General features: G+C 43.1%; 6 protein-coding genes across 7 annotated transcripts; 5 read left to right on the forward strand and 1 right to left on the reverse strand.

The window, feature by feature from the left end:
- The first annotated feature begins 12,045 nt into the window (after positions 1-12,045).
- On the forward strand, positions 12,046-99,228 carry COL7A1 (collagen type VII alpha 1 chain). The gene is made up of 114 exons (XM_075286193.1): positions 12,046-12,124; positions 33,016-33,100; positions 34,990-35,170; positions 36,010-36,169; positions 36,798-36,891; positions 37,471-37,632; positions 37,928-38,091; positions 40,683-40,812; positions 40,947-41,069; positions 42,860-43,009; positions 43,825-43,944; positions 46,745-47,185; positions 47,265-47,417; positions 48,600-48,722; positions 48,893-49,039; positions 49,290-49,412; positions 49,567-49,713; positions 49,885-50,010; positions 51,007-51,150; positions 51,426-51,551; positions 51,931-52,074; positions 52,584-52,706; positions 53,072-53,218; positions 53,541-53,666; positions 53,851-53,997; positions 54,304-54,440; positions 54,671-54,797; positions 57,169-57,312; positions 57,417-57,577; positions 57,849-57,875; positions 58,213-58,239; positions 58,336-58,397; positions 58,483-58,575; positions 58,747-58,816; positions 59,007-59,069; positions 59,153-59,188; positions 59,274-59,327; positions 59,579-59,647; positions 59,826-59,939; positions 64,603-64,629; positions 65,180-65,233; positions 65,318-65,389; positions 65,640-65,699; positions 65,817-65,852; positions 66,480-66,524; positions 66,730-66,765; positions 66,894-66,938; positions 67,484-67,519; positions 67,746-67,781; positions 67,867-67,899; positions 68,002-68,073; positions 68,159-68,218; positions 68,324-68,359; positions 68,850-68,966; positions 69,042-69,086; positions 69,192-69,263; positions 69,810-69,854; positions 69,947-69,982; positions 70,080-70,121; positions 70,419-70,499; positions 70,625-70,660; positions 70,782-70,817; positions 71,131-71,211; positions 78,206-78,241; positions 78,323-78,394; positions 78,479-78,523; positions 78,619-78,654; positions 78,806-78,841; positions 79,054-79,158; positions 79,244-79,279; positions 79,376-79,411; positions 79,768-79,815; positions 79,899-79,934; positions 80,345-80,470; positions 80,922-81,131; positions 81,651-81,686; positions 81,787-81,831; positions 81,951-82,022; positions 82,120-82,164; positions 82,295-82,357; positions 82,482-82,526; positions 83,948-83,983; positions 84,830-84,865; positions 85,042-85,068; positions 85,161-85,193; positions 85,784-85,846; positions 87,163-87,231; positions 87,426-87,461; positions 88,099-88,140; positions 88,893-88,937; positions 89,150-89,194; positions 89,571-89,606; positions 89,688-89,747; positions 89,834-89,959; positions 90,054-90,125; positions 90,407-90,442; positions 91,087-91,146; positions 91,504-91,548; positions 91,631-91,666; positions 94,389-94,424; positions 94,512-94,568; positions 94,773-94,844; positions 95,366-95,437; positions 95,682-95,717; positions 96,054-96,134; positions 96,223-96,276; positions 96,394-96,447; positions 96,908-96,970; positions 97,065-97,127; positions 97,284-97,400; positions 97,849-97,926; positions 98,013-98,066; positions 98,759-98,807; positions 99,107-99,228. The coding sequence occupies exons 2-114, from the start codon at positions 33,025-33,027 to the stop codon at positions 99,226-99,228; spliced, it is 9,039 nt and encodes a 3,012-aa protein (XP_075142294.1). The 5' UTR covers positions 12,046-12,124; positions 33,016-33,024.
- A 2,363-nt stretch (positions 99,229-101,591) lies between these two features.
- On the forward strand, positions 101,592-105,432 carry LOC142218333 (collagen alpha-1(VII) chain-like; the record flags this gene model as incomplete). Its single annotated transcript, XM_075286985.1, has 5 exons — positions 101,592-101,748; positions 103,944-104,063; positions 104,318-104,380; positions 104,459-104,632; positions 105,356-105,432. Coding segments are annotated over 5 exons (540 nt in total), but the record flags the coding sequence as incomplete, so codon positions are not given.
- A 5,427-nt stretch (positions 105,433-110,859) lies between these two features.
- COPG1 (coat protein complex I subunit gamma 1) lies at positions 110,860-125,502 on the forward strand. The gene is made up of 24 exons (XM_075287072.1): positions 110,860-111,013; positions 114,338-114,390; positions 115,275-115,355; positions 115,617-115,688; positions 116,512-116,591; positions 116,693-116,768; positions 116,851-116,943; positions 117,064-117,150; positions 117,231-117,388; positions 117,465-117,598; positions 117,918-117,985; positions 118,077-118,265; positions 119,003-119,098; positions 119,190-119,433; positions 119,514-119,589; positions 119,949-120,052; positions 120,142-120,267; positions 120,603-120,671; positions 121,016-121,158; positions 121,247-121,418; positions 121,673-121,770; positions 122,134-122,272; positions 122,446-122,544; positions 124,022-125,502. Exons 1-24 carry the CDS (start codon positions 110,977-110,979, stop codon positions 124,150-124,152), a joined length of 2,625 nt encoding a protein of 874 aa, XP_075143173.1. The 5' UTR covers positions 110,860-110,976; the 3' UTR covers positions 124,153-125,502.
- A 3,766-nt stretch (positions 125,503-129,268) lies between these two features.
- HMCES (5-hydroxymethylcytosine binding, ES cell specific) lies at positions 129,269-135,191 on the forward strand. Its single transcript, XM_075286417.1, has 7 exons — positions 129,269-129,370; positions 130,774-130,975; positions 131,504-131,647; positions 131,733-131,852; positions 132,184-132,344; positions 133,456-133,648; positions 134,455-135,191. Exons 2-7 carry the CDS (start codon positions 130,787-130,789, stop codon positions 134,650-134,652), a joined length of 1,005 nt encoding a protein of 334 aa, XP_075142518.1. The 5' UTR covers positions 129,269-129,370; positions 130,774-130,786; the 3' UTR covers positions 134,653-135,191.
- A 1,755-nt stretch (positions 135,192-136,946) lies between these two features.
- Positions 136,947-139,048, forward strand: LOC142218375 (histone H2A type 2-B-like). 2 transcript variants are annotated; one of them, XM_075287079.1, is made up of 2 exons: positions 136,947-137,009; positions 137,082-139,048. In XM_075287079.1, exon 2 carries the CDS (start codon positions 137,110-137,112, stop codon positions 137,488-137,490), a length of 381 nt encoding a protein of 126 aa, XP_075143180.1. In that variant the 5' UTR covers positions 136,947-137,009; positions 137,082-137,109; the 3' UTR covers positions 137,491-139,048. The 2 variants fall into 2 exon arrangements, with proteins under 2 accessions (XP_075143180.1, XP_075143179.1); XM_075287078.1 differs by having other exon boundaries at positions 136,949-137,027; positions 137,101-139,048.
- Positions 139,049-141,828: 2,780 nt separating this feature from the next.
- LOC142218374 (histone H1.10-like) lies at positions 141,829-142,726 on the reverse strand. The gene has a single exon (XM_075287077.1). The coding sequence runs from the start codon at positions 142,682-142,684 to the stop codon at positions 142,148-142,150; it is 537 nt and encodes a 178-aa protein (XP_075143178.1). The 5' UTR covers positions 142,685-142,726; the 3' UTR covers positions 141,829-142,147.
- Between the last annotated feature and the right edge of the window lie 1,453 nt (positions 142,727-144,179).

Below are 144,179 nucleotides of genomic sequence, written 5' to 3' on the forward strand. Positions count from 1 at the left end.
GCAGCGGTGGTTTAGGACGTCCTACCCTACAGTTAGGGCGCTGCTGTGATGGGATGCAATACTAATACAGCACCTCAATCACCCAACCAATCATTAGGACCCATGCACACAGGGCAATCCAAACCAGAAAATTTGGTCTGTAGATTGGCCGGGTTTCCTGGTCTGAACCTAGTCAGGTGATTTCTTGCATCATAGTGATCTATATAGAGAACAGTACAGATGATAGGAGGAAGGTACTCGCAGCAGCATAGGTCATCAGGTACTCTCAGCAGCATAGGTCAGCAGGTACTCTCAGCAGCATAGGTCAGCAGGTACTCACAGCAGCATAGGTCAGCAGGTACTCTCAGCAGCATAGGTCAGCAGGTACTCGCAGCAGCATAGGTCAGCAGGTACTCTCAGCAGCATAGGTTATCAGGTACTCTCAGCAGCATAGGTCAGCAGGTACTCGCAGCAGCATAGGTCAGCAGCATAGGTCAGCAGGTACTCTCAGCAGCATAGGTCAGCAGGTACTCTCAGCAGCATAGGTTATCAGGTACTCGCAGCAGCATAGGTCAGCAGGTACTCTCAGCAGCATAGGTTATCAGGTACTCGCAGCAGCATAGGTCAGCAGGTACTCGCAGTAGCATAGGTCAGCAGGTACTCGCAGCAGCATAGGTCAGCAGGTACTCTCAGCAGCATAGGTCAGCAGGTACTCTCAGCAGCATAGGTCAGCAGGTACTCTCAGCAGCATAGGTCAGCAGGTACTCGCAGCAGCATAGGTCAGCAGGTACTCTCAGCAGCATAGGTCAGCAGGTACTCGCAGCAGCATAGGTCAGCAGGTACTCTCAGCAGCATAGGTCAGCAGGTACTCGCAGCAGCATAGGTCAGCAGGTACTCTCAGCAGCATAGGTTATCAGGTACTCGCAGCAGCATAGGTCAGCAGGTACTCTCAGCAGCATAGGTTATCAGGTACTCACAGCAGCATAGGTCAGCAGGTACTCTCAGCAGCATAGGTCAGCAGGTACTCTCAGCAGCATAGGTCAGCAGGTGCTCTCAGCAGCATAGGTCAGCAGGTACTCGCAGCAGCATAGGTTATCAGGTACTCTCAGCAGCATAGGTGAGCAGGTACTCTCAGCAGCATAGGTCAGCAGGTACTTGCAGTAGCATAGGTCATCAGGTACTCTAAGCAGCATAGGTCAGCAGGTACTCTCAGCAGCATAGGTTATCAGGTACTCACAGCAGCATAGGTCAGCAGGTGCTCTCAGCAGCATAGGTCAGCAGGTGCTCTCAGCAGCATAGGTCAGCAGGTACTCTCAGCAGCATAGGTCAGCAGGTACTCTCAGCAGCATTGGTCAGCAGGTGCTCTCAGCAGCATAGGTCAGCAGGTGCTCTCAGCAGCATAGGTCAGCAGGTACTCGGAGCAGCATAGGTTATCAGGTACTCTCAGCAGCATAGGTCAGCAGGTACTCTCAGCAGCATAGGTTATCAGGTACTCACAGCAGCATAGGTCAGCAGGTGCTCTCAGCAGCATAGGTCAGCAGGTGTTCTCAGCAGCATAGGTCAGCAGGTGCTCTCAGCAGCATAGGTCAGCAGGTGCTCTCAGCAGCATAGGTCAGCAGGTGCTCTCAGCAGCATAGGTCAGCAGGTACTCTCAGCAGCATAGGTCAGCAGGTACTCTCAGCAGCATAGGTCAGCCGGTACTCTCAGCTGCATAGGTCAGCCGGTACTCTCAGCCGCATAGGTCACCGTGAATGCAGGAGTCCTATCTCCTGATTGCATTCGGACCAGGAAATCTGGTTGATATATGGATTAGATTTTCTGTTTTGGATTGTCTGCTGTGCAATAGGTCATCACTGTACAAGATAGGAATACCCCTTTAAGAGCAAGACTGATGAGCACTGAGTACAGTCTGTTCCATGACCAATGGCCTCATTTCCTATCTAGACATGTAGGAGTGCGCCCCCTCCGTCCTCCCCATTTCCCCCGTCCCCCTGGATCTTAATGATTCCATTTAATGAGGTAATTGATAAATGATCCCAATTCTCTGGCAGGAAAGTGATCTCACATTTATCCCACAGCAGCTGTAATTCCAGAGGATGACCCCAAGTATCATATATACCACCGACCCCGCATCACCCTGACCATGTGACGGTGTGAAACAAGCTGCTTTATAGACAGTCAAGGCCCAGAGTCCTCAGCATTGTGTGCAGGTATTGATTAGTTGGGTCTGTCTCTTGTGGAGCTGGTGATGTCCCCTAAGACACCGAGAGGACCAAATGGACTACAATACATGGTTAGATATAGTTATCCCTAGAGTGGCGTGGATCCTGTAGGTGGCGCTACCACAGCTTTGGACGTATTAGCTATTCAGTCAGGAGGGGTCGTGGACACAGGGGGCGGTGCCTAATACTAACAGTCTCGGGAGGGGTCATGGACACAGGGGGCGGTGCCTAATACTAACAGTCCCAGGAAGAGTTGTGGACAAGGGGGCGGTGCCTAATACTAACAGTCCCAGGAGGGGTTGTGAACACAGGGGGCGGTGCCTAATACTAACAGTCTCAGGATGGGTTGTGGACACAGGGGGCGGTGCCTAATACTAACAGTCCCAGGAAGAGTTGTGGACAAGGGGGCGGTGCCTAATACTAACAGTCTCAGGATGGGTTGTGGACACAGGGGGCGGTGCCTAATACTAACAGTCTCAGGATGGGTTGTGGACAAGGGGGCGGTGCCTAATACTAACAGTCTCAGGATGGGTTGTGGACACAGGGGGCGGTGCCTAATACTAACAGTCTCAGGATGGGTTGTGGACACAGGGGGCGGTGCCTAATACTAACAGTCCCAGGAAGAGTTGTGGACACAGGGGGCGGTGCCTAATACTAACAGTCCCAGGATGGGCTGTGGACACAGGGGGCGGTGCCTAATACTAACAGTCCCAGGAAGAGTTGTGGACAAGGGGGCGGTGCCTAATACTAACAGTCTCAGGATGGGTTGTGGACACAGGGGGCGGTGCCTAATACTAACAGTCTCAGGATGGGTTGTGGACAAGGGGGCGGTGCCTAATACTAACAGTCTCAGGATGGGTTGTGGACACAGGGGGCGGTGCCTAATACTAACAGTCTCAGGATGGGTTGTGGACACAGGGGGCGGTGCCTAATACTAACAGTCCCAGGAAGAGTTGTGGACACAGGGGGCGGTGCCTAATACTAACAGTCCCAGGATGGGCTGTGGACACAGGGGGCGGTGCCTAATACTATCAGACACAGAAGAGGTTAGGGACACAGGGGGCTGTGCCTAATACTAACAGTTCCAGGAGGGGTTGTGGACACAGGGGGCGGTGCCTAATACTAACAGTCCCAGGAAGAGTTGTGGACACAGGGGGTGGTGCCTAATACTAACAATCCCAGGAGGGGCTGTGGACACAGGGGGCGGTGCCTAATACTATCAGACACAGAAGAGGTTAGGGACACAGGGGGCGGTGCCTAATAGTAAGAGTTACAGAGTTACAGGAGAGGTTGCGGACCCTGGAGCTGAGCTAGCGCCACCTAGTGGATCCACACTAGGCCAGAGAGATCCTACTTTTAACCACTCCATGTTACTGTCTACTACGCCTGAATGGAAATCTGTATTATGTCTCCAAACAATATACGAGTTGTATGGCGCTGTAATATTAAGGCTCCCACGGGTTAATATCTCCAACAGACTTGCTTGCAGTGGCATATGGCAGCACACAGAACAGCAGGCGCCACCTACGTCTATTGATCATGGTACACAAGGGGTTAAACATTGGAGCTTTGCGTGACCATCAGACAGAAGTTCCAGCTGTGTATTACGTGATCACAATGATGGGCATACATGTCACTGGTGTTGTATGTTGTCAGGAGTCAGCAAACATGGCGGTGACTCAGCAGAGGAGGAAACCTCTGGGTATAAATATTTACCACTGAGCCCCGAAACAGAAGATTTCAGGCCCCAGGAATGTCTGCAGCTCCCGGCCAGGAGGACAGCTGCCTCCTCCAAGAAACGCCAGCATCCTCCTCGATCCTTCTCTAGATCCCATCATTATTGTTCCTAATCCTTCTGCTCTGAGGATTTATGTGGAAGTGATAATTGCTAAGTGTGAGGCTCCTGGACCCCGGCCAGGAGGAGTAATGGAGGAATGACTTCATGCCTTTGTCTTTGAGGAATTTAAAATCTTAAAAATCGAATGTCTACAGTGGCTTGCAAAAGTATTCACACCCCTTGAGCTTTTTCACATTCTGTCACCTGACAACCACAAACGTAATAGTATTTTATTGAGATTGTAAGTGATAACAACACAAAGAAGCCGATAATTGTGAAGTGGAAGGAAAAAGATACAAGTGTATCAACATTGTGATCGAATAAACATCTGAAAAGTGTGGTGTGCAAAAGTCTTCAGCTCCTGTCCCCTGACACCCCTAAATGCAATCTAGTGCACACAATTGCCTTCAGAAGTCACTTAAGGAGTTAATAGATTAGTGTGTGTGTAATGTAGTCTCAGTATATATATATATATATATATATATATATATATACACCTATTCTGTGAAGGCCTCAGTGGTTTGTTAGAAAGCACTAGTGAACAAACAGCATCATAAAGACCAAGGAACTCACCAGACAGCTCAGAGCAGAGATTGCGACACGCAAAGAATATGTGGTGAAAAAAAGTGAAGGAAGTTTATTGCCTCATGCTGCAACGTCTCTTTGAGCTGAAACATTGCAGCATGAGCCACTAAACCTCTTGCACTCCCCCCCCCCATACTCTTTGTGTGCCGCCTGTTCTGTCTTAGTTTCTTCCCTCTGGCAGACGTCTCCTGTGATATGTCATTTGCTCGCTGATATTCTTACACGGGCTCCGGTCACTCTGTTACATGTTATGGTGATTTCTTTCATCACACGTCAGGGGAAACACTTGGGCTGTCAACGTTCAGTCTCATCTTCCTCTCTGTGATGTTCTTCACTCCAGGCCATCGCCCCAAATGTATATAGAGGATGGCAGGACCCTGGGGAGACGCCTGGGGTCTGTATTTGTTTAGGGGGTCTGGTCTCAGTTCTGTATTTTGAGGGTCTGGGACCTGTATTACTTTATGTGTCCTGATCTGGGGGTCTATAGCTATTTTGGAGTCTGGAGCCTGCATTTTTATATGGTCTATAGTTAAATTTAGGGTCTGGGGGCGTGGCCTATGACTTCCATGAGGTAGGACGCTTCTCGTCTTCTGCCTCACCTGCATTACAGAGGACCTTCACCGGCTTCTCCACTGCACAAATGGGGAGGAAGACCCCAGGGATCACTCCTGAAGGCTCTGCTGCCTCTTCTGCCACTGCCAGCCAGCCAGGAATCTCTGCCTATATGGCCCCCTCTGTGCGCCACTTTTTAGACCCTCCATGATGTTGGTCTGTGTGCTTTGTGGTCCTGTATCAGCCGCCTGCACACATATCAACATGCAAATAGTAGACATTATGGGATATGGGATAATAAAGCAGAACTGGCTGATAAAGGAAGAAAATAGCAGACGGAGACAGATGATGCTTCTCATTATAGGAAGAGTTAATGGTGCAGGAGGACACATAAGACGTTGTAGGCAATAAGATGGAGTAACCTGACACTGAAGACAAACATAGGGTTACTTTAGAGAAGCTTCCCCAGGCAGGACCCGACACGCTCAGCCTGACACATCTGCACCGTGCAAGTCCTATCGGGCCTGGTATCTGCAGAAGAATGAGCGGTCTCCCTGCTAGTCCAGGACCCTCCATCGTCCACCATCCCCGTCAAGTCCTCCTCTGCCATTTCCTTCCTTTCTTAAGATTAAGCTGTTTTGTAAGATGTCAGCGATCACTCATTGGCCTCCGGCTCCAAGTCTGCTGGAATTTGGCAGATTTCTGTCTTTATCTTATAGTTTAATATTAGTGGTCTCCAACCTACGGCTGTCAAGACTACAACTCCCAGCATGCCATAGCAGGGCGGCCGTGGATCTATGCTAACTCCAAACTTCATCTTATTTGCTATTTTTTGTTTAGAAATTCTATATGGGGGCTGGAGCTCAGTTTTCCTGATACAGAGGTCCAAAGCCGCTGCTTTCCTTCACAAAGCCTTAGAGTTAAAGTAACACCCTGGGAAATGTTTCACATTTTTGGACCTAGAAATATTCCGGCAATGGAATCGATTTCATCCCAGCTCAGTTTCATCCATACGGGTGGCACTGTATTATTTTTAGTAGCTGGGTCATGTGATGCTAGTCTGAATACCCACCTATATATAGACAATCACTCCTGTGTGCAGAACTTCCTGTGAACTACAGGATTACATCATCACCTATCAGATTTCTTACAATCCTCTATATGCCCCTGATTTTATCTAAGGGATTACACATCATGTAACAGGTGAGTCCCTACAATATTTAACTGCAGAGCTAAAAACTCCCCTGACTCACAGTGTCTGTTTATGTTCTCTGTGAGTACTGTGTGCAGAGCTTTCTGTGGACTTACAAGATCAGATTTCTTCTATAAGTAATAAATTATGCCTGCCTATAGATACCACTAGGGGGAGTTTAGGAGCTTGCTGAAGACAAGTTCAAAGGGAGATGCATATAGAAATCACAGGAGCTCCCTCTAGTGGTGCTTTGCTGCAGACAGAATTCACTGTGTGAATAAATGCAGAGAATTTGGAGCTCTGTGTCAGTAAAAAAAAAACATAAAGAGAATAAAATGCATTCTTTGTATAATAAATAACAATAATAATAATAATAATTTTTTTTAGATAGAGACTAATGTGTCCAAGACATTGCAGGGCAGAGCTCTGAGACAATGTAACGCACCAGGCACCTGCGTAGGCAGCACGCTCTAATAGGGCGTATAATAAAATATTGAGATTTATTGACTACAAGTCTTCTGTGGAGCCAGAATGAATCATACGGACACAATATGACGCTGGGGAGATCCATGAACATCTACATTCCTTCCAAGAGAAATGTGAGGAGGCCACATAATGTCCAGGGGCTTTTCCGCTTCTAGTAAATGAGTTAGTGTAACCATCTGCTCCCTGGAGAGAGCTAACCACAAGTTATTCTATCTACGAGGTCATCAGTCGTGGTGTAGGGTTCAGCAGATGTCTGTGAGGTCTGTGCAGTTTGTTATAGCAGCGGCCGGATGTGACCGGAGAGGTTTTAAGGCAATCTGTGAATAGGCAAATTTTTAAGGTCCAACAAAATTCTGTTCTTAATATCACAATTTATTTTTACAGGGATTGAAATTCAGATTCCCTGATACAGTGCTCCAAATCCTACAACATAAAACTGTGGCTTCCTGCAGTCACCACTAGAGGGAGCTACCATTGAGCTCAATAATAAATACTGCTTCAGTAAACTCTTAAGCTCCCTCTAGTGGTGACAGCAGGCAGGGTTTTGTAGGGGATTTGGAGCTCTTGATAAAACAGGACACAATTTTCCACCTGTTTAGATCATCAAAAAATAGAAAAAAAAATTGCAGCATAAATAACTACAACTCCCAGCATGCCCTGACACGGTGGTGAGATACAGCTTGGAGATGACTGCCATAGATTCCATATCACATTTAATGCGAGTGTCAGATCCCGTCTTCGCACGTTGCCCATCTTATAAATCAGGCTCTGTGCCTTCTGTCCGGATAGAAAGCTGCTACATTCCGGCCGCAGGTGTATGGAATCCTTGGAATCCTCCTTGGCTTTGCTGCCTGTAAGGCTTTTATAATAGGAGAACATCATCTCATAGGTCAGGACATATAAGGACCTGAATGGAGGTGAGAACAGGAACACCCAGGTCTGGAATGTCTGGGAACAAGGGTGGCAAAGTGCATGGGGATGTTACTAGGGCACGAGTGGGGTGTGGGCAGGGACGCGCAGGGGATGGACACAGTAACGGCAAATAAATAAGGTCCTTTAATGGAATTTGGGAAAGGAAGTACAACTCTGAGCCATTGAATCATTGATGTGGTAACTCTCACACCCTACTGGTCTTCAGCCAGGAGTCTCCTTCTTGCTCGGGTGAGTTATGGGGCGACACTTTCAAGGATACTTCCAACAGTCGGAAACCACCATTGGTGAAATGGTTTCCAGTACATCATTGCAAGCTCTTCCCATCTTGGACTCCACTCCAGGCTCCTTGGTTAGTGTCTTCGCTCACATCTTCACTATCCATCTCCTCCTGACGTTCTCTACTGTCCTGATTCCAGGCTGATGGCTCTTTTAGGATACAGTGTACAATCCATCATCCCTGTGACTACTCTTTATGTACATAGGAACAAACAAGTCCTTTGATCCTCCATTAGGGCCCGGGCTTCTCCATCACTCCTCGCCACAAGAGCTTCCACCTGCCGCTATGACTTCATCTTGCACCTTGGGAGGTCCCATCAAAGCTCTCACCTCAGCTAGACCAGACCTCCTGTACATGTCAGGCTATGCAGATGACACTACAAGTGTATACACTGTAAACATCCGCATTAGAATGACCAACCATCTTATGACTCAGATAGGGATCAGGCAGATGGATTTCATCTGCCCAATCCTTTTGTTCTTGGGACGTCAGGCCAGGGTTTAGCAGAGTCTCACTTCCTTTTCCCGTTTTGTACACATGCACCTCTTGGCCTAGCATGCATGTACATGGAAAAATCAGGCGAAAGCTATCTAAGGTGCGGATACATCACAGGTGAGTGATAGGTGACCAAGCTGAAGTCAAAGCGAGAAGTCGCCCTGACCGCACGCAGACAGACGGTGACTCAGAGCCCGGTGTGTTCCTCGCATCTGCCTGGTTACAGATGTGAATACAGCACATAAACACGTCTACACTACAGACCGGCCGCTGCCTGCAGGGTTACCGCCATGGGATATACAAGTGTATACTACGCAATCATTATTTTTATCCTCCAGACTAAACGAGATGAGTAAAGGACGCGGCGAATTTCCAGATCCAGATCAGTAAAGATTTTAGACATTTATTTATCATTTTGTTATTGAGTTTTTGCAGCATCCTTGTAGGAAACAGAAGAGCGAGCGTCGTCTGGAAGAAACAGATTGTCACGGGGTGATGTCGGGTGAGTTCAGGGGCACAACGAGCAGGAGGTGAAATAAACGTATCTAGAATATCCCTTTAAGGAGTGACCTCATGAGCTGCCTTGTCAAGGGATACGACACATGATAGTAATGTGCATAGAGAGGGTTCACATACTGCCCCTGCCGCTAATTCTTCCTATCACATATCCTAATAATAATACCGCTCCCTCCCTCTCCAGGCGCCGGTGTCCGCAGGATGGATGTGGTTTTGCGTTTTCTGTTTATCTGACGCCTGCTCATGCCTGTCACTATTTGGCTGCTCTGTATTTCCCATTATATCGCCGCTTCTCCCGCCATACATTACTTTTTGTTATTTCTTTTGCTTCATTTCTGTCTATTTGTATAATATGGAGGCGGACAATTCCGGAAAGCAGAATCTAAGATTTCACATCAATACTTGGTGGGTGCTAATACCAGGAACCCCCCCTGTGATCGGTCCTAAATAGAATCTCAGTGTAGATGGGTTTAATATTGAGTACAATGGCACCTGTATACTTCTCTATTCAGTGAGCTCCACCTAGTGGTGACTGCAGGAAGACAGAATTGTAACATTGACATGGATGGATGTGCAGACGGTTTGGAACTTTGTATCATGAAAAATGAGCCTATTTATTGCTAAATGAATAAATGTCCAGCTGTTTCAAAACTACAACTCCCAGCATTCTGGAATATGGTAGTAGTTGTTAATTCACGAAATAGACGTTACGTCTAATGCAGGACCAGGATGATGGTGCATGACACCAAGGTGTGTAGGGGTCACTTTAAGGCCGAGGCTACACATTAGGGTCCTTAGGGTCCATTCACATGGAGGAAAATGGCGCTTTATTTGGCGCTGAATTTTCCTCACTGAAATAAAAGCCTCCCATTGACTTCAATGGGTGCTGCTGGCACTAGAGGAATCTTCATAGATATATTACACATAATATGTCTACAAGGACCTGGCGCATACGGGGTTAACAGCCACCCACCTGTATAATGTGTTTATCTCATCCCCAGTATATCGGCCTTGTCCTTGTATTAGAGGTGCGTGACTCAGTCCGCCCACAGAGCATCAGCGGCGTCTCATGTACGGGCAGCTGTGCCGAGTCTGAAAAACTCATCGCCGTCTGCAACAAGTTCCATCAAAGCCTCCATTACCGGCCGCGAGATGTTACCGTCTGGTCTCCGAGGTTTAGTCAGAACCTGAAACATTCTGACGTGTAACACGGGAATGCTGGACACAGGCCGCAGAATCCGGGCCGCGGCCTCAAGACTCTGCCCCATGGGGGCCGTTATAAAGAATAGAGAACAATACTGAACTGACAGCTTATGGGGGGAGTCTAGAGATTTATAAAACTCATGTCCTATCATAGATTAGGGCATGTATTATAGATAGATGTGGATCTGACTGCCTGCACCCCCGCAGATCAGCTGTTTCCCTATGGCAGTGTATACAGTGCACAGTCCTATAGACCTGAATGGCACAAGCACTGCAGTACTCACTATGGCTGCCATTAAAAGTGCAGTGATTGAGCCTGCGCCATCCTGGGGTAACAGCTGATCTGTAAGGTCCTCGATAGCCAGACCCCTTATAGATAGGAAAACAGGTTAACCCCCTATAAGCGGTCAGTTCAGTAATGTCCAATTATGTATTTATTAAATTTCCAGGAGGAGTAACAGAGGGATGATACAACATGTACAACATTGAATTTTTATGGTGATGTAAGTTTTTACTAGACGGATATTTCTAAGACTGTGTTATTGCTCTAAAATAAAAACGAAATGAACGGTCGCTCCAAATAATCTTTATTAACAATGTCTTATGTGTTTGTAAACATTAGGTGAGAAGAGCTACATGTCTCCATGCTAACAGACTGCAAACAAGCCCTGCGTAGTCTGATCCTGCAGTCAGGGGTTCCTTGCTCACCTTGTCCCTTCTTCTACTGTCTGTGGATTTCCAAGGCGCCTCAGACTACACACAAGGTTTGTAGTCTGTTACCATGGAGATGCATAGCCGTGCATAGGAGCTGTATACACCAAACGGATAAGGTTATGGTTAACCCATGAACCCATGTTTAATGTAGGCCAGGGGTAGGGACCGTACGGCTCTCCAGCTGTTGCAAAACTACAACTCCCAGCATGCATACTCGCTCTGCTGGTCTTGGAACTCCCATGGAAGTGAGTGGAGCATGCTGGGAGTTGTAGTTTCACAGCAGCTGGAGAGCCGAAGGTTCCCTACCCCTGCTATAAACCAATATGACTGCAGTATGAGAGTATAGACATGGCACATTGCACAGCCAGACCTCTCCATGTGCCCTCTGCTTTCTGCTACAATATTTTAGGCAGTAGAATATTAGGAGATGTCAAAGATTAGGTGAAATTATCAATTTTTTTTTTCAGAAACAGCGCCACACTTATTCATAAGCTGGTATTGCAGTATTGACATATATTTGGCCAAAATGCAATACCGCACACAGCCTGAGGACATGGGTGGCGCTGTTTCTGGAACATAAAAGCAGCCATCTAATGATAAGACTACAAGGGATTCTCCATCTCCAGCTGCTTCCTATAACTCTTTGGCTTTCTGGTTGTTAATAAATCACCCCCCCCCCCCTTCTTCTTGCAGACAGGGGGCGGAGCCAGTGAAATCTTAGAGGGGAGAATCTGTCCCACACAGTCCGGCGTCCATTCACCTGGCTGGCAGGAGTTTGTAGCTGGGATTTCCATATCTTTCTATCTATTGGCTGTGAGCAGGGGGGACGGGCTGGGGGATTACTTACTGAGCTGGAACTTTTCGTGTAGCTTTAGGGTACAGGCTAAAAAAAATCTGGGAGAGGCGACGACACAGAAAGGAGCAAAAGAGGAACCTGGAGAGCAAAATTTGGGGAGTCCTTTCATGCATTTTTTTTCCAAGGATTTTCTAATTTTTCCAGTGCAGAAAGTGAATTAGCAGAAGAGACCGGAGGCAGAAGAAGAGAGAAGTGACGGGGTCACCGGGACTACAACCCCCAGCCGCCTATAGGAAGGGGAAGGGGCCGCACTGTGGATTATGCACCTACAGCAAAGGTAAGGTTCACACTAAATTCCTTTTATTTTTGTAAATGTTTGAGATTTTTGCAGAGACTTTGATAGATGTTGCATTGCAAAACGTTCCTGCAGAGGGGTGTGGGACTGTGGGAAAGCTGGGTGCTATAAGGCTCCGCTCACATGTGATGGTGCCATTCACCTGCATGCGACTCCAGAGAGCCATGTGCTTGGAGCAGAAACATCCCCGCTCAGAGGTGCAGAACTGATCCTGAGGCGCAGAAATATCTGCAACAAATCTCATGTGTCAGATTTCTGTGACCACAAATAATGTGCCGGCCTTCAGAACAAGCCCTGATGTTCAATGCACCGAAATCTGCGCCAAAACCCGCTGTGTGTGACAGTGCAATACTGATTGTCACCCAGCTTTCCCAGAAACAGATACAAATGATAAAGTAATAATATTTTTGCATTATTGCAATATTGGGTTGTGCTGTGCTTCTGGTACCCGTCCCTGGTTTTGGGTTCTCCCTTGCCTGTTGGTTTTGGGCGCAGTAGGTGGGTGTCCTGCCAGCCCTCTATGGGTACTCAGGGTTCGATACTTGCACAGACTCGCAATTCATAGCAGTCAATGGAAGTTGTACGAAATTCTGAACGTCGTATATTGTATCCAGCGCCAATCAATGGCGAAACTTGCAGCGCCGGGAACGTGTTATTAACCCCTTCCTGTGCAGCCATGTGCCATTGATAATACTGGTGCTGCATGGGGTCCGCTCAGGTACCAGGTGGTACTACGCCGTCCCTATAGCGTCTTTCTTATACGGTAGGTTATAGTATCCCCTTCACCTGTTATTGTCACGTTAACCCCTTCACTGCCATAATACTAACACATGCGTCATCCGGGCCTTTGCATTCTCCTGACGCCATGGCCATTCTGTCCTGAGATCTGCCACTTTTTCTATACAGACATCAGGACAGAGGCGATTTTTTTTCATTGGACACCGCCATACCCTTTGCTATTGCCCCTGGAGTTTGCATCTTCCAGGACAGTCAGCGCCGTGGTGGTTTCTCCTCGGAAGTTCTCGCTGTCACATTCCTGACCCGACCTCGTGTATCCCTGCAGGGTTATTCTTGGACTAAAATGAAAGGAAGTCTGAAGTAATAGATGGCGTGCCGATTCTACGCAAATGTGCAAAGTGCACGCCAAAGTGAGCGCAGATGTGGAGGAACCAATATATGATGCTGGTCAGTCGTGTCAGGCAGGTTATGACTGTGGGGGGGGGGGGGGGGGGCACATGTGCTACATTATACCATACATACCATACCATACATATACCAGGTGCTACATTATACATTTACTTGATAAAGGACCTGAGAGGTTCGGAAACGTTGTATCTGTCGTCATTATTAGTGAGCCATTAAAAAGGGATCAACTACTGAAGACTAGCAAGTTTTTTTGTTTTTTTATATTTCCAACCCACTGGCTAACACGATACGAGAACAAACATTTTCCTTATACATTATACCCGCACATGTAACTTATATTGGACTGTCCTCCATGTCTGTACCAACCTCTAGTGACAGGGATGAGGGCTATATGGAGGCTGGCACTATGGAGGATATAATGAGGCTGGCACTATGGGCACCTATCTGTGACACTGTGAGGACTATGATGTTCTGGCTCCTTGGCCACTACAATGTGTAGACTGGCACTATAGGTAATACAATGTATAGGGAGGACTATAATGAATGTGGCACTGTTGGCACTATGGCCAGGTGCCTGGCATTGTGTGGACTATAGTGACACTAGTCCTATGGACCATTCAATGTGTCTAGAGTTATGTGCCCTATAATGAGACTGGCACTATGGAGGATATGAATCTGGCACTATGGAGGATATAATGAGACTGGCACTATGGAGGATATGAGACTGGCACTATGGAGGGTATAATGAGACTGGCACTATGGAGGATGTAATGAGACTGGCACTATGGAGGTTATAATGAGACTGGCACTATGGAGGATATAATGAGACTGGCACTATGGAGGATATGAGACTGGCACTATGGAGGGTATAATGAGACTGGCACTATGGAGGATATAATGAGACTGGCACTATGGAGGATATAATGAGACTGGCACTATGGAGGATATGAATCTGGCACTATGGAAGATGTAATGAGGCTGGCACTATGGAGGATATAATGAGACTGGCACTATGGAGGATATGAGACTGGCACTATGGAGGGTATAATGAGACTGGCACTATGGAGGATATAATGAGACTGGCACTATGGAGGATATGAGACTGGCACTATGGAGGGTATAATGAGACTGGCACTATGGAGGATATAATGAGACTGGCACTATGGAGGATATAATGAGACTGGCACTATGGAGGATATGAATCTGGCACTATGGAGGATATAATGAGACTGGCACTATGGAGGATATGAGACTGGCACTATGGAGGGTATAATGAGACTGGCACTATGGAGGATATGAGACTGGCACTATGGAGGGTATAATGAGACTGGCACTATGGAGGATATAATGAGACTGGCACTATGGAGGATATAATGAGACTGGCACTATGGAGGATATGAATCTGGCACTATGGAAGATGTAATGAGGCTGGCACTATGGAGGATATAATGAGACTGGCAGTATGGAGGATGTAATGAGGCTGGCACTATGGAGGGTATAAGGAGACTGGCACTATGGAGGATGTAATGAGACTGGCACTATGGAGGATGTAATGAGACTGGCACTGTGGAGGATATAATGAGACTGGCACTATGGAGGATGTAATGAGACTGGCACTGTGGAGGATATGAGACTGGCACTATGGATGATATAATGAGACTGGCACTATGGAGGATGTAATGAGGCTGGCACTATGGAGGATGTAATGAGACTGGCACTATGGAGGATATAATGAGACTGGCACTATGGAGGATATAATGAGACTGGCACTATGGAGGATGTAATGAGACTGGCACTATGGAGGATATAATGAGACTGTAACTATGGAGGATGTAATGAGGCTGGCACTATGGAGGATGTAATGAGACTGGCACTATGGAGGATATAATGAGACTGGCACTATGGAGGATGTAATGAGACTGGCACTGTGGAGGATATGAGACTGGCACTATGGATGATATAATGAGACTGGCACTATGGAGGATGTAATGAGACTGGCACTATGGAGGATATAATGAGACTGGCACTATGGAGGATGTAATGAGACTGGCACTATGGAGGATGTAATGAGACTGGCACTATGGAGGATGTAATGAGACTGGCACTATGGAGGATGTAATGAGACTGGCACTATGGAGGATGTAATGAGGCTGGCACTATGGAGGATGTAATGAGACTGGCACTATGGAGGATATGAGACTGGCACTATGGAGGATGTAATGAGACTGGCACTATGGAGGATATGAGACTGGCACTATGGAGGATGTAATGAGACTGGCACTATGGAGAATGTAATGAGACTGGCACTATGGAGGATATAATGAGACTGGCACTATGGAGGATATAATGAGAATGGCACTATGGAGGGTATAATGAGACTGGCACTATGGAGGATGTAATGAGACTGGCACTATGGAGGATGTAATGAGACTGGCACTATGGAGGATATAATGAGACTGGCACTATGGAGGGTATAATGAGACTGGCACTATGGAAGATGTAATAAGACTGGCACTATGGAAGATGTAATGAGACTGGCACTATGGAGGGTATAATGAGACTGGCACTAAGGAGGATGTAATGAGACTGGCACTATGGAGGATATAATGAGACTGGCACTATGGAGGATGTAATGAGACTGGCACTATGGAGGATGTAATGAGGCTGGCACTATGGAGGATATAATGAGACTGGCACTATGGAGGATGTAATGAGGCTGGCACTATGGAGGATGTAATGAGACTGGCACTATGGAGGATATGAGACTGGCACTATGGAGGATATAATGAGACTGGCACTATGGAGGATATAATGAGACTGGCACTATGGAGGATGTAATGAGGCTGGCACTATGGAGGATGTAATGAGACTGGCACTAAGGAGGATGTAATGAGACTGGCACTATGGAGGATGTAATGAGACTGGCACTATGGAGGATGTAATGAGACTGGCACTATAGATGATATCATGAGAATGGCACTATGGAGGGTATAATGAGACTGGCACTATGGAGGATATAATGAGACTGGCACTAAGGAGGATGTAATGAGACTGGCACTATGGAGGATGTAATGAAGCTGGCACTATGGAGGATATAATGAGACTGGCACTATGGAGGATGTAATGAGACTGGCACTATAGATGATATAATGAGAATGGCACTATGGAGGGTATAATGAGACTGGCACTAAGGAGGATGTAATGAGACTGGCACTATGGAGGATATAATGAGACTGGCACTATGGAGGATATAATGAGACTGGCACTATGGAGGATATAATGAGACTGGCACTATGGAGGATATAATGAGACTGTAACTATGGAGGATGTAATGAGACTGGCACTATGGAGGATATAATGAGACTGGCACTATGGAGGATATAATGAGACTGGCACTATGGAGGATGTAATGAGACTGGCACTATGGAGGATGTAATGAGACTGGCACTATGGAAGATGTAATGAGACTGGCACTATGGAGGATGTAATGAGACTGGCACTATGGAGGATATAATGAGACTGGCACTATGGAGGATATAATGAGACTGGCACTATGGAGGATGTAATGAGACTGGCACTATGGAGGATGTAATGAGACTGGCACTATGGAAGATGTAATGAGACTGGCACTATGGAGGATGTAATGAGACTGGCACTATGGAGGATATAATGAGACTGGCACTATGGAGGATGTAATGAGACTGGCACTATGGAAGATGTAATGAGACTGGCACTATGGAGGATGTAATGAGACTGGCACTATGGAAGATGTAATGAGACTGGCACTATGGAGGATGTAATGAGACTGGCACTATGGAGGATATAATGAGACTGGCACTATGGAGGATGTAATAAGACTGGCACTATGGAGGATATAATGAGACTGGCACTATGGAGGATGTAATGAGACTGGCACTATGGAGGATGTAATGAGACTGGCACTATGGAGGGTATAATGAGACTGGCACTATGGAGGATGTAATGAGACTGGCACTATGGAGGATATAATGAGACTGGCACTATGGAGGATATAATGAGACTGGCACTATGGAGGATATAATGAGACTGTAACTATGGAGGATGTAATGAGACTGGCACTATGGAGGATGTAATGAGGCTGGCACTATGGAGGATGTAATGAGACTGGCACTATGGAGGGTATAATGAGACTGGCACTATGGAGGATGTAATGAGACTGGCACTATGGAGGATATAATGAGACTGGCACTATGGAGGATATAATGAGACTGTAACTATGGAGGATGTAATGAGACTGGCACTATGGAGGATGTAATGAGACTGGCACTATGGAGGATGTAATGAGACTGGCACTATGGAGGGTATAATGAGACTGGCACTATGGAGGATGTAATGAGACTGGCACTATGGAGGATGTAATGAGACTGGCACTATGGAGGATATAATGAGACTGGCACTATGGAGGATGTAATGAGACTGGCACTATGGAGGATGTAATGAGACTGGCACTATGGAGGGTATAATGAGACTGGCACTATGGAGGATGTAATGAGACTGGCACTATGGAGGATATAATGAGACTGGCACTATGGAGGATATAATGAGACTGTAACTATGGAGGATGTAATGAGACTGGCACTATGGAGGGTATAATGAGACTGGCACTATGGAGGATGTAATGAGACTGGCACTATGGAGGATATAATGAGACTGGCACTATGGAGGATATAATGAGACTGTAACTATGGAGGATGTAATGAGACTGGCACTATGGAGGATATAATGAGACTGTAACTATGGAGGATGTAATGAGACTGGCACTATGGAGGATATAATGAGACTGTAACTATGGAGGATGTAATGAGACTGGCACTATAGGCTCTACAATTTCAGGCCATGCTGAGAGTTGTATTTTAGGAAGCACAGGAGGGTCACCATTTGGCGATCATTGTGATAGATCAGTACTACTCCCCCCCGGCCGCGCTGTATGTGGACGATAGGGGTTATCATCATGGAATGTAATGGTGTTCTGCGGAGGGGAGACCTCACATGTCATGTACAGTCTACCTGGGCTGGGATAGAAGGTGCGGCCATGTCTAAGGATTATTCTCCAATACATCAAACAGCAAAGTATAAAAGGACCTCGCCCTCCGACACCGCCAACCCGAGATACTGGAGAGGGAAGCCAAAATCTAGGAGCATGTTACTATGTGATTATCTATCTATCTTCTATCTATCTATCTATCTATCTATCTATCTATCTATCTATCTCCTATCTATCTATCTCCTATCTATCTATCTATCTATCTATCTATCTCCTATCTATCTATCTATCTATCTATCTATCTCCTATCTATCTATCTATCTATCTATCTATCTATCTATCTATCTATCTATCTATCTCCTATCTATCTATCTCCTATCTATCTATCTATCTATCTATCTATCTATCTATCTATCTCCTATCTATCTATCTATCTATCTCCTATCTATCTATCTATCTATCTATCTATCTATCTTCTATCTATCTATCTATCTATCTATCTATCTATCTATCTATCTCTCTCCTATTTATCTATCTATCATCTATCTATCTATCTATCTATCTCCTATTTATCTATCTCCTATCTATCTATCTATCTATCTATCTATCTATCTATCTATCTCCTATCTATCTATCTATCTATCTATCTATCTATCTCCTATCTATCTATCTATCTATCTATCTATCTATCTATCTATCTATCATCTATCTATCTATCTATCTCCTATCTATCTATCTATCTATCTATCTATCTATCTATCTCCTATCTATCTATCTATCTATCTATCTATCTATCTCCTATCTATCTATCTATCTATCTATCTATCTATCTATTATCTATCTATCTATCTATCTATCTATCTATCTATCTCCTATCTATCTATCTATCTATCTATCTATCTATCTATCTATCTCCTATCTATCTATCTATCTATCTATCTATCTCCTATCTATCTATCTATCTATCTATCTATCTATCTATCTATCTATCTATCTATCTATCTATCTATCTATCTGTCTTTCTATCTGGCTATCCCCAGGGGAGATTCATTATTGACTTGAATAGGAGTTGTATTCATTTGTATGCAGACTGTACACCGTCTCCCCCTACTGGTCGCTGCAGGCAGCTAGCATTATATTATGTAACTTTATGGTTGTGTGATGGAGATTTGGAGCTTAGTATCACATTATAAAGACTCGTTCACACTGTACATTCTGGTTTTTTATGCCCTGATACAATTTAGCATAATACAGAATAACATCAGATACTATGTAACTGTTCCTCTGTTCATCCTGAGCTAGCTGATTCATGAATCTAATGCTAAAAATATAGTAAAGACTGACACAGAGGTGAATCAAAAGGCGAAGCACATTTATATGCCATTGAGGATCTATGCAGAGCTGGGTGACATGCAGCATAGCCCCCAGTGATAAGTCTACAATGATCTGTTTTCGAGCTCATCCAGGTCCAGTTTCTAGGAGAGGCCCCATGGAATTGGCATTTCTGCACTTCAGCTAAACAGTAGGAATCGCACATGTCGCTGAAGCCATAATCTATCACAGCTACGGCCAAGAATAGGAAAGAGGGAGCAGAGGTTGCCTCGTCCATAAATAGGGGGGAAGATGTCTCCTTGGCAGCTGCACAATGAGCGTCTTCTGAGAGCGCCAATCTCCAGCCGTGGCCTTTACAATGAAGCAGAACCGGCCCCTCAGGATGTCAAAGGGCCTGGAAAGTCCTCAGTCTGTGGCTCAGTGGACCAATACATGGGGGGGGGGGGCACTTATTTATGTCTCTGAGACCTCACACAGAAAGAGGCTTCAACTACAACAAGAAAAGCAATAAAGATAAAATGTCTTCAGATTATAAAAGCTTAAATATAATGATCCGTCACTCGGTATACAATGAGTTAGGTGCTCAGAAAAGGCATCTCACCGCCATATTCAATGAAGAAAGGATTTTTCTAGCACTCAGTGGAAACTTTTTATGCGTTTATAGTTATACAAATACATAGACGTTTCGGTCAATAGACCTTCCTCAGTACAACGGATGCAGGAAGAGTGAACACACGGTGTTTAGGAAAAGGTCCACACAAGATGAATGTTGGATGTTCCTCTCTATTACAGCAGGTTTGGCGGTCACATTGTGTGCTCGGTGATGATCCTGACATGTCTGGACTTCCATCTTTGCAGTCCGCAGGGTTGCATTCCTCTATTTGTTCCTTACCTTTGTCCTATAGGAAAATGATCACGTTTTGTTGTAATGAGCAATTAAAGGGGAAGTAAGGCTACTAAAAGGGGATGGCATGATAACAAACAGGGCATCCTGGGAATTGTAGTTATGTAACAGACATTTTATATTTAACAATGTCCCAACATATCAAATCACCCACTGGACTATCCCTTTAACAATGTCACGCTATAATATGTGGCTCTATAGAAAAATGCAAATCTACCTGCAAACCTGATGAAGAATGATGTAACCCCGACTGGTTACTGCTATTAATAGCTAGCATCATAGTAATAGAGGGTTAAAGCATGATAATGTATAGCCTGCAAGCATGTCGTGTGCGGTATGAGAAATCCTGTAGATGATGGGTGGAGAGCTCCAGGCCCCGGGCTATACATTACAGCATGAGAGGGACACACCTATACAGGTTAGGATTATAGTGCTGAGCAAACAGATGTCCTGCTCTATATCCTGCCCGGATCTGTAATATAGAGGAAGCTGCTCCGTACACTATAATCACACCGATCCTGGGTCGCCATATAAAATCCAAATGTAAGATACAGATGTGTCGTGACTGGGTACAAGAGCTCTTACTGTAATTCCTGTATTATACTCCAGAGCTGCGCTCACTATTCTGCTGGTATAGTCACTGTGTACATACATTACATTACTTATCCTGTATTATACTCCAGAGCTGCGCTCACTATTCTGCTGGTGCAGTCACTGTGTACATACATTACATTACTTATCCTGTATTATACTCCAGAGCTGCGCTCACTATTCTGCTGGTACAGTCACTGTGTACATACATTACATTACTTATCCTGTATTATACTCCAGAGCTGCGCTCACTGTTCTGCTGGTGCAGTCACAGTGTACATACATTACATTACTTATCCTGTATTATACTCCAGAGCTGCGCTCACTATTCTGCTGGTACAGTCACTGTGTACATACATTACATTACTTATCCTGTATTATACTCCAGAGCTGCGCTCACTGTTCTGCTGGTGCAGTCACTGTGTACATACATTACGTTACTTATCCTGTATTATACTCCAGAGCTGCGCTCACTATTCTGCTGGTGCAGTCACTGTGTACATACATTACATTACTTATCCTGTATTATACTCCAGAGCTGCGCTCACTATTCTGCTGGTACAGTCACTGTGTACATACATTACATTACTTATCCTGTATTATACTCCAGAGCTGCGCTCACTGTTCTGCTGGTGCAGTCACAGTGTACATACATTACATTACTTATCCTGTATTATACTCCAGAGCTGCGCTCACTATTCTGCTGGTACAGTCACTGTGTACATACATTACATTACTTATCCTGTATTATACTCCAGAGCTGCGCTCACTATTCTGCTGGTACAGTCACTGTGTACATACATTACATTACTTATCCTGTATTATACTTCAGAGCTGCGCTCACTATTCTGCTGGTACAGTCACTGTGTACATACATTACATTACTTATCCTGTATTATACTCCAGAGCTGCGCTCACTATTCTGCTGGTGCAGTCACTGTGTACATACATTACATTACTTATCCTGTATTATACTCCAGAGCTGCGCTCACTATTCTGCTGGTACAGTCACTGTGTACATACATTACTTATCCTGTATTATACTCCAGAGCTGCGCTCACTATTCTGCTGGTACAGTCACTGTGTACATACATTACATTACTTATCCTGTATTATACTCCAGAGCTGCGCTCACTATTCTGCTGGTACAGTCACTGTGTACATACATTACATTACTTATCCTGTATTATACTTCAGAGCTGCGCTCACTATTCTGCTGGTACAGTCACTGTGTACATACATTACATTACTTATCCTGTATTATACTCCAGAGCTGCGCTCACTATTCTGCTGGTGCAGTCACTGTGTACATACATTACATTACTTATCCTGTATTATCCTCCAGAGCTGCGCTCACTATTCTACTGGTGCAGTCACTGTGTACATACATTACATTACTTATCCTGTATTATACTCCAGAGCTGCGCTCACTATTCTGCTGGTGCAGTCACTGTGTACATACATTACATTACTTATCCTGTATTATACTCCAGAGCTGCGCTCACTATTCTGCTGGTACAGTCACTGTGTACATACATTACATTACTTATCCTGTATTATACTCCAGAGCTGCGCTCACTATTCTGCTGGTATAGTCACTGTGTACATACATTACATTACTTATCCTGTATTATACTCCAGAGCTGCGCTCACTATTCTGCTGGTGCAGTCACTGTGTACATACATTACATTACTTATCCTGTATTATACTCCAGAGCTGCGCTCACTATTCTGCTGGTGCAGTCACTGTGTACATACATTACATTACTTATCCTGTATTATACTCCAGAGCTGCGCTCACTATTCTGCTGGTACAGTCACTGTGTACATACATTACATTACTTATCCTGTATTATACTTCAGAGCTGCGCTCACTATTCTGCTGGTACAGTCACTGTGTACATACATTACATTACTTATCCTGTATTATACTCCAGAGCTGCGCTCACTATTCTGCTGGTACAGTCACTGTGTACATACATTACATTACTTATCCTGTATTATACTCCAGAGCTGCGCTCACTATTCTGCTGGTGCAGTCACTGTGTACATACATTACGTTACTTATCCTGTATTATCCTCCAGAGCTGCGCTCACTATTCTACTGGTGCAGTCACTGTGTACATACATTACGTTACTTATCCTGTATTATACTCCAGAGCTGCGCTCACTTTTCTGCTGTTACAGTCACTGTATACATACATTACATTACTTATCCTGTATTATACTCCAGAGCTGCGCTCACTATTCTGCTGGTACAGTCACTGTGTACATACATTACATTACTTATCCTGTATTATACTCCAGAGCTGCACTCACTATTCTGCTGGTATAGTCACTGTGTACATACATTACATTACTTATCCTGTATTATACTCCAGAGCTGCGCTCACTATTCTGCTGGTATAGTCACTGTGTACATACATTACATTACTTATCCTGTATTATACTCCAGAGCTGCGCTCACTATTCTGCTGGTACAGTCACTGTGTACATACATTAGATTACTTATCCTGTATTATACTCCAGAGCTGCGCTCACTATTCTGCTGGTACAGTCACTGTGTACATACATTACATTACTTATCCTGTATTATACTCCAGAGCTGCGCTCACTATTCTGCTGGTACAGTCACTGTGTACATACATTACATTACTTATCCTGTATTATACTCCAGAGCTGCGCTCACTATTCTGCTGGTACAGTCACTGTGTACATACATTACTTCTCCTGTATTATACTCCAGAGCTGCGCTCACTATTCTGCTGGTACAGTCACTGTGTACATACATTACATTACTTATCCTGTATTATACTCCAGAGCTGCGCTCACTATTCTACTGGTGCAGTCACTGTGTACATACATTACATTACTTATCCTGTATTATACTCCAGAGCTGCGCTCACTATTCTACTGGTGCAGTCACTGTGTACATACATTACATTACTTATCCTGTATTATACTCCAGAGCTGCGCTCACTATTCTGCTGGTGCAGTCACTGTGTACATACATTACTTATCCTGTATTATACTCCAGAGCTGCGCTCACTATTCTGCTGGTACAGTCACTGTGTACATACATTACATTACTTATCCTGTATTATACTCCAGAGCTGCGCTCACTATTCTGCTGGTATAGTCACTGTGTACATACATTACATTACTTATCCTGTATTATACTCCAGAGCTGCGCTCACTATTCTGCCGGTACAGTCACTGTGTACATACATTACATTACTTATCCTGTATTATACTCCAGAGCTGCGCTCACTATTCTGCCGGTACAGTCACTGTGTACATACATTACATTACTTATCCTGTATTATCCTCCAGAGCTGCGCTCACTATTCTACTGGTGCAGTCACTGTGTACATACATTACATTACTTATCCTGTATTATACTCCAGAGCTGCGCTCACTATTCTACTGGTGCAGTCACTGTGTACATACATTACATTACTTATCCTGTATTATACTCCAGAGCTGCGCTCACTATTCTGCTGGTGCAGTCACTGTGTACATACATTACATTACTTATCCTGTATTATACTCCAGAGCTGCGCTCACTATTCTGCTGGTGCAGTCACTGTGTACATACATTACATTACTTATCCTGTATTATACTCCAGAGCTGCGCTCACTATTCTGCTGGTGCAGTCACTGTGTACATACATTACATTACTTATCCTGTATTATACTCCAGAGCTGCGCTCACTATTCTGCTGGTGCAGTCACTGTGTACATACATTACATTACTTATCCTGTATTATACCCCAGAGCTGCGCTCACTATTCTGCTGGTGCAGTCACTGTGTACATACATTACACCTAGCTATGTCTTCCATTCCATATCCCTCTGGCAGCACATCTTCCTAAGTATGCAGTGATTCCTTTTCCACTTCTGCTCAGGGGCCGGTCACCCAGCTTTCCCAGAAACAGATAACAAAAACATACAGAAAACATCTGATAGAAATGTTATGAGCTTGATGGCTCCAGACTGGAGGAGAGTGCACCTATTGGGACTGATGTGACTTATATATAACCCAGCTCCTGTGCACAGGCCGGTAATGCTGGGGCTCCGATTCCTGTGATGGATTTTGCAGGCGCTGCGCTCTACTGGTTTTTAGATTTCCTGAGTTGGTTCCTTAGTTTTGCACCGTCATCCCCCGACTTGTCAGTAAAACCAATGTTTCCTGGATCGGTGCCACAGCCGGGGATGACATATCAGAATGCAGATTACTGTGTTTACTGGATGGACAGAGCACCGCACACCAGTTACTTATTCCAGGGCCCATCAGGGTGGTGTATCAGATGCCAATAGTAACCTGTTATGTCAGTTCACTTTCTTATATTATTGTCTTTTGTATTTTTTGGTGAATATTTTTGTAATATACTTTATTAACTCTTTTTTCTTTCTTTTAGTAGACAATGGCTCTAAAGTTCTCCCTAGCAGCTGCTGTAACTAGGCATGGCCAGGTAGAATACAGACGCAGACGTTGCCTAGTGAGGGATGGATTGTGCCACCTAGAACAGTCATCCTGGTGTCATATGGATTTTCAGTTTATATGAAATTAATTGAGAATCTTCTAGTTACAAACTCTGCGGCATACAAGGCTCACATTCCAAACTAGTAGTAACTAGGGTTGAGCCGATCTTGACTTTTCAGGATCGATTTTAAAATCCGATTTCCGATCATTTTTCATTCGAACCCGATCTCGATCCCAATGCAAGTCAATGGGATTTTTATATTAATTGGAGATCGGATTTTAAAAGCAATCCTAATCACTATACAGCATGGAATCTAACAATTGAACGCTTTAATTGTTAGAATCCACACTGTGTAGTGACTCACTAAGTAGCCAGAGGATTTTTTTTTAATCCTACTTAGTCCCCCCTGGTGTCCACTTACCTGCAGAGATGGCTGCTCTGGTGCCTGGTGTTCTCGTTCTTCTTTGCCTCGCTGCCCCCTGCCTCCCAGGTTAGGAGAGTGTTGGCGGGTACTGGGAGGGGAGACGTCACGTTTCCCCGCCCTGTACCCGTCCACACTCTCCTAAGCCACAAGCCCCGCCTTCCTAGCTCTTTAAACACTATCCTGGGAGGCGGCGGCAGCGAGGCGAGAAGAGCAGCATGGAGCGGCAGCAAGGCGAAGAAGAACACCGGGACCGGAGCAGCCATCTCTGGAGGTAAGTAGCTACTAGAGATGTTAGTTTAGTCTCCCATTAGAATGAATGGAGACAGCCGGCGCACAGAGGGTTAAGGCTGTGTGCCGGCTGCTTCCATTCATTCCTATGGAACCGCAGCGGAGACTTCACACTGAGTATACACTCCACTCAGAATGAGCGGAGCGTATACTCAGTGTGAAGGCTAAGCAAAGCATTTTGGGAAATAGTACTGATCTCGATCCTACCTAAAAAGATCGTGTTCGGAATTCCGATCGCGATCGTGAAATTTTCTCGATCGCCGATCGGAATCCGATCTTTTCCGAACACGATCGCTCAACCCTAGTAGTAACTCCGGATGTTTTGTCCTGCAGTTTTGGTATTGTATGTAAGCTGAGAATCTCAGCCTTTATATGTTACCAGAACCTCCTGTTCTAGGTGGAGATACAGATATTTGACCTCATTCCGCCTTTGTGCCATTGTTACATCTGTAGCAGTACAGTGCAGGGCAATGCTTAGAGCTTCTATGGAGAACTTTAGAGCCTTTTTTCTTCCATAAAGTATAATAGCATGCACCTCAGTCACCTGACTATAGACATGAGCCTACTGTGTAACTAGCCAATAGGAATGACCTTCGTGGGCAACAGAGAGCTGACATGATCCTACTGTGTAACCAGAAAGAGAAATGATCTTCTTGGATTACTAGAGAGTTGACATGAGCACGATGACTAGGCCATGACCAATGATATCAGTGTGAAACAAGGAACTACAAAGTGCGTCAGGGTCACTTAAGAATAGACATGATCTTACTGTGTCCTGTGGAGAAGACGTGTCTACAGGGTCATCATGAAATAGATACGTTTACTGGGTCATCGTGGCATAACCAGGTCTCTACAGGATCATCATGGCATAGACACCCTTCTGTTAAGTCATCACAGAGAGGACATGTATTGACTGGGCCATCATGCAGTCAACATTCACCTACTGGGGTGTCCTGGAGAGGACATGTGTTTACCAGGTAAACATGGAGTGAACATGGAAAGGACATGTATCTACTGGATCATCATAGCATGGACATGTCTCTTTGATGAATCCAGCATGGAATGGACTTGTGTCTATTGGGTCATTGTGGAATGGACACATATCTGCTGGGTCTTTATGGATGGACACATCTACTGGGTCATCACGACATGGACCTTTGTCTACTGGGTCTAATGGAATGGACATCTGTCTCCTGGATCATCATGGCTGGACATTCATCTGCTGAGTTATCATGGTGTGAGCATGTGTCTAATGGGTCATCAGGGATGGACATATGTCTACCTGGTCATCATGGAATGAACATATGTCTACCTGGTCATCAGGGATGGACATGTCTATTGGGTGACTGTGGAGAGGACATGTGTCTACTGAGTTATCATTGAGTGTAACGTCATAGAGTCTCCATTGGGTCATTATAGAGAGGAGAATTGTAGCCAGTAGTATTGCTGAAGACCTTATAGGAGATCTTGGAGACTTGTGTGGGAGCTAAATGAATCTTTTTGGAACCGTTCTAGCTGCTCAGGGCACATTGGTTACACATAGCTGTTCTGCATTCGTAGCCTGCAGGTGTATCATCCTCCACCATGATCATTATGTCAGCCTCACTTGTAAACCACTTGTCGATGTGATTCCGGCTCAGACAAAAGTCATATTATGAGAGCTTCAAAGCCGAAAAACACCAAAGAGATCTGCAACAGACAAGAGTGGGACATGCCAAAATTATGAGCTCACACAGGGGGTATGACTGATCCTGCACCTCTTACCTGAGGTTATGGAAGGCAAACCCAAGCAGGACTTCAAAGGAAATTGCTTTAGATATAAGTATGAAGGTGGATATGATAGATGGGATGTGTGGAGGAGACCGGGGAGAAGAACACTTCAAGAAAATCCAAGCCAAACTTTCCAGAAACATGCCCGGGTCGTTGATCAGACATAATAGACCACCATGACTGCAGGTTCTTATCTACAACCTCATGACAGTCCACCAGAGCCTTGTTTTGCAATGTTCTAGTATACTTAATGCAGCAATTTCTTATGGCTTTCAAGAGGCGCTTTAATATAAATCTCCATTGGATACAGATAGGAGAACATTCCCATCAGTCACCTCCGCACCTTCTGGAATCACCTCCAAGCATGAGAAGGACAGGGCGCCTTCAGTGATGCGGCCTCGGACACAGTGTTTCAGCTAAAACATCTTTGTGGTGATTGCGGCTGTTCCAGAATTCACGGTCTTATCAGTGGCACTTCTTAAAGGGAGTCTGTCATCAGAACCCAACGTATTACCTAAGTCCTGCAGATGGATCGGTTAGGGTCCCCTGAATCAGATGGTGTTTTCCCTTTGTGAATCACTGCCTGCGTTGCCGAGATGTCGCCATTCCCGTCCATATACAAATGAGCTGTTTGTAGCAATGGCCGCCTCCTTGTGACTCCAAAGAGCTTAGTAAAAAAGGCGAAAACTCGGCCGCAGAAGCCGCGATTCACAAAGGGAAGACACTGTGTGAGTCCGGAGCCCCTAACCTATCTATCTGCAGGGTTGGATTGACACGCTGGAATGCGGGGACACACTCCCTTTAAGGCATATGTCATCTTTTAGCCTTCAAACAAGTAGCTGTGAGAAGATTTAATACGAGCTGGTGAAGGATACAAGTCACACGGATGTATTGCCTGTGATGTGATTTGTGAGCCATGAAGGGTTAACAGACAACATGTGTGTGCCAGTACCCAGAATGGCAGACGTCAGGCGGCCATATTGAGCTCCCGTTCCTGCCACATGTGGATGCTAAACTGCAGTAAAGTTACATAAATTCCAGGGATTCCAAAATAAAGCAAATGTCAAGATGGATGCGGCTTTCTCACGTGATGGGCCCTTCGACGTTGACAAGCCTGCAGGCTCATGAGGCGGCCATTAGCTCCTCCACCTGACATGCTACAGAACATGCTTAGTGCGCTAATGGACGTAACCACATCATAGGCCGCATGTGAGGTCTGAACAGTCACATCCACTGCCAAGAAGCTGTGTTTAGACCCGGCCTTCCTCCTCTATAACCCGCTCTGTCCCTCTGTATAGAGACACAGGCAAATATTTGGATAAGTGAGGTCGATGTGACTCATTGGTTTGTATGAGAATATACGGAAAGGTCCGTGCAGTATACTGATCTTACAGGGTGCACTGTATACAGCTCCCTGCACGCCTATAGCTTTCCATAGTTACAGACTACGAATGGATAGTTAGATTGTGTGGACTGCGCTGTTTCCAGAACCAAGGACCAAGGGGTAGCCAGATGGGACGCTTGGGTAGAACGTGGGGAGGGGGCTGGAAGACATCTGGGCAGCAGAGACGAAACGTGGATGGGATGGTCAGACAGAGATAAAAGGGAACGCTGATGTCTTTCATTAGAGAAGACGTCACCTGAGATTCTCCGGTATATATACTGTATACACAGCACCGCTATACTCTGTAGTGTTACTGCCTCTGCAAACCTATGTGGCTCCATGGTTACAGACTACGCACAAACCCCGTGTAGTCTGATCATGCAGGTACAGATGGCTCACTCGTCTTCTTCTTGTGGCTTCTAGGGAAGAATATTGCTCCTTAAAGAGGTGTCACCTGTCAGTGCACCGATCCTGCGCGTCTCATTATATACATTATGTATCTCCGTGATATCCTATTCTATCCTATCTTATCTTATCCTATCCTATTCTATCCTATCCTATTCTATCCTATTCTATCCTATCCTATTCTATCCTATTCTATACTATTCTATCCTATCCTATTCTATCCTATCCTATCCTATCCTATTCTATCCTATCCTATCCTACCCTATTCTATCCTATCCTATCCTATCCTATCCTATCCTATTCTATCCTATTCTATCCTATCCTATTCTATCCTATTCTATTCTATCCTATTCTATCCTATCCTATCCTATTCTATCCTATCCTATCCTACCCTATTCTATCCTATCCTATCCTATCCTATTCTATCCTATTCTATTCTATCCTATTCTATCCTATTCTATTCTATCCTATTCTATCCTATCCTATCCTATTCTATACTATTCTATCCTATCCTATTCTATCCTATTCTATCCTATCCTATTCTATCCTATCCTATCCTATCCTATCCTATTCTATCCTATTCTATCCTATTCTATCCTATCCTATTCTATCCTATCCTATTCTATCCTATTCTATCCTATTCTATCCTATCCTATCCTATTCTATTCTATCCTATCCTATCCTATCCTATCCTATTCTATCCTATCCTATCCTACCCTATTCTATCCTATTCTATCCTATCCTATCCTATCCTATTCTATCCTATTCTATCCTATCCTATTCTATCCTATCCTATCCTATCCTATCCTATCCTATCCTATCCTATTCTATCCTATTCTATCCTATCCTATCCTATTCTATCCTATCCTATCCTATTCTATCCTATTCTATCCTATCCTATCCTACCCTATTCTATCCTATCCTATTCTATCCTATTCTATTCTATCCTATCCTATCCTATCCTATCCTATTCTATCCTATCCTATCCTATCCTATTCTATCCTATCCTATTCTATCCTATCCTATTCTATCCTATTCTATCCTATTCTATTCTATCCTATTCTATCCTATCCTATCCTATTCTATCCTATTCTATCCTATCCTATCCTATCCTGTCCTATCCTATCCTATTCAATCCTATCCAATCCTATCCTATCCTATTCTATCCTATTCTATCCTATCCTATCCTATTCTATCCTATCCTATTCTATCCTATCCTATCCTATCCTATTCTATCCTATTCTATCCTATCCTATCCTATCCTGTCCTATCCTGTCCTATTCTATTCTATTCTATTCTATTCTATTCTATTCTGTTCTATTCTATTCTATGTTCTGTTCTATCCTATCCTATCCGATCCGATCCTATCCTATTCTATCCTAGCCTATTCTATCCTATCCTATCCTACCCTACCCTATCCTATTCTATCCTATCTTATCCTATTCTATTCTATCTTATCCTATCCTATTCTATGTTCTGTTCTGTTGTACCCTATCCTATCCGATCCTATCTGATCCTATCCTATTCTATCCTATCCTATTCTATCCTATTCTATCCTATCCTATCTTATCCTATCCTATCCTATTCTCTCCTATCCTATCTTATCCCATCCTATCCTATCCTACCCTGCCCTATCCTATCCTACCCTATCCTATCCTACCCTATCCTATCCTATCCTATCCTATCCTATCCTATCCTTTTCTTTTCTTTTCTATCCTATCCTATCCTACCCTATCCTATCCCATCCCATCCTATCCTATCCTATCCTATCCTATCCTATCCTATTCTATCCTATCCTATCCTATCCTATGATCCTTCTCCGGCTTCAGGAGACTTTTGCCCGCATTGTATGTTTTATATTAGATGCAGCTTTTGGTGATGTAAAATAAATCTGTAAATCTGCTCCCAATTTTCTCCATAGGGGATAATAGATTTCTTACATTAGATTTCCTTTATAACATTTACCGGACTATTAACCCGTTTCCCGTTTCCCAAACTCCAACTCTCACCGTGTCGGCGGCGCTCAGCCATGATTGGGGTAGTAGTCACTCCGCAGCTGGAACGTGTCAGGTTGTGGCCCCCTTAGGCTGCATTCACACAGAGTAACGTTGGCGTTTTTTGTGCTTATTTTGGCACATAGCACCGCATTAACGCCGCGTATACGCCGCATTTGCGCCGTTTAAGGCCGGGTTCACACGGAGTTACGTGCCGCGAGATTTGGCACGTAGACGCTGCGTGACCCTTTGCGTGCCGTACACGCTCCCATTCATTTCAATGGGAGCGGGGAGCGTATGCGCCGCGCTAGTTTGCAGCCGTGAATAAATGCACGGCCGCAAACTAGCGCGGCGCATACGCTCCCCGCTCCCATTGAAATGAATGGGAGCGTGTACGGCACGCAAAGGGTCACGCGGCGTCTACGTGCCAAATCTCGCGGCACGTAACTCCGTGTGAACCCGGCCTAACGCGACCGCAAAATAGCGCGGCGCAAACGCGGCGTATACGCGGCGTTAACGCGTCGCTATGTGCCAAAATAAGCACAAAAAACGCCAATGTTACTCTGTGTGAATGCAGCCTTACAGAGAATGTATCATGCCATTATGTGTCTACAGGTGTCATAAGATCTCTGTTTGCTGTCAGTGAATGGAAACCTGTCCAGGGCTTATTATAAGGGCTTTGTCCGGTTGCTCCAAGCCAGCAGAGATATTATGAAACGTAAGGAATTGATAGACAAGGTAATATAGAAAATCACAAGCCTGCAGTGTTGGAGAAATCTAATACTGCTATATGGAAACCGTCAGTAAGCTGCTGTTGATGGATTCATGTTATTTGTAATGAATAGACCATGCTGGGGTTAGTGTATTCTCTCAGTATTTGGAAATTCAATTGTCAAGTAAAAAAGAAATTATGTATAAAGATCCACCAGCAGCAGCTAACCTGCATATTGATGGTTTCCACATGGTGATATATTTTTGTCATAATAAAATACAAGCTAGAAATAAAGTGAAAACTGAAATGGAAGGTTATAGAGATGGCTTATATACTGGATGTTACATATGTGATGCCTATGGAGCCCCTCTAACCCCTTCACCATACTGACAGTCCTTTTTTGTGTCTTGCAGGAATAGAAGATGATAGGGTCAGTCACCCTATTAGTAGCACTGCATGCACTGATATTATTCCCTGAACAGAGCTACAGTCAGCAAGGTAAGAAGCTGCACCAATATTGCTGATGGTTTCCTTTTCATGACTCCTGGGCTGACGTATCCCTATTTCTTTGCTAGCAATGCAGCTCTGCTGGAAAGAGGAGTCCTGTGCAAGGTCTCACAACTAGTAAAGGGCATAGGACAACCAATTTTGGGTCCTGGGGCCCATAGCTGTACCCCTCTGTACCGCAGCGGAGGACGGTATATCATAGGATTATTCAGATGGAACTATCACATATAAATCTGATTCTAATTTGGGACTTTGGGTCTTGGACTGTTTAGATTTTTGGCTGCAGCCTCCTCGGGGCCCCCTCAGCCCGGGCAGAGAAATGTTCCACCAGTTTGTGAATTTTCATCCCTATCAGTTAGTTTGTGGTCTGGTCTGAGCGCAGCTCCCGGGGGTCACCTACGGTCAATTCTGCAAAATCATTTACAAGACATCTCAAGTTCCCATAAACAGGAGCTTAAGAACGTGCACAAATCTGGAAGCCCAGAAATTGTCTTAGCTCTGCCCCATGTCCGCATAGAGAAGTGAGGGACAAACCCCCAGGGGTAAGAGGCCAAACTGAGCGAGGGTCCGCACCCCTCTTCCGTCATTGTTACTATATATTGATCATATACTGGTAATATATGGACTAAACTATCTGCAATCTGTATACAATGTATCAATCTTATGCTCTAGTCACACCCAAAGCTCCATTTAGAATTGTATGGGTTCCTGCTTGACCTTTGACTTATACAGCCCTAAAACAGTTAAGATCATTCCACCCTCTCTGAATCGCGCTGCTTTGGATGTGAATAGAGCAGATATGATCTAAGTAAGTAATTACACAGCCGTACAGCACAGAATTATAGGGTGTCGTACAAGAAAAGGTTAATCTGTGCACAAAAATGTACGTTCTTGTATTTCCAGGGCTTGGAAGCAGAAGTCTAATGTTTAGTTATTAGTACAGACATGTTATAATAAGAGGGATATACAACATGATAAGGCAGCCCGTGGCGATATGAATACATTGAGGTTATACGGAATGTTTATGGGGCAAGAAATTGGGATCTGTTTCTTTTCAAGGTCTTTTGATTACTTTAAAGACATGCCTTTAATGGTGTATGCCTGCAGCTGCCACTAGAGGGAGCCCAAGAGCTTATGATTTACTATACAAATATTCCATAAGCACCTGAGCTCCCCCTAGTGGTGGCCACAGGAAGGCAGATTTGTGTCATTCCACAATGTCTATGCAGCAGATTTGATGCAATATCAGATATATGGAGAATTGACAGATAAAAATTAAGAATTTTACTGAAATTGTGGGCCTATTTGGGGTGTTAAAGAGTGAATATTCAGTTTAAAACGGTTTGTGATTTCCAGTGCTGCTTTACATCATAACAAAGCCTTTTGTCCCAGAGAACAGCGCCCCCTATATTAGACACAACTGTCTAAGATCAACTTGAGCTAATGGCTGCTTATAGGGGTTTTCCAGGACTTAGAATAGGGGATCAATTTTGGATTGTTGGGGGAGAGAAAACTGGAGCCCCCACGATCTGCTATGTAAAGTGACCGCAGCATTTGGGTGAGTGCTGCAGCCTCTAAACTGAATACTTAGCACAGCACCACATATTGTATAGTGGCTGTGCTTGGTATTGCAAGATGGAGCAAGATGAAACCAGGTCATGTGACCAATCCACATAGTCTATGAAGCGGAATCTGCATAAGTACCCGAGGACCATTGCCACTTTGGGCAGCCAATCTGCGGAGTTTCCAGGTATCCAACCCCCACCAATCAGATATTGCAAACTCCCCCCAAAACCCCTTTAATACCTGGTCCATGCATGTATGTTGTATGTGCTGTGTTACGGTTGACGTCCATCATCTCTATTTCCTCTTCTCTACAGCAAGATGCGACAACATTTACGACTCAGATATCGTATTTGTGGTCGATGGATCATCAAGTATCGGAAGAGCGAACTTCCGGATGATCCGGACCTTTATGGAAGGATTGATCATCCCTTTTATTAATGTTGTCAGTCAGGACGGAGTGCGATTCGGAGTCGTCCAATACAGCGATGATCCCAGGTGAGTCTTCCGATGTAGACCATATATAAGAAGTTGCGTATTGCCGTTGTTGGGTTGCGTGGTGGCCTGTGGGCAGGACTTGGATGAAGGGTTGGTGAAGTAGGCAGCTGCTTAGGGTACTATTGAGGGCATGCAAAATTATTGACAGAAAGTGGGATATCACGGGAACAGAGGAAGCTATCCACCAGGAGAACACAGACCCTAACCTATCTGTCATGGGGCAGCATTGCTATGCTGGGATCTGGTGAGACATTCCCTTTAAGGCCCCATCCATCATCTAGAACTTTGGATGCCCCAGGGGACATAGACTTTTACCCCCATACTGGAAATGCTGGTATTTGTTGCTCAAAGGAGTAAAAGGGAAAGTGACATCTTATTTCTGATGTGGATCCGTCAGCAGCCATTAAATTGATTTGTTCCTTTATGTTTTTTGCCTGGAGACAAAGTGAGCTCCCAGTGAGCAGGTGCACCGTGCCAACCTGCCAGCACTTTCTACTATAGCACCTGCACTGTACAGGGGCAGAGAGGGAAATACTACTGCAATCCCCAGTGCAATGTAGATATGTGAGCAAAGAGTCTTAGGAATAATCTCCAATCAGATACAAAGTTACAAAAAGTTGCAAAAGTTGTGACTATTGACAGCTAGCCAAAAATGCAATGTCCACCTTCACAAAACACCAAGAAGAAGGTCTGCAGTGGAGCCCTATACCTGTATATACTACCTAGAGGGGAATGGGACGGGGCCATCCCATGTGTAGGTTTATATAATCCTCCTAAATTGACTTCTTCGTTGCGTTAATTAATCTGGAATGATCTTTTTCAATTTTTTTTTTTTTTAGAACAGAGTTTGATTTTTCTCGATACCAAAATGGGTCCCAGGTGATTCAGGCCATAAGAACCCTGACCTACAAAGGAGGGAACACGCGGACGGGCGCTGGACTGAGATACGTCACCGATAACTTCTTTGGACCAGCCATTCTACGGCCCGACATACCTAAGGTCAGAAGGATTATCGTTCCTAAGACCAGGATAGAAGACACAGGGGATAGGACTGTCTGGAGTAGATAATAGGGCCGGGCAATTATCAACCAAAGCAGATTCTATTACAATTAATGGCGATTATTTACGTCATGTATTACAGTAGGGCTAAATGTTGGACAAGCCTCGCAAGGTACATCTCACAAGGTTCGCCCAGGAGTTTGGTTCAGACCAAACATGACCAAACTGACACTGGTATTATTATACTGGGGGGTCAATCGATATATATCTGGGTGGTTGGGGGGCCTTATTTCACCCCCTCAGCATCCTACGTGGTGAGATTGCGAGGTGCTGACTTGTCATGGCAGTCAGGAAGCCAACCGATGGAATACAATCTTAACACGCAAACTAAGGGTTAAACAATGCCACCATACAGTGCCTAAATATTAGCCCATACAGTGCCTACATAATACCGCCATACAGTGCTAACTCTGACATGTCATTAAGCCATTATATATAACCCAGGTAAGGTCGTGCTCAATGGGTCATGGCGGTGGTGGTGGGGGGTCCCTAATCCTTGGTGACACGATCGCCCGGACTTGTATCTCCTGCATTGCTGACATTATATGATATTATTGGTGTCTTCCAGGTTGTAATTTTGATAACTGATGGAAAGTCTCAGGACGACGTTGACCAGGCCTCACAGAGACTAAAAAGTCAAGGAATAAAAATATTTGCTGTAGGTAGGTGTCAGAGCGAAGCTGGGGATCTGCCGCTCATCTATAGGAGATTTGGTCATTCACATCCTATCCCAAGGAAAGGCCGTCAGTAAAATAAATGGTCCGACACCCGCCCCCCCACAGTCAGGGATCAGGTGTTAGACGGGGCTACAGCAATCGTATGAGCACCATGGCCTCTTTGTACATTGCTTAGTGGCCATTCTTGGTATTACAGCTCATTTCTTGAATGGGACTGAGCTTCAATGAGGCTATGCAACCGATGAACATAATGTCACATGGACTGTGATGTGGATGCGGCACTAAAAAGCTTCAAACAGTCCCAGGTGTTGGACCCCCATGGTCATTCCAGAGAACCCCCAATATACATTTAGGGTAAAGCTATAGGGGTGCTGAGGTAGCCCCAAAACCTGGGGGCATGAAATGGCCTCTGCTACATAAGACACCAATGTTAGTGCATGGGATGAATCTGAGGAGCCTGGAAGGAGTCTCAGATATAGATAGAGCTGAATAATGGCTTCATAGTATTCTCTCCAGCTGAATAATGGCAGACGATATTCTGATACTCTGTAATATCTTCTTCAGGTATAAAAAATGCGGACAGTCGGGAGCTGACCAGGGTGGCGTCTACCCCCACAGAGGACTTCTTCTTCTATGTCAATGATTTTAAGATTTTGGGCACGCTTCTTCCACTTGTATCCCGGAAAGTCTGTATCACTACCGGAGGAGTCTACATCCCTGAATCCAGTAAGTCTATTGCACCATTACAAGTCTATGGAGATGTAGCAGAGCTGAATTTGTCATTTATATCTTTTTGGAGTTGTGATACTGCTATTGTGTTATCTGCAAAGTCACCGATAACAGAACATCATGGGAGATCAGAGAAACTCAACTCTGCTACACCTGACAATACCCCTCTGCTATATAAAGCCATGTTACATTATGGTCATTGCTCATGTACAGGAAAAAATCTATAACATACAATGGACTGCAGTATACAGGAGGCAGACGTCCAGTAATATATGTCATGTCTTTATTGTAGCCGCAGACACTTATACAGGACCTTCCAACCTGCTATTCTCTGAGCAGACAGCAAACTCCATGAGGATACAATGGACGGCAGCAACTGGGCCAGTAACTGGATATAAAGTAGCCTATGGTCCCCTAACTGGTTTAGGACAACAAATCCCACTGGAGCTAAGAGAGGTATGAAGACTACTAATACAATGACAGAGCTAAAGGGGTAACAGAAAGAAGCAAATATAATGTTCTACCGTAATATACTAACATGATACTTCCCTTATGTACAAGAATATAACTACTATAATACTACTCCTATGTACAAGAATATAACTACTATAATACTGCTCCCTATGTACAAGAATATAACTACTATAATACTACCTCCTATGTACAAGAATATAACTACTATAATACTGCTCCTATGTACAAGAATATAACTACTATAATACTACTCCTATGTACAAGAATATAACTACTATAATACTACCTCCTATGTACAAGAATATAACTACTATAATACTACTCCTATGTACAAGAATATAACTACTATAATACTACCTCCTATGTACAAGAATATAACTACTATAATACTACCTCCTATGTACAAGAATATAACTACTATAATACTGCTCCTATGTACAAGAATATAACTACTATAATACTACTCCTATGTACAAGAATATAACTACTATAATACTACCTCCTATGTACAAGAATATAACTACTATAATACTACCTCCTATGTACAAGAATATAACTACTATAATACTACCTCCTATGTACAAGAATATAACTACTATAATACTGCTCCTATGTACAAGAATATAACTACTATAATACTACTCCTATGTACAAGAATATAACTACTATAATACTACCTCCTATGTACAAGAATATAACTACTATAATACTACCTCCTATGTACAAGAATATAACTACTATAATACTACCTCCTATGTACAAGAATATAACTACTATAATACTGCTCCTATGTACAAGAATATAACTACTATAATATTACCTCCTATGTACAAGAATATAACTACTATAATATTACCTCCTATGTACAAGAATATAACTACTATAATATTACCTCCTATGTACAAGAATATAACTACTATAATACTACCTCCTATGTACAAGAATATAACTACTATAATACTGCTCCTATGTACAAGAATATAACTACTATAATACTACTCCTATGTACAAGAATATAACTACTATAATACTGCTCCTATGTACAAGAATATAACGACTATAATACTACTCCTACGTACAAGAATATAACTACTATAATACTACTCCTATGTACAAGAATATAACTACTATAATACTGCTCCTACGTACAAGAATATAACTACTATAATACTACCTCCTATGTACAAGAATATAACTACTATAATACTGCTCCTATGTACAAGAATATAACTACTATAATATTACCTCCTATGTACAAGAATATAACTACTATAATATTACCTCCTATGTACAAGAATATAACTACTATAATATTACCTCCTATGTACAAGAATATAACTACTATAATACTACCTCCTATGTACAAGAATATAACTACTATAATACTGCTCCTATGTACAAGAATATAACTACTATAATACTACTCCTATGTACAAGAATATCACTACTATAATACTGCTCCTATGTACAAGAATATAACGACTATAATACTACTCCTATGTACAAGAATATAACTACTATAATACTGCTCCTATGTACAAGAATATAACTACTATAATACTACTCCTATGTACAAGAATATAACTACTATAATACTGCTCCTACGTACAAGAATATAACTACTATAATACTACTCCTATGTACAAGAATATAACTACTATAATACTACTCCTATGTACAAGAATATAACTACTATAATACTACCTATATGTACAAGAATATAACTACTATAATACTACTCCTATGTACAAGAATATAACTACTATAATACTACTCCTATGTACAAGAATATAACTACTATAATACTGCTCCTATGTACAAGAATATAACTACTATAATACTACTCCTATGTACAAGAATATAACTACTATAATACTGCTCCTATGTACAAGAATATAACTACTATAATACTACTCCTATGTACAAGAATATAACTACTATAATACTACTCCTATGTACAAGAATATAACTACTATAATACTACTCCTATGTACAAGAATATAACTACTATAATACTACCTCCTATGTACAAGAATATAACTACTATATTACTGCTCCTATGTACAAGAATATAACTACTATAATACTACCTCCTATGTACAAGAATATAACTACTATAATACTACTCCTATGTACAAGAATATAACTACTATAATACTACTCCTATGTACAAGAATATAACTACTATAATACTGCTCCTATGTACAAGAATATAACTACTATAATACTGCTCCTATGTACAAGAATATAACTACTATAATACTACCTCCTATGTACAAGAATATAACTACTATAATACTACCTCCTATGTACAAGAATATAACTACTATAATACTGCTCCTATGTACAAGAATATAACTACTATAATACTACTCCTGTGTACAAGAATATAACTACTATAATACTACCTCCTATGTACAAGAATATAACTACTATAATACTGCTCCTATGTACAAGAATATAACTACTATAATACTACTCCTATAGAAAAACATGTTAGAATAAGTAGAATTTTCATCCGTATATAATAATACCGCCTTTACAATTCACCATATTGTGATTTCCGCTCACAGATCAGCCTGACCTCCGCTCAGACTTCCGCCCTCCTACAAAACCTCCGCCCTGGCACGGAATATTCGGTTACTGTGACCGCCTTGTATGCCAACAGCATTGGACAGTCCGTCTCTGGTCGGGATAAAACTTGTAAGATATTCTCATAGCAGAGGAGAAGGCAAAGCATATGTAAAGTTGATAAGTGGAGTTCTCCTTTAAAGACCTGATTTTCATGAATTTTCCTGTAGAACAAGGCCTGTAATCCATAATTCTGTATCTCCTAGTAAGCCCTCTTGGCATATCCAACTTCAGAGTGGCAGAGGCCGGCCCTTCCTTCCTTCGATTGGCATGGGCCGTTTCTGGAGGTGAACCCCCATCCGGATACCGACTCACTTTTTCCACTAGAGGTCAGTGTAATCTGCAGGCAGGCCTGTGCTACTGTCATTACTTTTAGAGGACCTTGTGGCTACAACCTTTGGTGAAACTACAACTCCCAGCATGCCCTGACACATACTTTCCAATTCTCCTGAGACGCCCGGGAGGTCACAGAAAGCAGAACCCCAGTTATAAGCATAAGTGTTTCATTTCCCAGCAGCGCCCCCAGAGGAAAAAAGAAGTATTACATGATACTGATTGAAATGAATGGACTGTGTGTAGAATGGACAGAATTGTCGGGTCCTCCAGAACGTTTTTGTAGCCACTCTCCAGACCCTCTACTATGACCTAATAAGACCACCCCTTAAAGGGAATGTGTCACCAGATCCCAGCATACCTATCTCTCTGCAGGGTTGGGGTGATCTGCTGGGTTCTGATGACAGACTCCCTTTAAGGGGAAGCTATAGATCTATTGTGGCCACATAATTGATGATATAAGGCTGTATCTCATATATTTTCCATGCGTCTATGTTGATGCCAGATCCTCCTATGGCGGCTTTGACATGATGTGTCACAACAGATTGATAATTTGCTGTACAAGGTTACGACATTTGATTCTCTGATAACCGTGTCTCCATCCTTTAAGTCATTTTTGATTTTTGAAGGGTAATGTTATAATCTGGATCTGCTCCAGCCTCATCCTAGGACGTACCTGTACATGTCTGCTTCTGACGCCTGCATGCTTGTAGTCTTGTGTCGCCGCTACCGCTCCACACCCTGCTAAACATCTCCAGCAAGTAGAGAATTCTCTGCCCTACGGCCCATAGAAACACAAAGTCCTATGACTCACTGACATGATTTATTGCGGGGACTATCACCCTCATCATGCTCGTAGGGACTATCACCCTCATCGTGCTCGTAGGGACTATCACCCTCATCGTGCTCGTAGGGACTATCACCCTCATCGTGCTTGTAGGGACTATCACCCTCATCATGCTTGTAGGGACTATCACCCTCATCATGCTCGTAGGGACTATCACCCTCATCGTGCTTGTAGGGACTATCACCCTCATCCTGCTTGTAGGGACTATCACCCTCATCATGCTTGTAGGGACTATCACCCTCATCGTGCTTGTAGGGACTATCACCCTCATCATGCTTGTAGGGACTATCACCCTCATCATGCTCGTAGGGACTATCACCCTCATCGTGCTTGTAGGGACTATCACCCTCATCCTGCTTGTAGGGACTGTCACCCTCATCATGCTTGTAGGGACTATCACCCTCATAGTGCTTGTAGGGACTATCACCCTCATAGTGCTTGTAGGGACTATCACCCTCATCATGCTTGTAGGGACTATCACCCTCATCCTGCTTGTAGGGACTGTCACCCTCATCATGCTTGTAGGGACTATCACCCTCATAGTGCTTGTAGGGACTATCACCCTCATCATGCTTGTAGGGACTATCACCCTCATCCTGCTTGTAGGGACTGTCACCCTCATCATGCTTGTAGGGACTATCACCCTCATAGTGCTTGTAGGGACTATCACCCTCATCATGCTTGTAGGGACTATCACCCTCATCCTGCTCGTAGGGACTATCACCCTCATAGTGCTTGTAGGGACTATCACCCTCATCATGCTTGTAGGGACTATCACCCTCATCCTGCTTGTAGGGACTATCACCCTCATCATGCTCGTAGGGACTATCACCCTCATAGTGCTCGTAGGGACTATCACCCTCATCATGCTCGTAGGGACTATCACCCTCATCATGCTCGTAGGGACTATCACCCTCATCATGTTCGGTTGATTTGCAGGAGACGGAAGGACAGGAGAAAAGACCTTGAGTGGCAGTGCATTGTCCGACACCCTTGGCAACCTCCAACCCGATACTGAGTATATTCTGGTGCTCTATCCACAATACCAGCGACAGACTGGTGCACCGGTGACCATTAATGGCCGCACACGTAAGTATAAGATGGTGCTTAGAGTACATCAACTACCCCTGCTGAAGGGGGCGCAATAGATGGCCTAGAATGCAAGACCTATAACCATTCATTGTATAGCAGTATTATTTATACATTGTCGCACTTCACTGCTATTGTAGGGTAGTATTTGACTGATGTGTGGCAGTATTTAAGTACTGTATGCTGCTATGTGAGCACTATAGGATGCCAGCTGGCACTGTATGGTAGTATATGACCACTGTTTGGCAGTATATGGCTAACTGTATGGTAGAATTTGAGCAGTGTATAGGGATATATTAATCTGTATGCTTTTAATTGAGCACTATAGGTTGGTATTTTACTAGTGTATGACAGTATTTCAGCACTGTATGGTAGTATTGTGAATACTATATATGGCACCTGATCATTGCATGTTGATATTTTAGTTCTGTGTGTGGGTGTTTTAGCATTGTATGGCAGTATTTGAGCACTACATGGTGGTATTTTAGTATTGTATAGCCTGAGCATTGTGTTTTAGTATTGTACTGCAGAATTTGAGCCCTCTATTTTGGTGTTTCAGTATTGTATGGCAGTATTTGAGCACTATTTGGTGGTATTTTAGTATTGTACTGCAGAATTTGAGCGCTGTAGTTTGACAATGTAGCATTGTATGGCAGCGTTTGAGCAGTATGATGTTATTGGAGTACTATGCGTGTCTCCTGAGCATAGTATATTGAGTACTGTTTGTTGGTATTTGAGCTGTATATGGCGGTGCTTACTAGGGTGTTACTATTGATACACTGATGCAATAATATCATCTCTTCTCTCATTCACAGAGCGTACAGAAGGAATCACTGACCTGAACATCCAAGATGTGACGTCCCAAAGCATGACGGCAACATGGAGGGGGGTCAGAGGCGCTACAGGTTACCGCATCTCCTGGGTGTCGCAAACAGGTATTGGGAAATCTGTCAGACATGGTACATGCTTGTCACCCAGCTTTTCCAAAGCTCTGAATGACAAATGTGCCAAATTATACAGCAATAGAATACCGGAGTTTGTCAGTTTAGATCCATTGTATAAAACCAATTGTATCCAGGGTGGACCGAGACCCCTTGCTTCCCCCATTACCCTTCCTAGAAACATGTAACATTGCATTATGGTGGTAGGAAGTCAGACCCGGTACATGAAGTTTTGGTCGGCATCCTTCCCTAGATTCTTGCTCTGATCAGATGGTAACAGATGTAATGCCCTGGTCTCCATATTGTACGCCCCCCCCCCCTAATAATACATGGTGCCTTTGCTATGAGCGGGGTAAAGGCTTCTTCTTCCCGGAGCCCGCGCTCGTGCCAACAATTGTCTGCTTGGTGCACGGGGCCAATGTAGGGAGTTACCTAGTGGGAAGGAATTATTGGAAGCTATTCAAAGGCAGGGTTAAAGAATAGTAAGACAAAAAGAGAACGACATGAAAGAACAGAGCAGCGGCCGTCCTCACACGACCTCATGACGTACCTGTACCGCAGAAGTACTTACCATACAATATGCATGCTGTGATGTCAAAATCCTTGTAATGTAGTGATTATAGGCCCGTACAATAATGTAAAGACGTTGTCTCAGAATAAGACATTGATCTGTAGGTTCTTCCCAAAACACAGCACCATCCTGGACTATAGGCTGCATGTGGTACTGCACTTGAATGGGACTGACCTACCTTATTATGACTACTGGGGGTTAGTGCCTGCAGTCAGACCTGGCCCCAAAGTGTCCTAAAGTCTCTACTGTCACATGTACTGTAGCACTATAAAGGGAAAGTGATAGTTTAATGACACATAGCCTTCATTACCACCATGGAACCCTGAATACGGGAGTGGGGTCACCGTGTCACCTCGTAGATGCCAACCAATGAACGTTTATCAATGAATCTATTCATTCAATTATTTTGTAAGATTTGATTCACCAAGGACATGTGGACCATAGAGGCAGGTCGTGCGACTCCTATGGGCGCCTGGATTGTAGGGGGCCCGGTCTGGGCTGACTGCAGCCATTGCTGTTCCCTTTGATGGGATGCCTTGTCTACACAGAGACAGAAGGTTCCAAGAAGGGTTGTAAGCAACATCACCCAAAATAGTTTTAACATATGCCCATCACGTACATGACCATGCTGACCAAAACCCTCTAAACCTGTGTCCCAATCACCAAAAGTCTCTAACGCCAAGACCCCAAACCCAACTAAAAATGAATAACTACAGATCCCAGAATAATCCCCAAATTCTCTAGACCCCGAAATAAACATGAACTCAGTCCAAACCCCTAAATAACAGATGACAGATCAACCCCCAAATTATTATAGACCCCAAAAATAACTATAGAAAAATAGCTACAGACCCCCAAATAAATACGGACCCCCAAATAAATACATGCCCCAGAATACAGACCCCCCAAATAACTACAGAACACAAAGAGAAGTAAAGATTATTTTCCAGACTCTCTTAATATATATAGACCCCCCCAGAGCAGACCCCTAGTTTAATACAGACCCCAGAATACAGAGCCATGAATAAGTACATACCCCCAAAATAAAAGTGGAGCAGAGATCCCTCAACATATAAAGACCCAAGACCAGAGCCAAGAGCAGTTCCAAGACCAGGTCCAAGACCAGGCCCAAGACAAGACTCAAGACCAGACCCAAGACCAGATCCAAGACCATATCCAAGACCAGATCCAAGACTAGACCCTAGACCAGACCCAAGACCAGACCCAGACCAGTGCCAAGACCAAACCGAGACCAGACCCAAGACCAGACCATACACCAGACCCTAGATCAAAGCCAAGAGCGGACCCTAGACCAGAGCCAAGACCAATGCCAAGAGCAGTGCCAAGACCAGATCCAAGACCAGATCCAAGACTAGACCCTAGACCAGACCCTAGACCAGACCCAAGACCAGACCCAGACTAGTGCCAAGAGCAGTGCCAAGACCAGATCCAAGACTAGACCCTAGACCAGACCCAGACCAGTGCCAACACCAAACCGAGACCAGACCCTAGATCAGAGCCAAGAGCAGACCCTAGACCAGAGCCAAGACCAGTGCCAAGAGCAGTGCCAAGACCAGATCCAAGACCAGACCCAAGACCAGATCCAAGACTAGACCCAAGACCAGACCCAGACTGGTGCCAAGACCAAACCGAGACCAGACCCTAGATCAGAGCCAAGAGCAGTGCCAAGACCAGATCCAAGACCAGGCCCAAGACCAGATCCAAGACTAGACCCTAGACCAGACCTAAGACCAGACCCAGACCGGTGCCAAGACCAAACCGAGACCAGACCCTAGATCAGAGCCAAGACCAGTGCCAAGAGCAGTGCCAAGACCAGGCCCAAGATAAGACTCAAGACCAGACCCAAGACAAGATCCAAGACTAGACCCTAGACCAGACCCAAGACTAGACCCAAGACCAGACCCAGACTAGTACCAAGACCAAACTGAGACCAGACCCAAGACCAGACCCTAGATCAGAGCCAAGACCAAACTGAAACTAGACCCAAGACAAGACCTAAAATCTGAGGTGCTGACACAGGATTAAAAATGAGCAATTTGGGTGTAAATCTGTTGTATGCCAAACATTTTATACATCTTGTTTTCAAAATGCTCCCCAAAGTTTATTATGACGTTTCAGAATTTTTCCTTTTGCAGCAATTCAGGTTTATTTGCAAATTCAGACACAACCTCAGAGATTTTCCTGATGTGTTTTTTTCTGCAGGAGACGACAACAAAGACTTTGATGTGGGCCCAACCATTACTTCTTACGCCCTCCAGGGTCTCCAGCCCACCACAGAATACACCATAACTGTCAGCCCACTCTTTGGATCTGTAGAAGGACCATCCGTGTCCACCAGAGTCAAAACAGGTAGTAAAGAAGATGAGAACATGAGAAATAACCCAAAAAACATTTCCCCCCTCACTTGCACCCACTCCTTCTATTCACACAAGCTACTAAGAAACATTACGCTTCAGTCCATGGAGAACGCTGCACTAAAGTCTGCTCCACCAGCACTCACCGCTGTCACTTATCCTTCCCTTACAGAATCGGGGATCGTCCAGGTGCTGAGAACATTCGCTGACAGTCCGACCTCCATCCAGGTGACCTGGAATCTCATCCCTGAGGCCACCGGATACCGGCTGGAGTGGAGGCGAGCCAGAGGTAAACACCAAACATGGCGGCCGAAGGCGAATCTAAAGGACCAAATGTGATGGATTCCAACTGTGTTAATATTTTACAGGTGGAGGAAAGAATCCGCAGATTGTGAATCTACCGACAACCGTCAACAAGTATGACATCACCAACCTGCGGCCTGGGACAGAATATCGCATCACTCTGTTCACATTGTATGATGGCAAAGAAATTGCAACACCGGCAACGACTTCTGAAACTGGTGAGATAAGCCCTGATACTATCTATCTATCTATCTATCTATCTATCTATCTATCTATCTATCTCCTATCTATCTATCTATCTATCTATCTATCTATCTATCTCCTATCTATCTATCTATCTTCTATCTATCTATCTATCTATCTATCTATCTATCTATCTATCTCCTATCTATCTATCTATCTATCTATCTATCTATCTCCTATCAATCTATCTATCTATCTATCTATCTCCTATCTATCTATCTATCTATCTATCTATCTATCTATCTCCTATCTATCTATCTGTCTATCTATCTATCTATCTATCTATCTCCTATCTATCTATCTATCTATCTATCTCCTATCTATCTATCTATCTATCTATCTATCTATCTATCTCCTATCTATCTATCTATCTATCTATCTATCTATCTATCTATCTCCTATCTATCTATCTATCTATCTATCTATCTCCTATCTATCTATCTATCTATCTATCTATCTATCTATCTCCTATCTATCTATCTATCTATCTATCTATCTATCTATCTATCTCCTATCTATCTATCTATCTATCTATCTATCTATCTATCTCCTATCTATCTATCTGTCTATCTATCTATCTATCTATCTATCTCCTATCTATCTATCATCTATCTATCTATCTATCTATCTATCTATCTATCTATCGCCTATCTATCTATCTATCTCCTATCTCCTATCTATCTATCTATCTATCTATCTATCTATCTATCTATCTATCTATCTATCGCCTATCTATCTATCTCCTATCTATCTATCATCTATCTATCTATCTATCTATCTATCTATATATCTATCTATCTATCTATCTCCTATCTATCTATCTATCTATCTATCTATCTATCTATCTCCTATCTATCTATCTATCTATCTATCTATCTATCTATCTATCTATCATCTATCTATCTATCTATCTATCTATCTATCTATCTATCTCCTATCTATCTATCTATCTATCTCCTATCTATCTATCTATCTATCTATCTATCTATCTATCTCCTATCTATCTATCTATCTATCTATCTATCTATCTCCTATCTATCTATCTATCTATCTATCTATCTATCTATCTATCTATCTATCTATCTATCTATCCCATTGTGGAATTGATGTCTTGATGTTGTTGCCCATGTTACCATTGTTTTTGTTTCCCTTGAAAGGAAGTCCTATTGGTACAATCACAAACTTGCGGCTGGTAGATGCCACAGGCAGGCTGGTACGGTTGGCATGGACGGGATTATCTGGGGCTACAGGGTACAAAGTTGTGATTCGCAGTGCTGATGGTAAGTTCCATAACACAAGTAAGCTCATGAGCGCCCCTAGTGGTGGGTGCAGGCAGACGAAATGTTATGTTATAACTGTAATATCTATGCAGGGGTTCTGCATCTCTCTATTGTAGATACAATAATTCTGCATTACAGGAATCAATAAACATTTTCACATTTGCCCACAGGAAGCTTTGAAAGAACAATAAACGTTCCGGGCAACCTCAACACGATTGACATCGATGACCTCCAGGAGAACGTAACTTATTATGTCCTGATATCAGCACTCCTAGGGAGACGGGAGGGGTCCCCGGTCTCCATCACCGTCCGAACAGGTAATGTGTCAGATGAACAACTAAGTTCATGAATAGAATTCCAGAATACACTGACTGCGGACTGGAGAAGGGAGGGGGTCATGTGACTGCAGAATATAACATACCTGTTAGAGAGATGAGTGACTACTCCTGTGGTACTGGAGTGGCTGCCATTAGTAGATGTCTCCTAGCGCAACATCTCAGGGACTTGTCTGAGGCCCTTTAAGGCTCCTCACAAGGATTTCTCAAGACGATTATGCTCCATTTACAGAGGCCGTGTCCTTCACCATCACAAACCTCCGTGTCCTGGATGCAAGGCGCGGACGTATCCGTTTGGCATGGAATGGTGTATCCAGGGCCACAGAATACAGGATCTTCATCAGGAATTCAGAAGGTAAGTCCAACCATCTTACAGATGTGAAGGTTCCTGCAAGATGCGATAGAAGAACCTCCACCTGCCCCAGCTGTGTCCTATATATCAGTATAGCTATGTACTTCTCTATACTTCTATGTATATATATATGCTTCTTTGTATACCTTTCCTTTAGATGGGACGGAGAGGAGTCAGGTGATTTCTGGAGACCAGACGACCTATGAACTCACTGATATACAAGAAGGCATCACATACACAGTGAGAGTCACCCCTGTGGTGGGGAGCAGAGAGGGGCTCCCTGTGACCATCAATGTCAAGACAGGTGGGACCTTGTACCACTATATTTATACTAGAGATATTTCTCGATGGATCTTGCACTTACACTGTAGATATTTCTGTATATAAGTTGCACTTGCATTATTTTTATATTTCTAGACATAACTTTCACTTCTTTGTTTTTCTTCTTCTCTTCTGCCACATGTTGATGTTTCAGAAGACACAGTCGTGGCCGGAGTTGCAAACCTTCGAGTGGTGGAGACAACGGCATCCAGACTTAAGATTGCATGGACTGGGATTGCCAGAGCTACTGGTTACAGGGTCACGTGGAGGCAAAGTGATGGTAATGTGGAGTCTGTATACTGCAGATGGATACGGCGCCCGCGAATGGCTAAAAAAACATGGCTTCTTTCTTCCTGAAGCAGCACCACATCTGTCCACAGTATCTATCTATCTATCTATCTATCTATCTATCTATCTATCTATCTATCTCCTATCTATCTATCTATCTATCTATCTACCTCCTATCTATCTATCTATCTATCTATCTATCTACCTCCTATCTATCTATCTATCTATCTATCTATCTCCTATCTATCTATCTATCTATCTATCTATCTATCTATCTACTATCTATCTATCTATCTATCTATCTATCTATCTATCTCCTATCTATCTATCTATCTATCTATCTATCTATCTATCTATCTCTCTATCTATCTCCTATCTATCTATCTATCTATCTATCTACCTCCTATCTATCTATCTATCTATCTATCTATCTATCTATCTCCTATCTATCTATCTATCTATCTATCTATCTATCTATCTATCTATCTCCTATCTATCTATCTATCTATCTATCTCCTATCTATCTATCTATCTATCTATCTATCTATCTATCTTCTATCTATCTATCTATCTATCTATCTATCTCCTATCTATCTATCTATCTATCTATCTATCTATCTATCTCCTATCTATCTATCTATCTATCTATCTATCTATCTATCTATCTATCTATCTCCTATCTATCTATCTATCTATCTATCTATCTATCTATCTATCTCCTATCTATCTATCTATCTAACTAACTAACTATCTCCTATCTATCTATCTATCTATCTATCTATCTATCTATCTATCTATCTCCTATCTATCTGAAATCTATCAGATTTCAAGTGGATGGGGTAACGCTGCAATACCAGACACAGCCAATGGTCCAGAGTGGCGCTGTTTGTGTTAATAATCAAACCTTTTTCCCGATCCTTCACAACCCTTTCCTGCCGGTGTGAGATATTCCTATAACGTAGTCTAAGTCACTTGTCTATTCTTCAAGGTCGCGAGGTCAGCAGAACGTTACCAGCAGGAACAACATCGTACGATATTGAACCTTTGCAGGGAAACACGGTTTATGTCATCGGGGTGACAGCTTTAATTGGCAACACACAAAGCAGCCCGGCAACCATCACAGTGCGAACTGGTAAGTGTGGCAGATGCCTCGTGGTCCCGGGTGACAAACACACATTTTGGAAAAACATGGCTGCATTATTTTCCAGGACAGTGCCTCACCTGTTCATGGATTGTATCTGGTATTGCAGCCTAGCTCCACTGATGAAAATGGCGCTGGGCTGCAATACCACCCACAACCTGTGGACAGATGTGGCGCTGTTTTCAGGAGCCATACTTATGTAATATAGCGTGAGTTATGCCGCCATCCCCTCTGTGTCTTATACGTAATACCTTTGTTTCCTGCAGAAGAAGATTCTGTAGAACAAGTGACTAACCTGCGGTTTTCTAGCATTGGAGAGAATGTGCTGCGCCTGGAGTGGAGCCCGGTGTCCAGGGCGACAAACTATAGGATCACCTGGAGACGCAGAGATGGTTGGTGTTAACGGGCACCGGGGTACTTTGCCCCCCCCCAGCCTAAATTACCTGCAGTCATCCCTTTGCCATCCCCGTTGTATGCACCATGAGACGTGGCCTGCAGTTTTTATCTCATCAGCTGAGATACAATGGCAGCACTATATTGCAGTATTTTTTTAGGCACTGTACGGCAGTATTATTTGTGCAACAGTGAGGTATAACCAGACTTCAAGGATTGAGTTTGCTGCCTTGGTCCTATCTCCAAATGCTCTAATCAAGGCAGAGAGTCCCCCCGGCACCCAGCACCCCCTGCCCCACCGGCCCACCCTGCCATACGTTGGGCCCTTGCACTGCTGCAGTTGCATTAATGCATTGCATATGTTGTTTGTATTTCCAGGTGTTGAGGTTTCCAGGTTGGTAACCAGAGATGTCACTTCGGTGGACATCACAGATTTAGTTCCCGGGACGGCCTACACCATCTTTGTGTCAACTGTGCTTGGTACACAAGAGAGTGAACCCGTATCTATTGTCGCACAAACAGGTGAGGCCAAATGCAGGGAATGCAACGGCAGTATTATTTGGGAAGTAGATGGTAGTAATATACAATGCTATATACTGTCCTGAGACTATATGGTGGTATTATTATCAGCAGTATTATCTTGGCACTATATGGTGGTATTATTAACTGCAGCATTATCTTGCCACTCTATGGCCATATTATTAATGGAAGTATTACTTTTGTCACTGTATGGTGGTAATATTAATGGCAGTATTATCTTATGATTATAGCACTATATGGTGGTATTATTAACTGCAGTATTATCTTGCCACTCTATGGCCATATTATTAATGGAAGTATTACTTTTGTCACTGTATGGTGGTAATATTAATGGCAGTATTATCTTATGACTATAGCACCACATGGCAGTATTATTAACAGCAGTATTATCCTGCCACGATATGGCGGTATTATTGTTGGCAGTATATACATTATTCTGGAAATCTTTCCCAAGTGCAAATACGTAATGACATCTTTCTAATCTCTTGCAGAACGGCAGGAGGTTGGAGCTGTGACAAGTCTGCGGATATTCGAGAGCCAGAATGTTATTAGGGTGACGTGGGTTGGGGTTCAAGGAGCTACAGCCTATAGAATCTCCTGGAGCCCTGATAGCGGTATGACGTCTAGTTTACTCCACTTCACTTTCACATTGCAGTATTAGTGCTAACACCATTGTGCCCTATAGGGCTACATGGAAATACCAATTGACGAAGTTCACTAGCATCCAATTTTGCAATATCTGTGGTATACGATGCCACGGTACCAGCTGTATATGCTGCCACGGTACTCTATGTTGCACCTGTATTACTATAGGTTCACACTAGCGCTATCTCTCTGCTGTTCGGGTCCATCCAAGAGGCTGACTGATACCTCAGAGGTTACACACGGGGCCCGGTAGACACCACTGACTATAATCTGGTGTCTGTGACATTATATCCAAGAGTTCAGATACAACCTGATGAGTTTTGTGTTTTTGTAGGTGGCCCTGAACAAACGAGAGAGGTGCCGGGTAATACCAACTCATTTGAGCTGGTGAACCTGGAGCCCGGTATACGATATGTTGTCAAAGTCACGGCACTGGTGGGCAATCGCCAGGGGGAACCGGTGTCCTCGAGCGTTACAACACGTAAGTTCGATCTCGGCGCAAGTCTGCGGCCACTTCATTCCTGAAACATTGAGGCCTAAGTCTATGTCACTTAAAGGGATATTCCCAAAATAACAATCATATCTCATGTGAAAGTAAGTTACAAAGTATCACCGTCACCTATTGATATCAAATAGCAAAAGTGTAGCCTGACCTGCGACTAGTCCCCCCTCCTCGTTATTCAATAACATTGGGGCAGGGGGCTTTATTGGAGCTCACAGGCTCCTTGGTACCCACCGGCTGCACCTTGAAGTTTGCCTGACCACTCTAGAGTACTGACCATGCTTGCCTTGTGTATTCTTAGCGGACATTCCAGCAGATCCTGTGAGAGATCTCCGAGTAATCGATATATCACGTCAGCGGGTGAGACTTACCTGGTCAGCAGTCTCTGGAAGCAGCGGGTACCGAATCTACTGGAGACGGGCAGATGGTGAGTTCAAGATCAGTCACAGACACCCACTTTCTGAATTAACATTGCACCCTCTAAGCTGGAAGGAGAAAAAGTGCAAGAATGGATCTACAACATCTACCAAGACGCTGCCCCCTGTAGTGTGGGAAGGGAACATCCCCCTGGACTCATAGATGGGGCACTCACATTATTTTCCATTTATTAGGTGGACCTGAATCGAGTCGCCTGGTGTCTGGGGATGTGAGGTACTACGACATTGACAACCTCCTGGCCGGCGCCCGTTATCAGTTCCGCGTCTCCTCTTTGGTTGGGAATCGGGAGAGTGAAGCCGTATCAGTCTCGGCCAACACCGGTCAGTTCAACTTTCACCTTGAGAATTTCCTTAAGATCTGGATTACACAGTGACTTTGGCTGTAAGATTGCCGTGTCCCCCTGTGGAGTCGCTTTGTGACCTCAGGGGTGCGGCAACTGTGACTAGCTGCAAAAGGACTGAGCCCTTAGAAGTTGCTGTTGCAGGACCCTTGGGGGTGCAATGTGACTGTTCGCTTATTTTGGTGAAGGATTTGCAGGGCGACATGGCGATCTATGATTACGAGGTTGGAGTCACTGCTAAAGTCGCTGCACCCTTTGCCTAACAGCTGTATTTTTGTCTCTGCAGTCTGTGGGACGGGCAGGACAGACATTGTATTCATGGTGCACACGACCCAGGATAATCAGTACAACGAGGCGGCCATTAAGAGGTTCCTCTCGGAGGCGGTGTCCTCAGTGGGGCAGCTGGGATCCAATGCTACACAGGTACGTCTGGGTGACCAACAACATCCACCACAATTGGCTCACTCCATATGTAGCTTGCATTAAATTTCCATTCACTTGACATGCCGTAATTGTTGGATGCAATGAAGGGAGCAGGTGCAATTCCCACTGAAAATAATGAAGCCTTTACTGTTGGCCGAGGGGCCCCAGGGCCACAACAGACACCACACACATGGAATAATGTTTTCTTACTTTTATGTTGCCTATATTAGATTGGAATCGGGGCCTACAGCTTCCGGCAGCGTCCATCAGTCCTGCTGAACCGTTCCAGCGATCTAAGTACAGTCCAGCTACAAATTCAGAACATCCCATTCACTGATCCCAGTGGGACAACTATTGGTAATGATGTAACTGCATCTACCAGCCATCATTGTACACATATAGTCCATAATGTATAGAAGCAGAATAGTGAGCGCAGCTCTGGAGTATAATACAGGATACATAATGTAATGTATGTACACAGTGACTGTACCAGCAGAATAGTGAGCGCAGCTCTGGAGTATAATACAGGATAAGTAATGTAATGTATGTACACAGTGACTGTACCAGCAGAATAGTGAGCGCAGCTCTGGAGTATAATACAGGATAAGTAATGTAATGTATGTACACAGTGACTGTACCAGCAGAATAGTGAGCGCAGCTCTGGAGTATAATACAGGATAAGTAATGTAATGTATGTACACAGTGACTGTACCAGCAGAATAGTGAGCGCAGCTCTGGAGTATAATACAGGATAAGTAATGTATGTACACAGTGACTGCACCAGCAGAATAGTGAGCGCAGCTCTGGAGTATAATACAGGATAAGTAATGTATGTACACAGTGACTGCACCAGCAGAATAGTGAGCGCAGCTCTGGAGTATAATACAAGATAAGTAATGTAATGTATGTACACAGTGACTGTACCAGCAGAATAGTGAGCGCAGCTCTGGAGTATAATACAGGATAAGTAATGTAATGTATGTACACAGTGACTGCACCAGCAGAATAGTGAGCGCAGCTCTGGAGTATAATACAGGATAAGTAATGTAATGTATGTACACAGTGACTGTACCAGCAGAATAGTGAGTGCAGCTCTGGAGTATAATACAGGATAAGTAATGTAATGTATGTACACAGTGACTGTACCAGCAGAATAGTGAGCGCAGCTCTGGAGTATAATACAGGATAAGTAATGTAATGTATGTACACAGTGTCTGTACCAGCAGAATAGTGAGTGCAGCTCTGGAGTATAATACAAGATAAGTAATGTAATGTATGTACACAGTGACTGCACCAGCAGAATAGTGAGCGCAGCTCTGGAGTATAATACAGGATAAGTAATGTAATGTATGTACACAGTGTCTGTACCAGCAGAATAGTGAGCGCAGCTCTGGAGTATAATACAGGATAAGTAATGTAATGTATGTACACAGTGACTGTACCAGCAGAATAGTGAGCGCAGCTCTGGAGTATAATACAGGATAAGTAATGTAATGTATGTACACAGTGACTGCACCAGCAGAATAGTGAGCGCAGCTCTGGAGTATAATACAGGATAAGTAACGTAATGTATGTACACAGTGACTGTACCAGCAGAATAGTGAGCGCAGCTCTGGAGTATAATACAGGATAAGTAACGTAATGTATGTACACAGTGACTGTACCAGCAGAATAGTGAGCGCAGCTCTGGAGTATAATACAGGATAAGTAATGTAATGTATGTACACAGTGACTGCACCAGCAGAATAGTGAGCGCAGCTCTGGAGTATAATACAGGATAAGTAATGTAATGTATGTACACAGTGACTGTACCGGCAGAATAGTGAGCGCAGCTCTGGAGTATAATACAGGATAAGTAATGTAATGTATGTACACAGTGACTGCACCGGCAGAATAGTGAGCGCAGCTCTGGAGTATAATACAGGATAAGTAATGTAATGTATGTACACAGTGACTGTACCGGCAGAATAGTGAGCGCAGCTCTGGAGTATAATACAGGATAAGTAATGTAATGTATGTACACAGTGACTGTACCGGCAGAATAGTGAGCGCAGCTCTGGAGTATAATACAGGGTAAGTAATGTAATGTATGTACACAGTGACTGTACCAGCAGAATAGTGAGCGCAGCTCTGGAGTATAATACAGGGTAAGTAATGTAATGTATGTACACAGTGACTGCACCAGCAGAATAGTGAGCGCAGCTCTGGAGTATAATACAGGATAAGTAATGTAATGTATGTACACAGTGACTGTACCAACAGAATAGTGAGCGCAGCTCTGGAGTATAATACAGGGTAAGTAATGTAATGTATGTACACAGTGACTGCACCAGCAGAATAGTGAGCGCAGCTCTGGAGTATAATACAGGATAAGTAATGTAATGTATGTACACAGTGACTGCACCAGCAGAATAATGAGCGCAGCTCTGGAGTATAATACAGGATAAGTAATGTAATGTATGTACACAGTGACTGTACCAGCAGAATAGTGAGCGCAGCTCTGGAGTATAATACAGGATAAGTAATGTAATGTATGTACACAGTGACTGTACCAGCAGAATAGTGAGCGCAGCTCTGGAGTATAATACAGGATGTGTATTAGTACAGGATATATAATGTATGTTACTGTATATACTGCAAACCCTATAAAGGTTGCTCTCTGATCTCCTATAGCCTAGACTGTGCCCCACCATGGCAGTAATCAAATATTTCATCTGCTTTTCTTCAGGTGGCGCTATAGATTTTGCCAGGAACTATCTATTTACCACCGCCTATGGCAGAAGACAGAATGTTCCGGGTGTTCTGGTCATTTTTGCAGATAGTCCTTCATCAGATGATGTCATACAGGCAGCCAATGCCATCAGAGCTACAGGTAAGTAATAACATGTGACCTCATATTCGCTTACAAGTAACTGCCTGAAGATAATGGCTGATATCTTAAGACCACTTTGAAGTCATCTATTTGCCTTTCTCCAGGTATTCGGGTTCTGGCAGTAGGAACGGATGGAGCTGACCAGGAACAGCTTCGTAGAATAACCTCGAACCCACGGAGCGTCTTCTACACTGCGGATATTGAAGCCCTGAACAGTCTTGTGGATCCTCTGGCAGAGGCGATCTGCTCCATCTCCCAAGCCGAAGTAAGTTCTGGGTCTGTAGTGGACACTGCTTAGTATACGGTGCCCCAAAAACATGCCATTGTCCTCTGTTATCAGCCTCTATGGGCTAGGGAGAGACTGAATATTCTGCACTCTGAGGAGCCCCAGTGATCACTACTTTATGGGCAGCGCTGAGAACCTGCAGAGACATTCACCCCCATATGTGACCAATATCATCTGCTTGTCATATAACACTCCCCCATTATTTGGGTGTTGGGTTAATTTTTTTTAATTTTTTTTCCCTTTTCTTTAGGAGCAATGTACGGTGCAGTGCCCACGGGTGAGTATTACGATGGCCTGGATTTCTTCTCTGCTCTGTTAACAGCATTTAGTGATCTGCTTTACAGCACAGTCATGGCCATAGGCTGTAATAGTCTGGAGCCGACTCATTGAGGTCTATGGGAGGGTTTTCTAGACATGCTCAGTGCAGACAGGGGGAGGAGATAAGATGTGACATCATCTATGGTCAGTAGTGATGTAATGATGGGTCAGTGGTGTTATCTATAGAGGGGTTATCTTCTATTGTAATCCTGTTGCGATGTAAATGAGGTGACTGCTGCAAAGAAAACCCCTACAGAATTGGGGAATAATTCCTGAATGTTTTCTTTCCTGTTTAGGGTGAGAAAGGTCAGAAAGGAGAAGTAGTAAGTATCACAATGTGCCCCCAAATATCTGCAACTCCAGAGCGGACCCTGTAACTATGATTAAGTATTTGCCATCAAGGTATATTTCTTACAAAGGTGCATTCTGCTTCTAGGGGGGCAGCGGCCGTCCAGGAGGAGCAGGACCAGCAGGAGACCCCGTGCGTATTAATAGTATAACGATTTCTCTTAGAGACTATATAATACAAATGACAGGGGAAATGAAAATACATCTTTGTTTTGCAGGGTCGACCAGGTCCTCCGGGTCCTCAGGGGCCTGTTGGACCCCGTGGTCCTCCTGGAGAGGGTTCAGCTACAAGAGGACTCAAGGGAGAAACTGTAAGCAACCAAAATTGATCATACGTCATCACAACCTGTTTTTTTAATTGAAGTCACGCCCTGTCATGTTAAGCCCCACCCACTTTCACTTACGGCTCCTGTAACAGTGGCAGGGGCGGAGCATGAATCACGAATTCAATCTTTGATACTTTTTTAATTCCTTGTCTCAAGAACCTGCTCTAGCGCTAAGGCCATGTTTCACTTTACCCTGGAATGTTCCTTTAAATTTAAAGCCGTGCAGGTTCCATAGTACAATATTATGGAAAGCACCAGCAGTTATATGAATCCTATTCTACACATTCTTACACTATGTTTGTAAAGGATAGGACAGTTTACCCCCCCCCACTTATTGTGGCACAATGCATTTTTTATATATGCCCCTTGTGCCTCCATATTGATGCCATTACAACATACATGTCTTGTTCTTATAGGGAGACCCCGGAGCTGATGGTCTCCCAGGAACTCCTGGTCGCCCTGGTAATCCTGGCACCCCGGTGAGCCCCCTATATAATATTACTGATATACTGTTTCTGTATGTTTTATACTGATGCTTAAAGGTCTTATCCTTGTATTTCAGGGGAGTAAAGGGTCTCAAGGCGAGAAGGGGGAAGCAGTAAGTAGTCACCCTGCACGTAATGGACATGGCGTCCCATCATATGGCCATTACACCATTCATTCACAATGTTCTGCTCTCTTAGGGGGATCGCGGTCCTTCAGGTCCAGTTGGTCCAAAAGGAGAGAGAGGATTACCGGTAAGTATAAGGAAGGATGAAGGCCACCGTAGTCACCGGACTAGTCACCAGATGTTAGAGCCATTTCCCCAGCCCGTACCCAACAGCTGCCCCTATTGAGGAGTCGCACGTGGGCTGTTATGTGAATGTCCTTATAGGGTCCTCTATTAATATAGACCCCAGGGCTGAGCAACAGATATTTATTGTCATTACTAAGCAATATATTATGACGTTTGTTTACTATAAGGTCATATATAACGTTTTCTGTATAGGGCGAACCCGGGGAGGTGATAAATGGCGGAGGAGGGATACCAGGCCGAAAAGGTGAACCAGGAAATCCGGTAAGTGTCATAAATGCAAACTTCATCCCATATGACAATTTAGCATTTGTCAAATTAGTATTTTAAGATGCTAATAGGACAAGATCTGAAAATTCTGCACCAGGGGCAAGGCCCAATAGAAGTAATAATAATTTACATATATCATTAATATTTAAATTGTTACATGTTATTTTATTAGGGGATTCCTGGTCAGCCTGGAACGCCAGGGCAGAGAGGAATACCAGGAACTCCAGGACAACCGGGGGCAGAAGGACCAAGCGGACCTCCGGGTGTTTCAGGACAAAGCGTGAAGGTATGTCATATGTTATACAAATGCATCCTATGTACAAGAATATAACTACTATAATACTACTACTATGTACAAGAATATAACTACTATAATACTGCTCCTATGTACAAGAATATAACTACTATAATACTACCTCCTATGTACAAGAATATAACTACTATAATACTACCTCCTATGTACAAGAATATAACTACTATACTACTACTCCTATGTACAAGAATATAACTACTATAATACTGCTCCTATGTACAAGAATATAACTACTATAATACTGCTCCTATGTACAAGAATATAACTACTATACTACTACTCCTATGTATAAGGATATAACTACTATAATACTACTCCTATGTACAAGAATATAACTACTATAATACTGCTCCTATGTACAAGAATATAACTACTATACTACTACTCCTATGTATAAGGATATAACTACTATAATACTACTCCTATGTACAAGAATATAACTACTATAATACTACTCCTATGTATAAGGATATAACTACTATAATACTACCTCCTATGTACAAGAATATAACTACTATAATACTGCCCCTATGTACAAGAATATAACTACTATAATACTGCTCCTATGTACAAGAATATAACTACTATAATACTACTACTATGTACAAGAATATAACTACTATAATACTGCTCCTATGTACAAGAATATAACTACTATAATACTACTCCTATGTACAAGAATATAACTACTATAATACTACTCCTATGTACAAGAATATAACTACTATAATACTGTCCCTATGTACAAGAATATAACTACTATACTACTACTCCTATGTATAAGGATATAACTACTATAATACTACTCCTATGTACAAGAATATAACTACTATAATACTGCTCCTATGTACAAGAATATAACTACTATACTACTACTCCTATGTATAAGGATATAACTACTATAATACTACTACTATGTACAAGAATATAACTACTATAATACTGCTCCTATGTACAAGAATATAACTACTATAATACTACCTCCTATGTACAAGAATATAACTACTATAATACTACCTCCTATGTACAAGAATATAACTACTATACTACTACTCCTATGTACAAGAATATAACTACTATAATACTGCTCCTATGTACAAGAATATAACTACTATAATACTGCTCCTATGTACAAGAATATAACTACTATACTACTACTCCTATGTACAAGAATATAACTACTATAATACTACTCCTATGTATAAGGATATAACTACTATAATACTACCTCCTATGTACAAGAATATAACTACTATAATACTGCCCCTATGTACAAGAATATAACTACTATAATACTGCTCCTATGTACAAGAATATAACTACTATAATACTACTCCTATGTACAAGAATATAACTACTATACTACTACTCCTATGTATAAGGATATAACTACTATAATACTACCTCCTATGTACAAGAATATAACTACTATAATACTGCCCCTATGTACAAGAATATAACTACTATAATACTGCTCCTATGTACAAGAATATAACTACTATAATACTACTCCTATGTACAAGAATATAACTACTATAATACTACTCCTATGTACAAGAATATAACTACTATAATACTACTCCTATGTATAAGGATATAACTACTATAATACTACCTCCTATGTACAAGAATATAACTACTATAATACTACCTCCTATGTACAAGAATATAACTACTATAATACTACTCCTATGTACAAGAATATAACTACTATAATACTGCTCCTATGTACAAGAATATAACTACTATAATTCTACTCCTACGTACAAGAATATAACTACTATAATACTACTCCTACGTACAAGAATATAACTACTATAATACTGCTCCTATGTACAAGAATATAACTACTATACTACTACTCCTATGTACAAGAATATAACTACTATAATACTACTCCTATGTATAAGGATATAACTACTATAATACTACCTCCTATGTACAAGAATATAACTACTATAATACTGCCCCTATGTACAAGAATATAACTACTATAATACTGCTCCTATGTACAAGAATATAACTACTATAATACTACTCCTATGTACAAGAATATAACTACTATACTACTACTCCTATGTATAAGAATATAACTACTATAATACTACTCCTATATACAAGAATATAACTACTATAATACTACTCCTATATACAAGAATATAACTACTATAATACTACTCCTATATACAAGAATATAACTACTATAATACTACCTCCTATGTACACTACTATAATACTACCTCCTATGTACAAGAATATAACTACTATAATACTGCTCCTATGTACAAGAATATAACTACTATACTACTACTCCTATGTATAAGGATATAACTACTATAATACTACTCCTATGTATAAGGATATAACTACTATAATACTGCTCCTATGTACAAGAATATAACTACTATACTACTACTCCTATGTATAAGGATATAACTACTATAATACTACTTCTATGTACAAGAATATAACTACTATAATACTGCTCCTATGTACAAGAATATAACTACTATAATACTACTCCTATGTATAAGGATATAACTACTATAATACTACTCCTATGTACAAGAATATAACTACTATAATACTACTCCTATGTACAAGAATATAACTACTATACTACTACTCCTATGTATAAGGATATAACTACTATAATACTACCTCCTATGTACAAGAATATAACTACTATAATACTACCTCCTATGTACAAGAATATAACTACTATAATACTACTCCTATGTACAAGAATATAACTACTATAATACTGCTCCTATGTACAAGAATATAACTACTATAATACTACCTCCTATGTACAAGAATATAACTACTATAATACTGCTCCTATGTACAAGAATATAACTACTATAATACTACCTCCTATGTACAAGAATATAACTACTATAATACTGCTCCTATGTACAAGAATATAACTACTATACTACTACTCCTATGTATAAGGATATAACTACTATAATACTACCTCCTATGTACAAGAATATAACTACTATAATACTACCTCCTATGTACAAGAATATAACTACTATAATACTGCTCCTATGTACAAGAATATAACTACTATAATACTACTCCTATGTACAAGAATATAACTACTATAATACTACTCCTATGTATAAGGATATAACTACTATAATACTACCTCCTATGTACAAGAATATAACTACTATAATACTGCCCCCTATGTACAAGAATATAACTACTATAATACTACCTCCTATGTACAAGAATATAACTACTATAATACTGCTCCTATGTACAAGAATATAACTACTATAATACTACCTCCTATGTACAAGAATATAACTACTATAATACTGCTCCTATGTACAAGAATATAACTACTATAATACTGCTCCTATGTACAAGAATATAACTACTATACTACTACTCCTATGTATAAGGATATAACTACTATAATACTGCTCCTATGTACAAGAATATAACTACTATACTACTACTCCTATGTATAAGGATATAACTACTATAATACTACTCCTATGTACAAGAATATAACTACTATAATACTGCTCCTATGTACAAGAATATAACTACTATACTACTACTCCTATGTACAAGAATATAACTACTATAATACTACTCCTATGTATAAGGATATAACTACTATAATACTACTCCTATGTATAAGGATATAACTACTATAATACTGCTCCTATGTACAAGAATATAACTACTATAATACTGCTCCTATGTACAAGAATATAACTACTATAATACTACCTCCTATGTACAAGAATATAACTACTATAATACTGCTCCTATGTACAAGAATATAACTACTATACTACTACTCCTATGTACAAGAATATGACTACTATAATACTACTCCTATGTATAAGGATATAACTACTATAATACTACTCCTATGTACAAGAATATAACTACTATAATACTGCTCCTATGTACAAGAATATAACTACTATAATACTACCTCCTATGTACAAGAATATAACTACTATAATACTGCTCCTATGTACAAGAATATAACTACTATACTACTACTCCTATGTATAAGGATATAACTACTATAATACTACCTCCTATGTACAAGAATATAACTACTATAATACTACCTCCTATGTACAAGAATATAACTACTATAATACTGCTCCTATGTACAAGAATATAACTACTATAATACTACTCCTATGTACAAGAATATAACTACTATAATACTACTCCTATGTATAAGGATATAACTACTATAATACTACCTCCTATGTACAAGAATATAACTACTATAATACTGCCCCCTATGTACAAGAATATAACTACTATAATACTACCTCCTATGTACAAGAATATAACTACTATAATACTGCTCCTATGTACAAGAATATAACTACTATAATACTACCTCCTATGTACAAGAATATAACTACTATAATACTGCTCCTATGTACAAGAATATAACTACTATAATACTGCTCCTATGTACAAGAATATAACTACTATACTACTACTCCTATGTACAAGAATATAACTACTATAATACTGCTCCTATGTACAAGAATATAACTACTATAATACTGCTCCTATGTACATAAATATATATATACTACTAAACATAAATGTGTTTGTATATATTTCTTTCTTCCAGGGAGAAAAAGGAGAACGAGGTGAGAGAGTAAGTGCGCTCCATATTATCTTCCTAAATGTAAGACAGATGTAGCAGAATCTGAAATTGTCCTAGGATGTAATTCTACAGCCTGACCACTAGAGGTCACTCACTGATTATTATGACTATGGTATTCCTATACTGGAGATATACTGTATATAGAGAGATACTGGATCAATCAGAAGTAATGAAGCTTCTATATGACTGATATTCTTTTCTGGAAAAGCTAATAATACTTTGCAAACCCTGTATAGTCTTGATGGTGTGACCTGTACGGGGTATGTATTTGGTTTATTGCCGGGGGTTTTCATAGTTCCTGCCCCCAGGATGACTATTGGCTAGGTGATAACATTAATAACCACTTGATCCCATCACTATATTATATTTATTATGTTACAATATATTATACGACATGATATATTATATTACATTATGTGATGTTAGACAAGACAAGGCTTCATCACAAATGCTAAGGACATGGTTGGGGTCCACTTGTATATTTTGCATATATGAGAATACTATGTACATGGATATCACTGGTCACTTCTCTGTCCTGCAGGGTCTTCCAGGACTGGTTAATGGTGTGGCCAGCAAAGGAGAACCGGGAAGCCCTGTAAGTGGAGCCATAATAGGAGAACAGAACAGGCCCATGTTATAATAAAGCATTCATACAAAATGTCTCCATTCTCATTTTAAGGGCCCACCTGGTCAGAATGGAACACCCGGCCCTCGGGGGCCATTAGGACTGCCAGGACCAAAAGGCGACAAGGTGAGTGACTGTATCATTGGTTCTTCATCTGCCAATTCAATCTCCTGGGGCCCAATTCAATATCTGCACCAGGGCCCTGCAAGGGATGTATTCCGCATATATAACTGACTGTAATTGACATGGCGGCCTTCCTTAACCATCAGGGCCCTGGTGTCACTGCCCCCCCATAGCTGTACTTGCCCCTGGGGTACAATGACAGGTTTCTATAAATCTCCACATTGTAAACCTTTGTGTTGGCTTTCTATTACAGGGAGAAACCGGTGAAGGCTTTGCAGGTCCACCAGGCCGGACCGGAGATCCAGGTGACCGAGTGAGTTCCAATATCTGATTATCTGAGTATTGTCTATAGGACGGCAGGAACACGACGTGATTGTAGGGATTGTGATCCCAGGTGACTAATGTAAGGACATCCATTTATATTCTGTAGGGACCCAGAGGACCTCCCGGAGAACAGGGAATAAAAGTAAGTTATATCCGTACATACTTCTTATCTTTCACCTTAACCTTCCTCTCCTTTACCCACTTTTTGTCTTTCATCTTTCCTTTTCCTTTACCTCTTCCTTCTCTGTCACCTCCTCTGTATCCTTCTCCTTCACCACTTCCTTATCATTGTCCTTTACCTCCTTCTCACCTCCTACTTTTCCTTCATCTCTTTATCCTTTTCTTTCACCTCCTCCTTATCTTTCTCTACCTTCACCTTATTCTTATCCTTTGCCTCCTCTTTATCTATCTCCATCGCTTCCTTCTGCTTCACCTCCTCCTCCTTCTCCTCCTCCTTATCCTTCTCCATCTCCTCCACATCCTCCTCTTTTCTTTGCCCTTACTCCCTCCTTAACCTTCTCTTCTACCGTCTCCTTATTCTTCCCCTTCTCTTGCAGTCTTCTTTTCATCTTGTATATTCCTTCCCTGTTTGGTGGTTTTCTTAGATCTTGTACCTGTGTCATCATCTTAAGCTCAACCTGAATGAATATTTCTATCATTTTCTTTAGTTTTTCTTCTATCTTATGTCTGTGGATTTATTTCTGACATTTCAGAGTCTCAGACATCAATACTGTAATAACTTGTTATATCTCCTCCTGTTCTGTAACAGGGTGACCGCGGACAACCTGGTCTGGATGGAGAACCTGGAGTAAAGGTGAGACGCGGAGCATACATGTCTGAGGAGTTCTGCATGAACAGCATCTAAGATGGCGGGCCAATTGCACACCTAAACCTCTAGAACACAAGCCTGCCGATAACAATAAGACTATTATACCGCCCCCTATGTACAAGAGTATAAGACTTTCATATACTGAGGGGTAACTTTAGATGTTCTTATATAAACTGTGTTTCATTTACAGGGAGATCGTGGCCCTCCAGGATTTCAAGGGCTTAAGGTCAGTGTCAGATGTTCCCCGTGTATCCCATAGGGCGCTCGTTCGTCTTATAAGATTATACAGTATCTTAATGCCTGTTACTTTTTATATAATATAAAACCAATTAAATCTTATTTGCAACATTGCAGGGAAATCCAGGACAGAACGGTCAGCCGGGGGCAGGAGGACCCACGGTAAGGCTCAGGATGTCAAAACATTTGGAAATGATAGTGTTACGTTGCTCCACCCCTTACTCCACCTACCTGACGCTATCTCCATGAGGCCACACCCCCTTTGGGAAGCTCCACCTTATTGTAGGGATCCATGCAAAGCCATGTAAATAAAGTGCAGCTAGGGTAATGACTTTGAAGATTGTGGGGTGGGGATGTGTGTATTACCCCAGAGTATAAGTCCCATAGACAGAAGTAGGATGGAGCCAAGGTCAGTGTCGGACTCAGGTTCCTTGTGCCAAGTGATAAAATGATTCTGGGAGTCCAAGTCCTAGGAAATAGACCTCAGTAGCCTTCAGATTTGGGTGTCTTCTAGTGGGCCAGTCCGACACAACCCGAGCTCCCCTATGGTGACTAGCAGTTTTGGCTTCTAGACGTGTCTCATACCTTGGCTTCTGTACAGATACTGTATATATATGTATACTGTATATATATTACACTTTCACTCCATATCACTTTATATTCTGCAATTGTAGAGACTAATAGAATTTAATTCCTATTCCTAACAGGGGCCTATAGGACCGCAGGGACCGCAAGGAGCAAAGGTCGGTGACGGAACCGGTGTCCGTTGTGATATATGTAATATATACTGTATGTAACCTCTGCACCCCAAAAAGTGCAACTGCAACATCTGCCAGGGTATGGTTACACCCCTAATACCTGCAATCCTTCCTCTCTATGTGTTTGACCGCACAATCCGCCTCTCTCGTCTCCCAAGGGCAATGTCTATGTTGTAAATAAAAGATTTGACCTTGATTTTTACAATTTCAGGGTGACCAAGGACCCCCCGGGGAGCCCGGCTCATCTGTAAGTGTAATACTAACCACCTATCATACAGACACGGCAGGCGGTGTATGGATTCTCATGTGTATTATGTCTGCTTGTCTCCCAGGTCTCCACTGCGGCTGGCGTGAAAGGAGATAAGGTGTGACCATGGGGATCTATGGGATATTTGCTGGTTTGCAATGGAGGATCCCTGTAATTTTACTGATGACATCGTATTATAACACCCAATGTCTTTCCACAGGGTGAACGTGGTCTACAGGGGCCAGAGGGCCAAAAAGGGGCAAGAGGTGACCCAGGAGCGAAGGGCGAGAGAGTGAGTGCCGGCTACTAAACATATCTAGCAAAATTACAATTCTAAGAGCGAGACTATGAACAATTTTTGCTTTTTGCATTATCAGGGTCCTGAAGGATTCGGCTCTCCTGGACAGCCGGGGGCCAAAGGAGAGACAGGGGATAGGGTGAGTGTGACAAGATGGCCGACTGTTGTCACATGGGCATCCAGGTATCTAGAATTGACAGTGTCTTACTCTACTAAATTGACTATATTCTTTGTTTTTGATTAGGGGCCTATGGGTCCGGCTGGACGACTCGGTGTAAAGGTATGATAGTCTTAGAAATTATTTTAATGTATGTGGTCAAGAGCCGTAGATCTGATGACATCACTGATCACCACCAATGATTGTGTCTACACAGCGCCACTGTTATCCATTAGCGGGGTCTGGTATTGCAGCTTATTCTCTCACCCACTTAATGGGCTGCGATGTTTCAAGAATAAAGGAAATCCCATTAAAACTTTTTTAAGATATCATAATATTAGGAAGCCAGATTGAGATCCTTGGGGCCCACCCAAGAAACAAAGGGCACGACCGGCACTAGAGGATACGCTCCCATCTGTTTGCCTTCCCCATACACAGACTGTATCATCATCAAGGACTAGTATATTGTTTGTCAGCTAGTCCAAATCCCAGACGGTCATGGATGAGGCCGACCCACCGAAGGGTCTTCTGCTTCTCTAGTGGGCCCTATTAGGAAGAAAGAATTTCTCACTTGCCTTTTGGCCACTTTATCATGTACTAACTTTGTCCCCAGGGAGAGGCCGGTGATCCAGGACAGAATGGAGAACCCGGAAAAGCAGGACCCCCAGGGCAAATAGGGCTTCGGGGCAAGGAAGGCGAAAAAGGAGAAAAGGGTGATGAAGGGACCCCGGTAAGACTGACATCCGATGGTGGCGGCCTGAGAGTGAATATCGTACGGTAATAACTTCTTTCTATCATCTTCCAGGGAGAATCGGGGATTCCAGGAAAGAATGGGGAGAGGGGCCTGAGGGTAAGTGAGACCCCCGCTGATACGAGCGTCATGTTGTTACATTGTAACCTCGGTTCACACTTAATACACACTTCCTAACAATCATGTCTTGCATGTCGTCACCAGGGTCTGCCAGGGGCGAGGGGCAACCCAGGAGAAAAGGGGGATCCAGGAGAACCTGGAGACGCAGGAAGGGCTGTAAGTGACCAGCAAATGTAGAGCTTCAAAGTGATCAAATTAAAGGGATTTTCCCTCCATTCAATATCATGACCAATGTATGTATCATAAAAATATAACTTTGTACCATTTACAGGCTGTAAAATACATTACCCAGTGAAGGTTTATATGTACTTACATGATATAGCGCCACTTGGTGTTCACAGTGTATATTAATGCTGATGTCCACTTAATGAGCTTAGTGCTGGTGGACGCACATGCTCAGTCTCTCTCCCCGCGGTCAGATTAAGATCACCTGACTGCAGGCCAGCCAATAGAAATAGCTTTCTGCCTGGCTGGTCAGGAAGGTGTGGAGACTGTGCAATACATGGCGGTATAACTGACAAGACAACGTCTGTAGGGGGAATAAGAAGAGACTATATAGTCAGCTGCCAGAGGTAGAAGGAGACTAATTCTGCTCAGATATTACTGCAATGTGCATGAATATATTCTCTGCATGCCCTGTATATATACATTGTATCTGCTATAGCAAAGCTGTATATAACCCCGATATTTACCTATTTCTAGGGGTCCCCTGGGCCAGCAGGCAGTAAAGGAGATCGTGGTGACCAAGTAAGTGCAACGTTGAGGAGCAACTGCATGGTCTAATGGATTGGCCCATACACAATGCTCCAATTTATTAATGGATTGTATTATTATTGTAGGGGCCCCAAGGACCTCAAGGACCCCCGGGAAAACCAGTACGTTTTTTTGTTTTTTAACGTATTGACTCCACCCATATTCGATCATTGGTGGTCTCTGCTTTATATTGGGATTTCATTGGATTTTTTTTTTTAGGGCTCTGTTGACTCTGTGGTTCCTGGCGTTAAAGGTGACAAGGTGAGTATGAATGTAGTGGGATGTAAGCTGCAGTAGGGGGCAGCATGGCAATCCCTGAAAATCGCCATCTAGGGTAGGGCAAACACAGACATTAGGACCCCCACGTAAGCGCCATGGAGACACACGGACATAGGTCTGCATTGGAGCTGTATACACAGAACAAAAGATCTTTTCATTGAAAATAGTTACAAATTTTCCTCAATTTGTAAATCTTAGATTTGATTGAACAACAAGGACTCATTTAGGATTTAGGATCTTGCAGTACGGTACCAATCTATATCTACTATGTAAATTTAGGGTGATGCGGGTGACCCCGGAGAACATGGAGCGAAAGGGCAGAAAGGGGAGGCTGGTACAAATGGTGTCCCTGGAGAGAGGGTAAGTCTGTGACTGTGATCCTGCACATTATGGGATTATAGATTAGAATGTTTTTTAACCCTACTGCCATTTTTTAGATCACATTAATGTAAACCTAACCTACATATGTGTTTCCCTTTGCACAGGGTTTGGAAGGACCCCGAGGGCCACCAGGAAATCGGGTGAGTTTTTGTAATATTTAGTACCTTTCAAAAAAGGGACTTTTACAACTATATTCTATTATTCCCTGTTATCAGCCTCTGTCATACCAGCTATTTAACTTTCTTTGTTTCCATTTTGCAGGGCGACCCCGGAGATCGCGGTACTCCAGGTGATAAGGTGTGTGGACAGGTCAACATTGGTGCTGGTCAATACATGTGGATTATTTAAGATACATTGGTTTTACCTTCCTATAGACTCACGTTTGGGATCTGTGAGCATCGGCTGCTGGGTGATATTCATGGATCCTGTTGATCAGAGCTCTTATTGATGTCCTTCATTCCACCGGATCCTGTGCTAATAACATCCAGATTCCCAGTGGCATGAAGCGCATTAACTGAGCCCACAAACTGCAATGTACAGGAACCGAATTCTCCAATTTCTCCAATATCCGTCATACTCCACCATAACATTTTGTTTCTATTTTTTTAAGGGCGATCGGGGCCCCCCAGGGAATGATGGAAGAAATGGAGCTGATGGAAAACCAGGACAACCAGGAGCAACAGGACTGAGGGTAAAGGGGAAGATAGTGCTTAAATATTTCTTATGAGCATGTGCAAACTGAGCACGCAGTTCATTATAATGCTATCCCTACTAGAAATACAACAATATAACTACTATAATACTGCCCCCTATGTACAAGAATATAACTACTATAATACTGCTCCTATGTACAAGAATATAACTACTATAATAGTACTCCTATGTACAAGAATATAACTACTATAATACTACTCCTATGTACAAGAATATAACTACTATAATACTACTCCTATGTACAAGAATATAACTACTATAATACTACTCCTATGTACAAGAATATAACTACTGTAATACTACTCCTATGTACAAGAATATAACTACTATAATACTACTCCTATGTACAAGAATATAACTACTATAATACTACTCCTATGTACAAGAATATAACTACTATAATACTGCTCCTATGTACAAGAATATAACTACTATAATACTTCTCCTATGTACAAGAATATAACTACTATAATACTACCTCCTATGTACAAGAATATAGCTACTATAATACTACTCCTATGTACAAGAATATAACTACTATAATACTACTCCTATGTACAAGAATATAACTACTATAATACTGCTCCTATGTACAAGAATATAACTACTATAATACTGCTCCTATGTACAAGAATATAACTACTATAATACTGCTCCTATGTACAAGAATATAACTACTATAATACTACCTCCTATGTACAAGAATATAACTACTATAATACTACCTCCTATGTACAAGAATATAACTACTATAATACTACTCCTATGTACAAGAATATAACTACTGTAATACTACTCCTATGTACAAGAATATAACTACTATAATACTACTCCTATGTACAAGAATATAACTACTGTAATACTACTCCTATGTACAAGAATATAACTACTATAATACTACTCCTATGTACAAGAATATAACTACTGTAATACTACTCCTATGTACAAGAATATAACTACTATAATACTACTCCTATGTACAAGAATATAACTACTATAATACTACCTCCTATGTACAAGAATATAACTACTATAATACTACCTCCTATGTACAAGAATATAACTACTATAATACTACTCCTATGTACAAGAATATAACTACTGTAATACTACTCCTATGTACAAGAATATAACTACTGTAATACTACTCCTATGTACAAGAATATAACTACTATAATACTACTCCTATGTACAAGAATATAACTACTGTAATACTACTCCTATGTACAAGAATATAACTACTATAATACTACTCCTATGTACAAGAATATAACTACTATAATACTACCTCCTATGTACAAGAATATAACTACTATAATACTACTCCTATGTACAAGAATATAACTACTGTAATACTACTCCTATGTACAAGAATATAACTACTATAATACTACTCCTATGTACAAGAATATAACTACTATAATACTACTCCTATGTACAAGAATATAACTACTATAATACTACTCCTATGTACAAGAATATAACTACTATAATACTACCTCCTATGTACAAGAATATAACTACTGTAATACTACTCCTATGTACAAGAATATAACTACTATAATACTACTCCTATGTACAAGAATATAACTACTGTAATACTACTCCTATGTACAAGAATATAACTACTATAATACTACCTCCTATGTACAAGAATATAACTACTATAATACTACCTCCTATGTACAAGAATATAACTACTATAATACTACTCCTATGTACAAGAATATAACTACTATAATACTGCTCCTATGTACAAGAATATAACTACTATAATACTACCTCCTATGTACAAGAATATAACTACTGTAATACTACTCCTATGTACAAGAATATAACTACTATAATACTACTCCTATGTACAAGAATATAACTACTGTAATACTACTCCTATGTACAAGAATATAACTACTATAATACTGCTCCTATGTACAAGAATATAACTACTATAATACTACTCCTATGTACAAGAATATAACTACTATAATACTACTCCTATGTACAAGAATATAACTACTATAATACTACCTCCTATGTACAAGAATATAACTACTATAATACTACCTCCTATGTACAAGAATATAACTACTATAATACTACTCCTATGTACAAGAATATAACTACTATAATACTACTCCTATGTACAAGAATATAACTACTATAATACTGCTCCTATGTACAAGAATATAACTACTATAATACCACCTCCTATGTACAAGAATATAACTACTATAATAGTACTCCTATGTACAAGAATATAACTACTATAATACTACTCCTATGTACAAGAATATAACTACTATAATACTACTCCTATGTACAAGAATATAACTACTGTAATACTACTCCTATGTACAAGAATATAACTACTGTAATACTACTCCTATGTACAAGAATATAACCACTATAATACTTCTCCTATGTACAAGAATATAACTACTATAATACTACCTCCTATGTACAAGAATATAGCTACTATAATACTACTCCTATGTACAAGAATATAACTACTATAATACTACTCCTATGTACAAGAATATAACTACTATAATACTGCTCCTATGTACAAGAATATAACTACTATAATACTACCTCCTATGTACAAGAATATAACTACTATAATACTACTCCTATGTACAAGAATATAACTACTATAATACTACCTCCTATGTACAAGAATATAACTACTATAATACTACTCCTATGTACAAGAATATAACTACTGTAATACTACTCCTATGTACAAGAATATAACTACTATAATACTGCTCCTATGTACAAGAATATAACTACTATAATACTACCTCCTATGTACATAAATATAACTACTATAATACTGCTCCTATGTAAAGGAATATAACTACTATAACACTACTCCTATGTACAAGAATATAACTACTATAATACTGCTCCTATGAACAAGAATATAACTACTATAATACTGCTCCTATGTACAAGAATATAACTACTATAATACTGCTCCTATGTACAAGAATATAACTACTATAATACCACCTCCTATGTACAAGAATATAACTACTATAATAGTACTCCTATGTACAAGAATATAACTACTATAATACTACTCCTATGTACAAGAATATAACTACTATAATACTACTCCTATGTACAAGAATATAACTACTATAATACTACTCCTATGTACAAGAATATAACTACTGTAATACTACTCCTATGTACAAGAATATAACCACTATAATACTTCTCCTATGTACAAGAATATAACTACTATAATACTACCTCCTATGTACAAGAATATAGCTACTATAATACTACTCCTATGTACAAGAATATAACTACTATAATACTACTCCTATGTACAAGAATATAACTACTATAATACTGCTCCTATGTACAAGAATATAACTACTATAATACTACCTCCTATGTACAAGAATATAACTACTATAATACTACTCCTATGTACAAGAATATAACTACTATAATACTACCTCCTATGTACAAGAATATAACTACTATAATACTACTCCTATGTACAAGAATATAACTACTGTAATACTACTCCTATGTACAAGAATATAACTACTATAATACTACTCCTATGTACAAGAATATAACTACTGTAATACTACTCCTATGTACAAGAATATAACTACTATAATACTACTCCTATGTACAAGAATATAACTACTGTAATACTACTCCTATGTACAAGAATATAACTACTATAATACTACTCCTATGTACAAGAATATAACTACTGTAATACTACTCCTATGTACAAGAATATAACTACTATAATACTACTCCTATGTACAAGAATATAACTACTGTAATACTACTCCTATGTACAAGAATATAACTACTATAATACTACTCCTATGTACAAGAATATAACTACTGTAATACTACTCCTATGTACAAGAATATAACTACTATAATACTGCTCCTATGTACAAGAATATAACTACTATAATACTACTGCTATGTACAAGAATATAACTACTGTAATACTACTCCTATGTACAAGAATATAACTACTATAATACTACCTCCTATGTACAAGAATATAACTACTATAATACTACTCCTATGTACAAGAATATAACTACTGTAATACTACTCCTATGTACAAGAATATAACTACTATAATACTACTCCTATGTACAAGAATATAACTACTATAATACTACTCCTATGTACAAGAATATAACTACTATAATACTACTCCTATGTACAAGAATATAACTACTATAATACTACCTCCTATGTACAAGAATATAACTACTATAATACTACTCCTATGTACAAGAATATAACTACTGTAATACTACTCCTATGTACAAGAATATAACTACTATAATATTACTCCTATGTACAAGAATATAACTACTGTAATACTACTCCTATGTACAAGAATATAACTTCTTTAATACTACTCCTATGTACAAGAATATAACTACTATAATACTACCTCATATGTACAAGAATATAACTACTATAATACTGCTCCTATGTACAAGAATATAACTACTATAATACTGCTCCTATGTACAAGAATATAACTACTATAATACTGCTCCTATGTACAAGAATATAACTACTATAATACTACCTCCTATGTACAAGAATATAACTACTATAATAGTACTCCTATGTACAAGAATATAACTACTATAATACTACTCCTATGTACAAGAATATAACTACTATAATACTACTCCTATGTACAAGAATATAACTACTATAATACTACTCCTATGTACAAGAATATAACTACTGTAATACTACTCCTATGTACAAGAATATAACTACTATAATACTACTCCTATGTACAAGAATATAACTACTATAATACTACTCCTATGTACAAGAATATAACTACTATAATACTACTCCTATGTACAAGAATATAACTACTATAATACTACTCCTATGTACAAGAATATAACTACTGTAATACTACTCCTATGTACAAGAATATAACTACTATAATACTACTCCTATGTACAAGAATATAACTACTGTAATACTACTCCTATGTACAAGAATATAACTACTGTAATACTACTCCTATGTACAAGAATATAACTACTATAATACTACTCCTATGTACAAGAATATAACTACTATAATACTACTCCTATGTACAAGAATATAACTACTATAATACTACCTCCTATGTACAAGAATATAACTACTGTAATACTACTCCTATGTACAAGAATATAACTACTATAATACTGCTCCTATGTACAAGAATATAACTACTATAATACTACTCCTATGTACAAGAATATAACTACTATAATACTGCTCCTATGTACAAGAATATAACTACTATAATACTGCTCCTATGTACAAGAATATAACTACTATAATACTGCTCCTATGTACAAGAATATAACTACTATAATACTGCTCCTATGTACAAGAATATAACTACTATAATACTGCTCCTATGTACAAGAATATAACTACTATAATACTGCTCCTATGTACAAGAATATAACTACTATAATACTGCTCCTATGTACAAGAATATAACTACTATAATACTACTCCTATGTACAAGAATATAACTACTATAATACTACCTCCTATGTACAAGAATATAACGACTATAATACTGCTCCTATGTACAAGAATACAACTACTATAATACTGATCCTATGTACAAGAATATAACTACTATAATACTACCTCCTATGTACAAGAATATAACTACTATATTACTACTCTTATGTACAAGAATATAACTACTATAATACTACTCCTATGTACAAGAATATAACTACTGTAATACTGCTCCTATGTACAAGAATATAACTACTATAATACTACTCCTATGTACAAGAATATAACTACTATAATACTACCTCCTATGTACAAGAATATAACGACTATAATACTGCTCCTATGTACAAGAATACAACTACTATAATACTGATCCTATGTACAAGAATATAACTACTATAATACTACTCCTATGTACAAGAATATAACTACTATATTACTACTCTTATGTACAAGAATATAACTACTATAATACTACTCCTATGTACAAGAATATAACTACTGTAATACTGCTCCTATGTACAAGAATATAACTACTATAATACTACTCCTATGTACAAGAATATAACTACTATAATACTGCTCCTATGTACAAGAATATAACTACTATAATACTACCTCCTATGTACAAGAATATAACTACTATAATACTGCTCCTATGTACAAGAATATAACTACTATAATACTACTCCTCTGTACAAGAATATAACTACTATAATACTGCTCCTCTGTACAAGAATATAACTACTATAATACTACTCCTATGTACAAGAATATAACTACTATAATACTACTCCTATGTACAAGAATATAACTACTATAATACTACTCCTATGTACAAGAATATAACTACTATAATACTACTCCTATGTACAAGAATATAACTACTATAATACTACCTCCTATGTACAAGAATATAACTACTATAATACTGCTCCTATGTACAAGAATATAACTACTATAATACTACCTCCTATGTACAAGAATATAACTATTATAATACTACTCCTATGTACAAGAATATAACTACTATAATACTACCTCCTATGTACAAGAATATAACTACTATAATACTACTCCTATGTACAAGAATATAACTACTATAATACTACCTCCTATGTACAAGAATATAACTACTATAATACTATCTCCTATGTACAAGAATATAACTACTATAATACTACTCCTATGTACAAGAATATAACTACTATAATACTACCTCCTATGTACAAGAATATAACTACTATAATACTGCTCCTATGTACAAGAATATAACTAGTATAATACTACCTCCTATGTACAAGAATATAACTACTATAATACTACTCCTATGTACAAGAATATAACTACTATAATACTGCTCCTATGTACAAGAATATAACTGCTATAATACTCCTCATGTTTTATTATAGGGAGATGCAGGGAAACCAGGTGACGCGGGTCGAGATGTGAGTATTTTAGTTTTTGCCATTTGTACCTTTCTTCACTTGTGCTTATACTGTGTCATTACTATAAGTAATTTGTTTCAGGGTCTTCCAGGGCTGAGGGGAGAACAAGGACCACCCGGACCAATTGGACCACCTGGTCTACCAGGCGTAGCGGTAAGTGTCGTTGGTGGGTATATATGGTGATTTATACGCCGTAGCAACAAATCAGAGATTCTTTTACTTTTCCATGTTTTAAAGGGAAAACCTGGAGAAGACGGGAAGCCGGGTCTGAACGGTAAAAATGTGAGTAACGCTTTTCATTAAGACTCCTTGGTAATCTTTGTACTTCCTTGTATTACTGCATTTTGTTTTTTATTCCATCTCTTTCTGACTTGCAGGGGGAGGACGGGACTCCTGGAGAAGATGGACGAAAGGTGAGCCATGACTTTATGTGATGCACGTTACACAGATATGCAGTTTTTTCAGATTTTTCAGTTTTATACGAGACTAGAGGGTGGACTAGATCAGTGACTACCAAACCTGTACAATGCTCATAGTGACCCTTGTTCTTGCTCCTTCCTTTAGGGTGATAAAGGTGAAGTGGGTCCTTCTGGCAGAGATGTAAGTACGGCTGAATAAAGACTTGAACCAGACGTGATGACTAAAGTATAAGGCAGACTGTGCCAATTGTCACTATAATTCTGCCCACAAATATGCCTAATATGTAGTTATGATTATCCATAGGCCCCGCCCCTGAGGATCCTTATTTAGCTACTCATAGGAGGGACTTTCACCACTAAGCAAGCATTCAATACAAAACTTTTGTTTTGCAGGGTCGTGATGGTGCCAAAGGAGTACAAGGAGAGTCAGGCCCACCCGGCCCAGCAGGAGCCCCAGGGGTTTCAGGACCACCAGGACCAGCTGGAGTTCCAGGCCAGGTGAGGCCTAATGAGATTGTTACCTCCTTGTAAATATTAGATACTACTATACCACGTTTTTGCATCCTTGTTTTTGTCTTCTTAGGGCATCCCCGGATTAGCCGGCCCATCTGGACCAAAGGTAGGATGAATGCCCACGTGTCGCTTGTACCTTGCTTATTTTTACTACTACTCACTTTATGGCATTTATTATGTTATTTGTATTTAATTTTTTTAGGGTGAACGAGGAGAAACGGGATCTAAAGGGGAGCAGGTGTGTATCCACTTTATCACTTTATTTAGTTTTTTGATGTGTTTGATCAGTTTTATAGGAATTGTCGGTACGCCACTCCAAGTCCCTGCTCTATGGTGACCTTAGGGGTCCACTGTGGGAACACAACTGTAATGGGGCCTGTTGTGTAAGGGAGCCCCATACTGAACTGCGCGCACTTCCATAGAGGCTACCCATAATCGCCACTAGGGGGAGTTCACTGCAGAATTAGCTCCCCCTACTGGTGGCTCCCAATGAAAAACACAGATTCCCATTTTTTCCCAGTTTTTTTTCAGCTTGTTTTTCTTATCTACAAATTTCTACTTTTTTAAATTTTCTCATTTGATTTTTCTTCTCAGGGACGTCCTGGAGAAATGGGTCAGAAAGGGGAATCTGGAACGGCTGCAGTGAGTATTAATCCTGCAAAAGAATCATCATCCATAAGACGTATCATAATCTAATGTATGTCGTATTTCATTTATGTTTCCAGAATGTAGAGAAATCCCTGGCTCTTATGGGAATTAAGGTAAACCATGTTTCCCCTCCCCCGGGGGTCTTCCTTCTATTGCATTCTATATTTTGATATTTCAGAAATTATTCCAACTTATACCATGTGGGCAAATTGTAAAAAGTGGGCACAGGGCAAGTTGGCCCCACATCTAAATCTAATACTGCCATACAATGTCCAAATAGTAATAGTGCCATATAATGCCGAAATAATACTTCAATACAGTATCTATGTGACAGCCCCCAAATAATACATCCATATACAACCCATCAGTGCCCACTTAATAGGCCTTATCCCAATAATGCTCACATGTAGTAACCACATAATACCGCTCTATGGTTACCACATAACCGCCCTTCACACTTCTATGTGTTCGGTCATATAACACTCTCAGATCTTGTATCCTCCTCACCGTCTTGATTTTACAGGTTGCTGCCCTGAAAGACGTCATTGAGGCCTTTGATGATGGTTCTGGAATATCCGCCCTCCCTTCCCAGAAAAAGATTAAGGGAGAACCCGGGGAACCTGGAGAGAAAGGCGCAGCGGGCAGAGATGTAGGTCCACAAATTTCACAACTCTGATGGAACGTTCTGAAACAGTTTTGGAATTTGTATTTTGCTGCTGATCCTGTAGAATGTCAAAGGAAACCTATAGAGCGGAAGTGATAAAGTGACGGACACTGAACCCCCATCATAGTGACGGACACTGAACCCCATTACTGTCTGAAGTATTAGAGTACCAGAACAAGTCTTCTGTTTGACCCTTATGATCTTGACTTTGATAGAATGGATAGTAAGGAATCGTGTATAAGAGAAGGGTCTCCCGCAAGACAAACCCTAGCATGGCGTACAGTACAGCACGTCATCGGCAGTCAGTGACTTCTAAATTTTGCAGTCTTCCGAAAGCAGAAGACACTATATGAGATCATAACCGGTGCAGACGATGCCGTCACATGTACAAGTCAGACTGGAAGAGATTCTTATGTCTGCTTGTGTTTCCATCTAGGGAACAATGGGATTTCCCGGGGAGAGAGGACAAAAAGGAGAAAAGGGAGATCAAGGTCCTCAAGGTCCACAGGGGCCTACTGGAAGGGCTATTGGAGAACGCGGACCTGAAGGTCCACCTGGACCATCAGGAGAGGCTGGAAAACCTGGAATTCCCGGTGTACCAGGAAGGGCGGGAGAAACCGGAGAACAAGGAAAGCCAGGAGAAAAGGTGAAATATCTATCTATCTATCTATCTATCTATCTATCTCCTATCTATCTATCTATCTATCTATCTATCTATCTATCTCCTATCTATCTATCTATCTCCTATCTATCTATCTCCTATCTATCTATCTATCTATCTCCTATCTATCTATCTATTCTATCTATCTATCTATCTATCTATCTATCTATCTCCTATCTATCTATCTATCTATCTATCTATCTATTTATCTCCTATCTATCTCCTATCTATCTATCTATCTATCTATCTATCTATCTATCTATCTCCTATCTATCTATCTATCTATCTATCTATCTATCTATCTATCTATCTCCTATCTATGGGGTCTATTCACATGATACAGATGTTGCATGCTCTTACACCGCATATTGCTATTATTAGGACAGGTGAAGCTTATTAATACTGAGGTAGAGCAATGAATTGATCCTTACAAGTCACTGATCAGTACTTTCGCTGGTCACCACCACTTTTCTATCTTATTCTTTCTATCTCATTACTTTGCAGGGTGACCGGGGAGATAAAGGAGATCGAGGAGACAGTGTAAGTGATCTGCAATGTGAATGTGTGTATATATCCGTATACATTGCTGTATAAAGCTGTAACTGGCTTCTCATATCACGCTCATATTGATATTTTACAGGGCAAGGATGGAGTGAGGGGCCCTATGGGACCCCCAGGACCTAAGGTAAATACAATCTAACAAGAATATACAGGATGAAATGCAATAACTTCTGACATCCCTTCATGTTATTAATCTTTGTATGTTCAGTTTCCACCAATATTGCCTTTTATATTCTTGTAAAGGGGGAAATAGTCGAAATTATTACCACTGGGCCTCGCGGAGAAAGAGGACTACCGGGACCGAAGGGCGCCATGGTCAGTGTCATGTGCAGGTCGCTGCCATATCAGGTGCACTTAGTATTAGAGTTCTACTTTAAGGTCTGTAACTTGTGTTCTGATTCTCTCTTGGCAGGGCGATCCAGGAGAAGATGGCGGGAGAGGACCCAAAGGAGATAAGGTCTGGTTGTAGTAGTAAGTCTATGGAGAGGTCTTCTACCTTCTTCTATCAGCGTGACGTGACCCCATTGCCCACCTTCTAACATGTCATGTGTAGGTCCCATAGTCTTTGCTGTGTTTGTCTTCTTCAGGGAGCAGAAGGTCCTACAGGAGATAAAGGTGACCCAGGAGATAAGGGCAAAGATGGCGCTCCAGTAAGTTAGCAGTGCCCATAAATGTGGATTTTTGCTTTATTATGGGGGTAGCGCAGCTTATCGCTGGGGATTATAGTTCCTCCTTTCACAATTTGTATCTGTAGTAAGTGTTGTTTTTCTCTAGGGAGTTCCAGGAGAGCGAGGACTAATGGGGCCCGAAGGAAAGCCGGTATGTCATACGATGGAGTCACGGACTGGTGTCTTACAGCTGGTGCCAGCCAACAAAGAGCGGTCTGATCGTATCTGTCGTATCTGATCTAGTCATGGACTTCGTTTGCCATGGGCGTCAAGTCCACCGTTTGTCAATGTCTGTCTTGACCCCATAAAGCCAACATTATTGGTGTCATTTCACCCAACCCAGTAAAGGCTGCCTCTCGACAAATTTTAGAATTTGGTAACAGATATAGTAACAAACACATACATGATACCATACATAGCATCAAACATTCAGCAAAGGGGTTGTACAAGATAAAAAATAGCACCACACCTGTCCTGAGGTTTTGTCTGGTATTGCAGCTGAGAGCCCCATTGGCTGAGCTGCAGTACAAGATATGACTTACGGGCAGGTGTGGCCCCGTACATTGTACTAATCCTGTAATTCTGTATGACCCCCTTATGTCTTTCTTCCCATCCCCCGTGTATGGTGTTGGGATAAGCCATAGTTTTTATAAATCAGGTATTTGGAGGATTCCACGGATTAACCGGACCTTAATGGGTAAGTCTTAAATATATTGTCCACCAGTGATGTCACATAAAACTAGAGAACCTAAGGAAGCATGGGCATTGACCATTTTCCTGGCCCGGACCCAGTCCTTGTTTTATAGAGCTCTGTGATCCTGGGAGTCCTGGGCGGCTTCAGTGCTGAAAGCATCATAGAAATACATATTGCAAGAAGCTCTGGTTTCTTGACTCAGTTCGGGCCTAGGATTAAGCAGATGCAAACACTGGATTTTCCCAATGCGTGTAGGGCCTATGTATTGTACAAGGGCAGTATAATCTATAACAGGGGTAGGGAACCTTTGGCTCTCCGGCTGCTGTGATACTACAACTCCCAGCATGCTCCATTCACTTCCATGGGAGTTCCAAGAACAGCAGAGCCAGTATGCATGCTGGGAGTTGTAGTTTTGCAACAGCTGGCGAGCCGTACGTTCCCTACCCCTGATCTATAACTTAAAGTGAATGTCCCGCTTTTATTGCAAATCAGTTTAGCCCCTCGTCATTTGTGGTCCTTCTTCTAGGACTGTCCTGAGATGGTTTACAAGTATTTCTCAGTTCTCCAGCTTTAGTACAATATAACATTGACCAGCAGGTATAGACATGGTTACTCATACATGACCTGTATTATGTCCATTCCCTTCACTATAGGGCGAGAAGGGCAATGGCGGGCTGCCAGGCCCGGCTGTAAGTAAATCCCCTGGATAGTTGCAGTTTGGGCCGGTGGCTTGAGCTGGCTGCTCGCAATGGCTTTGCGTGTTTAATCTCTTCATTGGTCACTCACACTTCTCGGTCCCTTTGTTTTGGGTTAATCTGGGTTCTGGGCGCCTCGTCTTCTGTACCACTAATAATGTGGCTTGCATTAAATATCCGTAGGGTATGCCAGGCTTCCCCGGAGTGCTCGGCCGACCGGTAGGTGTTCCTCATTGCTTCTGCCTTTGTAACGTGCATGCGGCATGTCTGTAGATTGTAGATACCTCGATAATCACTGGTTGACCCAATGAGGCCGCACATATATTTCATATGTTATTCTAGATGCACAGAACAAAATATAAAGTGTAAATAAAGTTGGCGCCTCATTGTGTCTCAACCAAGAAGGTGCAATTCATTGATGTATACATGTATGCAAGCAGCTGCACTACACATTTCCACCACCGAGTGGTGCTTTGTAAGAACTGCTTTGTGCTCCTTGTTACTTACAGCACACCGCATGGCCAGGCATGGTATTGCAAGTGAAATGTCAAATACGCTCGTGAGGAGGAGCAGTGAATTCTGTGAATTGCACCCTTGACTGTATATTGGTTTAGTTGGTGACTTCCAGCTTGTGGGGTGCATGCAGATGAATGATTAGAATATGGCCTAGTCTTATATGTACTTGGTCAATAATAATCACCTAAATATCTGGCTGTAGATCAACATGTTGTTACATCGCTAATAATAGATGGTATAACCCATCTAAAATGAATTATTCCAAAGTATATGGCGCTGCCATCTCTATTCTATGTGTATATAGGACTATGTGCACAGTTGTATTAGGTCCGATCTAACACAAAGCTCCTGGGCCCCAATCTAACAGGGCTATTTACTCTTATGGGGCCCCTCAACCCGACCAATCCAATATGAGAGAATATAATCTCTTATGAATCCTGTAATCTCAGAATCGATCATTACAGTGTGAACAGAGCCCACATGCCAGATATTTGGTGTACGTGACCATGGTATACGATATTATACTAATTGTTATTGATGCCTTTCCAGGGAAATCCAGGAGAGCCGGGACAGCAGGGTCCTCCTGTAAGTATGGTCATATATATGTCATATTCATACATGGCCTATACAACATGACACCCGGTTATAGCGGCATCCCAGCGATCCCATACTTGTATATATACATTGTATTTCTATGGAACATCATACATAACTGTATCCAATGGTCATGACGATAACTCCTCGTTCTCTTCCTGTATTAGGGTGTCCCCGGTCCAGCTGGACTAAAGGTATGTCACTATTTGTCAACAGGTTAGAAAGACAATCAAACCTAATACAATATAATACAATATAATATAATATTTCTAATATCATCTTGTAGGGCAGTCAAGGAGAACCAGGACCCAGCGTCAGGGTGAGTAATATCTGGCTAATCATTGGTACTTCTCCTTTAAATTTGCAATTGTTTTCTGCAGAGCTACAGTTAAAGGGATGCTCCACTTGGAACCTCATTATTATCCATGACTTGCATCCATGTAATATGTGGTCACTATTTGCTACCTGCTCTGGATAATAAAGGGGGTCATAAGCACTTACAGGGAAGGAGTCGGGGCTTTTAGTCTAGTCGGGATTAACCCTTTAGATCTGTATTGAGTGGTCACCAAGGTGAATATACCTATGATGTCTTGATAGTCACTTTATATCCATCCAGAGCTTCTGCTTGCATCCATTCTCCTTTCTCTGATAGCAACACAGTGGATTTCAACCTGCAAAACCACAACTCCCAGCATGTCTGGACAGCCATAGTCCCAGTAGAACATGCTAGGTGTTGTAGTTTTGCAACAGATAGAGAGCCATCGGATGGAGACCAGAGTGGGAATAGTGTCACCTGCAGCATCAGCCTTACGACAAGTCTATCATGTCATTGATATTACAGATGTTGATGTGTTATCTAATATATTATAGTGTACTAATGGTTCTAATCACTTTGGTTCTGTCTCTCAGGGTCTACCAGGTCCGCCGGGTGTCGCTGGGCCTCCTGGTTTGCCTGGACCTCCTGGATTAGTGGTAAGGATTGATGTAGATACGTAGCTTGCGTATGCCCCGATGTACCAATGATGACCTTGCTTCCCATTACTACTCCCTCACAAATCTCTTAGAATAATTTCATCACACAAAAGACCTCCCAGTTTCCTCCACATAACCATCTATGACCTAGTGGGCCACACTATATGATGGAACCTTCCTATAGACACAATGTCTTTCATTGCTTTCTTCTTTTCATTCTTAGGGCCCACAAGGACCTCCCGGAGTCCCCGGCTTAGTGGTAAGTTTCAGGGAAGGATGTGTCCATAATTCAGTAGTTCCTGGCTGACAGACATATTACCGAACTAATATTGTATTTTGTAATTTTTTTAGGGTGAATCAGGCAAAAACGGAATACCTGGCAGAGATGGCATACCAGGGAAAGACGGAGAGCCTGGACTTCCAGGGAAGATGGTATGTATCAAGACGTGCTTAGACTTGAATATATGGTCACCGTAAGGGGGGATCAATAAAACATATTGTATTGGGAACTATGAAATCCAAAGCAGGTCTTCCACCTAAAAACTTACAGGTCCTGCACCTGAATCCTTAAAAGTACTGCACCTAAATTTTTTGGATCCTGCACCTAAATCCTTACAGTTTCTGCACCTAAACCCTTACAGGTGCTGCACCTAAACACTTACAGGTCCCGCACCCAAAAGTTTACAGGTCCTGCACCTAAACCCTTGCAGGTCCTGCACCTAAACCCTTACAGGTCCTGCACCTAAACCCTTACAGGTCCTGCACCTAAACCCTTACAGGTCCTGCACCTAAACCCTTACAGGTCCTGCACCTAAACCCTTACAGGTCCTGCACCTAAACCCTTACAGGTCCTGCACCCAAACTCTTAAAGGTCCTGCACCTAAACTGTTACAGGTCCTGCACCCAAACACTTACAGGTCCTGCACCCAAACACTTAAAGGTCCTGCACCTAAACCCTTACAGGTCCTGCACCTAAACCGTTACAGGTTCTGCATCCAAACCCTTACAGGTCCTGCACCTAAACCCTTACAGGTCCTGCACCCAAACACTTACAGGTCCTGCACCTAAACGCTTACAGGTCCTACACCTAAACCCTTGCAGGTCCTGCACCTAAACCCTTACAGGTCCCACACCCAAACGCTTACAGGTCCTACACCTAAACCCTTGGAGGTCCTGCACCCAAACACTTACAGGTCCTGCACCTAAACCCTTACAGGTCCTGCACCCAAACCCTTACAGGTCCTGCACCTAAATGCTGCTGGTTTACTAAACAAATTATCACATTATTTTACTAAATTCACTGATTTTCATCTCAGGGTATTCCCGGTCCTTCAGGCCCTGCAGGAGCCAAAGGAGAACCAGGAGAAGCTGGTGTTCCTGGAGAGGTGAGTAGTAACTTTTACCTACTTGGTATTCATAGGTTTAACCCTTTAGACTGTTTTCCATTTCTGTTGTATTGTTGGGGTTTATGTGTTTTAAGGTTATCAGACAGTGACCTCACTGATTCCCCCACATGGATTACTGTGTTATTTAGCTGTATAATCCCAAAATAAATAATAAATGTGTCATCTCTTTTCAGTTTGTGGTCGGTGGTCCCGGTCCAAAAGGAGAGAAGGTAAACCAATTCCCCACTACTGAAATGGTCTCCAGCTTGTGGGTCTCCAGTCATTGGAAGACTACATCTCCCAGCATGCCCGGAAAGCAGATACCTATTATATTTTGTTACCATAATTTACTGGATATTGATTGTCATTTTCTTCCAGCTAGTTTTACAGCTTTAGTGTTTAGACTAAGATAGGGTCGGCAGAGTCATCTTATTATCATTAGTGGGTGGAGTCAACAGAGTTATAGTATTAATATTGAAGGATGGGATCTGCAGAGTCGTCTCATTATCATTAAAGGATGGGGTCAGCAGAGCCATGTCATTATTATTAAAGGCAAGGTCAGCAGAGTCATTGCATTATTATTAGAGGAAAGGGTCACCAGAGTCATCTCACTATCATTAGTGGTTGGGGTCAGCAGAGCAATCTCATTCCCATTGAGGCCGATGATAGTGGGGTTATCTCATTATTATTAGAGTCTTCTCACTATTATTAGAGGGTGGTGTCAGCAGAGTCATCTCATTATTATTAAAGTCTTCTCATTAGATGGCAGGGTCAGCAGAGTCATCTCATTGTCATAAGGATACATGATACATTCTCTGATCAGTGTGTGATTTGTATGTGTTGGTCATGTCATGTTTGATATTTTAGGGAGCTCCCGGTGACCAAGCCAACCAAACTCCAGGTGAACCGGTAGGTCATTTTCTATCTATCTATCTATCTATCTATCTATCTATCTATCTATCTATCTATCTCCTATCTATCTATCTATCTATCTCCTATCTATCTATCTATCTATCTATCTCCTATCTATCTATCTATCTATCTATCTATCTATCTATCTATCTCCTATCTATCTATCTATCTATCTATCTATCTATCTATCTCCTATCTATCTATCTATCTATCTCCTATCTATCTATCTATCTATCTATCTCCTATCTATCTATCTATCTATCTATCTATCTATCTATCTCCTATCTATCTATCTATCTATCTATCTCCTATCTATCTATCTATCTATCTATCTATCTATCTATCTCCTATCTATCTATCTATCTATCTATCTCCTATCTATCTATCTCCTATCTATCTATCTATCTATCTATCTATCTATCTATCTCCTATCTATCTATCTATCTATCTATCTATCTATCTCCTATCTATCTATCTATCTATCTATCTATCTATCTATCTTCTATCTATCTATCTATCTATCTATCTATCTATCTATCTCCTATCTATCTATCTATCTATCTATCTATCTATCTCCTATCTATCTATCTATCTATCTATCTATCTATCTCCTATCTATCTATCTATCTATCTCCTATCTATCTATCTATCTATCTATCTATCTCCCCTTAGTACACTTGTTATATCGCTTATACCATAGTTATGTAGCCTTCCCAATTCTATCAATGTAATGATGTGTTGCGTTTCAGGGTGCAAAGGGAGAAAGAGGGTTACCTGGTCCCAGAGGAGAGAAGGTGAGTATCGCTGGATGGCAGAAAAACCAGGATAGCTCAGGCATTCTTTCCAAATGCAATGTTTTAATCTGTCTTATAAGGGGAATGTGTATGTCTTTGTCACCTATAGCTGTATAGGACAATAATTTCCCCAAATCTATTTATTATTTCATTATTAAACTTTGCATTTGACCATTATCATAACCAGTGACATCTCTTACTCTTACCAATAGGGAGATCAAGGGAAAAAGGGAGAAACTGGAGACCCTGGAGACGATGTAAGCGACCTCTGGACAACAGTCATGTTTATTATATCAAACCTATTCTCTGCCATTTGCCCTGTATCATATATTATATCATATTATTCCTGTATTCTGCATGGCGTCCTGCGGTGCCCACATCTGGCACAAGCGGCTAACTACAAGTGATATCTATATAGAAACAATAAGAACTTTGCCACTATATTGAATATTCCTCGTCTTTATCTTCAATTAAGCAAGCAGTCATGTTTCATTTCATTCTTTACAAACCCCTAAGGATGCTAGAAAAGTAAATTGAGCATGTATGGACTAAAAGTGGGGCAAAAATTTAGGAAATTGGAACAAATGTCCACATCGTAAATAGATGAAGTGATCAGATTTATTCTATTTGCAGGGACCCAAGGGTCCTCCTGGACCGAAAGGAGATAAAGTAAGTTCTCGAAATATGTTTTATCCTGAATCAGCAAATCTATGGCAGGTCGATATGTCTTATTAACCTCTACATTTCCAGGGTAGCATTGGCGTGGGGTTACCTGGACCTGCAGGACAGATAGGACCACCAGGCTTGAAGGTAATTCCCAGATTCTAGCATCTGCGATGGTGCAATTACAATTTTTTTGCGAGTTGTTTTACATCATATCGATAACTTGTATTTAGGGTGACGTTGGGCTGCCTGGTCCGCCAGGTCCACCAGGTCTGCAGGGTATTGGTGGGACTCCTGGTCAGCCTGGTCAGAGAGGAGAACCTGGACAGTTGGGACCTCCTGGTGCCCCTGGGGAGAGGGTGAGTTTAAGCAATACTGAAGGAGACTCCGAGACGCAGCTTTTACATGATATAGGTAACTTTATACTCAATTTTATTATCCACTTTTATTTAGGGTTTGGCCGGTTTCCCTGGGCGAGAAGGAAATGCAGGACCACAAGGACCATCAGGGGCTCCCGGGCCATCGGTAGGGACTTTACCTCTGTTATGCACTGTATACAGTACATGCACTTTCAGTAGATCTCTATATGTATGTATGGGCCCCATATTACATCTCAGAATGGACCCCACTCCTCTCTGGGGAGTTATCCTAAATATACCACCCCTATATTAAAATTAATGGTGACAATTCTGTTTTTTTGTCTTGTTTTTATGACACAATGTAAGGCTTTCTGTGCTCACATATCCTGATGCTTTGCTATAGTTAGTAGATATATATGTTATTATATTAATATGATCTCATTACAGGGACCCCCAGGACCTCCAGGAGGCAAGGGTGACAAGGTAAGATAAGGATTTCAGGATTGTCAGATACATTAGTGATGGTACAGCTGTAATATCCGCTCCACTAAAGGGGCATTCCTATCACCTATCATATCGCTTGCATATCCCATCGTGAGGGTCAGACCTATGGACACCCATCAGTCCTGAGAATGCAGAAGTCAGTGCTTCAGCCCCATCACCCCCATGACTAATGGCTTCCTAGAGGTTGGAGACCCATTGATCATAAAGTGATGCCATATCCTAGCAATGCCCCATTAACCATTGGAATGAATGAGCAGTTGTCAGAGCCCTGCCCTTTTTATCTGGACAGTATTTTGTCTTGATATCACTCATTTTACAGTATTTTCTACAGTGTGACGTCTGTGTTTGGAGTATTTACAGTAGTGGTTCTTTAAGAATTAAAGGAATACTGGCATACTGTGTTATGTCTAGTGCATGAGGTGAGGCATGATACAAGAAGTCAAGAAACCAAGGAGATAACCCGTGTGTCATCCTCCACCCCTTAGGTCCTGCACTAAACATAATGCAAAGTACCAGTTTTGCTTGGGGTGGTCCTATAAGTTCACACAGCACTGCCCCCGGTGGACAACTCACTGTCATGTTAGGTGTAATAATTCCAATGTGTCATTTCTCATCTTTCTCAGGGCGATGCAGGAATTGGTCTATTGGGTCCCAGAGGTGAAAGAGGGGATCCAGGAGCAAGGGTACGACTGTTCTGTGAAATATCTGACTATATTGTTCCTCTTAGTACTCCTTCTTTCTCCTTTCCTTCTTCTTGTTCTCGTTCAACTTATTTCTTGAATATAACTTGAAGCTTCTAAGCCCCAATGCAAAATCTACAACAGGGCCCCCACCTACCATGTACCATGTATAATACTGGGGTCTTCTTATGTGACATAGTGGGATTTGGCCCCCATACACCATGGTAATTCCTATATCTCCTACAACTACACCACCACCTGGACTGCCACCTGGACTGATTCTGAAAAAAAAATCCCCCCTCCCCCACTATCCAATTTATCTCAGAGTCTTATACATACTGATATGTTCAATTCCTTTAGGGAGAAGATGGCCGTCCAGGATTAGAAGGAGACCGCGGCCCCCAGGTAAGTATCCGCTGATGTGTTGATCCTACATATTCCCGCTGATTCCGCTTACACTCTGATCCACATTTCTTGTATTTTTCAGGGTCTTCCAGGAAACAGAGGAGAACGAGGGGACAAGGTAAGTAATAGGGAATCTATTCTATACTTATATCATGTTAGCGGTGCTGTACCAGAGACAACCTGTCATTTTATGGGAATGGTGTAATTCTTCATTTCTCCTTTGGTGGCGCTGCAGGTAAGCTGAACATGTCCTACTAGATTTCTCTGAGGAAACTGGGATCTGATCTAGGGTGCGGTCTGGTCTGGGATCTTTACTTGTTTAGGGGGTCTGGTCAGGGGTTTGCATTAATTTAGGAGGTTTGCTCTGGGGTTTGAATTAATTTATGGGGCCTAGTATCTATTTTTACTTAAGGGGTCTGGTCTGGGGTCTGTATTAGTTTAGGGGTCTGGTCTGGGGCCTGTATTAGTTTAGGGGTCTGGTCTGGGGTCTGTATTAGTTTAGGGGTCTGGTCTGGGGTCTGTATTAGTTTATAGGTCTGGTCTGGGGTCTGTATTAGTTTAGGGGTCTGGGGTCTGTATTAGTTTAGGGGTCTGGTCTGGGGTCTGTATTAGTTTAGAGGTCTGGGGTCTGTATTAGTTTAGGGGTCTGGTCTGGGGTCTGTATTAGTTTAGGGGTCTGGTCTGGGGTCTGTATTAGTTTAGGGGTCTGGTCTGGGGTCTGTATTAGTTTAGGGGTCTAGTCTGGGGTCTGTATTAGTTTAGGGGTCTGGTCTGGGGTCTGTATTAGTTTAGGGGTCTGGTCTGGGGTCTGTATTAGTTTATAGGTCTGGTCTGGGGTCTGTATTAGTTTAGAGGTCTGGGGTCTGTATTAGTTTAGGGGTCTGGTCTGGGGTCTGTATTAGTTTAGAGGTCTGGTCTGGGGTCTGTATTAGTTTAGAGGTCTGGGGTCTGTATTAGTTTAGGGGTCTAGTCTGGGGTCTGTATTAGTTTAGGGGTCTGGTGTCACTATTAGTTTAGGGGTCTGGTATGGGGTCACTATTAGTTTAGGGGTCTGGTCTGGGGTCTGTCTTAGTTTAGGGGTCTGGTCTGGGGTCTGTATTAGTTGAATGGGTCTGGTCTGGGGTCTGTATTAGTTTAGGGGTCTAGTCTGGGGTCTGTATTAGTTTAGGGGTCTGGTCTGGGGTCTGTATTAGTTTAGGGGTCTGGTCTGGGGTCTGTATTAGTTGAATGGGTCTGGTATGGGGTCTGTATTAGTTTAGGGGTCTAGTCTGGGGTCTGTATTAGTTTAGAGATCTGGTCTGGGGTCTGTATTAGTTTAGGGGTCTGGTCTGGGGTCTGTATTAGTTGAATGGGTCTGGTATGGGGTCACTATTAGTTTAGGGGTCTGGTCTGGGGTCTGTCTTAGTTTAGGGGTCTGGCCTGGGGTCTGTATTAGTTGAATGGGTCTGGTCTGGGGTCTGTATTAGTTTAGAGGTCTGGTCTGGAGTCTGTATTAGTTTAGGGTTCTGGTCTGGGGTCTGTATTAGTTGAATGGGTCTGGTCTGGGGTCTGTATTAGTTTAGAGGTCTGGTCTGGAGTCTGTATTAGTTTAGGGTTCTGGCCTGGGGTCTGTATTAGTTGAATGGGTCTGGTCTGGGGTCTGTATTAGTTTAGAGGTCTGGTCTGGAGTCTGTATTAGTTTAGGGTTCTGGTCTGGGGTCTGTATTAGTTGAATGGGTCTGGTCTGGGGTCTGTATTAGTTTAGGGGTCTGGTCTGGGGTCTGTATTAGTTTAGGGGTCTGGCCTGGGGTCTGTATTAGTTGAATGGGTCTGGTCTGGGGTCTGTATTAGTTTAGAGGTCTGGTCTGGGGTCTGTATTAGATTAGGGGTCTGGTCTGGAGTCTGTATTAGTTTAGGGTTCTGGTCTGGGGTCTGTATTAGTTTAGGGGTCTGGTATGGGGTCTGTATTAGTTTAGGGGTCTGGTCTGGGGTCTGTATTAGTTTAGGGGTCTGGTCTGGGGTCTGTATTAGTTTATAGGTCTGTTCTGGGGTCTGTATTAGTTTAGAGGTCTGGGGTCTGTATTAGTTTAGGGGTCTGGTCTGGGGTCTGTATTAGTTTAGGGGTCTGGTCTGGGGTCTGTATTAGTTTAGGGGTCTGGTCTGGGGTCTGTATTAGTTTAGAGGTCTGGTCTGGGGTCTGTATTAGTTTAGGGGTCTGGCCTGGGGTCTGTATTAGTTTAGGGGTCTGGTCTGGGGTCTGTATTAGTTGAATGGGTCTGGTATGGGGTCACTATTAGTTTAGGGGTCTGGTCTGGGTTCTGTCTTAGTTTAGGGGTCTGGTCTGGGGTCTGTATTAGTTGAATGGGTCTGGTCTGGGGTCTGTATTAGTTTAGGGGTCTGGTCTGGGGTCTGTATTAGTTTAGGGGTCTGGTCTGGGGTCTGTATAAGTTTAGGGGTCTGGTCTGGGGTCTGTATTAGTTTAGAGGTCTGGGGTCTGTATTAGATTAGGGGTCTGGTCTGGGGTCTGTATTAGTTTAGGGATCTGGTCTGGGGTCTGTATTAGTTTAGGGGTCTGGTCTGGGGTCTGTATTAGTTTAGGGGTCTGGTCTGGGGTCTGTATTAGTTTAGGGGTCTGGTCTAGGGTCTGTATTAGTTTAGGGGTCTGGTTTGGGGTTGTACTAGTTTATAGGTCTTGGTGCTATATTTGTTTGGTCTGGGGTGTGTACTAATTTAGTGAGTTTAGTATGGGATCTGTATTTGCTAAGGGGATCTGTATTTACTTAGGGGGTCTGGTTTTGGGGATTTAATATATTCCAGTGTTGGACATATATTTAACAATCCCGTATTGTGTGATATTTCAGGGTGATCCAGGTCCCGTAGGTGTTAAGGGAGACAAGGTAAGTCTTCATCCATATATACCTGCAGTATACAGAGGTCTGACCATTAGGGGCAGTTCCCTTATGTCTATCTCTTGTCCTATGTAGGGTGATACACTGACTATTGAAGGACCTCCAGGACCAAGAGGAAATAAAGGCGAGCCGGTAGGTCTGGAGGACACTCGTATCCTTCTCTCTTCCATCTTCTCCTTCCAGGTCCCATCTATATCTCTCTTCTTCTTTCTCCCTCCTTATTCTATGGCCTTATTCTTTAACTTTCACCCTTTATTTTTCATTCTTCTGCTTCTTCTCTCTACACCTTTAATCCAGTGTCTTATGCTCCAATGTATCGGCTTTTTTTACCCTCAGGGTGACCGAGGAATAAAAGGATCTGAGGGAGAAAAGGGGGAGAAAGGAGACCAAGGAATAAGCGGAGAAAAGGTAATGCAGCAAGAAATAAGGAAATCTATAGGATGTAAGGAAATCTATAGGATGTAAGGAAATCTATAGGGTCCTAACACCTCCAGAGCGGCCAAGGTCTCCTGATTCATGTCAGAGATGACAAGACCAACTGGACTATGTGATTTGTCATGTCAGATACGGTATATGGTGTTCTATGTGAATAAGGGCATCCAAGAATAGACAATCCAGGATGGTTTTCTAACATGTCTGCCTGGTCGATACAGATGACAATTAGTCTAGAGAGATTCCTGCAGGACAAAATTCTTGGTTGTAGTGGTTTTACTTCCAAGAAAACCCTATAAAAAGGATCATTTTATGGGGCCACCTTAAGCTGTACCCCAAAAGTCAGATACATAGGTTATTTGGGCACATACTGTAACTATCCTCATATTGTCTAATAACTTGGTGTAAGACGTTACCCAAGTAGTTGACTCTCATACATGACCATGATCTTGGAACAAGGACTATGATGTGATGGATTTACAATCTTTTGTCAACAGGGAGTCAAAGGCGAAGTGGGAGACAAAGGGGCAACTGGTTTCGTCGGACCTCGTGGACCTGGTGGACAAAAGGTGATTATGGTCACAATGATACTGATATTACTCTGCTGAGCTGCCAGGAGGAGTGGGGGAAGGGAAGTGACAACCGGTCTGGACACTTTTATAAGTTTACAAATATCATTGTCATAAGGGAAACTAAGTAGACTATTTTTACTTTGCTTACTGCCCCCATGTACAAAAAAAAGGGTCTGCATAAAGACATAAACATCTGATGTAAAACACTTTGGAATAATTCACATTCATCTTTTTAACCCAGGGAGAAATGGGGCAGGCCGGAGAACCTGGAGAGTCGGTGAGTCAAATCTCAATACAATTGCTGTTTGGCTATACAGTGTCCTAAATCACTAGCACCCCATCCAGTTTGCTCCGGGTTCATGCCCTCCACCCCCAGGGCCATCTTGTCCAAAGAATAGAGAGCCCGGGACTTGTTTCCCTTCTTCTGCACAAGACAATATTACTAAGACCTCAGAACAACTTTCCCCGCCTTTGCTTTATCCTGCTGGCGCGCCCTGGAGGAGCGGATGTGTGACCCTGGGGCGGGATATCGTCTCCCAGTTATTACCTCTATGAATGTAGTATCAGACTTATAGTTGTATTTATTCAATTTTATTATGATTTTATTTTAAAGGGTATCCCAGGTAAAGATGCTCTACCTGGACCGCGAGGAGAAAAAGGAGATCCAGGTCTGAATGGGTTAAGAGGACCAAAGGTAAGAAACCGATCATTACCCCAATGACCCATTAAATAACACACATTCTTATATGTCACCTATAGTCACTGTGCTCCTTATGTTGTAGGGAGATCGAGGCATGAAGGGTCTTTGCGGTCAGGATGGAGAGAAGGGTGATAAGGTATTTGTTACCATTGATAGATTTGACCAAAGGGTCCAAGTCCCACATATCTCTGTAGGCCTCTGCATGGTGTCATGAGCTGATGTTGATCTGTTTCCTTAATGCTGCTCCTTGCAGGGTGACAATGGCATGCCTGGACGCCATGGTCTTCCTGGAAAGAAAGGAGATACGGTAAGTCTTGGATTTTTTTTTTCATTTTCAATGGATATGGAACAGGGACGTATTCAAGGCGGCTCCCCCATCACTGTGTACGCCCAGAATGGTCCCAAAATAAAGACAGTGGATCGAAGGGTTTTTGCTCCACTAGGGCCAAAGCTGGTCATCTATTGGTGGACGCCATCCAAACAGACCAAAAGCCTTATCTAACTAGGAATTTACCAGCAGCTGAGGTTGGTGGTGGAACCAACAAATCTGCATCTGGGCCTTCACTTATCTTCCAAATTTATCTACATGACCTGCTTTTTAACATTAAGCCCTCCCTCACCCAATGGACACATCTCCCAAAGCTGTTGGGTCATCATATGCTGGAAGACTGTCAGGACACCCCATTATATCTGATAGCCTACCCTACCAACAGCAGCAGGCTGCAGCCAATGCTAACCATCCTAATCCGTATCAATTATCATTCCAGGGTGATGCTGGGATCCCGGGACACCCCGGCTTGCCTGGTAAAGAAGGACTTGTTGGTGCCAAGGTAATACATCGCAGAGTTTTCTACAACAGGCTATGTACCAATGTGTTTTTGCATTTCTCTTACGGTCATGTTTTGTCTTATGGCTCCTTTGTAGGGCGACCGAGGGATGGAGGGTTTACAGGGTGCAAAAGGAGATCAGGGAGAAAAAGGAGACAGGGTGAGTATTTTCCTGAGGTCTATGGCCGTGATGTGACCGCCTGTCTGATGGAGGTGGTGATGTACCGAATGTAGATTTTTGTGCAGATCTTTTAAAAGTTTTTGATTTCAGGTCGCCGGTGAGGCCTGCTGATCTATATCATTTATCTTTTACCAGGGTACAGTTGGTATTATTGGTCCATCTGGACCCAGAGGTGCTGATGGAAATCCAGGACCTCCTGGTCCTCCAGGTGCTGTTGGTGCAAAGGGTCCTGAAGGTCTTCAAGGACAGAAGGTATGAATAATATCCCAAGGGGCCAGCGTATTTCTGCAAATGATGAAGAGCATGGAGATCTCAATCCATTTCAGACTATCTATGGTCAGCTAGTCCCTGCCAGTGTCCATTGGTCCTACATCGGCAGGAAGAGAAAGGCATAGCCAAGCCTCATGGTCCCTGCTGATCTCTTACTCTAGCTGAAATCTAGCTGGAATCCTGACTGACAACTCAGGTTATTATGCTGTGTAAGCCAAGCAACCAAACCGGTAGACGCGAGACATCATCTCAATGTAACACTGGAATGGTCCTGACCAGGGAATAAACAGCAGATTGTCAGTCATTACATATACGGCCCCTCATGCCTGGCTGCAATATTATTCAGAGATTTCTATAAAATGTGTTTTGCTGGAGGATCCCTTTATACAGTATTGTTCTAAACTTGTTTGTGTGGTTTTCTTATTTTTAGGGTGACAGGGGCCCTCCTGGAGAGGCCATTACAGGGCCACGTGGCATCCCAGGTATTCCAGGAGAACGAGGTGACCAGGTAAGACCAGATCCACAATGAACTACAGAGAAGTGTATGTTATATCATATCTATGTGTATATATCTGTATGTATCTGTGCTTCTAGGGAAACATCGGACCAGATGGAGTGAAAGGAGATAAAGGTTCACCAGGAATGACTGTAAGATACACAATGCAAGAGTCTACCAACCATATCTATCTATCTATCTCCTATCTATCTATCTATCTATCTATCTATCTATCTATCTCCTATCTATCTATCTATCTATCTATCTATCTATCTCCTATCTATCTATCTATCTATCTATCTATCTATCTATCTATCTATCTCCTATCTATCTATCTATCTATCTATCTATCTATCTCCTATCTATCTATCTCCTATCTATCTATCTATCTATCTATCTATCTATCTATCTATCTATCTCCTATCTATCTATCTATCTATCTATCTATCTATCTCCTATCTATCTATCTATCTATCTATCTATCTATCTCCTATCTATCTCCTATCTATCTCTCATATCTATCTATCTATCTATCTATCTCCTATCTATCTATCTATCTATCTATCTATCTATCTATCTATCTATCTATCTCCTATCTATCTATCTATCTATCTATCTATCTATTTGCGGCTGCAAAATCACGGCCGCAAAATAACGCGGCGTATACGATTCTCTCTCCCATTGAAATCAATGGGAGCGTTTACGGCGCTCAAAGTCTCACACGCCGTATACGTGCCACATCACGCGGCACGTTACTCCGTGTGAACTTAGTATGGGCAGCTCGCTTTAGTATATACTATATATTTATGTCTATTCCTTAATCGCCCCTCCATTCTGCCGGCAGGAGGAGGAGATCCGGAGCTTTGTGAAGCAGGAGATGAGTCTGCACTGCGGTGAGTGGGATCAGTATATAACATAAGTTGTGCCGACATCTTCAATTTTCAACAATTTTTCTAAATATCTAATAATGACCTGACATAATCTGATATTTCACTCATGGAAAATAAAGCTGAAAATTTTGATTGAGGAAATAGAATTTGCTTTAAAATAATCCAACTAGAATGGAGCATGGAAGCCCGATGATAGTTATTATCAGAAGCCCCATAATGCCTCAGGATGGTCAGAGAATACCTGTATTATATAACATGGCCTGCTCTCATTATCCTATTTTTTTGTCTTTTTTTTTTTGCAGCCTGTGGAGGTCAGTTCACGTTCCCTGAAAAGATTTTCGGTAAACCCAATGGGTGCATGAAGGAGTGCGGATGTGTGTTCGCCGTTGTACGCCATGGCTTACAGAAGACCAAATCCAGATAGTGACAGGCATAGACAACATTATTATACAGTCTTTCTATGATGTACAGCATGTCTAGTGAATAAAACCAGTGTAGAGAGCATGAGCTGAAAGTGACAGGAGGTGTTATCCTATTGTAAGTCCTGCCCCAGTGTAGAGAGCACAAGCTGATGAGTGACAGGAGGTGTTATCCTATTGTAAGTACTACCCCAATATACAGAGCACGAGCTGATAAGTGACAGGAGGTGTTATCCTATTGTAAGTACTACCCCAATATACAGAGCACGAGCTGATAAGTGACAGGAGGTGTTATCCTATTGTAAGTCCTACCCCAATATACAGAGCACGAGCTTATAAGTGACAGGAGGTGTTATCCTATTGTAAGTACTACCCCAATGTACAGAGCACGAGCTGATAAGTGACAGGAGGTGTTATCCTATTGTAAGTCCTGCCCCAGTGTAGAGAGCACAAGCTGATGAGTGACAGGAGGTGTTATCCTATTGTAAGTACTACCCCAATGTACAGAGCACAAGCTGAAAGTGACAGGAGGTGTTATCCTATTGTAAGTACTACCCCAATGTACAGAGCAAACCCATTGTGCGCACTCAGTGTTCAGTGCGAGAACTACATTACTTGAAGACGTTTCTAAAATGGTTGATCTGAAATGTTTTTGGAAAAAAATTCCCAATTTTTAACAGATCTCATGTAAAATAACTTTTCTGAAGCCTTTCTTCTTAGATTTCTACGTTGTGCTATCCCCCCATTCTTGCTCCTGGAATTGTATGAATAAATTGACAAGTGGGTGTTACCATTGTCTTCATCAATGGGGTTCTGATTGGACAGTGTCAGACTACCTAGGGATATGCCCCATTGAGAAGAGGAATGGTCACACCCTGTTTTACTCTCTAGTTAATGGTATGGTCCTGTAAAAACTTGCAGCTTAGGTTTCATGCAAACAAGTATATTACGGCGCCATCCTACCGTCATAGCACCCTAGTGGTATTGCTTCCGAGTGTGAATACCACTGTATGGCAGCATCATGCTGTGCTACGCCGAGGAACCTGAGGGACTCCATTAACACAGCTCTGTCATCTGCATGCAGGGTCGGATTGGCCCGCTGGGGAACCGGGGAATTCCCCGGTGGGCCCCGAGCCTGACTATTAGTTTTCATTTAACCTATCCAAATGCACTTGTCATGGGTCCTTACATCTTCTGCTTTTAACCTTATGTTATCATTCATGCAACTAAATGAAAATGGATGAGAGGTTGTCACTGCTCCGCCCCTTTGCGTGACATCATCGTATAGCGATGTATTCCTTTTTACATCCTGACGTTACCATTTTTATGATTTCTATGGCTGATGTTACCTTTCTCCCTGTGTACTAATATTTTACAGATTCATCATACATCCGCCATGTTCTTTCCATCCTATATTGTACATATGCATTCGCATGCATTTTCAGGGGGTAAATATTGTTAAATCACAATTAGTAGTAATATAATCTGTATCAAGGGGCTGCCATTATTATACAGGGCCTTTCACCACCTCCATCAACTTGAGCTCATTTTAATACCTCCCCCTCCACTGGTTCTGGTGCACTAGGATTTTTTTCTCTAGCCCCCACCATTCCTGAGCAATCTGTTCCTTATATGCTATGCTAACTAGACTCCCTAATGCCAAGTGGGTGGTGTCAGGTAGAAGCCAGCAAGGTGGCATTACCCAGAGCTCTTACACTGCCTCTGATTGGTGCTCTGAGTCACGCCCCTTACCTGCTTCACATCACCCACTTGACATTAGGGAACTTAGTATATCAAGCATTGAAACTAACAATGATTGCTCAGGAATGGTGGGGGATAGAGGAAAAATGCCAACTGTGCTGGAATTAGTGGGAGACAGAGGGTAGGGGGGATATTAATGGGTTCAATGAACTGGAGTTGGTGGAGGTAGTGAAAGGTCGTCTTTAACTACAGGCGGAACTATAAGTCTAGCTGCCATGCAGTAAGTTTATCAGTATTTGCCCCTCTATGGACATGCATGCACCTGTTTTATATATATACTGTATTTAAAGGGCAACTGGTGTGAAATTTGACATAAGTCTAACATCAGCTGCATTACTGTAAAGTGAGGGGTTCTCAAGATTTAAGTAATACATCTGCTTTTTTCCCCCCAGGAACAGCGCCACCATTGTCCACGGCTATACCTGGTATTACAGTTCAGCCCAAAAATCTATTTTGCACTAATGCGGCTGCTGTTATTGTTTCCACTTCTTAGTCGCCCTTTAATAACCTAGATAATGTATTTGCATCCATTCCCCAATGAATGTTTCCTGACTTGCATATGGCATGTGATAAAGCATGTGATTATCTCTCATCGTGACCATATTAACTTGCCAGTCTTGTGCCCTGCACATCTGAATCTGTTGTTGTGTCCTTGCACCTCCCAGGTTATGTTTCCAACTATCCATCTTCCCCATCGTATCCATCTAACCCTCGTTTAGTCCCAGTCCCAGCCCTAAAGTTCTCTCACATTGACGAAGATGATGGTGAGTTGGCTTTGCCCGGACGTACCCTGCAGTAGCAGGCGGTACATCCACACCCCAAGTCTGTTCTGCTTCAAAGATAATCCACATAAACACTAAACCAATCAGGTGTCGCTTCCTTTGTGCTTGCTTGCTTGCGGTCTGTTAGTGCTTGCTGGGTTATGGCATGCTACCTGGGGAGGGCTGGCAAAAGCTTCACCTTCTAGGTAAGTAGAAGAACCTGGTCTCGAGCTCCATGTGGCCAGGTGTAGGATGGGCAGAGATCAGGCAGTGATCTATCGGTGACTGAGGATGGATATCCCATCATGCCACCTTTGCTAACCATCATCTGTCAAAGCAAGATTAACCTGCAAGAAATTGACCTCTTCATGCCCCTTGCCAGCCTTCCCCTATGTTCTGTATCTGTGGCAGGTCCGAGCAGTATAATACGTGTCAAATAAAGTATCTCTGGGCGGTACTGGTTCTCATTGAGGAGAGTCTTACAGGAAATGCTCCCTGGGAAAAAAAATATGCAAAATAGCCCTTCTTCAGAAGCAAGAAAACTGTCTCTCTAGCGACACCTACAGGACGCTAAACTATAAACTAACATGAGAACCATAAAAGAGCCTTGTTCTGGGATGTCTGGCTAATAACCATGATTGAGGCTTTTTATGGGTAGGACAATGGCTTACAAGATGGCTACCAGTACGTGGCCCAGTTTTATTTCTTCTGAAGAAGGGCAGATATGTATATCAATACATTGTGAATATTACAGTACAATTCTCAAACTCCCTCGGAGAGACCTACAGGATGGTCAATCTTCCAATGTAAATTTTGGAGCCATAGAACCACAAAATTGGGGAAACCATAAAAAGTAACCTCCATATTAAGCCCAAGTCTGGCCATTAAGATTTACTGACTGGTTGAATGATCCCTTGGATGACACCAACAGTATGGTCATCTATGTTAGACATACATGAAGGTGGCCATGTCAACGGCATATGTCAGGGTGGACCGTGTCCCGTAACTGCTCTGGCTTGTCATATGGTGGCCCGCCACGGAGTGCGTCTTGCAAGGAGGAACGTGTTGATTCTCATGCTTAGCTCTTTGTCTTGTGTTTTTGCTTTTATTGTGGTTATCGTGGTCAAGAAGATGTCGAGAAGACAAACAGGACTATGGCTGAGATGGTGTTTTGCGCGTCTTGTCCATTCTGTATGGGTGTCCACCATTAACTAACAGATGTCTTGGTGGCTATCTAATGGTTCACATTCCCTCCATTACTGGGAGATTTACTTATTACATGTCTTCCTTCTGTGTTAGTTTTCTTTAAGGCTTTCAATGAATCAAGTGTTTAGACTTGAAGGTCTTATCCAGTTCAATGAGCTTCTCCACCCCAAACTGTAGCCTCCTGGCACCATGCTGTCCTGTAGTCTTGGCACACACTGGACAGAAGGGAAACCACTTGGTACCAGACACGTCATTGCTGATGTCCAAGTATTTTCACTCCAGATCCAGGAGAATACGTGGCAATGCTTTGCAGATATTTCAAAGGCCCATCATTTCTTGCAAATGGTTTATCCCAAGGTGGATGGCCTCAAGGAGGAAGGGTTATCAGTTCCGTCATCCAAAATGGGATTTAATGGGCATCTTTCCTTTTTCCAGTATTTTTTCTGTTTGGTCTACACCTCACCAAGGTTACATATAGATTTATGTATGGTATATGTGCTTTTCTGTACTGCATCATCTTTTTGAGGGCTGTCTTGTCAATTCAATGTCCATGGTGTCTCACTCCTGGTCTAAAGATCCTTGTTGGCATCTTCTTAATATCTTCTAGGTTTCCTTTAGCGGTAGAACTTGCTTCTTGCACATGCTCAGACCACGTCAGCCAATGGTCCCAATGTTTTTAAGGGAATGTTTCAGTTCTTTTGGGTGAAGTTAACCCTTTGACGTCCCTTCACACCCCATAATTTGTGGTCATGTTAGCCAAATCCCCTCCTAAAATAGATCACAATGAATATATTCTGGAGACAACGTCCATTATGATGATGCCAACAAAAAGCGGAATCGGCCAACCATGCCATAATGTTCCCAGGGAATGGGCATAGTTGGCCATAGTTTAGCCTCTCCCCACTTTTTCTACATTTTAAGCTTCCTTCCATATGAAATCATTTTATATTTTTATACCATTTTTTAACAAATTGTCCCATACTTGCTTGTAGGCCGTGAACTGCGAGTGGTAGTGAACACCAATGATCCCGATTATGAGCACATATACACAGTGGACGATTACAAGGAAGATGTGGAGGAAGATGGGACAGAGAGCACCATCCTATCTGACGGTCAGTACAATATACAGTTGGCTGTATGGTGTTAGAAAAACATGGATACGTTCTTACAATAATGGCGCCACTCCTGTCCGCACCTCACTCCCATTCACTTTTATGTACTGTAGCTGGGCTGCAATACCATGTACAACCTGTGGACTGATGAGGTGCTGTTCTTACAACAAATGCTCATGTTTTTCTAATCCTGTCGTCTGTGTGATAAGACTAAGGACAACTGACCTGAATGTATGTATATATTTGCTTTATAGATGTGACAGCCCCAACAATATCTGAGGTCAACTTTCGAAGCAAGAGAGACACAGCGCAGCATGGTAGTTACATCGTTTCTATACTATATGGATTCTATAGACTTCTATTAAAGCCCTTACTAGGTCTTATTGTACTTTCAGATTTATGTCGCCTCCCAATGCTGGAAGGAGAATGTAACAAATTCACATTAAAATGGTATTATAATCAGCGGGCGAGAGAATGTCGCCCATTTGTGTACAGCGGCTGCGGTGGAAATCTCAATCGCTTCGATGAGAAGGATCAATGTGAGCTACAATGTGTGCGCAGAAAAGAAGGTCAGTCTCAAATCTATACAGCCAGGACTATTACCACCAAAGGACAAGTCATGAGACAGATCGCCCAAGTTACTGCAAAACCTAAAACCGAAAATCGCATTGTTACCCACAAGGGGATCGTTGGGTCTTTGTAGGGGATCGTTGGGTCTCTTCTACGATGTGGATTGCAACATTTATTCCAATTTCTAATGGCACTCGAGATGATTATGTAATGTGTACATGGAGCTCCTGACTCTGTTTTTTATTTTATTTTTTTATTCTATTTCCTGCACATGTGGCGGCCATCATGTCTGAGCTTACAGCATTTAGTGATCTGCTTTACAGCACAGTCATGGCCATAGGCAGCAATAGTCTGGAGCCAACTCATTGAGAGAGTTTTGTAAGCATGCTGTGTGCAGGGAGCGGAGGAGATCAATTGTGACATCATCTATTGTAGTGATGTATTGTGATGGGTCACTATGGGTGTTATCTATCTAGGTGTTATCTTGTATTGAAAACCGTGATATAAATGAAGTGACGGCTGCAATGAAAACTACAGAAAGTCTCAAGCTATTATTAGGCTTAGTGGACAGCATGAAAATTGCTTCTGGGCCCCAAAGCAAAATCTATAACAGGGCGTGAATGTATAACGTATAGAACCATACACAGCAACATTGTATCAGTATAATTCCATCTCCTTTAAACATTTCTATTAATTTTTTCGTTTTGCATTTCAATTTGCAGAGAAGCCTCAAGAAGACGGAAGCTAAGACCTGGTGCCGCGCTATAGAGATCTTTGTATATTGTAATATTTTTGTAAGATTTACTAGGTTTGGAAGAAAAACCATGCAAGTGTCAGGGTTGGACGTGTGCTCCTCCGCTGTTACATCTGGGAAATATTTGTATTTTTGTACTGTTAATATGATTTGGATTCCCGAATCTCCTATTAGATGGTGCATAGAATTTTTTTTGGTAGCAGAGAATTGGTGCTATATTTTATACTATTTTTCTACCAAAAGGGAATGTTTTTAGCGAATGACGTTACGCAGGTTGTAGGTGAGATTAGAGAAAGATAAAAGATTTGTCATAGAAGAAAGGAAAATTCCATGTTTTAGTCAATGAAACAGTTCTCTGCCGAAAATCTGAATAATATAGCAAAAAAGATTGGCTTGGGTACCGTGAAGCCTCACAGGCCCGATCTATACCTGCAGCTCAATGAAAACTTGGCCTTGATTAAAGCTCAGACTGGTTGCGAAGGATTCTTTCCGTGACAACCTAAAATATAACCTTAGCTCAGTGACGTCTTAGTCTTCAGGTATAGATTGGAGTAAGCTCAGACTGGTTCCTAAGGTCTTTCTGACTGACAACCTTATAGATAACCTCAGCTTAATGAGGAATTGGCCTTAAGTTGAAGATCTGTCTAAGCTCTCGGACTGGTTGCTCAGGATTTTCTGCCTGACATCTTCATACGTAACCTTAGCTCGGTGACAATTTGGCCTTAAGTTGCAGATCCAGGTGCTAAGGACTGACTGGCTGACAACATGGCTTATAGAGTCGGCTGAATATCAAATTGGCCTTAAAGGGATTTTTCAGAATTTACATATTCAAGACCTCATCTTCACATAGGTTCACATAGGTTGAACCCCCATCGATCACATAAGTTCAACACCCAGGACCCCACTCTTAGCTGTTTGAAGAGGCTCCAACACCCATAATGGGTACAGCGGCATTATTCAGGTGGATGGGGCTGAACCGTAACACCAAGAACAACAACTATACAATGTACGGCGCTGTTCTTAGCATCTAGTGAAGAGGCTACAGCGCTCATGGCCTCTTCAAACAGCTGATCAGTGGGTGCTCCCCCACCAATCACCTCAGGATAGCTCATCATTAAGTCCCATAAAACCCCTTTAAATTGGAGATCTCACTAAGCTCACACCCCATAATAACCAGTCTGACTCAAATAGCTGTCCGGTCCAATGAGAGTCTGCACTGCCTCTTCCTGCCTTATTAATCAGATTTTTTCTGAAGACACATTTCGGAGAACCACTTTAGTGACTGACTGGAAACCAGTAACACCAGTAAGGCTTACAGTAGTCACCAGCGTTCCAGATATCTTTCCATTAATGTATCCGCAGTCATCCCTAGGTTCTCGTATCTGCACATAGGAACCCCTACAACCTGCGGTCACGTCTGTATGTAAATACACAATATATACTGAAAAATGCTTTATATGAGAAAATGGTCGTCAGCCATAATAAAAAAAAAATTCAGGGACTGTAATATGGTGCTATGAACTCCAGCCAAGCATATTGCTTGCCATAGTGTTGCAGATTATTATCAATCGCTTAGTACTTTTTATTATCTTTAAGTTTTTCTTGTACTTTTGCTTTTTTATCTACCAAATATCTTATATCATTTGCTGCTAAACTGTATATGTTAAGGCCTAACCCCCAGATTAGAAAACATGGCGGCTTCCTTAGGTCACATGGCCGTGCTTCAACTCCGTTCCATTTGAATGAATGGGTCATGTGGTCTTATGACCAAAGAACGTGATGTCACTTCCTGAAAAGAGGAAGTGGAGCGAGTTTTAGAAGGAAGCAGCCATGTTTTCTAATCCCGGATAATCCCTTTAACTGTGGTGAGTTGTGACTCTTTACGTTCCGACTGGAGTTAGGTTTTAATTTTTTAGTCTTAAAGAACAATTTCTAAGTGCAATTAAAGCAAATGGTACGGGCCTGGATCCCCAGACATAAACAGTAATATCCCTTTAAAAATCCATCATCTTCACATTTTCTTAAGGTTTTCGCTTTACTATGTGATGACTTTGCCTAGGATGTTTTTAGCCATTTTAGATAATGAGACCACTATAGCCATTCATGTCTAAACCCAACAATACAATATTTTATACCCAGTGAGTTCCATTACGTTCCCGAAATTACACTTTATTTTGACACTTAAAGGGCAACTCCAGTTGTATGAGTTAATATACCGTAGCGACCCGTTCATATTCGTATCCATAGGGGGCAGTATGGAACCCTTTTTATTGCCCTAGACCATGTACCATTATCTCCTTCACACGCAGTGTTATTTTGTCACTATGATGTAGTATTATTTGGGAAGCGTATGGAGGTAATATTTATGTATTGTATGGCGGTATTATCTTATAACTACTGCTTATGAAATGCTGAGAAAAATGGAAAATTACATTTTTAAACATCAACATAGAATTGTCTAATGTATAATGGATGTGACTATAAATCGTGACCGTGGTTCCCCTTTAAGTTACCTTGTCAGTTCCGATCACCCGTGCTGCGGAGCTATTGGACTTCTGGGTACATTTTTACCTTTCATCTACATTTACACCCTTTGAACTACTGCCTGAAATAAAGATTTTATTTAAAGTAAATGGTAAATGTCATTCATGTCCTTATGGAAAATCTTACGAGACGTTTGATACAATAAAAACATCAATCCGAAATTTCTGAGAGAACATGAGATACGCTGTAGTATTATCAGGAGTTAGTTTCTGAGCTATGGCAATGTGTGGGCAGAGAAGCTAGCTACTTCCTTCCACTAGATATAGTCACTGAGCTACACTTCCCCGCACTCTCGGCTTAGTAGACACATCCTGAACCATTAAACATTCACCCCGAAAGAGGGATCAGGAGCGTTATCCCACTGTGATTGAGAAAAGGGACAAGTAGGAGGAGTCTATGAGTGACAGAATGGAAGGTCCACGTAGCTGACACTGCTGTAGGTGATATAAAATATTGCTCATGAAGTGTTCTGAAAGGCGTCGCTGTTGTTGGTTTCTTGGACAACCTTAGGCCGTTTCTTGGATTTCTTTTGCACTTGATACCTTGACTGAAAGAGTCAGTCCTTCATATATTGGAATGTCCCATTTCCAGGATGAAGATGTCCTTGTTTCTTCCATTACTTCTGTTCACCCTTCTCCTGCCCAAGACACTTTATTAGGAACAGTGTAATACTTCAAATTCCCTGCGGAGGAGCTGCAGGTAAATTGAGCACTTTTGCCAGGTTCCACTAAAAAGGACAACAGGAGAAAATTTAGTGATCATCGTATTTTTGGGTGACTTTTTAATAGAACCATAGAGTTCACACGAAACATGACTCTGAGAATCTGTATAATAAAACTCATTTTCATATGAATTTATTTTAATTTTGTGGTAATATTAATAAACAAATAGTACATGGAATTTCACGGTCATTAGATCTGTTGTCAGTCCTGGCGTTCCTTCACTCACCTGCCTGCTCCGTGTCAGCCATGAAAGGGTAAACTTGCAGGTTCAGATAAGAGATAGTCTTCAGTGACACGGCCAAACATTGTTCAAAGTACAGACACCTGTTCACAAAAGAACGCACTACGGCAGCACAGGGAATGTCCAAGGCTCCGGGTCTGGGGGGCATTTAATTCTGGACGTCATGTACCTGGCAGACCACCACTACGGTAGGTCCATACCCTCCATATAATGCTAGTAGTGTGAATTGGCCTTCTATAGTGATAACTGAAGGAGACTGGGGGTAGGCTATTGAAAATTTCAGAATTAGAAGGGTAGAAGAAGTGGAAGTTCAACTGCTGGAACTCCCACTGGTCATGAAAAGGGTGGTCCTGGGTGCCCTATGTGAATGGACTGACAGGTCACATCCAGACCACAACTCCATTCAGTTCTGTGGGGCTGGGTTGTCCAAGGTTTTGAAGTTATTCCCTATCCACAGGAAGTGCATAACCTACTGATCAGTAGGGATCTGACTGCTGGGACCCCCACCACTCCGGAGACCAGGCAGCTCACCCCGCTAATGTATTCGCAGAGGAATGGGACCCCTAGTGAAGGTCCTAACAGTTGGACACCCACCATTCAGAAAGTTGTCTGCTATCTTGTGCATAGGTAAAAACATAAGAACTTGGGACAACCCCTTAAAGTTCAGAGCATTGACTACCCATCACCAGCCCTGAAGAACTGAAAGGAGCAAAGCACATACACGCAACCTGCCACTCTCTGCAGATGCAGCACACAGACCCCTAGTCTTGTGACCGGTGGGGTCCCAGTGATCAGACATTCACTTTTCAGGGGATAACATGCAATTACCGGTATACCCCTTTAAATGACGGTTCTACTCCCATAGGCTATCCACATCCTGCCATGATGGCAGTAGTAGTTCTGCGACAAAACTAAAAGTCAGAGATCACCGCCATAGACACAACGATTTCCATAAAACAAAGTTCTCATGCCCCGTCTCCTGATCACTACTTGTCTGGTGGAGCAGGCTGTGACTACTGGCCAGACTGACTACTGAGTGTCCGGGAGACTTGCCTGCCCTGCCATGAGTCCACTTCTCTCTCGGAGGGCTGGCAAGTATGACATAATTATAAGTATAGTATCTGTATACCTATATCTGTCTGAATGTGACGGCAGGCTGAGCATGCCCACTACCACAACATTCATAATCTATGTGACTGCACTTGTTCTTACTGGAATACCCTTTAAACCTAGTTTCACATCTATTTGTTCTATTTGGAGCCCCATTACACATTGTATAATAATTAATGGACAGAATAGCGCCATATCCTGTACTATTGGTCTGATACAATGACAGATACCATGATGGAGACCTGATTGACCCCATTATAAGCAATAAGTGCCATTGCACATGGTTGACATCTGCCATATGATGAATCTGGTGCAGTCGACACTCCTATAAAAGAACAGGCTAGAATCAATATATAATATATATATATATATATATATATATATATATATATGTGCATGCCCAGCTGTATACGTCCACGCTGTATATATCTGTCTGCCAGTGACCCCCTTTAAAAAAAAAAAAATCAAAAACCACGTATAACCTGGACAAAAACATCTGCCTGGACTACAAGACGTACGCTACATGAAAAATGTGGTTTTTAGTTTGGCGGGGGAACCAAATAGCAACATTTTAAGGCAATGAATTGAGTGTCCTTGTATTGGCTGCTTATTGCACGTTACTTTTCTACACATGTAAAGAGATTGGACACGTGGATGATTTTTATTAGGCCAAGCTTTATACAAGCCAAACTTCATCCACAAAAACGTGCACAAAACCCTGAAACCTGCAAGACCGTCCATGACAGTGGCTCAGACACTGCGCATGCGTATTACCACGGGCTGGGCACTACCACCCTACGCCAGCGTCGTAAAGTTCTGTAGAGTGCGCACGCGCGGGATACGCAAGACCAGGAATCCCGACGTCCCACCGTGTCCCCCTACCACGCATGCGCGCACTGTGTTGTCAGGGGTGACGTGTCCCGGTGACAGCCTGGCAGGAAGTGGCTGAGCTCGGAGCAGGGAGTCGTAAAGATGCTGAAGAAGTTCGACAAGAAGGACGAGGAGTCCGGTGAGAGAGCGGGAGACGGGACGGGGGCTGGGCCCGAGGCCTGACTGCAGGTAGACGGGTCTGTCATGGCAGCGGTGGCGGTGACTGTGTGAGGCCCGGCCTGCTGCACTGCCCATACACTAGCCCTGCGCTGCCTGCTGACATAGGGGACTACAAGTGCCAGCAGTCTGTGTGCCAAGCCTTCAGGGGCATGCTGGGACTTCTAGTGCTCTCCCCTCAGCACCTTGTATAGTATTCCTGGCCTGGGAGGGGGTTTCTAAGTCTAAGACCCCCCAAAGCTGAGAATAACCCCATTACCGAGCCTTACTATAACCCTTATATGGTTTGGAAACCTTCCATAATGTCATGTGACCGCGGCGGACAAGTGTTATAATCATGTATACGGTAACTGATCCTGTATACGGTAACTGATCCTGTATACGGTAACTGATCCTGTATACGGTAACTGATCCTGTATACGGTAACTGATCGTGTATACGGTAACTGATCCTGTATACGGTAACTGATCCTGTATACGGTAACTGATCCTGTATACGGTAACTGATCCTGTATACGGTAACTGATCCTGTATACGGTAACTGATCGTGTATACGGTAACTGATCCTGTATACGGTAACTGATCGTGTATACGGTAACTGATCCTGTATACGGTAACTGATCGTGTATACGGTAACTGATCCTGTATACGGTAACTGATCCTGTATACGGTAACTGATCCTGTATACGGTAACTGATCCTGTATACGGTAACTGATCCTGTATACGGTAACTGATCCTGTATACGGTAACTGATCCTGTATACGGTAACTGATCCTGTGTACGGTAACTGATCCTGTGTACGGTAACTGATCGTGTGTACGGTAACTGATCCTGTATACGGTAACTGATCCTGTATACGGTAACTGATCCTGTATACGGTAACTGATCCTGTATACGGTAACTGATCGTGTATACGGTAACTGATCCTGTATACGGTAACTGATCCTGTATACGGTAACTGATCGTGTATACGGTATCTGATCGTGTATACGGTATCTGATCGTGTATACGGTATCTGATCCTGTATACGGTAACTGATCATGTATACGGTATCTGATCCTGTATACGGTAACTGATCATGTATACGGTATCTGATCCTGTATACGGTAACTGATCCTGTATACGGTAACTGATCCTGTATACGGTAACTGATCCTGTATACGGTAACTGATCCTGTATACGGTAACTGATCCTGTATACGGTAACTGATCCTGTGTACGGTAACTGGTCGTGTGTACGGTAACTGATCGTGTATACGGTTACTGATCGTGTATACGGTAACTGATCGTGTGTACGGTAACTGAACGTGTGTACGGTTACTGATCGTGTATACGGTAGCTGATCGTGTGTACGGTAACTGATCGTGTGTACGGTAACTGATCGTGTGTACGGTAACTGATCGTGTGTACGGTTACTGATCGTGTATACGGTAACTGATCGTGTATACGGTAACTGATCCTGTATACGGTATCTGATCCTGTATACGGTAGCTGATCGTGTGTACGGTAACTGATCGTGTATACGGTAACTGATCGTGTATACGGTAACTGATCGTGTGTACGGTAACTGATCGTGTGTACGGTAACTGATCGTGTATACGGTAACTGATCGTGTATACGGTAACTGATCGTGTATACGGTAGCTGATCGTGTATACGGTAACTGATCGTGTGTACGGTAACTGATCGTGTGTACGGTAACTGATCGTGTGTACGGTAACTGATCGTGTGTACGGTAACTGATCGTGTGTACGGTAACTGATCGTGTGTACGGTAACTGATTGTGTGTACGGTAACTGATCGTGTATACGGTAGCTGATCGTGTATACGGTAGCTGATCGTGTATACGGTATCTGATCGTGTATACGGTAACTGATTGTGTATACGGTAACTGATCGCTGGGGATCTGACTGCGGGGACCGCCAATGTTCGTAAAATGTAAACAGACCCTATACATGTATGGGGCTGCCGCTATATCCGTCCCATAGAGATGAACAAAGCAATGGCCGCTCCTGCACAACACGTGTTCATTGGTCAGAGCACCTGCGATGAGACCCTTATCCTGTGTCCAGACCACCATTTTTGGGATTGTGCCACCATAGCAAGGCGGTGCGGGGTTCTGCTCACTGGCACCCCTACCTGTCCGGATAGTGTGTTACCTCCTGACTTGATCCTATGCACCACTCCTGATCTCATACAGAAGCTGGTCTGGATTATAGGGAGTTAAATATTGATTATCTATCTATAAGTAAATGGGTCTGAACTGCAATACCAAGCAGAGCCACTATATGATGGACGGCGCTGTACTTGGTGTTGGCCACGGCACTTGCCAAAATACTGCAGCTGGTGGAGGGCATCAATATCACAATCCCAGCAAAGCCCTGTAAGGCCGGGGACCATGTAATGTAAATGCCGTATTTTACAGTCGCAGCAAGGTAAAATCCCATCCACACATTGCAGAGAAATACCTGCTGCGATTTCTAAAAGTGTCATGTTTTTGGAAATCACTGAATGTCATTTACACCTACGGCGGTTTCCCTATAGGTCTAACGCTTTATCACTGCGGCTCACTATTTGGCAAGGCCCCATGTTGCTTCCTATGTGTTTCTCATTCGTATTGAAGACACTCTTAGCTGTGGCTCAAAAACAGCAACAACAAAAAGCAGCTTTGTAGCCTCATCCACCATATCCAGTCCATTGCAGGTGTATTGTGGTTGCATGAAATCCTTCCTGTACTCTAATAGGCTGTGGAGTTTAGGATTTGGTCGCACTCCATAATATATCATTGCCATTGCCTGTCATGGGTTCCATCAGGTTTCCATAATGGACAGTGGTGCAGCAGGCGGAACAGTCTGCACTATATCCATCTGGTGGGTTTGATGGAATCTGCAGTCGATGCTTCAGCTTAGTGGTAGGGCAGAAATGTATCTGGTATCTGTTCCATCTGACTCCTCCATAAACATGCACACTCAGCATAGATAAGTATGCATGTGTTTTCAGCAGGATGAGGGGAATAAACTGCTGCCAGATACCTCTTATTTCCCAATAGTGTCCTCTGCCCAATACATATTAGATGTCAGTTCCTTCACATCAGATTGGCCGTCGACCATCCAAGGCTGGTTTATCATCCGATGGTGTTCGGGCCCAAGTAATCTGCTCCGAGTCTCTGCTGCCTAGACAAGGCTCAGCTAAACAAAACTCTGCATGTAACCGCTCCGCTGTGCAACACCCTGGTTTTTCAGATTTTTCTAGTCCATTTATTGAGTCTTTTTGTCTCCATGATCTCAGGTGGTGGCTCCAATCCTTTCCAGCACTTGGAGAAAAGCGCAGTCCTCCAGGAGGTGAGTTTGTCTTTTCTTAGTCACACCAGTCTGAATATTGCCCGGATTTTTTAAAATATACTCAAGTATTACAGTAGTAGAAAAAAATAGTAGTAGAAAAAAATGCAGAAGCAGCACAGCATACAAACCGGGTGCAAAGCCAAACTGGAAGGTGGCTAATCTTCAACTTTATATAGAAAATGGAAAAAATGGCAGCACTCCAATATTTAGAAAAAGTGTGGATTTATTCCAAGCAGCAATTATTACAGTAGGTAGAAATACCTGAAGTGTATAAGGGTGATAGTCCTGTGGCTCAATCCCTGCTCATCCCACTATTGGGCCACTGTGGCTGGGCTGTGACCGTGTGCTGTCTGCATTCGCTTCCATACAATCCAACCATTGAGTCAATATGCCACCCATAGATGAAAAGTTTCCCATGACTTTTTGCAAGATCTCTGCTTGTTTGTACTGAATTAAAACCTTTTTTTTTTTTTTTTTTTTACGGTATAGTAAACCCGTCACTATCATGTCCTCAGGGATACAGAAACAGGTCTACTGTACAATGTAATAAGCCATATACCTGTATGATCAGGACATGTATTATGGGTGTAACCAATAAATGATCTGGCCACGGACTACAAGCAGAGACTGAGAACCTGATCAGGAATTAATACATTGAAATATAGTAGAAGGTTTCATAACTTTTCATTATATATATTACATAATAGTAGAAAACTGCTGTAATCTCTGTTCAGGAGGATATTCGATCCTGGTATTAAGGGGTAAGCTATGAGCAGTGCCTGCAGGTCCTTACATCTGTGTCATAGTACCCATAGGGAATAACTAGGGGCAGGTTCCAGTCCCCGCTTTCCTCTTCTCATTGCTTGCTGTGTTTTTCATTGTAGGCTCGTTTGTTTAATGAGACTCCCATCAACCCCCGAAAATGTGCTCACATCTTGACCAAGATCCTGTACCTTATAAACCAGGTATGTTTATGGTGTGATATTGAATTCTATTGGAGGTTGCTGTGTCAAGCTAGAAGTAGTCAGAGATGTCGGAGACCTGTGGTTTCTGGTGTTTGGCTGAATGAGAAAAAATAATCCAAAAAAGTGCAGGAACAGCTGAAATCTGATTGGCTCAGTTTTTCCCCCTTGCTTTATATTTGATAACCCGCCTTTATCCCTAAGCTGCGGTCATGTCTGCTTTTGTCCTGTATACACTGTTGATATATTGGTCTTTCTCTGCAGGGTGAGCACATGGGAGCCACCGAAGCAACAGAAGCTTTCTTTGCCATGACCAAACTCTTCCAGTCTAATGATGTAAGTGATTCCTGCAACTTCCAGAAACCCCTTTAATTTTGTGCAATGCAAACTCCATCTACAGTGCAGAGTATAGGTGAAATGGGTCACTGGCCACTAGGAAACTGTATACATTATACAGGCTGCGCACATATGTTGTATATGATAGGAGTATTCAAGACCTACCTCAACATATGCCACTGTATACCGTATATAGGGGCGTGCATGGTTTTTCGGCTGCAATGCAGTGGTAAGACTCTCCTGATCACAAACCAAGATCTTGAAAGTCTGTCAATGCTTTGCATACCGTTATTGTAGTCAGTCGTCAGCCGCCTGTCACAAGCCATGTGTCTGGTGGTCCACAGTCCCCAATAAAGGATTAAAGAGGTTTCCAGGACTTCCATTTTGATGAACTGTCCTCAGCACAGGTTATTAGTATGTGATTTGTGTGAGTTCAACATCTGGGACTCTGTTGATCAGCTGTTCATTGGTCACATGGTACAGCAGCGGCTCAGTCCCATTTGAGTGATGGGGGCTGAGTTACTATACCAAGTTCAGCCACTACGCTATGTATGGTTCTGTGCTTGGTATTTAGTGAGGAGGCTGCAGCACTTGCCCAAATGTTGCAGTCTTTTTGGCCAGTTGACTATGGAGGTCCTGGGGGTCAGATATTTTATTGTTGTCTATTCTGTGTGTTCTAGAAAAAAAACCTTTAAACCAAAGCCCCAACAGAAGTGATTGTTCTAGTAAATGCATCAGGATGTTTGTGTTATTTAGGCGTTAACACACTTTCTATTGTAAATGAGCACAATGGTAATAAACATGGTCCTGTATCTCCCTGCAGCCGACCCTGCGCAGGATGTGCTACCTCACTATTAAGGAGATGGCGAGTATCTCTGAGGATGTCATCATTGTCACCAGTAGGTAAGTTTGGACATCCCTTGTCATCGTCCTGTGGTTATAAATGACCCACATGTGTTAGTGTAACCTTTAGTGGAGTTTATTGTTTGATATTTGGTTTGCAGTTTAACCAAAGACATGACCGGGAAAGATGACAGCTACAGAGGACCGGCTGTACGAGCCCTGTGTAAGATCACAGATGTAAGTGTTTTTTTTTCTGCTAGTCAGTATATCTTCCATTGTAGCAGTTTCCCATGATAACGTTATGTCTGTGTTCACTTAGAGCACCATGCTGCAGGCCATTGAACGTTACATGAAACAGGCCATTGTGGACAAAGTGCCAAGTGTCTCCAGCTCCGCCCTGGTCTCCTCACTGGTAAGTTTTCTGATCCTACTATGTAGACTGGGTATTAAACTGTTCACTGAGCTCCCCACATACACACTAGTGAAATCCATAGGACTCCATTATTTTTAACTATGTGTTTAACCCCCTCAGCATCTTCTAAAGACCAGTTTCGATGTAGTGAAGCGCTGGGTGAATGAAGCTCAGGAAGCCGCCTCCAGTGATAACATCATGGTGCAGGTGAGCTGGGTATCAATGGATCTGGGATCCCCGAGTTCTTGGCCTATATAATAATCATCTCCTGTCCTGCTGCCCCTCAGTACCACGCTCTTGGATTACTCTATCATGTCCGTAAGAACGACCGTCTCTCCGTCAACAAGATGCTGAGTAAGTTCATGCGTCATGGCCTGAAGTCTCCATTCGCCTACTGTATGATGATTCGGGTAGCCAGCAAACTCCTGGAGGAGGAAGATGGAAAGTAAGAGGCTCAGTAAGTGGGTGATGGCTGGATATCACTTGTAAGGATGGATAGTAACTCTTATTTTCTTTTCTAGCCGGGACAGTCCCCTGTTTGATTTCATTGAGAGCTGTTTGAGAAATAAGCATGAAATGGTTGTTTATGAAGCGGCTTCGGCCATTGTTAACCTGCCCTCCTGCACTGCCAAAGAGCTGGCGCCCGCCGTGTCTGGTAAGTAGGATTATAGCGGAGGCTGCTACTTGGTGTTTTAATGAAGCTGCAAATAAGTAGAAAGCTATTAAAGAAGAACATCTAGTGAAGAATTATACTTACATAGTATGGCGCCACCTGGTGTTCAGAGTGTATAGCAATGTGCACGTCCATTGCTTGGTGCTGGTGTGCACACAGGCTCAGTCACTGTCCACGCAGTCAGGTTCCTACATAGTGATCCTTTGTTCACTGCAGACAAGTCGGGTACAACAGCTTTTCATGATTTTTTTTTCTATGAATTGATTCTGCTTTTAATTCCGCTATATTTTTGCTTCCTCAGTGTTACAGCTGTTTTGCAGTTCTCCAAAAGCTGCCCTCCGCTACGCTGCAGTCCGGACACTTAACAAGGTACCGTGCTCTTACCTGCTGTCGTTCTATGGTCATTGCAACTTAATATAGGACTGTAATCACTGTATAATCTATTTGTGGATTGTTACAGGTGGCCATGAAACACCCGTCAGCTGTAACCGCCTGCAACTTGGACCTGGAGAATCTGGTGACAGACTCCAACCGCAGTATTGCCACATTGGCAATCACCACACTCCTGAAGACGGGCAGCGAGAGCAGCATCGACCGACTCATGAAACAGATCTCATCATTTATGTCCGAGATCTCCGATGAGTTCAAGGTCTGAATCTTGTCCTCAGTTGTTACTAATGGAAACACTCAGATTGACTTTGTTCACATGAAGCACTTTACACATTTATTGTGTATCCTTCAGACACCTTATATGTGTCTATAGTGAGAAAATCCCTTTAATATATAAAGGGATATTGCCCATCTTATCAAGTGATGACGTAACATTAGTTTTGCACCCCCTCCAGATTGTTCTCTAATGGCACCCCAACTAAATACTGTGCGGGGAACTCCATTCAGGTGAATTGTGCCCGACTGCAGTACCCGGCATAGCCAGGCGACTGGGAAACCTTGCTGTGCAAAGAAAACCTACAGCAGCGGGTCACAGCTCTATATTAGCACATTCCCTTTATTCCAGTGATGTCATAACAAGGCAAATAAGGTCCTTACAGAAAATTATCTGGACTTGTGAAATATATTTCAAGGCACAGCTGACCCTGGTAATGCAATTCAGTTCTATTTTAGCCCTGGTCACATGAACATGTATAGTGTACTGCAGTGAAGAGGCCAACGAGTTCCTTGCCTATTGGTGTCCGCCAGAGATATAGATATATATATATATATATATATATATATATATATATGGCCTTATCCCATAGGTCATAAATGTTCTAACTTGTACAACACTTAGCTTACCATACTAGACCAAAACGCCGTCTCCAGTTTGCAGCGGAGTGATTTGTGCTAGTAGTTAGATTCTTATAGTGCGCTATGTTTCATGTTTTCTAGGTGGTGGTCGTACAAGCGATTAATGCCCTGTGTCACAAGTATCCCCGCAAGCATGCCGTCATGATGAACTTCCTATTCACAATGCTCAGGGAAGAGGTAAGCTTACCTTGTGTTGCTAAGTATTCAGCTCCTAAATGATGGCAGTGCGGAGTCACTTACAGGCTTATTTCCATCTCTTTGCACACAGGGTGGCTTTGATTACAAGAGAGCCATAGTGGACTGTATCATCAGCATCATTGAAGAGAATCCCGAAAGCAAAGAAACTGGCCTGTCCCATCTGTGCGAGTTCATAGAGGACTGTGAGTTCACTGTTCTGGCCACTCGCATCCTCCACCTGCTGGGACAGGAAGGTCCCCGAACCAGCAGTCCATCGAAGTACATCCGCTTCATCTACAACAGAGTCATACTGGAGAATGAGGAGGTTCGAGCAGGTGAGCACTGCATAAGACTTCAGACCTTTTGGAAATGCTGACTTTGCTGTCAATGCTAATTCTCTCATTTTGCTCTGTAGGTGCTGTCAGTGCTTTGGCCAAATTTGGCGCTCAAAATGAAGACATGCTGCCCAGCATTTTGGTGTTACTGAGAAGGTATGTGAATTTATGTGTTATCCTACATTGTAATACATTTCTCAGCCTTAAGAAGTGTTGTCCATCACCTTTCTCCTGTTGATTTGATATCCGTCTTGGAGAGCCACTGCTAAGGTAAGCGGCATCATATCTCCTTGCCAGATGTCAGCTCGGATGACAGAGAGGGCAACCCATTGTTTTATTAGCGTCGCGCTTCTCTGGTCTCGTCTGATTCTGCAGCTCACCCATGTTATTCAGCCCAGCTGACCTGCAGGATCACACAGAGCCCACGGACAATTTCTTGATCTATTAGAGCAGTTGTTAATATAACCTATTAATACTCTGCTTTTCCATGCTAATTCCTTGCATACATTGTTCAGATGTGTAATGGATGACGATAATGAAGTGAGGGACCGCGCTACCTTCTATCTGAACATCCTGGAGCAAAGACAGAAGGCTCTGAACTCTTCATACATCCTCAATGGTGAGCCCGTTCATTTCCTACAGTTATTCAGACTCACTGGCAGATGTACAAGTGATTGTAACCGTGGTGTAATTCTTCCATCATCACAGGGTTAACAGTGTCCGTCCCAGGATTGGAGCGAGCATTACATCAGTACACACTGGACCCTTCCGAAAAACCATTTGACCTCAAGTCTGTACCATTGGCCACAACGCCCATCGCAGAACAGAGAACAGGTCTGCCATCCGATCAGTAGACAGTACAGAGCACCTTTATTATTGTGCAATTGCAGGATCTGGAGTAGTCTAGGCCGACTTCTCTCCTTCTGGGCCTGGCTGTATAGCTCTGCAGAGGGGATAAACGGTTCTTTTTTTTTTTTTCAATGAAAGTGGGTCAACCTTGGGGGCTATGTGTGGTATTGCAGCTGAAAAACCAAGCACATACCATGCACAAGTTGTATGTAAAAATATTTAATATTAAAAGTATCTAAAAAGTGTTTGCACTGTAAGACCTAGGTGTCTGCAGGAAGATTATTAGATGTGCACTGACGTGTTGTCTCTTGTTCAATTAGAAAATGCTCCTGCTGCAGCAGTAAGACAGCCCGAGAAAGTGGTATCCAGCAGGCAAGATATATTCCAAGGTAAGCTAACGATATAACTGGAAAATGATCACCAGCATACAGTATATCGCGCCCTTTTTGTAAAGCTGGGTTCACCCATGTCCGCTCGCTGAAGGCAATGCAATGCGAGAGTACAAATGCTCCACTGCCAATGACCGAGCCAACAAGCCGCTCGGTGCATTTCAGCAAATCGCTGCCTTCTTGCAATATCACACGGCCATTAATGATCAGACCCGATCACGTGATTTTCTGCCTAATGTGAGGAATTGAAATTCACTGATACTTTTATTAACATTAAAATGGAGAACCCCGTTGCACTATATTAGTATTTATGCATTTGCCCATAAGGAGTTTTTCTTTTGTAGAGCAACTTGCTGCTGTTCCAGAATTTAAGAGCCTTGGCGCTTTATTCAAGTCTTCACCTGAACCCGTGGCCCTTACTGAATCCGAGACAGAATACGTGGTCCGATGCACTAAGCACACGTTTGCTAATCACATGGTATTCCAGGTCAGTGACTCCTCTACGACTGCCGTTTGGTCGCTACTGGCACAATATAAAGTCTGTTGTCATTTACTGATCTCTTTCTCGGTAATAGTTTGACTGCACCAATACACTGAACGATCAGATCCTGGAGAACGTCACTGTACAGATGGAGCCGATAGAGGGATATGAAGTCAACTGCTACGTACCCGTGAAGTCTCTGTCCTACAACCAGCCCGGAACCTGCTACACCCTGGTGTCTATACCTGAAGAAGATCTCTCTGCATGTAAGGACTGGTCACAACTGTAACTACTTCATATCTTACAAGAGGATTGATAGTCTTAATAAGTCTGAGATTTCCTCTAGATTTAACCCATTGATAACCATGACCTCATCAAAGTTGGCTTCACCATGGAATTAGGGGACTGGGTTATGTCTACCCACTAACCATAAAGAAAGTGACTGCACATGTTACTTGGCTTTGTTCTCTCACCCCTCCACTTCTTATTTATTTCTTTGTATTTGCTCCTTTTCTTTCAGATTCTTGTACGTTTAGTTGTATGTTGAAGTTTACGGTTAAGGACTGTGACCCTAACACCGGCGAAGCTGATGAAGAGGGTTATGATGATGAATATGTGGTACGTGGGCTTACCCCCTTGATGACAGTCACTACGCCTGCACACAGTTGTCTACATGTACATGGCTAGCGCAGCTCATTCTCCTATGGCCAGGATGCTACCAAGCTCCGATCCTGGCTGTTTAACCATTTGCTCACCATGGCCAAGTAATCACAACACGATAAAACGTATTTTGCTGCTTCATTTGGTTCCCTGGATTTTGCTCGCTGTTATTGAACACTAAGCGTTGCCCTAACAGCCTGTGTCGTAGTGTTTCTGCCATGTGAACCTAGCCTTACTGTACTGAAGTATGTGAACCCTCCCCCCTTCCCCAATTCAGATCATTATTTGTCATTCTTACGGCGGTTTATCTCTTCTCGGTAGTTGGAGGACATCGAGGTGACGGTGGTGGATCACATACAGAAGGTTCTGAAGCCAAACTTCGTAGCCGCTTGGGATGAGGTCGGAGATGAGTTTGAGAAAGAAGAAACTTTCAATCTGTCAACAATCAAAAGTTTAGAAGGTAAAAGCTCAGTTCAGGAAATCTGAGCCCGTAATAAGACGTCTGCGGAGTGTCAGAGCGTGTCATGTGTGTTATACTGGACCATGAGTGATGTACATGGCACCTGTTATCTGGTGAATACGTTCTATCATTACTGCCCTGTAAGACATTCGGATGTGTCTTCTAATCCACAGATGCAGTTGGAAATGTAATAAAATTCCTTGGAATGCAGCCGTGTGAGAGGTCAGATAAGGTACCGGATAACAAGAACGCGCACACGTTATACCTGGCAGGTAAGTATTCTGGCCCGACTGGAAATGTATTTATATAGTATATAACAGCATCTAAGGCCTATGGATGATGTGCAGAATAGTGAGCGCAGCTCTGGAGTATAATACAGGATAAGTAATGTAATGTATGTACACAGTGACTGCAGCAGCAGAATAGTGAGCGCAGCTCTGGAGTATAATACAGGATAAGTAATGTAATGTATGTACACAGCGACTGCACCAGCAGAATAGTGAGCGCAGCTCTGGAGTATAATACAGGATAAGTAATGTAATGTATGTACACAGCGACTGCACCAGCAGAATAGTGAGCGCAGCTCTGGAGTATAATACAGGATAAGTAATGTATGTACACAGTGACTGCATCAGCAGAATAGTGAGCGCAGCTCTGGAGTATAATACTGGAGAAGTAATGTAATGTATGTACACAGTGACTGTACCAGCAGAATAGTGACCGCAGCTCTGGAGTATAATACAGGATAAGTAATGTAATGTATGTACACAGTGACTGTACCAGCAGAATAGTGAGCGCAGCTCTGGAGTATAATACAGGATAAGTAATGTAATGTATGTACACAGTGACTGTACCAGCAGAATAGTGAGCGCAGCTCTGGAGTATAATACAGGATAAGTAATGTAATGTATGTACACAGTGACTGCACCAGCAGAATAGTGAGCGCAGCTCTGGAGTATAATACAGGATAAGTAATGTAATGTATGTACACAGTGACTGCACCAGCAGAATAGTGAGCGCAGCTCTGGAGTATAATACAGGATAAGTAATGTAATGTATGTACACAGTGACTGTACCAGCAGAATAGTGAGCGCAGCTCTGGAGTATAATACAGGATAAGTAATGTAATGTATGTACACAGTGACTATACCAGCAGAATAGTGAGCGCAGCTCTGGAGTATAATACAGGATAAGTAATGTAATGTATGTACACAGTGACTGCACCAGCAGAATAGTGAGCGCAGCTCTGGAGTATAATACAGGATAAGTAATGTAATGTATGTACACAGTGACTGCACCAGCAGAATAGTGAGCGCAGCTCTGGAGTATAATACAGGATAAGTAATGTAATGCATGTACACAGTGACTGCACCAGCAGAATAGTGAGCGCAGCTCTGGAGTATAATACAGGATAAGTAATGTAATGTATGTACACAGTGACTGCACCAGCAGAATAGTGAGCGCAGCTCTGGAGCATAATACAGGATAAGTAATGTAATGTATGTACACAGTGACTGTACCAGCAGAATAGTGAGCGCAGCTCTGGAGTATAATACAGGATAAGTAATGTAATGTATGTACACAGTGACTGTACCAGCAGAATAGTGAGCGCAGCTCTGGAGTATAATACAGGATGTAACTCTGGATAAGTAAAACAATGCATGTACAGAGTGGCAGAAGTATGAAAACTGTAAAATGGTTGACATTGTAGAATTCTCTCTTATCAGAGTCTTTCTGCTTCTTGTACAGGTGTGTTTCGGGGTGGCCATGACATCTTAGTACGTGCAAAGTTGGTTTTGACCGACACTGTGACTATGCAGGTTACAGCCCGGAGCAAAGAGGAATATCCCGTCGACGCTATCATGGCATCAGTGGGTTAGAACTGGCAGTTTTTTAGGCTGTAGAAAGAAAGGGAGTTGCGTTGTACAGTCCATTAACCCTTCACAGCCAGAGGGTGCCTTGAACACATGGGAACACTACAGCATAGTATATTTCAGTCCTCCTGGTTTTTACACTGCTCAGACCTTTGGCCCGGGCTTTGCCGTTTCCTAGTCATTTACCATGAGCCTCTTTTATTAGGTGGGCAGGGGATACATATATACTGTCTTTGGGGATCCTGTAATTATTGGTTCTGCTTTTGTAATGAGAGAAATGTGACCTTTTCCTTGCTGATAAATTATTGACTTTAGATATTGATTTCCTTCTATAGTTCCCTGCTCAGTTGGGACATTACATATAAGCGGCTCCTTCCCCACCTCGATTCAGTGATGTGGCCCTAGTCTTACTCTCTGCTGCTTGCACCATTTGGCTGGGTTTTGCTGACTCTGGATATCGATTGGCCAAACATTCCTACAAAATTCACTTAGAGGGGTATTAATGGGGCTTCTTTGTAGGGATGGTCAGTGACCGCTTTACATTCTATAAGGGCACCATTAAAGGGGTTTCCCATTACTAACAATCATCCCGTATCCTGATTGCTTGTATATTTCCTTTGAGATACGATTCCTTAGGGGTTGTACAATGAACAAGATGTATCTGCTATCCACAAAGAAGGCAACAAGTGTCTGATTGTCTATTAACCATCCGAGCGGTCTTGCACCACCAGTCAGACGCTTATTCCCGATCCTGTGTGCAGTAGATAAGTCATCTTTGTTGTACGAAACCTTTAAATTCCACCTGTAAATATAGTAGAAATTGCTCCGACATGGTGAGCCCAGACCCCTATTCATTTCCTAAACAAAGAAGGCCCCAATCATTTTGATGCTGCTGAGTGATACCCATAGGTTATGAGCGGCTCCAGGACATCGGTGGGGGACATGACCCCCCCCCCCCAGCTCATAGACCACAACTGATCTTAGATAATAATACAAGGCTTTAGTCTCCTATAAAGTCACCTAGAATTTCTGAACTATTTTTAAAGCGCCCTTTCCATGACCTATATAGCCAAATAGAAGTGTCAGCCCCCTCCTGACTTGTCCCCTGTGTCCTCCCATAATACGATATCCCACCTTGTGTTTTGAGGACTCTCATCTGGTATGTTCATTCTCGGATGATAATGCATCGGGCACCTGATGGAAATCTGTAAGCTGGCATTATAGGACGACGCCGTGTCCAGTGCTCTGGAGCGTATCCGCTTGTGTATTCTGTATACTCAGACTTTTGCTTTTTTTTTGTATGCAAAATAAGAGCCTATCGTGACAGACCAGAATAAAATCATGAATCAAAGTCTGTGCGGGATTCTGTGTATTCTGTTCTATGGTTAGTCTCGTCTTTAGGGGTTAAAGTTTCCAATCAATGTAAGTCAACAAGGATCTAACAGCAAGTCAGTAGGATGAAAGTAACCTCTAATGGCCCGGACCCCTATCAAGTCAGAGAGGTCACCTCTGGCACATACACCAATATGAGAACTGGGGTCCTGTGCAATGTATGGCTTATATGGAGTGTAATATCCTAAAACAGACAGGCCGTGATCCAGCAGGAAGACAGGGCTAATGGACATAGAGCTGCCGGCTCAGCACCCACCTGTACGGGGCGCTCATGTTCTGGTAGAGTCTTCAGACCACATTCACACAGCCATAATACTTCTGTATGACGCATTAGACCTGCAGTGCCGTACTGAAAATGTGAACACAGCACAAGTGAGTAGTCCCGTGGGGAGACAGAGACTCAGAGTATCTTATATGCCTGTGATGAGAGTCCTGCTCAGTGTTTAGTGCGGGATATACAGCCGACATACAGTCTGTAGGTCACAGTCCGCTCACTGACCTCTAAAACTGGCCTAAAAATAGCAAAAACTGAGTAAAATTGTAAAGAATGAACATCACCTCTTAACAGTCTGCAAAAAATAGTCCTTTCTGGTCATGAAATGTAAACTTAACAGATAAAATACTTTTTAGCCAATTGTAGGTAATAATGAGGTTCTGCAGTAGCTGAGGCCTGCATTACAGTGTTAGTTGCCCAATTTGTTCCTGTTTTCGCCCTTCCTCCCGGTCTCCTTCACCTCTCCTGTCTGTACAGTCACATGTCAGCAGCCTATGTGCCGCTTCTCATATGTAATGTCAGGGGTCTATTCACATGCAGCAGATTTATTAGAGAATTGGGCAACTAAAAATCAGCTAATTTTCCCAAATGAGGTCGTTTTGGAAGGTGCGGATGGATTTCTGTAAGCCTTGTTCAGATGACTGTGAGGCCTCATATATGTATAGTACCCCCCCCCCCATAGGTCCACATATATCTAGTACACCCTGAGAGGTCTGTATACAGTATTGCCCCCCCTGCAATTCTGTCAGATAATACTCCTGTTCTTCCAGATAATGATTGCAGTCACAAATTCTTTGGTATTTTCTTCATTTAATTTGTCTTCAATGGAAAACCACAAAAAGAATTGTCAAAAAGCCAAATTGGATATAATTCCACAGCAAACATAAAAAAGGGGGTGGACAAAAGTATTGGCACTGTTTGAAAATCATGTGATGCTTCTCTAATTTGTGTAATTAACAGCACCTGTTACTTACCTGAGGCACCTAACAGGTGGTGGCAATAACTAAATCACACTTGCAGCCAGTTGAAATGGATTAAAATTGACTCCACCTCTGTCCTGTGTCCTTGTGTGACCACATTGAACATGGAGAAAAGAAAGAAGACCAAAGAACTGTCTGAGGACTTAAGAAGCAAAATTGTGAGGAAGCCTGAGCAATCTCAAGGCTACAAGTCCATCTCCAAAGACCTGAATGTTCCTGTGTCTACCGTGCGCAGTGTCCTCAAGAAGTGTAAAGCCCATGGCCCTGTGGCTAACCTCCCTAGATGTGGACGCAAAAGAAACATTGACCAGAGATTTCACCGCAAGATTGTGCGGATGGCGGATAAAGAACCTCGACTAACATCCAAACAAGTCCCATCTGCCCTGCAGTCCGAGGGTACAACAGTGTCACCCCGTACTATCCAGCGTCAGCGTCTGAATGAGAAGAGACTGTATGGTAGGAGACCCAGGAAGACCCCACTTCTTACCCAGAGACATAAGCCAGGCTGGAGTTTGCCAAAACTTACCTGAGAAAGCCAAAACCGTTCTGGAAGAATGTTCTCTGGTCAGAGGAGACAAAAGTAGGAAAAGGCATCAACATAGAGATTACAGGAAAAAAGAGAAGAAGACGCCCCCTACAGTCAGACATGGCGGAGGTCCCTGATGGTTTGGGGTTGCTTTGCTGCCTCTGGCACTGGACTGCTTGACCGTGTGCATGGCATTATGAAGTCTGAAGACGACCAACACATTGTGCAGCATAATGTAGGGCCCAGTGTGAGAAAGCTGGGTCTCCCTCAGAGGTCAGGGGTCTTCCAGCAGGACAATGACCCAAAACACACTTCAGGTCAGCACTAGAAAATGGTGGTGAGAGAAAGCCCTGGAGACTTGTAAAGTGGCAGCAATGAGTCCAGCCCTGAATCCCATAGAACACCTGTGGGGGAGGGGGAGAGATCTCTTGGTGGCAGTTTGGAGAAGGCCCCCTTCACATCTCAGGGGGGACCTGGAGCAGTTTGCCAAAGAAGAAGGGTCTAAGATTCCAGCAGAGCCTTGTAAGAAACTCATTGCTGGTTAGCGGAAGCGGTTGTGCGCAGTTATTGTGTCTAAAGGTTGTGCTACCAAGTATTAGGCTGAGGGGGCCAATACTTCTGTCCGCACCAGTTCTGGAGTTTTGTGTAAAATGATCAATGATGTGACTTTTTTTTCATTCTCTTTTGTGTTTTTTCATTGCAAGAAAAATAAATGAAGATATTACCAAAGAGTTTGTGCTTGTAATCATTATCTGGGGGACAGCGAGGATTATCTGACAGAACTGCAGGGGGGCGATACTTTTGGCCAACACTGTATATCTATTACACCCCCTGAGAGGTTATATATATATTTATTACACCCCCAGGGTCCCATCTCCTACCTGTAAGATCCTTCTGAGATTTTAGGATCCATCTAGAGAATGTTTTTAACAGATCTGTAATATTGTAACCTAATGATAACTTGCCCTTGTCTATAGGTCTGCTGGTGTAAGAGAAGACTACAGCCCCTATAGATAAGACTGCAGCTCCTATAGATAAGACTACAGCCCCTATAGAGAAGGCTACAGCTCCTATAGATAAGACTACAGCCCCTATAGAGAAGGCTACAGCTCCTATAGAGAAGACTGCAGCTCCTATAGAGAAGACTACAGCCCCTATAGAGAAGACTACAGCTCCTATAGATAACACTACAGCCCCTATAGAGAAGACTACAGCTCCTATAGATAAGACTACAGCTCCTATAGATAAGACTACAGCCCCTATAGAGAAGGCTACAGCTCCTATAGATAAGACTACAGCCCCTATAGAGAAGACTGCAGCTCCTATAGAGAAGACTGCAGCTCCTATAGAGAAGACTACAGCCCCTATAGAGAAGGCTACAGCCCCTATAGAGAAGACTGTAGCTCCTATAGATAAGACTACAGCTCCTATAGATAAGACTACAGCTCCTATAGAGAAGGCTACAGCCCCTATAGAGAAGACTGCAGCTCCTATAGATAAGACTGCAGCTCCTATAGATAAGACTACAGCCCCTATAGAGAAGACTACAGCCCCTATAGAGAAGACTACAGCTCCTATAGAGAAGACTACAGCCCCTATAGATAAGACTACAGCTCCTATAGATAAGACTACAGCCCCTATAGAGAAGACTACAGCCCCTATAGATAAGACTACAGCCCCTATAGATAACACTACAGCTCCTATAGAGAAGACTACAGCCCCTATAGATAACACTACAGCTCCTATAGAGACTACAGCCCTTATAGATAATACTGCAGCTCCTCACTGTTGTAACCAATGTGATAGATATGGCTATAAATAACTACTACAAGCTCCAGCAGTCTATCACGATATAATCGCGACATCAGGATGCCATTGAGCCGCCTGTCATGTCCTGTCAATCATTCCCTGGCCCCGCCCCCTCCTCGGGACAATCCCGGTCATGTGACCAGTTGTGTAACCTGCGCTCTGCACCGGTGATATCCCGCCTGCTGCAACATGGCGGCCGTGTGATCGGTTCCGGGTGTGGATTGTCCGCTTATTACAGCGCAGGTCGGTGCCTTCACCCCCAAATACTCCCTAATGGGTACAATGATGTCGTGTACAGGGCCATGGGTCACATTATAGGGGGGCTCTACTCTAACTGAAGGGGAACTACAGCTCCCAACATGTAATGATAAGCGGTGAGTGCATGCTGGGAGTTGTAGTTTCCCACAGACAACTGCATTACAGCTTCTATAGGCTTCTTGTGGTACCACAACTCCCAGAAACGCTTCTCCATTTCCTGTAGATAGCAGGTTATGCTGGGACTTGTAGTTCCCCAGCTATTGAATCACTGCCGCCATTTTTACGCACTTCTTGGTGTTTCTGACAGATATCCGGCACAAAGTCACTTGATATTTTCTTCTCTGGTTACATCTAAAGCAAAGTCCAGAATCCGTACAGGTAACCGTTCTCGCCTGAGATTTTGGCGACTTTGGTAAAATCGCAATATTTTGCATAAATGTGAATCTTACACAGCCCGGGGTCAGGTCCTTCAGGGCTCCGGGGTCAGTAGAGGTGACCTGTACAATCGTTACCTTTCGTTATTGCTTCTGAAACCGCCATTTTGCCGTGGCCCGGGGTCTGTGTGGCTCGTGTGGGGTTTCACTTGGATCCCTGGGGGGTTTAGGTCTCAGTTCTGTGTGAATGAAAGTAACAGTTTCCTGTTTGGCGCGGCAGTATCGCCTAAATTGGTTTCAAAATAAGTTTCATGTGAATCGACTGCGAACGCGGCAAGTGACGGGGGCGAGACCCTGATGTATTGTGCAACTGTAACGCAGGCCGGTAAGTCGCCACTGCTTACGGCTTAGCCGTCGAGTACGGTTCTGGTGCTGAACTTTATGGGTTTGTGTATAAATAATGAAAAATTCTGCAAGTTTCTAGTTTTCTGTGTCGGGGGGGGGGGGGGGGAATTTACTAACCCATCTACGCAGATGTGACGCGTGGCCCTATTTATTCGGCCACATTGTCGATTCTGTGTCATTATAAAATGGGCTGAGAGGGGCAGGGACCACCGTGACCCAAGAACGTCTCCGCCTAACAAAATTACTATAGAAAACAGACATACCCGTAAGTCGCACCTGATATCTGGGCCAGTGGATTTCTTGCGCTAGTTTCCGCCTGGTGTTTAGCTCTGCATGGGGACCTGAACGATGGAGAGCCTGTCCGGTTTAAAACGGCGACCCGCGGACCCCACAGACTATTATGAGGTCTGTCTGTTTTATACTGAAATCAACAGAAATCCTCCGTGCAGGACTTTTGTCTCCACCGATTTTAGGCAGAATCTGGGGCGGAGTCTCCCGTCTCTCCTAGCAAACACCTTGTACCTTGTGAGGGCCCAGCTTTCAACTTTCCCCATAGTTGAGTGGTCTTAGGCTAACATGTATCAATCCCTATATGTCTTTGTGTTTCAGGGTCGCCTCTGAGATGTGTGGACGCACGGCTTGCACTCTGGCCGCAGAGAATATCAGTAGATCTTGTGAATATAAAGACAAGCAAGGCCAAAGGAAGTGTCCTGAGTGGAGAGACGGCGACATCACGAAATACTTCCCCTCCTACAATAAAAGCCCCCAGTCCAACAGCCCCGTCCTGCTGTCTGCAAAGCATTTCCAGAAGGTATGAGAATGTCAGAATAGAAATGACAGGGGGTCAGCAGAATATTCCTTCAATGCCTGACCTCTAACCCCCCTATACCTTGCATAGACTGAGGGCATCGAAAATGAAGAAACATTTCAACCCGTCTTAAATTAAAAATCTCCTTCCATTTCGTGTCTACGGCTCTTATGTAAAATAGTCTCTATGGTTAAAGACTACAGACAAACCCCGTGTAGTCTGATCCTACAATCTATCTATTGGTTTTCCATATACCATATAGGAGTGACATCATTGTACCCTGAGATGACTAGTCACATCGCTCTTAAAGGGGATGTTTGTTGCAACTTTCTAATCCTCTTCTTCCAGTTTTCATGATGTCGTTTTGTGATCTGTGAATGGAAACTTTCACTGTTTCCATCTTTGCTGGTCGTAAGATGATCACACGGGGCAGCGATATGTCAGACCCCCGACCTATCTGATAGCGATGACCTACCCTAAGGATGCAGCTTTAATATTATTATCCTGATTATCCCCTCTAACAATATACAGGATGCTGACTCTTCAGAGCGAGTCCTGGCCGCCATGCGCTGGGGTCTTATCCCATCCTGGTTCAACGAAACAAACCCATCGAAAATGCAATTTAACACCAGCAATTGCCGCAGCGACACCATGAGCGAGAAGCCGATGTACAAGGTAAGTGTGGGAGAAGCTGAGGGATCCTGGGTGGAGGATGGGGCAGCAGGTCCTTATGAAGATGTCGCCTCTTTTCTTCCTGCAGGGACCGCTTTATAAAGGTAAGAGATGTGTGGTACTTGCCGATGGATTCTACGAGTGGAGAAGACAGGACGGAGAGAAGCAGCCATACTTTATATACTTCCCGCAGATCAAATCTGAGCAGGTACATAGTAGTGACGTCAGCGGCGCGTCTATATAGTACACCCATGATGGTCTATTACACCCATGATGGTCTATTACACCCATGATGGTCTATATTCAGACCAGGTGGGACTTGGACAATGTTTATTTGGACTCTAGGACAGCAGTGCACTGACCCGACATGGTTTCATCACAATCTGTCAGTAGTGCAGCCTCTGGTTTTAGGCCTGTAACATAAAGCGCAGGAATTAGAATCTAGGAAACGTTTTTCACATTTCTGATCTCCTGTCAAAGGCTCCTAAGATGAAATAAATGACAAATAATCTAAAATCTAAGTTTTCCTCTTGTTTCAGTCTGAAGACACTAAGGAGAATCCTGATGGCGAGAGTCGGCGGCTGCTGACCATGGCCGGGCTCTTTGACTGTTGGGAGCCCCCTGGAAGAGGAGACCCTCTATATTCCTATACTGTCATCACAGTGGACGCCTCCAAGAGCATGAACTGGATTCATGACCGGTAAGAAAAGCCAAATTAAAGGGGTTGTATAGGATTGGAGGAGCATGGTTTCTTTCTTCCAGAAACAGCACCACACCTGACTGTAGGTTGTGTATGGTACTGCAGCTCATCTCCATTTAAGTGGATTAGATTGAACTGCAATACCATACACATCCTGTAGACAGAGGCGGCGCTGTCTGTATAAGAAATCAACCATGTCGCCATGTCTTGCTAGTTCGGTATCACCTTTTTAATGTCTCCTTCATGCAGTGGCATCTCTAACCCCTCACATCTTGTTAGTTTACATAGCTCCTATTGACAGGTGCCTGTACTTGTTCAGCCATCTTCTTATTGAAAGGCTGGGACCATTGGAGGGGGCCTCATTCCCTAGATCCCACCAACGTAAACTCATTTGGATGTCTCCATAATTGTATGTTAATGTTTGGCGCCACACCTTTGTTTGTGGCCATGTCTGGTAGTACAGCTCGGGCTTATTCTCTAGAATGCCTTTAATTGTGTTGTGTCACAAAAACTTTTTACCCTGTGGAATAAATTTCCTGATGAGTGCAGGTCTGAGCGCTAATAGGAGGTCCTTTACCTATCCACAGGACACGCGACTGACTGTTGAGACCCCGACTGGTCACCATAATGGGGGTCGCTGTCTCTATCTGACCACAGTGTTGGCTGTTGCACTGGAAGTGACCAGCACAATCTCCTTCAATCCCACAGACCTTGAATAGAGCAGTAGTGCACATGTGTAACAATGCTCCAGTCACACATAGGACCCCCTTGTTCTTAGCGGGGCTCTCACGGTTACTCGGCACATGTGACAAGTGTCAATCTTGGATCGTACCCTTTAGCCTGCTGCGCTGGTGAAAGTGATGAACCCTGCTTTGTGCCCGTTGCTCTCTTCCTCTGGTGGTGGAGCGGGTTTTCATGTTGACTCAGAGGCGGTGAAGCGAGGCGTGACTCTTCCGGCACATATGGGGCTGTCTGTCCGTGCGGCCGCGAACCGTTTCCTTTCTGTATACTGAGATTACAATTGCTAAATGAGAAGAGCCCAAATCTCTCCGAAACTTTATAAATTATGACGATGACCAGAGATCTAATTTTTGGTCATTTGTGTGGTCAGGATGCCGGCGATACTGGATGGCGATGAGGAGATCCAGAAATGGCTGGACTTTGGAGAAGTCTCTGCAAAAGAAGCTCTGAAGCTTATTCACCCCATCGAAACCATCACCTACCACCCCGTATCCACCGTCGTGAACAACTCCCGGAACAACACCCCAGAATGCATTGCCCCAATCATTCTGCAAAAGAAGAAGGTAAGTCTGCAAAATACGTCTTAAAGATTATCTTTCACCACCTCCTCTGCTTTACATCTGTGAATAGGCTCGTGGCTCCTGATTCTGGAGCAGTTGGATTTTTTCTCTAGCTCCCGCCATTACCAAGGAATCGGTGCAGTTAGTTTTGGTGTCTGATATGTTAACTAGACTCCCTAATGTCCAGTGGGTGGTGTCAGGCAGGAACAGGCAAGGGGGCGTGACTCAGTGCTCTAATTAAAGGCTGACCGTGTAAGACCTCTGAGTTACGCCTCCTTACCTGTTCCTGCCTGACACCACCCACTTGACATTAGGGAGTCTAGTTAATATATCAGGCTAGAAAACTAGCAGCACTTGGGAACGGTGAGGGCAAGGGAAGAAATTCTAACTATGCCGGGCTCATTGGAGAGGCCACTAGTAAGGGAGGAAAGGAGGTCGAGATGGATCTTTAAAGGAGTTGTAGGGGACTAGAAAAACATGGCTGCATACTTCCCAAAACACTATTGGACATAAACGTAAATTGGCTTGAGCTGCAGTACCAGACACTGCCTATGGACAAGAGTGGCGCCATTTTGGTTAGAACTCAGCCATGTTTTTCTACACAAAAGATCAGATGTCCCTTCTTGTCATTAATGTAAACCTTGCATTGATCTATTGATTATTGGCTCTGCGATTGAGTCTCGCTGTGCCTGTTGTGTCATCCTTAGCTTAGAGCCTTGTTGTATTTTGCACATGTACATATTGTGTCACCCCTCCCCCCAATCCGTACCGTCCACCTGACTTGTAGATGATGATTCTTACCATTCTAGGAGCCCGCCCTGAGCGCCAGCAGTCGCAACATGTTGGCCTGGCTACAAAATAAGTCTCCAAGGAAGGAAGAACCAGAAGTGGTTAAACCGGCCAAACTTTCCCAGTTTGCTTTGTCGCCTAAGAAGACGAGCGCGGGGTTAATGCACCAGTGGCTGAAGAAAGAAGGAGAGCCGTCGCCTAAGAGACCGAGGAGATGAGACCCAGCCGGGACACTACAAATACCAGCACACCAAAGCATTATCTTCTCCGCATTGCCTTGTTTGTTCAGTGTTCTTGTTCTCTCTGGGTTCCCCTTTAGATCCGATAAGTGGCCAATGCCAATGGCAGGACTATAACCTGGGCTAGCGTTCATCTGACGTGGACCTGAGGGAGGAGCTTAGTGAGTAGATGTCTATCAGCTGCCTTCAGCCAATCAGTATCTCTGGGCGTGTCCACACTATGCTGATGGTGCAGGCCCCTCCCTCTTGTCATTTTGAGTTGGATGCACACAGTATGCCACGTCTCGTGAGACTTGTGGCCAAATATTATCTTGTTCTATTCCCCAATCTCTCCACCCCTTGTTGGTTTTTGGTGTTGGTGGATGGATTTATACACGGATGTCTTCCTATATTATCCAGCTGATGTGACCCCTGCCGTGTCACTGAGGAGCGCTGCGCTGCCCCCCGGAGGAGTCCGGCCTATGTAAAATGGATGTTTAGTTTTGATCTGTTAATAATAAAAAAGAAAGTTGTATTAACCCTTTTTATACTTGTCTGGTTGGAGGCGTCACAATAGTAATACAGGGATCTCACCATAGACTGTAGATCAATAGTATTGCAGTCTATGGTACAATCCAATCCAATCATTATATATTAATAGACCTGAAACTATGTAACATTTGACATTCTTATTATCCTGCTGACAAATATTGGCGATCGCTGTAAAAATGAAACTAACCTCATGTTAGTTTCCCCACTGTGGGACTATTAAAGGATTATCTTATCTTATTTTATTTTTTTATGGCTTCCCGTTATACGATTATATGGAATATTAGATTGTGTCATTAGGAAATACAATGTGTCCTGCAAAAAAAACAAAAACTGATGATAAAAGGGTTAATCGGGAATTTTTTTTTGTGCCAATGGAGACCCAGATGGATGAGATTGTGCACTGCGCTATGGAATACGTATGTGTTATAGACCGTAGATGTAGAGAGTGACCAATTTTTGAAAAAAAAAAAAAAAAATTGCTACAAACAATATGTAATATGTAATAATTAGTGTTTCTGATGAGTGATCGGCTCGGTGGAATAAATTTACATGTATGGTAATTAGCTGTACTGACTGCTAGATGGTGAAATATCAGCTAATCACTAATTATTGGTAATACGGATGGGAATCTTTATCCCTACAGACCCCCCTCATCCCTGCAGACCCTCCTCATCGCTATAGACCCCCCTCATCCTTACAGACCCCCCTCATCCCTATAGACCCCCCTCATCCCTACAGATCCTCCTCATCCCTACAGACCCCCCCTCATCCCTGCAGACCCCCCTCATTCTGATAGACCCCTCCTCATCCCTATAGACCCCCCTCATCCCTACAGATCCTCCTCATCCCTACAGATCCTCCTCATCCCTACAGATCCTCCTCATCCCTACAGATCCTCCTCATCCCAACAGACCCCCCTCATCCCTACAGACCCCCCTCATCCCTACAGACCCCCCTCATCCCTACAGACCCCCCTCATCCCTACAGACCCCCCTCATTCCGATAGACCCCCCTCATCCCTACAGACCCCCTCATCCCTACAGACCCCCCTCATCCCTACAGACCCCCCTCATCCCTATAGACGCTCCTCATCGCTATAGACCCCCTCATCCTTACAGACCCCCCCTCATCCCTGCAGACCCTCCTCATTCCGATAGACCCCTCCTCATCCCTACAGACCCCTCCTCATCCCTGCAGACCCCTCCTCATCCCTACAGACCCCCCTCATCCCTATAGACCCCCCTCATCCCTACAGACCCCCCTTATCCCTATAGACGCTCCTCATCGCTATAGACCCCCATCATCCCTATAGACCCCCCTCATCCCTATAGACCCCCCTCATCCCTACAGACCCCCCTCATCCCTACAGACCCCCCTCATCCCTACAGACCCCCCTCATCCCTACAGACCCCCCTCATCCCTACAGATCCTCCTCATCCCTACAGACCCCTCCTCATCCCTATAGACCCCCCTCATCCCTACAGACCCCCCTCATCCCTACAGACCCCTCCCCCCATTCTCCATGACTCTTACATTAACCCACTAGTTCCTCTCGGGCCCGGTATTAACCCTTTGTGCCCCCAGTAATGACAGAGCAGGAGATCGCAGAGACTGAAGAGGGGCGGGGTTATGCAAAGTAAGGATGACGCCGTGTCCACTGAGAAGGAGGGAGCGCTGCGATCCCAGCCAATCAGAGCCGAGAGCGCAGTAGGCAAGTCCGTTGTGGGCGTGGCTTGTGGTCAGTTTGGCGCTGGCTGTGGCGGAGGGCAGATCGCTCGGCAGGTGATCCGCACTACGGGGACGGCGTCACATTACCGACTACGGTACGAGCCCGCCGGCCTTGTGCGCTGCGCTGAGCCGCCCGCTGACGCTAAAAGTTCATCTCTTCCCCCGCAGGTGTGAACTATGTCAGGACGAGGGAAATCCGGCGGCAAAGCCCGGGCCAAGGCCAAGTCCCGCTCCTCCAGGGCCGGGCTGCAGTTTCCAGTAGGCCGCGTCCACCGACTGCTCCGGAAGGGGAATTACGCGGAGAGGGTCGGGGCCGGCGCCCCCGTGTACCTGGCGGCCGTGCTGGAGTATCTGTCCGCTGAGATCCTGGAGCTGGCCGGGAACGCGGCCCGGGACAACAAGAAGACCCGCATCATCCCCCGGCACCTGCAGCTGGCCATCCGCAACGACGAGGAGCTCAACAAGCTGCTGGGAGGGGTGACCATCGCCCAGGGGGGCGTCCTGCCCAATATCCAGGCCGTGCTGCTGCCCAAGAAGACCCAGACCTCCAAAAAATGAGACCCGACTACAGGGGGAGGGGGGGATGTAGTGGTCATGGTGGCCGGGGGCGCAGGCAGGGCTAAGCACGCATCACCGCCATTCCAGCATCTAAAGTGTTAATTGGTGTCCTATAACTAATGGGGTGCAAAGTGTCCCCCTACACAAGTCATCCCAATCACCCGGACCTTGAAATTTGTACTTCCAGTGTATCGTTCCCATATATCTGACGTAGATTACCTGCGGCGGCCAAAAAACCGTTACCTGCGATGCGTTTTGATCTCCATGACCTGTCTGGCATCGGGCACCCAGGGGTGGATTTGGCATTTTGGAGGCCTCCTAATGCTGCCCCCTTAGTGCAACTGCTGCGGTTTCTTGTTGGGTGGCGTTACCCCCATGTGCACCAAATCTGCCCTCCTGGGTGGATCGTGATCGCACCCTAACTTAGTCACGGCTTGCTTTTACGTTACGACATTACACGTGTTACACGGACTGGTGCGCGAGTGACCTGCGGCCGTATCCTAGACGTAAATACTGCCCCTCCCCCTGTTAGTGATATGGTGCAAAGTCTATTGCCACGAGGGTAAATACCCCCAGGCTTGCGATGGTTAACCTGTATCTTGCACCCGTCTGTTCCCCTTTTTTAACTCCGTTTAACTCTTGGTGTGCTGGCATGGCGGTTCGGCGCTCCCCCTCCCCCCCTGTCCCCACATCATGTGACTTTGCATACTGTCGACCTTTTAGACTGTTTCCTCTTTAGTTGTGGTCAGTCGGTCGCTCGTCGTGTTTTTAGGGGTGACACTTCTGTTGCCGTTGTTGTGACGTATTGTAACGTTTCTCTAGTTTGTCGGAGAAGGAGGAGCCTGAACAAGTTGTCATGAACATGGCCGCTGCTTAACCCTTCGTACACTCAGCGGCATTTACATTTCAATACGGGGTTAGGGGCTCATCTTCATTTTTAGGGTTCTCCTTATGCTGGCACTTTTATGGGGGGGGGGGGGTTGTGTTGTAAGTGATGCTGCATGAGACGTACGTTGTAGGAAACATAACATTTCTTTATCCCCCCCGCCCCTCCTGTGAATTAGGGGGTTTGTACCCCCCGGACATTTCATTGAACACTGGAGTGTGGCCCTAAGGTCGGAAACTCCTGCTGTATAAGTAATCACCCCCCTCCCCTGACTGACACCGTATGGAGCGTATTCCTATATACAGTGTCTACGGGCGTGTTGCATAAATAAACGCACCCCTTGTGCGTTACATAAACAATGCAAGTTTTAGCACCTTATTTTAGACTGACAGTATTATATTCCCAGCCGGGGAAGGCAAGTGTTATTTTATAAGAAATTTTGCAGCAATTCTAACATTTAACCGATCCCCGTTCTGCATAGACATAGAGGTTAAATAATAAAATTTTGACTACCTGGAGCCACCACTAGGGGGAGCTCTGGCTCTTACGAAGGATCTATCACCAACTCTTTTCATTCTTTAATAGCCGTCCACTGATTCCGGAATGTTTTCTCTAGCCCCCACCATTCCTGAGCAATCAGTGCTGTCAGTTTTGGTCGCTGACATGCTAACTGAAGTTTAGTTCACATATCAGATACCAAAACTAACTGCATTGATTGCTCAGGAACGGTGGGGGCTAGAGAGAAGATTCCAACTGCATCCGAATTGGTGGAGGGGGGGCTATTACATGGTGAAAGGAGGTGGCGAAAGGTTCCCTTTAATAATCGCCCAGTACAGAGTGAGCGCCCTCTAGTGGGGCAGGTTGTAGCTACATCTAAGAGACTGCTGATCAGTGTTTGCCACAATGGCGTTCTATTGCACTGCTGCTCGTGTGGAGGTCGCCGAGGGGTGGACGTATTTCCGGGGTCGTAGGGTCTACACCTTACATGATGCTGCTCACTTTTTGGCTTGCTGTGTATGGGAGTTGTGAGCGCCCCGGTCTGCTGATATATGGCCGCCCCCGGGTTACTCTATATACTCGCCAATGCCGGAAGGTTTTGGAATGCACCTTAAATGCGCAGAATAATGTGTATTCGCTCCTCGCACTTTATAATGTAAATCGACCCAAAATAAATGTAGAATTTTTAGAAATCCTTTTGCCCCTTTTCCTAGTGATGGGGTAACTGTAGCGCCCCCATGAATGTTTTAGAAGTCTTGGCCCTTGGTAACATTTCTGCACCTTCACAAGTGTCCCCGTCTTTGACCTTCTGAAATTTTTTGCCACCTTTCTAGATACTAAAAGGTCCTGGAGGCGGCGAGTGGTCCCGTGTCCAGGTCCTTAATAAGCTGTAACATTGCTGGCAAGGGAAGGGTTAATAGATATATATTGTTCCCACCTAGTTTGGTTCAGGTTGGATTCACAATTGAAAGTGTGACCGGGGTCATATATGGTGCCAGGAGTCACAGCAAGGCCAAGTCCACGCATGAAGATTGAGCCCCAGTCGCCACCTCCAACCATGTAAGAGATTGGTTAGATGACGCCCCCGTGCCCTCTGCGGACCTGGCCTTGTAAGGGGTGGAATATCTTTTGGGGGGGTAAATTCGGTCCCCCCCGCCTTTATCACCAGCTCCGCCCTTTATGCTCCTAACACCCCGCCCATCCGGAGGAGTCACCACCCACTTCTTGCCACATGTGAATCCAGCCCGGGCCCCGTCACCGCCATCCATGAATCATAGCGCTGTCCATCTTCTGGTGCTCCCCCGCTGTCTTGTTAGGGCCCGACTACTTGGTTGACAATGAAGATGGTGATAGAAGTGACTCTGATTTGGGTTCTTACTTTCCTGTATGTTCAGATCGTCTTGCGTCGTTTTTAGAAGCACTTTACTGACTAGTGTGCAATATGGTTTCTTTATATCAGACAATGTCTTTTTCTATTTAATGTGTCAATAAAGAACTTCCCCTGTTTTAAAGTGAAACGTCTCAAGTATGTGATATGTATATATATGTATACGGGGGTAGGAGGGAGCAGGGGGGGTGCTTATAGTTACCTCCATACACTGTGAGCCCATGGTGGTGCCCGGGACCTCTGTATATAGGAGCCTGGCATTAGATACCTCCATAGACATGGTGGTGTCCTCTACTGACAGGTGACATTTGTACGGTTGCAGCACCTGTCACTGCAGGACGTTGCGTTCAGCTGCCGTCTGTGGTTCTCTGTTATGTGTCAGGACCCCGCACAGCTGTCTGCGTGTCACTGAGGATGACATTATGTAATGTGGAGTAACTCCGGGGACTAGACTGTGACCCCCACCATTATATACCAAAATAAACTCAGCTGTGCCCCACATCTGACCGACGGGGGGGGAACCACAATGTGCAACGTGTGCCCAAAACAGCTGTGTCTGAGGGGCTTCACATAAGGGGTCGCTAACACCACCGTCTTGTGTCATGGCCGGAGTCCCCCAACAATGGCATATAAGTCACTGTAATGGGTTCCTGGGAGTTGTAGTCCTCCACATGGTGACAGATCTACATCTTCTGCACACTAACTGAAAAAGAAACCAAAAAGTGACATTGCCCCCCCCCCAAAAAAAAAAAAAATAGCGCAATGGGTTAGTGAGAACTAAAGATAAACACCTGCTAACAGACAAATACATCCAAAAACAGTCTAACCCCCCTCCCCGCAGCTGTTATAATACTAAAGCAGATATCATGTATTGGCAGAGCGCTCTATATTATGGTGGTCCTCCGACCCCACACCTGAGCGCCAGGACTCCGCCCTGAGCCTTCTACACATCACAGGTCACATCCAGTTCTGCCATAATGAGCGCATCTGGAAGGGATGGATTTAATGTGTGCAGACTTAAAGGGGATGGCCAGGAATAAATATTACATGTAGAGGGGGGGGCTAGAAAATGCGCAGATACTCACCTGTGCTCCCCCTACACAGTTCCTGCACCGGGCAGCCATCACTACCTCTGGTTAGTTGTACGGAGCGGACCAGCGCCATGAATAAAGGGCACAGAGATCACAAAAGTGCTGCAACCCCTTTATTCTTCTGCCTGACCCCTCCCTCCCCCATGGAGACGCTTCCACAATTTCCTATTACCTTTTGGAACTCCAGGTTGTAACTAAGTAACAAAATGTTGCAAATAACAATATGCAGAGCAGTCAGTTCCTCCTGGCAGCCAGCCAATCACAGCAGGGAATCTGAGTGGTTTGAATCTGGTTGCCACAGGGACCATCTCCATATACCCCCCCCCCCCCCATATCTCCAGTCTCATCATTACATATATAGTATATGGCACTTTAAGATTCCCCCCTCCCCCCATCATGTAACTGGCACAGGACACCCGGTTACTAAACTACAAGTCCCAGCAAACCCACAATAAACCAACAAAATCCTCATGAAATCATTTTTTTTGTTTTATTAAAAAAAATTCTCGAAGTATATAAAAAAAGAAAAAAAAAAAAAATCACAAACCGTAGGGAAAAAAAAAATCAAAACATTATAAATCGCATGCAGCAATGAATAATGCAGAAGCCGCAGAATGTGAACGGAACCCGCTACAGCAAGGGAGAGCGGCAGCAGGATTAACCCTTCCCACCCTGCAAGAAAGTAACAAGACATAGGGCTATGTACAAAGTCTCAGCCCCGGGGGGCGCAATCTCGGGGGTGCAGTCTATGCCATGGGGGAGGGGGTGCAGTCTATGCATAGGATGGGGCGCAGTCTATGCCTTTTTGGCTCGCAGAGCCTTGGGCTTGGTCGCCTTCTTCACCTTCTTGCTGGTCCGGCTGCTGGCCGCCTTCTTCGGACTCTTGCTCGGGCTCTTGGCGCTCTTTTTGGGCGCGGGTTTGGCTTTCTTGGGGCTCTTCTTGGGCGCAGGTTTCTTGGCCGCCGGCTTGGCCGCAGGGGGCGCTCTCTTGGGCACTGCCAGCCCCTCCAGCTTCTTCTTGTTGAGCCTGAAGGATCCGTTGGCGCCCTGGCCCTTGACCTGCAGCAGGGTGTCATTCTGCACCAGCGCCTTCACCGAGTACTTCAGGTAGGTGCGGCCATTCTGCTGGTCAAACCAGGGAACCTTCTTGGCCTCGCCGTAGATTTTGGCCAGGGAGCTGCCGTTCCTCTCGCCCAGTTTTCGGATGGTGTCCACCACTAGTTGGCTGTACCTGCCCGGCTGACTCTTCTTCTTCTTCCCGCCAGACTTCTTCGGTGTAGCCGCTTTGCTTCTCTTGCTGGGGGTTGCGGGTGCGACTTCTTGTTGCGCCATGTCGGACGGATTTGGTCGGATGCTGCGATCTCTGTCACGGTCACGTTCAGACTGATCCCGGCTCCGGCTCCGCCCCGTTTTATACGTAGAGAGCGGACCACGTTGAGAACAACAACAGCTCCCTGCGCCACTTCACTGCAACTTGTGTTTCTTCCCGCGCTATTCTGCGCCGTTTTCTGCCCACCTGGAAGCTCCGAGTCCGCGGACCCCGAAGCATCGCCTGCCCAGGACCCCCCTCTACACAACTGCAGGGAAAACGCCTGCGATTTAGCCGCGATTAACCCCGAAATGACCGGATTAAGCCGCGCATCCCCTGCCGATCACAGCCCTAGCGGTGGGGAGGCGCGCTATTTGGACGCGGTTTTCGGCGACTAATCGGGGGCGACCTGGGGCGATCTGTGTATGGGCTGAAAGAGGAGGATTCGGGGGACACGTCTGTATTTATTGGGGGAGTCTGGGGGCAGCGGGGCCGGAGATAGAGGGGGTGTAAAATGGTGCAAGTAACACAGAGCGCCTCTCACGTGATCCTGCAGCTGGGGGGGCCCCTGGACATGATATAGGGGGGGGCCCTGGTATATGGGGGGTGGGCTGACACCCCCTGACCTGCTGCAGGGTGACCATAGGGGGGAACTACTGAACATTGGGCTCCTGATAGTAACCAGAGGGGACATAATGTAGCAGAGCTGGAGGTGACATCACAGCCCGGGATCAGTGTCTGCAGTCCTATGTAACACTGCAAGGTGCAAGAGATGGCAAACTCAACTCTGCTACATCACTCTATGTATATACATCACTAGATATACAGTATATACATCACTATAGAGCAGGGTGACATAGCAGAGTTATAGGCAGTGTGAACTGGTACATAGATTTCCTCGCAGTCCTCAGACCAGATGTCATATCAATAAGAAGAGCTGAGAAAGTTACAAAGTATTCCAATATTCTATTATATTCTATGATTATTATTCTTCTATATTACATCACTATTATTGTTATTCTGTATTATTATTATTGTAGAATTTGTTACATTTTTACTACCCTAAGAATCCCATCACCAGATGTTCTCTGAGTTAGGCACAGTTCACACAAGTATTGGACTCTCAGGTTTTTCTCTTCAGATTTTCTGAGGACTCCAGCACAGGTGTGAACTGAGCCTTAGAGGATTTTTACTGCCTGTGACTGGCTCTGGAACAATAGGGCTGTTGTAGTCGTAGTCAGAGTTTGATTCACTGTCCTGGTGCCAAATGACAAACCCAACTATGTACTGTGACATCACTGTGTGTATTATCTCTGTACTGTGACATCACTGTGTGTATTATCCTGTACTGTGACATCACTGTGTGTATTATCTCTGTACTGTGACATCACTGTGTGTATTATCCCTGTACTGTGACATCACTGTGTGTATTATCCTGTACTGTGACATCACTGTGTGTATTATCCTGTACTGTGACATCACTGTGTGTATTATCCTGTACTGTGACATCACTGTGTG

This window comes from Leptodactylus fuscus, chromosome 9, assembly GCF_031893055.1.
Source record: "Leptodactylus fuscus isolate aLepFus1 chromosome 9, aLepFus1.hap2, whole genome shotgun sequence".
Taxonomy (NCBI): domain Eukaryota; kingdom Metazoa; phylum Chordata; class Amphibia; order Anura; family Leptodactylidae; genus Leptodactylus; species Leptodactylus fuscus.

What these genes read in the sequence shown, in the direction of transcription:
- HMCES (XM_075286417.1), top strand. Translation starts at nt 130,787, where the DNA reads ATGTGTGGACGCACGGCTTGCACTCTGGCCGCAGAGAATATCAGTAGA. An exon ending in GCGAGAAGCCGATGTACAAG is followed by an intron (nt 131,648 to 131,732) that starts GTAAGTGTGGGA and finishes TTCTTCCTGCAG; the next exon opens with GGACCGCTTTATAAAGGTAA. An exon ending in CGCAGATCAAATCTGAGCAG is followed by an intron (nt 131,853 to 132,183) that starts GTACATAGTAGT and finishes CTCTTGTTTCAG; the next exon opens with TCTGAAGACACTAAGGAGAA.
- COL7A1 (XM_075286193.1), top strand. Translation starts at nt 33,025, where the DNA reads ATGATAGGGTCAGTCACCCTATTAGTAGCACTGCATGCACTGATATTA. An exon ending in ATGGTGTCCCTGGAGAGAGG is followed by an intron (nt 70,500 to 70,624) that starts GTAAGTCTGTGA and finishes CCCTTTGCACAG; the next exon opens with GGTTTGGAAGGACCCCGAGG. An exon ending in CTGGACCGAAAGGAGATAAA is followed by an intron (nt 89,607 to 89,687) that starts GTAAGTTCTCGA and finishes CTACATTTCCAG; the next exon opens with GGTAGCATTGGCGTGGGGTT.
- LOC142218374 (XM_075287077.1), bottom strand. Translation starts at nt 142,684, where the DNA reads ATGGCGCAACAAGAAGTCGCACCCGCAACCCCCAGCAAGAGAAGCAAA.
- COPG1 (XM_075287072.1), top strand. Translation starts at nt 110,977, where the DNA reads ATGCTGAAGAAGTTCGACAAGAAGGACGAGGAGTCCG. An exon ending in CTCTTCATACATCCTCAATG is followed by an intron (nt 120,053 to 120,141) that starts GTGAGCCCGTTC and finishes CCATCATCACAG; the next exon opens with GGTTAACAGTGTCCGTCCCA. An exon ending in CAGGCAAGATATATTCCAAG is followed by an intron (nt 120,672 to 121,015) that starts GTAAGCTAACGA and finishes TTTCTTTTGTAG; the next exon opens with AGCAACTTGCTGCTGTTCCA.
- LOC142218375 (XM_075287079.1), top strand. Translation starts at nt 137,110, where the DNA reads ATGTCAGGACGAGGGAAATCCGGCGGCAAAGCCCGGGCCAAGGCCAAG.